Source organism: Anomaloglossus baeobatrachus, chromosome 6, assembly GCF_048569485.1.
Source record: "Anomaloglossus baeobatrachus isolate aAnoBae1 chromosome 6, aAnoBae1.hap1, whole genome shotgun sequence".
Lineage (NCBI taxonomy): Eukaryota > Metazoa > Chordata > Amphibia > Anura > Aromobatidae > Anomaloglossus > Anomaloglossus baeobatrachus.
The window spans coordinates 568999971-569144149 of NC_134358.1; the positions used below are offsets into that span (position 1 = coordinate 568999971).

The following is a 144179-nucleotide window of genomic DNA, read 5'->3' on the forward strand; positions in this document are numbered from 1 at the left end:
GGGATGGAGCACGATGGGGAATGCGCAGCATGGTGGATGGAGCACAATGGGGAGTGTGCAGCATGGCGGATGGAGCACGATGGGGAGTACACAGCATGGCGGATGGAGCACGATGGGGGGTGCACACCTCCCCCCAAAACACACACACACACACTGCCACACGCGCACTGCATAACACACCACACACACACTGGGAACCACAAACACTGCCCTACACAGACACCCACACACACAGACAACGCCGCACACACACAACACCCAACACACAAACAGCGCGGCACACACAAATATACGCACATACAGCACAACACAGACATTGCACAAAACATACCTCCCCCCAAAACACACACACGCACCCCACACCCACACAAACCGCGCAACACACACACACAACGCTACAGACACACAGCGCTCCACAAATAACGCAACACACGCAACACACAAACAACACCGCTCTCACCCCCCGCCACACCCAGACAACACCCAGAACATGTACAGCCCCTACACAAACACTGGCAACTACACACAACAACATATATATATATATATATAACAAAAATCATACATTAACTACACAATACATAAATTCTAGAATACCCGATGCGTAGAATCCGGCCACCTTCTTGTATTGTATAAAGATTAAATAGATGATGACATGCCCATATAGACTCCAACCAGGTATTCAGAAAATCTATGGTAGACCTCAAGGACAAGGTAGGTGGTGGCCCAAAACACTCTGGAGTAACAGAAACTCCTATTAGCAGAATACATCATAAGTAAAATAGCACAGAGTGTCCCCGCAAATAAAAACCCGGGACACCCACCTGAAATGATCAAAATATAGAAATAGCAAATGCTGAGACAAGTGGTCACAGGAACCTGGGGAGAGGCCGCAGACCCCGCCACGTGACCCGCGTCCCCCAGGTGCTGAGTCCAGACATGGCTGAAAGTGTGTTATATACAGGTGTATATAGGCAGGGTTTACACTCGCAGCCTGTCATGTGATAATGGGTGTTTTTAGCCTGGTTTAATTTAGTAAACAAAGAAATAGATAATTTTAAAAAAAATGCTGTGGGCTCCCCCCTATTCTGATAACCAGCAGTGAAAAGGTTAATCACTTGTTTATGTAAACAGCGTCCTTTCTGCATAAACATTAATGTTACAGCTCTATTATTCCTCCTCTTGTCCCGGGGCAGAGGTGCAGGCCTGCATTTCATGTGCCGATGTCTCACCTTCTTAAAATTCCAATATTTGGGATTGTCGATAAGAAGCGACTGCTCTTCCCATTTGTTGCCAGCAGAGGGCGGTATAACATCATTATTTTGGCTTTCATCCTTCGTGATATTGTGTGGGCACTGGATGCGGTATTATTATCCGGCACCTGGGCGCTATTTATGTAGATATACGTCTTATGTGCGCATTGTTTGGCTTTGTTTCTAGCACCGCATGACTTGGTGAGCAAAGTATGGCAAAGCATCATCCTATATCAGAGATACATAAAGTGAGATATCTTTCATTACAATACCTTATCTACATTGTGGTGCTGGGTGGACGCGCTCCGCTCCGCTCAGTATTCTGGAGCTCAGGCGCTGTGCTCCAGTTACCGACTGTTTTTCAGCCTAAACATGCAGGGATCCCCCAATCACAGTAATGTCATAGTCATGTCAGCTCCTGGTGTGACGCCCTGGCACAGCCAGGTTGTCACAGAAAGAGTTAATCCTCCTTGGTAATCTGATCTCACACCGGTGCAGCAGTACAAACCACATCCCCCAGTGTAAGAGAAAAGCAGAGCAGAGGGGAGGGGCTGGAGCAGAGTGTGTGGAGAGGAGACAGAAGAGGAGTCTGGAGTTGTAGCTCCCAGGCTGAAAGCAAAGCGTGCTCCGAGAGGGCCGGGACAGGCTGTAGTGAGGAAGGGGTCAGAGGTAGCCGGAGCAGGGTAGTGGCCCCCCGGTACCTGGGTGACCCGGATCACTGCAGGGGAGAGGATTCCCCGTTCCCGGCTGAGGAGAAAGAGGAAGAGAGTGGAGAGAAAGGCACCTGCTGCAGGGAAAGAACAACAAGGGCTGCTGCACCGTGTGTGGGACACTAACACCCCCGTACCGAAGGCTGCGGACACCGGCAATTCCTAGTTTACCAGTGACTCCGTGTGACTTACTTGTGAGTACACCCGTGCCCTCGGGCACCACACTGCAGCACTGCGCCCTGCTCCCTGCTTACCCCATCACCGGGCCCCGGGACAACCAACCCCCTACCCACGGAGGGGAGAACTAACATCTAGCTGCTCCATACCATCACTCCCGGGATCCCCGTCCAGAGCAGCGGTGGTGTCCCAATCACCACAACCGTGGGTGGCGTCACGGACAATATAAATCTTCCTTACCAAATCCCTTTATACTGTGGAGCCTGGGATCACAGATCGGGTCACGCCACCGTGATACCCACAGAAGTTACCCTGTGGCCCGGATCTGAGTACCCCCTGGTCCCCGGGCGACACATTTGGCGTCACGAACAGGATCGAACCCATCCAGTTACCTGGAGGAAGTGCGCCTTGTTCTGGACTGTCAGCGGTGATACGCTGCAAAATTTTTAAAGTCGCCATCTTTGCCGCCATTTTGGGCGCCAAAATCTCCCGCCCAGCACCTTCTTCCCCAAGCGTTGGGCGCGAAAAAGAGGCTCCGCCCCCCTGAGAATGCAGGCGGAAGTGAAGCTCCGGAGGACTGGAAGCGAAAGGGAAACTTTAAAAGTTGCTGGAAGGACTGCTCCCGAGTACCAAGGGGGAGCAGGAAGAAGGAACCGCAGTTTATGTGACTAGGACTGTAAAGGCAGGGACGCCAGGACTCTGCCAGCATTTGGTTCCTGGAGAGGCCGCCGCAGCGATGCACCGATCCGTTACCCCTGTTACCGGTAGCGGAGCCCGCAGCGCCTGTTGGGGAGGACACAGACCTGGGGTCCCCAGGCCTCACCTTTGTCACCGCCCTGCCACCAGCCCCGGCAGTCCGCCCAGCCGCGACGGAGATGACGACGGCTCCGGCAGTCCGCCTGGCCGCAATGGCAGCGAAGTACCGGTCCCGTTGACCAATCTGGAGCCGTTTCTGGACTGGGGTCAAGGGGTGCTGCCTGGGTTTTAGGGGCAGCACCAAGGCTAGGTTGTTTGGGTGGGTGACTGAAGGACCCGTTACACTGTTATTATTAAAAGTGTTCGACTGTTATTGCAACGTTGAAGCAATGTACATCCCGCTGTGGGAAGATTGAAAATGCATGTGTGAAAATGTTTAAAATGTTTTATTCTTTTCCCAGTTTAATAAATGTTGGTGGCCAGATGGCCCGAGGACGGGCCGTGTTTTACCAAGGGGGTGTGTGACGCCCTGGCACAGCCAGGTTGTCACAGAAAGAGTTAATCCTCCTTGGTAATCTGATCTCACACCGGTGCAGCAAGACAAACCACCTCCCCCAGGGTAAGAGAAAAGCAGAGCAGAGGGGAGGGGCTGAGCAGAGTGTTTGGAGAGGAGACAGAAGAGGAGTCTGGAGCTGTAGCTCCCAGGCTGAAAGCAAAGCGTGCTCCGAGAGGGCCGGGACAGGCTGTAGTGAGGAAGGGGCCAGAGGTAGCCGGAGCAGGGCGGTGGCCCCTCGGTACCTGGGTGACCCGGATCACTACAGGGGAGAGGATTCCCCGTTCCCGGCTGAGGAGAAAGAGGAAGAGAGTGGAGAGAAAGGCACCTGCTGCAGGGAAAGAACAGGAGCTGCTGCACCGTGTGTGGGACACTAACACCCCCGTACCGAAGGCTGCGGACACCGGCAATTCCTAGTTTACCAGTGACTCCGTGTGGCTTACTTGTGAGTACACCCGTGCCCTCGGGCACCGCACTGCAGCACTGCGCCCTGCTCCCTGCTTACCCCATCACCGGGCCCCGGGACAACCAACCCCCTACCCACGGAGGGGAGAACTAACATCTAGCTGCTCCATACCATCACTCCCGGGATCCTCGTCCAGAGCAGCGGTGGTGTCCCAATCACCACAACCGTGGGTGGCGTCACGGACAATATAAATCTTCCTTACCAAATCCCTTTATACTGTGGAGCCTGGGATCACAGACCGGGTCACGCCACCGTGATACCCACAGAAGTTACCCTGTGGCCCGGATCTGAGTACCCCCTGGTCCCCGGGCGACACACTGGCACTGTTGAGGAACCCCGGCACACTGCCCCAAGGGGAGAAAAAGAACTAGAACATTTTCCTTTTCTTGTTTTTTCCTCCCCTTGGGGTAGTGTGCCGGAGTTCCTCCTTGAGATTACTATATTTTTCTCCAGAGCACCTATATGGTGATGTGGGGTGTTAATCTATAATCCCTGGCACTGTTGAAACTGGGATACCAAGGTCTTGGGAGTCGGCCTTATACCCTGTGGAAGTCTTGTGTTTGCTAATAATTGCAATTCTGATATCTTCAGACTCCGCCTTTGTCTTCAACATTGTATCAAAGCAACAGGGCCAACCATGTGGCTTCTTAAAACACTGAAGTCATCATTCATCTGACCACCATGCGGAGCTGCCGCCCGACCACCATGCGGAGCTGCCGCCCGACCACCATGCGGAGCTGCCGCCCGACCACCATGCGGAGCTGCTTCCCCACCACCGTGCGGAGCTGCCATCCGACCACCGTGCGGAGCTGCCATCCGACCTGCCATCCGACCACCGTGCGGAGCTGCCGCCCGACCACCATGCAGAGCTGCCATCCGACCACCGTGCGGAGCTGCCGCCCGACCACCGTGCGGAGCTGCCGCCCGACCACCGTGCGGAGCTGCCGCCCGACCACCGTGCGGAGCTGCTGCCTGACTCCCGAGCGGAGCTGCCGCCCGACCACCATGCGGAGCTGCTGCCCAATCTACACCCCACCTACTGTCTCCTCCCCAAAATCTTAAAGAACGTAAGCCCGCAAGGGCAGGGCCCTCTTCCCTCTGTACTAGTCTGTCTACTGTAACGTGTATATGTATTCTGTATGTAACCCCCTTCTCATGTACAGCTCCATGGAATCAATGGTGCTCTATAAATAAATAATAATAATAATAATAATTCATTGGCTAATTCATGTCACATGGGCACAGACAATGTATCACCGGTGATTCAGTCACAATGTGTTTCCATACTAATGTAATGTAAAGGGCCAATACCAGCGTCACAGTAGATTTAGGTTTTTCTATTTTCCCTCACATTGTTCTTTGCTTTAACTTATTGTTTATTGTTTGCTCTTTTGCATTTAACACAAATGATCGATACTAAAAAGCTGATATTCCACATTATGTTCTGACACTTCATGGGTGCCAATAACGATGAGCAGGACTGTACATGGCTTCTTCTGGCCTCTCACCTTGCACATTTCAAGAGGGACATGAGGAGATCATGTGCAGTTATATCCAAACATTCAGTGAGAAGAAGGAAACAGTGGGTACAGCAATTACTAAAGCGGAGGATGATGATGATGATGAGACACAGTTGCCAACAAGTTATAGTAAGTCTACAAGTCAGGAGAACGACCAGAGTGTGGAAGTGGAAGACGAGGTGGTGGACGATGAAGTCACTGATCCAACCTTGGAAGGTGGCATGCCAAGCGAGGACGGCAGCTCAGAGGAGAACAGATCCGGAGCACCACAACACAGTAAGAGGCAGTAGACGGGCTATAGGGAGAAGGTGACAGCTGTTCCCCCCGAGCACCCACACGTGGCAATATCTAAGGTTAAGGTTTTGGTGTTCCCCAGTCTGGCGCTTTTTTTAAAGTGTGGACAATTAAAAATGGTCATTTGCAAACTGTGCCATACGAACATCAGGAGTGGCCAGATCACTAACAGGCCTTGGGACACAAGCAGACATACGCCTCACCCACCCACCCACGGACCCACGCACAAAACACTTACACTTAGTGCATAGGTTTACCAGTGTAGGAGTCCCACTCTTTTTAAAATCATAAAAAAATATTCTGATTCCCTCCTCTACATGTCTCCAGGGAGTATTGCAATCCCTCCTTTAAATAAATATGGAGAAATATAGTGAGCGATGTTCAGCTATTAAGATTATGTTCACATATTGCATTTTTGATTTGTTTTTTTGGTTTTTTTTTTACCTTTTTTCATGAGTTTTATACAAGGTGATTTTTACAGCATCGGCAAAAGCGAAGAGATTTCATAAATCTAATGCACACGATTAGAAATGAAATGGAAAACTGTTGTATTTTTTAAAGAAATAGTATGTCAATTCTTTTAGCATTTTTGCAGCGTCTTGACTGCAAAAGCACTGAAAAAACATGTGTGTGAACATAGCCTAAGGGGTGGAGGCAGCGTTTTGATTTTTTCTTTTTGTAATTTGCCTTATATACAAGTCATTATACAGGTTAGAATGGTTCCTATCATTTTTTCCTGTAAAATCCATTTTATCTTCGGTTTTGTACGTTTTCTTGTCAATCCATAAACATGGCATAATACTGTAGCAACATTGTTCCCAGCAGCGACCTGGGAGTCAGAGATGTGTCCAGACATCTTCCCCGTACTGTTCCCATTTGATTTCTGCAATGTTTCCATACATTTCAGGGATTTTTCTGCCCTCCCCTAGACCTCCTGGGAGGGTCTGCCAAAAAAATGATTGCGTCTCCCATTGACTTCTATTATACTCATTACTCGAGTTGAGCCCGTCCGAGCATCCGATGTGCTCAATTTCAGTAATGAGCACTCAAGCATTTTATTGCGCGCTCATCACTAATCCCAGAATATGCAGATACATTATAATTTTCTTTGCCCCACTGAATTCTTCTCTGGCACCAGAACTTATTCTTGACTCTTTAAAAATGTTGCAATCTGAAAGTAATTGAAATTTACAAATCCATGATCATTCATCCTTTGTTGTAATAGTGTTAAAGTGTTGTGAACACATGTGGACTGGGTTCCGGTTTGGAGCTCCCTCTTGTGGCCAGTGCTGGTAATAGAGTTAGTCTGCTTAACAGAAGCCAGACAGCTGATGATGATTGGAAATCAGGCGGCTCAGACTGGGTCTATATAACTGAGTAGTGTTCTCTCGGTCTAGGCCGGTGATCAATGTTGTCTCCTGTGATGCTGTGGACATTCTGGAGTCTGCCCTATCTTCTGTTTCCACCTGAACTCCTTGCAGATACGTTTTGTCTTGGTACCTCTTGCTGGTTTGTTTCCACTTTCTTGTCGTTTTTATTTCTGTGGTATTAAGGCTTGTTCCTGGTCTCTGTTTGTATAGAGTTCTGGGGGGAGTTGGATTATTCCCTACTGGGAATGTCTGTGTACCCAGCTCCATATTCTGCAATGTATTTTTCTTTTGTCATTCTTGATATTAATTTTAGTTCTTCCTTTATATTAGTGTTTTGCTTGGATTTCAGTAACACCAGAGTACTGATATAGTGGGAGAGAGATCATGTGGTCTCAACTTTTTCATATCAGGCGTGTTGGTATTTTCTAGGTTTTTTCACGGCTGGAAGCAGTGCTCTTTTCTGTCTTTTCCTATATAGATAGTTTGGGCCTTATCTTTGCTGAATCTGTTCTCTACCTGTGTACTGTGTTTCATCTTGTCTCACCGGCTTTACATGTTTGGGGGCTACCTATAATCTTTGGGCAACTGCTCCGAGGCAGATTAGCTTTCCTTGTTTTTCTCTCTTTAGGAACAATTAGCTCTCCGGCTGTGTCGAGGCAACCAGGTCATCAAAGGCTTATCCCACGGCTACTTTTAGTTGTGTTGTCAGTTAGAGGTCTGCAGTCAGCTGAGTTTCCAACCACTCTGAATGATTCTCTGGGTTTCCTAGTTTTTACCCCTTTGATCCTGCTCGATCACTGAATCATAACACAAAAGGCTCCCTGGCCTACATCATCACGCCACTTGCGCTGGACCAGAAACTTCAGAAGAGGACTGGTCAGAACATCTGGGTAAGGTGAATATAAGTTTTATTTATTTTTGGGACACAACGATGACAATTTGTATTGTGTGTTAGATGATATTTTTTTTATAGGGAAATTCTGAGGGCATCATTGCACTTTAAGAGGGCACTCAGGGGCATACTTTTTATGGTAGACTCAGAGTACATGTGATTCCATTGTTCAACTTATTTTTCAAGAACTCACTCACTTAAAGGGAATCTGTCAGCAGGTTTTAGAGTACACAATGAAAATAAGAATAACATTGCTTGGGGTAAGTGTGGTGCCCATGGCAGTCCCTTATATTATGTCTAGTAAAGTCCCCTTTAAAACATAATTCAGTGATTGCTTATATCTAATGTATTCAAGAACCTCTCAGCCTCCTATGAAATATTATCTTAATTATTATATACATTGTGTCAAGTATCTCAAAAGTTGGCAAAACAGATGGTGAGGTAAATTGTATTCAGGTGATTGAAAGTGTTTCTTGGTCCCATTGAATGTCACTTTGTCACAAAAACTTGTTCAGGGTTTATAAAAGATATAAAATCCATAATGATTGTTGCTTTGACCTGTGGATGAAGATTAACATAGGTTCATTGATTAAGTCAGGAATATAGAGGTGGCAGTTGCACATCACCTGACAGCTTTTTTTTTACATATATATAGCCATTAGTATTATTAACACAATTAAAATAAATTTTTTATATATATATATATATATATATATATATATATTTACATCTATATATATATGGAGTCAACTTGGAGCAAGTTTAAACCCCATGGCGGTTCCTAACAGATGTCTAGTAAAAGCCTCTTTTCTGTGAAAGTCTGAGTCCTGCATTTGTCCCTCACCCACCTATGAAATATTCTCTACATTACTATGCGCATTGTGTTTAAGTATCCCAGATTTGGCAACATAGATGGTGAAATAAGCTGTAAATAGTTAAAAAGTCTAAGACACAAGTGGTTACACTTTTTCTTCCCTCTGTTAATTGCTCTTCTGGCACAATAACGTGTTCCTGGCTCATAATAGTTGTAGCAACCAGAAAGTAATTGTGACTTATAAATCTGTAGTAATTTCTGCTTTCAGCCTGACAGCTTTGTTTCCCGATAACAGTCACCTGTATAAATCACGGCACTTATAGGAAGGCGAGCGGATACAGATTCTGTTTTGAGGTCAATAAGCTTCAAGTTTATGTTGCAAGAGAGTGTTGCCCCCTAAATACGGCCAAGATGCCATCACACGGCTGAATGACCGGGTGCCTCCTCTATTTACTGGATACAGCGAACAGCACTGGTATTAGTCACGTAGTACACAGACGATAGCTGTAATAGTGGCTCTATAATCACCCAGCTGCTCTATATAGGGATTCTATATAGGGCTATCAGTTTCCAGGGGAGCGACGGTCTCCACCCTTCAAACCCAGGATATGGTCTTACACAGGGGCCGCGTGTTCAATCTTTGGAGCAATCGGCTGATTGGAGGAAAAGGGAGAAAATCGTTAGACAAAAGATTTGTCAGTAAATGGACCGAGGTCAGAACAAGAAAAAAGCAAGAACAAGAACTGAACCCCAGAAGTAACCAGAGCTTGTATAAACTATAACTGGGCCATATGGGCGGCATGGTGGCTCAGTGGTTAGCACTATATGGTGGCTCAGTGGTTAGCACTGCAGTCTTGCAGCGCTGGGGTCCTGGGTTCGAATCCCACCAAGGACACTATATGCAAGGAGTTTGTATGTTCTCCTCGTGTTTGCGTGGGTTTCCTCTGGTTTCCTCCCACACTACAAAGACATACAGATAGGGAATTTAGATTGTGAGCCCCAATGGGGACCGTGTTCCTGATCTATGTAAAGCGCTGCGGAATATGTTAGCGCTATATAAAAATAAAGATTTTTTTTATTTTTTATAACTGGCATCTTCCGATGGTGAGCTGCGAGCCTAGGTAGGGTGCACGGCCGCATTGTCACAGCAGGTGAGCTGATTACTCCTGCTAAGCTGCTCGACACCACCTATAAACCCATACATGCACCTATACAGCCATGCATGCACCTATACAGCCATGCATGCACCTATACACCCATACATGCACCTATACAGCCATATATGCACCTATACAGCCATACATGCAACTATACAGCCCTACGTGCGCCTATACAGCCCTATGTGCACCTATACAGCTATACATGCGCCTATACAGCCATACATGCACCTATACAGCCATACATGCACCTATACAGCCATATATGCACCTATACAGCCATACATGCACCTATACAGCCATATATGCACCTATACAGCCATACATGCACCTATACAGCCATACATGCACCTATACAGCCATACATGCACCTATACAGCCATATATGCGCCTATACAGCCATGCATGCGCCTATACAGCCATGCATGCACCTATACAGCAATGCATGCACCTATACACCCATACATGCACCTATACACCCATACATGCACCTATACAGCCATACATGCACCTATACACCCATACATGCGCCTATACAGCCATACATGCGCCTATACAGCCATACATGCGCCTATACAGCCATACATGCGCCTATACAGCCATACATACGCCTATACAGCCATACATGCGCCTATACAGCCATACATGCGCCTATACAGCCATACATGCGCCTATACAGCCATACATGCGCCTATACAGCCATACATGCGCCTATACAGCCATACATGCGCCTATACAGCCATACATGCGCCTATACAGCCATACATGCGCCTATACAGCCATACATGAGCCTACACAGCCATACATGAGCCTATACAGCCATACATGAGCCTATACAGCCATACATGAGCCTATACAGCCATACATGAGCCTATACAGCCATACATGCGCCTATACAGCCATACATGCGGCTATACAGCCATACATGCGGCTATACAGCCATACATGCACCTATACAGCCATACATGCGCCTATACAGCCATACATGCGGCTATACAGCCATACATGCGCCTATACAGCCATACATGAGCCTATACAGCCATACATGCGCCTATACAGCCATACATGCGCCTATACAGCCATACATGCGCCTATACAGCCATACATGCGCCTATACAGCCATACATGCGCCTATACAGCCATACATGAGCCTATACAGCCATACATGAGCCTATACAGCGATACATGAGCCTATACAGCGATACATGAGCCTATACAGCCATACATGCGCCTATACAGCCATACATGCGCCTATACAGCCATACATGAGCCTATACAGCCATACATGCACCTACACAGCCATACATGCACCTATACAGCCATACATGCACCTATACAGCCAGGCTCCGCGGCACTACAGGTCTCATTGCCCCGACGTACAACATCTGACCACATTGTTGTCCCCATGTATGACATCTGGTCCCATCGTCCCAATGCAAGACCTCCAGCCCCTTGTCTCCAGTGTATAACATCCTTCCAGTCACCCCCGATGTGTAGTATCTGTCCCCATTGCCCCCTGGTGCATAACCTCTAGCCCACCACCATGCTGTCTGCCTGTACTAACATGTGACAGAGCGGCTAGTGCTGCGGAGCTCACTGATACCAGCGTGTCCTGTAATAGGAGCCACTGGTGTAACATGACATTTCTTTCTCCTGAATCTTCCTCATCATTTGTGAGTGATATTATTGAGAAGTGGAAGCAGCAGCTGAAGACCCCCATGACATTACAGAGTGGGGGGGAAACTGCTGAGAAACAGAGGGCAGAAAAGTCCCCACTGCTCTGCTGTACATCACCAAGCACAATGCCGCCCCATACATCACCAAGCACAATGCCGTCCCATACATCACCAAGCACAATGCCGCCCCGTACATTGCCAAGCACAATGCCGCCCCGTACATTACCAAGCACAATGCCGTCCCATACATCACCAAGCACAATGCCGCCCCGTACATTACCAAGCACAATGCCGCCCCGTACATTACCAAGCACAATGCCGAGCCATACATCACCAAGCACAATGCTGCCCCGTACATCACCAAGCACAATGCCGAGCCGTACATCACCAAGCACAATGCCGAGCCGTACATCACCAAGCACAATGCCGAGCCGTACATCACCAAGCACAATGCCGAGCCATATATCACCAAGCACAATGCCGAGCCGCACATCACCAAGCACAATGCCGAGCCGTACATCACCAAGCACAATGCCGAGCCGTACAGCACCAAGCACAATGCCGAGCCGTACAACACCAAGCACAATGCCGAGCCGTACATCACCAAGCACAATGCCGAGCCGTACATCACCAAGCACAATGCCGAGCCGTACATCACCAAGCACAATGCCGAGCCGTACATCACCAAGCACAATGCCGAGCCGTACATCACCAAGCACAATGCCGAGCCGTACAACACCAAGCACAATGCCGAGCCGTACATCACCAAGCACAATGCCGAGCCGTACATCAACAAGCACAATGCCGAGCCATACATCACCAAGCACAATGCCCAGCCGTACATCACCAAGCACAATGCCGAGCCGTACATCACCAAGCACAATGCCGAGCCATACATCAACAAGCACAATGCCGAGCCATACATCAACAAGCACAATGCCGAGCCGTACATCACCAAGCACAATGCCGAGCCGTACATCACCAAGCACAATGCCGAGCCGTACATCACCAAGCACAATGCCGAGCCGTACATCACCAAGCACAATGCCGAGCCGTACATCACCAAGCACAATGCCGAGCCGTACATCACCAAGCACAATGCCGAGCCGTACATCACCAAGCACAATGCCCAGCCGTACATCACCAAGCACAATGCCGAGCCGTACATCACCAAGCACAATGCCGAGCCGTACATCACCAAGCACAATGCCGAGCCGTACATCACCAAGCACAATGCCGAGCCGTACATCACCAAGCACAATGCCGAGCCGTACATCACCAAGCACAATGCCGAGCCGTACATCACCAAGCACAATGCCGAGCTGTACATCACAAAGCACAATGCTGAGCTGTACATCACCAAGCACAATGCCGAGCCATACATCACCAAGCACAATGCCGAGCCGTACATCACCAAGCACAATGCCGAGCCATACATCACCAAGCACAATGCCGAGCTGTACATCACCAAGCACAATGCCAAGCGTCAGATGTAGCGGTTTAATGCCACCACCACTGGGCTCTTAAGGAAGCAGGATGTGTATTTGGTTAGAAAGATTGATAATAGACAGAAATAAGAAAAAAAAAATGAAAGAAAGATGAAAGAGAGATATAAGATTGATTTGAGATAGATATAAAACCTGCTGTAGATTCATCATAAATAGAAAGATAGATGTGAGGCAATAGTGCCCTGCGCCACATAATAAGGGCACTATTATTATGAATGTAACAGTATGTGTAGACCCTGGTGTTGATTTTACATTGGGATACAGAAGCTTCGAGTGTCTCCTCTTTATTTATAGGACAATGTGAAAAGAAGAGAGCGATGAGACAGAATTTTCTGGGGTTCACCATTCGAGAAGTGTCATCTGAGAGGAATCCTGCAGTTCACATGCAACAGGTAAAGTTGTGAAGCTTATTAATGAGACAGGCACTGTTGCACCATGACGTATATAAGTTCTACTTCAATGCTGGCACCACAGGCACTGTCATGATTATTCTTTATATTGTTTTAAGGTTATGATCAGAAGAGTGCATGATGAGACTTGAAACTAATAAAAAGCATTTTCAAACAATATGGTCTAGGATTTTACAATGCAGCGATACAACCATTAATTATATTACTTAGCTCCACTATACCTACATCCTCTCCAGTGAAAATATAAAAGAAAAATATGTAAAAAAGAGAAAAATATATTAATATCCCTCTCTCAGCTCATAAGCACAATGTTCAATTATTCACATATGTAAGCCATATAGCTTGCCATGGCTTTGGGTAAGTATAGACCCCATGGCGGTCCCTAACATATGTGAAGTAAAGTGTGATATAAAGCAAAATACAGTGAGTCATCATTGGCTATATCTTTGTAGCAATTTGTACATTGAGGAAGAGAGTCCCTCAGCCTAATATGAAATATTATCTCAATGATTATATACATTGTATTAAAATATTGCTGTCAGTGAAGTTGATTAATTATACTACATATAGATGCAGAGAGATCCCATGGAGAGAATATTTTATTTGGCCCTAATGAATATTTCCCTGGCATCAGAACATGCTCTGGACTCATTAAATGTGTTGCAACCAGAAAGTAATTGTAATTTATAAATCCATAATAATTTGTTTCCACCTAAGGCAGAATATTAACATAAATCCATTGTTGCACAAAAGGAATTCTGAATGCCAATGGGGATTTCTGTAACTGGTGCAGCAATGGAAATCAAATCTGGGCTTTAAAGGATGGGAAGATTTGGCACCCATGGATTGAACAGAGGGAGTGACATTGTGTTACAACCACCCCACCCTTACCCTAAACTGCCCTGGTATTCAGCAGATTTCCCCTTAGCGGCCCTGCCTTATTCCACTAAGCCGTGACACCTTTGAAACAATACGTAAAGCACAAGAACTCGCAGCTGAACTCCGCTTTTTTCTTTTAAAAGTCTGAACACTGAACCTCGGGTTCACTCATCTCTAATCAATATTTAATATATACAAATATGGACGGAGAATCATGTCCCTGGGGGACGGGGAATAAGAAGGGGATAAAGAGAGATGACAAAATTCTCCATGACGTGCACCAATCTTGAAGTGACTGCAGAGGGCGACACTAAATAAAGCAAGCCATCATAGATCTCTGCCCAAGCATGGACAGCCATAAAGTCACGAGGCTTACACTATAGGCACCATAACCTGTATATAAGGACTTTTATAATGCTGGCACTATGAATTTTGCCAGCATTGTCTTCAGGGTACGGTCAGGAGTGCAGCTTCATGTCTGAAACCAATAATAACCATGCTCATAAATTACAGCCTGTGACTATACAATGCAGGGATGATTAAGTGCAGCATAAATCCACATAGTGTAATTACAGGATCCTTCCACTGCTATTAACTTTGCTAGAGAATGCATGATAAAATAAACTTAGAACGCTCAAATATCTGATTATTAGATAATAATAATAATAATAATAAAAAACAGTAAAGTGAGAAGTTTGATGATCCTCACATTAACACATGACTGCATCATAAATAATGTATCAATCCCACATATTTCTATAAATCTTGTCTGTTCTCGTTAAGCACTGGTCATATATAGAGTAAGCAAAAGGGAAAAGTCTCTTTCCCTATATTTTATCTAATTTTGGCTGACATATTATTGTACAAGTTTCCCTGTAAATTATATAGAACATATATAGAATATTTTTACATGTGTTGCCATAGCTTGGGGTGAGTGTGATCCCCATAGCGGTCCCTAATAAAAGTCAAGTAAAATACTCATTAAAACTACATTTTGAGTTCTTTTCTGACTTATTCACCTCACTTACTTTGTATTCATACTTGAATACGGGGAACTTGAACTTGAAATTGAACTTTAAAGTAACACATAACATAAGTTTTTTTTTAAGTATTGGCTGTAAGCAATAGTTTATGAGTTGTGATAAATAATAGGGTGTAACATTAATTACTCATATATTTATGTCTTCTTTGTTCTCAGGTTTATGGGTTGTATAAATATTGATGTGTTGTTCCTGCAGTAAAATAATTCAGATTAACCCCTCAGTGACCTAGGTGTACATTTTCTTTATAGATCACTAAGAGCTGTGTTATGTAGGGAAATAAACTGTTGATTGAAGATAAATCATTTAAATATCTGACATTTAAATCACTGATAGTGTTATTTAAATGCTCTTATTAGCCACGGCTCAACAAGATTGCCGGAAGCTGATAAGCAAAACAGCGAATAGTCCTCCTGTAAATCTTAGTGATCCAATGATCCCAGGTTCAAACAGCCTTGAGGGGCTAAATATTTATGGGAAAATATAGAAAATGTTTTAAAAAAATTAAAGATATTTAAAACTTTAGTTTTATTCTCATATCTAAGATCTTTGGGTCCCCTTATCTGTTCTGTTTATTTTTCCCTGTATCTTTTCTAACTCCAGAGAATTCTATGAGCTAATGTCCAGAACTGAACTGCATCATCCAGAAGAGGCTGCACTAACAGAGGCCGTATTATGTTACTGTCTAGCAAGTGACAATTTCCTGCCGGCTTTACAAGCTGCTGATTGACATTGCTTGCTATTTAGTCTGTGATCTACAAGTACACCCAGATCCTTCTCTACAAGTGACTCTCCTAGTTTCATTACCAATGGAACATTTCATGCCTGCAGATTATTGCACCCAGATCCTTCTCTACAAGTGACTCTCCTAGTTTTATTCCCAATGAAACATTCCATGCCTGCAGATTATTGCACCCAGATCCTTCTCTACAAGTGACTCTCCTAGTTTTATTCCAATGGAACATTTCATGCCTGCAGATTATTACACCAAAATTCTTCTCTTGGTTTTATTCCCAATAGATCATTTCATGAATGCAGATTATTACACCAAGATCCTTCTCTATAAGTGACTCTCCTAGTTTTATTCCCAATAGAACATAAATGCCTGAAGTTTATTGCACCCAGATCCTTCACTATAAGTGACTCTCCTAGTTTCATTCCCAATAGAACATAAATGCCTGCAAATTTGTGCACCCAGATCCTTCTCTACAAGTGACTCTCCTAGTTTTATTCCCAATAGAGCATAAATGCCTGCAGATTATTGCACCCAGATCCTTCTCTACAAGTGACTCTCCCAGTTTCATTACCAATGGAACATTTCATGCATGCAGATTATTGCACCCAGATCCTTCTCTACAAGTGACTCTCCTATGTTTATTCCCAATAGAACATAAATGACTGCAGATTATTGCACCCAGATCCTTTTATACAAGTGACTCTCCTAGGTTTATTCCCAATGGAACATTTCATGCCTGCAGATTATTACACCAAGATCCTTCTCTATAAGTGACTCTCCTAGTTTTATTCCCAATAGAACATAAATGCCTGCAGATTATTGCACCCAGATACTTTACATGTGACTCTCCTAGTTTTACTCCCAATAGGACATTTCACACCTGCAGGTGGCTATAAACCAGGTGTATAACTATAAATGTAACATACTGAGCCTCATCCGTCCTGTAGACGTCATTTGTCCACGATACCTTGTAACTTGGAAACATCTTCCACAGATTGTATTATATGACATTTCCCATCAAAATGATTCCCCCTCACTGCAAAGTGAACGATGTCTGAGAAAATAGTATAAAATCAATGGAAAGAGGAAAACTCGACACAATAGAGGAAAAAGGAGAAAAAACTTAGAAACAAAATGGGGAGAGACGCACAGAGATGTGCGGAGGTTTTCTGGGGGCTGACTCCAGCGCAGGCCGCGGCTTCCCACCTGGAATATTCCCCCGGTCTCCGCTCCGCGGGTGATTTTAGTTCCCACGTTCCACTCTGAGTGGGTTGTGCAGAGAATAGCAGAGGATTCAGGTGTTGGGCAAAGTTTTCATTTCTTACAAATAGTTCAACTTTCAACAAGTTAATGCAGCATGGAGGGGCAGTCTACTGTACAGTATATAATAAAAGTCTGTGCAGTATAGAGAGGCAGTCTACTGTACAGCATATTATAAAAATCTGTGCAGTATAGAGAGGCAGTCTACTGTACAGCATATTATTATACAAGTCTGTGCAGTATAGAGAGGCAGTCTACTGTACAGCATATTATAATACAAGTCTGTGCAGTATAGAGAAGCAGTCTACTGTACAGCATATAATAAAAGTCTGTGCAGTATAGAGACGTAGTCTGCTATACAGCATAATATAATAAAAGTCTGTGCAATATAGAGAGGCAGTCTACTGTACAGCATATTATAATACAAGTCTGTGCAGTAGAGAGAGGCAGTCTACTGTACAGGAGGTAAATGAATTCTGTACAGGATAGTGAAGCACTCTACTGTACAGCACACAAAACAGGAATGTGCATCCTGGAGAGACAATCTGTTGTATAGCATATAATGCAAATCTATGCAGCATGAAGAAGTGGTGTACTGTACAGCATATAATACTTGTCTATGCAGCATGGAGAAGCAGTAAATTCTATAGCAGATTGACTCTATTCTGATCCGACTTGTACAGCAGCTATTATACTCTGTATATCATGGAGCACAAGTGTAACGGGAACAGACATTAGAGGGCCAGTCTACTGTACAACACATGGTATAAGAATGTGCAGTATGGAGAGAAAGTGTTATACAGCAGATAACAAATCTGTCCAGCAGAGAGAATCATTTTAACATAAGATGACACAAGTTTATGTAGCATGAAGAAACAGTCTACTGTACAGCACATCATACAATTCTATGAAGCATAAAGAGGTAGTCCACTGTACCTCACATCATACAATTCTATGAAGCATAAAGAGGTAGTCCACTGTACAGCAGATATTTGGAGTCTGTGCAGTATTCAGAGAAAGTTTATTGTACAGAAAATAATACAAGTCTGTGTAGCATATAAGGACCATCTACTGTACAGCAAATAATTCAAGTTCATTGCATAGAGAGGCAGTCTCCAGTATACAGGAAATACAAGAAAGTACTGAGCAGAGAGAACGCCTATTGTACAGAAGATAACACTAGTCTGTGTAGCATGAAGAAGCAGTCTACTGCACAGCAGATCATACAAGCTTCTAGCATGGACAGGCAGTCCACTGTACAGCAGAAACTGTGCAGCATTTAGAGAAAGTCTAATGTACAGCAGATACGCTTATATAGCATGGAGAGGAAGTCTGCTGTATAGAAGTTAATACCAGTCTGTGTAGCATGGAGGAGCAGTCTACTGTACAGCAAATAAGAAGAAAGGCCTAAAAAGAAGGGAATAACTAATGGAGGCTTCTGTGAAGCTGTAATACTGATGGCGCGATGCTCTGCACGTAGAGGGGGCACAGGAGACCACTGCGGATTTGCCAGTCTGGTGCGTCTTAAAGGGGCGGCTCTTACACAATTGTGGGGGCCGCCGGGGACGGTCCATGCTCTGCGGTGATTTGCCCCTTCCTGCGCAGTTTCCCATGATGCTTTGCTCACTGTTCGTATGATCGGAAGTGGCGGTACTTGGCGGTCCGGGGCAGGTCCTCGTCGATGACCACCAGCTCGCTGAGCACGCTCTTCAGGTCCTGCCCCTGCGTCTTCCTGGCGTCATCCGTGGTGACGATCTTGAAGTAGATGTAATACGGGGAGGTTTCTATGATGGCCTTACAGGGGTCGTGCTCCGGCCTCCGGAAGCGCAGGGGCTCGAAGGCGGTGCTCGGGGGCACCAGGACTCTACCAGATGGGGGCGCCAGGACTTTACCAGATGGGGGCGCCAGGACTTTACCAGATGGGGGCGCCAGGACTTTACCAGATGGGGTTGGGTGTGTTCCCCGATCTTCATTAGCTTGATCCTGGAAAACAGGAGCTTCCAGCTGTGAAGAGAAACAGGAGACGTGAAAAACTGCGCAGTGTGACCAGTCCTCACCCGACTCTACTGCTCCCTGTTATCAGCCATTACTGGGGAGAAGACTGTAGGAGAAGTGACCACAATCCATTACTCCCTGTTATCAGCCATGGCTGGGGAGGAGACTGCAGGACAAGTGACTACAATCTATTACTCTCTGTTATCAGCCATTGCTGGGGAGGAGACTGTAGGACAGGTGACAACAATCCATTACTCCCTGTTATCAGCCATTACTGGGGAGGAGACTGTAGGACAGGTGAGTACAATCTATTACTCCCTGTTATCAGCCACTACTGGGGAGGAGACTGTAGGACAGGTGACTACAATCTATTTCTCCCTGTTATCAGCCATTACTGTGCACTAGTGGCTGTAAGACAGGTGATTACAATTACTCCCTGTTATCAGCCATTACTGGGGGAGGAGACTGTAGGACAAGTGAGTACAATCTATTACTCCCTGTTATCAGCCATTACTATACACTGGTGGCTTTAGGACAGGGGAATGAATACATTCTGGAGAGCAGGAGGTGAGCATCTCGTCCCCCCTCACCAGGTGACACGTCCGGTGTGTGTGCCCTGCGGGCGAGTGTGGGTCTCATCACACCCAGATACCGGCCGCTGGCGCCTGCAGGGAGTGACCCCTCCATCCTCTCCTCGTCATTCTCGCTTTTATTCATGAACTTCCCTTTGAGATTTAGACCGATCCCGTGAAACTACAACTGGACGAGGTTCCTCCGGCCGCGAAACGCCTCATAACGTGGAAAGCCGAGTGACAGCAACGTGGCCGCCATCATGGAGGTCGTCACTCAGCTTTCCCAGGAGCAGATTGGAGAGCGGTGCCCCCAGATCCCTCCTGTCTGTGACCTCCAATACACCCGAGTCAGCAAAGAACAGACCCTGTAATTATGTCCAGACAGAGCCAGCGAGGAAAACCAGGCCCCGACCCGCAGAACACCGCTCTGTCCCTCCACCGTCCCCGCATGGTTCCCTCACCGTCCCCACACTGGCCTCGCACCGTCCCCGCACTCGCCTCGCACCGTCCCCACACTCGCCTCGCACCGCCCCCACACTCGCCTCGCACCGTCCCCACACTCGCCTCGCACCGTCCCCACACTCGCCTCGCACCGTCCCCACACTCGCCTCGCACCGTCCCCACACTCGCCTCGCACCGTCCCCACACTCGCCTCGCACCGTCCCCACACTCGCCTCGCACCGTCCCCACACTCGCCTCGCACCGTCCCCACACTCGCCTCGCACCGTCCCCACACTCGCCTCGCACCGTCCCCACACTCGCCTCGCACCGTCCCCACACTCGCCTCGCACCGTCCCCACACTCGCCTCGCACCGTCCCCACACTCGCCTCGCACCGTCCCCACACTCGCCTCGCACCGTCCCCACACTCGCCTCGCACCGTCCCCACACTCGCCTCGCACCGTCCCCACACTCGCCTCGCACCGTCCCCACACTCGCCTCGCACCGTCCCCGCATGGTTCCCTCACCGTCCCCACACTCGCCTCGCACCGTCCCCACACTCGCCTCGCACCGTCCCCGCATGGTTCCCTCACCGTCCCCACACTCGCCTCGCACCGTCCCCACACTCGCCTCGCACCGTCCCCACACTCGCCTCGCACCGTCCCCACACTCGCCTCGCACCGTCCCCACACTCGCCTCGCACCGTCCCCACACTCGCCTCGCACCGTCCCCACACTCGCCTCGCACCGTCCCCACACTCGCCTCGCACCGTCCCCACACTCGCCTCGCACCGTCCCCACACTCGCCTCGCACCGTCCCCACACTCGCCTCGCACCGTCTGTTATCAGTCAATTTAAGCTGCTAAGGAACTAATTCCAAACCAGTGAATATAATCTATTACTCCCTGCTATCAGCCATTAGAGAGATGACTATTGTAGAAGAATAGTATCTATTGCTCTCTGTTGTCAAACTAAAAAACTGGTTACTGGCTCTTTAAAAAAAGAAAATGTGAAAAATGAAACGCCAGTCACATTCGCATGGCTTCTCGTAGAGGCGCGCTCCGGTGACGCTGCGGCTCTTGCTCTTTTCTTGCTGACTCCATGTTCCCGGGTAGAACACAATAATCTGTTCCCCTCCGGCTCCGGCGCTCGGCACATCTTGCTCGGCACATCTTTACCTGCTCCAGAATTAACCCTTTACAATCTCCCATCTCAACTTCTCCAACCAGTTCTCAAATAAAAACAAACAAACTCTCCCCTTCTACATTCTGCCTTCCTGCAGTCCCATGTAACAGCAAGATAACAGTGATCACTCCGAGTCATGGCTGAAAGTACTGGCGCCCCTGAGATTGTTACAGAAAATGGACAGAATTTCACTCAAAATTCCAAAATGGACCAGACACAATCAACGTCCCCCTCAGCTTAACATTTGGATCCTCGCCCTTTACCCTCTGGAATAAATCCCTCCATCAGTCGCCTCCTGTCCCCGGCCACAGCTTCTGCCTCCTCTCACCTGGAGTCTCAGACTCTTCTTTATAAACGTCTCCAGGTCTCTCATATCTGAAGGCGTCTTCTCTTCTCCTCCTCTCCTCGTCTCCCCCTCTCCTCCTCTCCTCTCCTCTCCTCCCCCTCTTCTCCTCTCCTCTTCTCCTCTTCCCCTCCTCTCCTCTTCTCCTCCTCTCCTCCTCTCCCCTCTCCTCCTCCCCTCTTCTCCTCTCCTCTTCTCCTCTCCTCCTCCCCTCTTCTCCTCTCCTCCTCCCCTCTTCTCCTCTTCTCCTCTCCTCCTCCCCTCTTCTCCTCTCCTCCTCCCCTCTTCTCCTCTCCTCCTCCCCTCCTCTCCTCCTCCCCTCTTCTCCTCTCCTCCTCTTCTCCTCTCCTCCTCCCCTCTCCTCCTCCCCTCTCCTCCTCCCCTCCTCTCCTCCTCCCCTCCTCCCCTCCTCCTCCCCCCCTCCTCCTCCCCTCCTCCTCCCCTCCTCCTCCCCTCCTCCTCCCCTCCTCCTCCCCTCCTCCCCTCCTCTCCTCCTCCCCTCCTCCTCCCCTCCTCCCCTCCTCTCCTCTCCTCCTCTCCTCCCCTCTCCTCCTCTCCTCCTCCCCTCCCTCCTCTCCTCTCCTCCTCCCCTCTTCTCCTCTCCTCCTCCCCTCTTCTCCTCTCCTCCTCCCCTCTTCTCCTCTCCTCCTCCCCTCTTCTCCTCTCCTCCTCCCCTCTTCTCCTCTCCTCCTCCCCTCTTCTCCTCTCCTCCTCCCCTCTTCTCCTCTCCTCCTCCCCTCTTCTCCTCTCCTCCTCCCCTCTTCTCCTCTCCTCCTCCCCTCTTCTCCTCTCCTCCTCCCCTCTTCTCCTCTCCTCCTCCCCTCTTCTCCTCTCCTCCTCCCCTCTTCTCCTCTCCTCCTCCCCTCTTCTCCTCTCCTCCTCCCCTCCCTCCTCTCCTCTTCTCCTCTCCTCCTCCCCTCTTCTCCTCTCCTCCTCCCCTCTTCTCCTCTCCTCCTCCCCTCTTCTCCTCTCCTCCTCCCCTCTTCTCCTCTCCTCCCCTCCTCCCCTCCTCCCCTCCCCTCCTCCCCTCCCCTCCTCCCCTCCTCCCCTCCCCTCCTCCCCTCCCCTCCTCCCCTCCTCCTCCCCCTCCCCTCCTCCTCCCCCTCCCCTCCCCTCCTCTCCTCCTCCCCTCCCCTCCTCTCCTCCTCCCCTCCTCTCCTCTCCTCCTCCCCTCCTCCCCTCCTCTCCTCTTCCCCTCCCCTCCTCTCCTCCTCTCCTCTCCTCCTCCCCTCCTCCCCTCCTCCCCTCCTCTCCTCCTCCCCTCCTCTCCTCCTCCCCTCCTCTCCTCCTCTCCTCCTCCCCTCTCCCCTCCTCTCCTCTCCTCCTCCCCTCCTCCCCTCCTCCCCTCCTCCCCTCCTCTCCTCCTCCCCTCCTCTCCTCCTCCCCTCCCCTCCTCTCCTCTCCTCTTCCTCTCCTCTCCTCCTCTCCTCTCCTCCTCCCCTCCTCTCCTCTCCTCCTCCCCTCCTCCTCCCCTCCTCCCCTCCCCTCTCCTCCTCCCCTCCTCTCCTCCTCCCCTCTCCTCCTCCCCTCCCCCCCTCCCCTCCTCTCCTCCTCCCCTCTCCTCCTCCCCTCCCCCCCTCCCCTCCTCTCCTCCTCCCCTCTCCTCCTCCCCTCCCCCCCTCCCCTCCTCTCCTCCTCCCCTCCTCTCCTCCTCCCCTCCTCCTCCCCTCCTCTCCTCCTCCCCTCCCCTCCTCTCCTCCTCTCCTCCTCCCCTCCTCTTCCCCTCCCCTCCTCCTCTCCTCCTCCCCTCCTCTTCCCCTCCCCTCCTCTCCTCCTCCCCTCCTCTCCTCTTCCCCTCCCCTCCTCTCCTCCTCCTCTCCTCCTCCCCTCCTCTCCTCCTCCCCTCCTCTCCTCTTCCCCTCCCCTCCTCTCCTCCTCCTCTCCTCCTCCCCTCCTCTCCTCTCCTCCTCCTCCCCTCCTCTCCTCTCCTCCTCCCCTCCTCTCCTCTCCTCCTCCCCTCCTCTCCTCTCCTCCTCCCCTCCTCTCCTCCTCCCCTCCCCTCCTCTCCTCCTCTCCTCTCCTCTTCCTCTCCTCTCCTCTCCTCCTCCCCTCTCCTCTCCTCCTCCCCTCCTCTCCTCTCCTCTCCTCCTCCCCTCCTCCTCCCCTCCTCTCCTCCCCTCCCCTCTCCTCCTCCCCTCCCCTCCTCTCCTCCTCCCCTCTCCTCCTCTCCTCCTCCCCTCCTCTCCTCCTCTCCTCCTCCCCTCCTCTCCTCCTCCCCTCCTCCTCCCCTCCTCTCCTCCTCCCCTCCTCCTCCCCTCCTCTCCTCCTCCCTCCTCCCCTCCTCCTCCCCTCCTCCTCTCCTCCTCTCCTCCTCTCCTCCTCTCCTCCTCTCCTCCTCTCCTCCTCCTCTCCTCCTCTCCTCCTCCCTCCTCCCCTCCTCTTCTTCCAATTTTCAGATCTCTCCACAGGTGTGAATGGGGTTTAGATCCGGACTCATTGCTGCCTCTTCAGAACTCTCCAGCGCTTTGTTTCCATCCATTTCTGGGGCTTCTTGAAATGTTTGTGGTCATTGTCCGGCTGGAGACCCCTGACCTAGGACGCACCCCCAGCTTTCTGACACTGGGCTCTACATTGCCACACAGAATACTTTGGTAATCTTTAGATTTCATGTCTTGCACACAGTCAAGACCCCCAGTGCCAAAGGCAGCAAAACAACTAAAACATCTCTGACCTCCAGCATGTGCGACTGTAGGTGCTGCGTTCTTTACTCTGTTGGCCTCATTCAGTTTTTTTCGGTAAACAGTAGAATGATGCACTTTACCATAAAGCTCTATCTTAGTCTCCACTGTCCACAAGACATTTTCCCAGAAGGATTTTTTCTACTTACATTTTGGCTCTTTTTCTGTCTGTGTCAGCAGTGGGGTCCTCCGGGGTCTCCTCTGTAGCGTTTTTCAGTCTCTGTGTCAGCAGTGGGGTCCTCCTGGGTCTCCTCCATAGTGTTTCCTCTCATTCAGATGTGAACATACAGTTTACGCTGACACTGATGCCCCTGAGCTGCAGCTTGAATTTCTTTGGACCTTGATTGGGGCTCATCCACCCTCCGGACTATCCAGCGTTACAACCTTTCATTCATTTTCTCTGTCGTCCACATCCAGGGAGATTAGCTACAGTGCCATGGGTTGTAAACTTCTTGATTACGTTGCACACCGTGGAAAAAGGAACATCAAGATCCCTGTAGATGGACTTCTAACCTTGATATTGTTGATATTTCTCAACAATTTTGGTTCTCCAGTCCTCAGACCGTTCTCTTCTCCTCCTTCTATTCTCCAGGCTTAGGCGGGCTTTGCACACTACGATATTGCAGGTGCGATGACGGTGGGGTCAAATTGAAAATGACGCACTTCCGGCATCGCATGCGACATCGTAGTGTGTAAAGGCTCGATGATACGATTAACGAGCGCAAAAGCGTCGTAATCGTATCATCGGTGCAGCGTCGGTGTAATCCATAATTACGCTGACGCGACGGTCCGATGTTGTTCCTCGCTCCTGCGGCAGCGCACATCGCTGTGTATGAAGCCGCAGGAGCGAGGAACATCTCCTACCTGCGTCCTGCGGCTTCCGTAGGATATGCGGAAGGAAGGAGGTGGGCGGGATGTTTACATCCCACTCATCTCCGCCCCTCCGCTCCAATTGGCCGCCTGGCGTGTGACGTCGCTATGACGCCGCACGACCCGCCCCCTTAATAAGGAGGCGGGTCGCCGGCCACAGCGACGTCCCAGGACAGGTGAGTCCATGTGAAGCTGCCGTAGCGATAATGTTCGCTACGGCAGCTATCACAAGGAAATCGCTGCTGCGACGGGGGCGGGTTCTATCGCGCTCGGCATCGCAGCAGCGGCCTGCGATGTCGCAGCGTGCAAAGTGCCCCTTAGTGCAGCACACACAGACACACAATGCACAGACTGAGGCAACTTCTCCCCTTTTGTCTAATTTCAGGTGTGATTTCCATATTGCCCGCACCTGTTACTTGCCACAGATAGGTCTGAACGAGCCTCACATGCTAGAAACAAAGTTGTTTTTCCCAAAATCTTGAAAAGTGCCAACAATATTTGGGGTTTTGTGTGAAATTCTGTCCAATTTGCCATTTTTTTTGTTTCATTTTGTGCCAATACAGAAAGGAAATAAACCTGTGTATAACAAAATGTGTGATTGTAATAATATTCTGGGAGAAATACTTCATTTTCTAAAACAATTTCAAGGGTGCCAACACTTTGGGCCATGACTGTATTGTAGTAGATGTCACCTGCAGTCCTATGTAACACCACAGATAACAGTGATATCTCTGACTACAGATAATGTAGTAGATGTCACCTGCAGTCCTATGTAACACCACAGATAACAGTGATATCTCTCTGAGTACAGATAATGTAGTAGATGTCACCTGCAGTCCTATGTAACACCACAGATAACAGTGATATCTCTGAGTACAGATAATGTAGTAGATGTCACCTGCAGTCCTATGTAACACCACAGATAACACAGTGATATCTCTGAGTACAGATAATGTAGTAGATGTCACCTGCAGTCCTATGTAACACCACAGATAACACAGTGATATCTCTGAGTACAGATAATGTAGTAGATGTCACCTGCAGTCCTATGTAACACCACAGATAACAGTGATATCTCTGAGTACAGATAATGTAGTAGATGTCACCTGCAGTCCTATGTAACACCACAGATAACACAGTGATATCTCTCCGAGTACAGATAATGTAGTAGATGTCACCTGCAGTCCTATGTAACACCACAGATAACACAGTGATATCTCTGAGTACAGATAATGTAGTAGATGTCTCCTGCAGTCCTATGTAACACCACAGATAACACAGTGATATCTCTGAATACAGATAATGTAGTAGATGTCACCTGCAGTCCTATGTAACACCACAGATAACACAGTGATATCTCTCTGAGCACAGATAATGCAGTAGATGTTACCTGCAGTCCTATGTAACACCACAGATAACACAGTGATATCTCTGAGTACAGATAATGTAGTAGATGTCACCTGCAGTCCTATGTAACACCACAGATAACACAGTGATATCTCTCTGAGTACAGATAATGCAGTAGATGTCACCTGCAGTCCTATGTAACACCACAGATAACACAGTGATATCTCTCTGAGTACAGATAATGCAGTAGAGGTCACCTGCAGTCCTATGTAACACCACAGATAACACAGTGATATCTCTCTGAGTACAGAAAATGTAGTAGATGTCACCTGCAGTCCTATGTAACACCACAGATAACACAGTGATATCTCTGAGTACAGATAATGTAGTAGATGTCACCTGCAGTCCTATGTAACACCACAGATAACACAGTGATATCTCTCTGAGTACAGATAATGTAGTAGATGTCACCTGCAGTCCTATGTAACACCACAGGTAACACAGTGATATCTCTGAGTACAGATAATGTAGTAGATGTCACCTGCAGTCCTATGTAACACCACAGATACCACAGTGATATCTCTGAGCACAGATAATGTAGTAGATGTTACCTGCAGTCCCATGTAACCCCACAGATAACACAGTGATATCTCTGAGTACAGATAATGTAGTAGATGTCACCTGCAGTCCTATGTAACACCACAGATACCACAGTGATCTCTCTGAGTACAGATAATGTAGATGTCGCCTGCAGTCCTATGTAACACCACAGATAACACAGTGATATCTCTGAGCACAGATAATGTAGTAGATGTTACCTGCAGTCCCATGTAACCCCACAGATAACACATTGACCGCTCTCTGTGTACAGACAATGTAGCATCTAGAGCCCTATGTGACACAGAAATGACGCATTAGTTGTTGCTGCTGCAGATCTTATTATAATCGTATTATGTGTAGTTATTAGATTTCAGGTTTTGTCGCCTCCAATCTGCAGTAAATATAAGTCATTGATTAGTAATGATAATTTCTGCTACTTAAACTTTGTTAATAGTTGTGTACAGAGGCGGAAGACAAATTTAATTCTACATCATGTTAGACAAAGGCGCCAACATAATCATAACGATGTAAAGAGTCCTCGTCTCTGCAGAGTGCACTGATACATTGTAACGAGTCCTCACCTCTGCAGAGTGCACTGATACATTGTAACAAGTCCTCACCTCTGCAGAGTGCACTGATACATTGTAACGAGTCCTCATCTCTGCAGAGTGCACTGATACATCGTAACGAGTCCTCATCTCTGCAGACTGCACTGATACATCGTAACGAGTCCTCATCTCTGCAGACTGCACTGATACATTGTAACGAGTCCTCATCTCTGCAGAGTGCACTGATACATAGTAACGAGTCCTCATCTCTGCAGAGTGCACTGATACATCGTAACGAGTCCTCATCTCTGCAGACTGCACTGATACATCGTAACGAGTCATCTCAGCAGAGTGCACTGATACATTGTGACGAGTCCTCATCTCAGCAGACTGCACTGATACATCGTAACGAGTCCTCATCTCTGCAGAGGGCACTGATACATCGTAACGAGTCCTCATCTCTGCAGAGCGCACTGATACATTGTAACGAGTCCTCATCTCTGCAGAGGGCACTGATACATTGTAACAAGTCCTCATCTCTGCAGAGGGCACTGATACATCGTAATGAGTCCTCATCTCAGCAGACTGCACTGATACATCGTAACGAGTCCTCATCTCTGCAGAGGGCACTGATACATTGTAACGAGTCCTCATCTCTGCAGAGGGCACTGATACATAGTAACGAGTCCTCATCTCTGCAGAGTGCACTGATACATTGTAACGAGTCCTCATCTCTGCAGAGGGCACTGATACATCGTAACGAGTCCTCATCTCTGCAGACTGCACTGATACATCGTAACGAGTCATCTCAGCAGAGTGCACTGATACATTGTGACGAGTCCTCATCTCAGCAGAGGGCACTGATACATCGTAACGAGTCATCTCAGCAGACTGCACTGATACATCGTAACGAGTCCTCATCTCTGCAGAGGGCACTGATACATCGTAACGAGTCCTCATCTCTGCAGAGGGCACTGATACATCGTAATGAGTCCTCATCTCAGCAGACTGCACTGATACATCGTAACGAGTCCTCATCTCTGCAGAGGGCACTGATACATTGTAACGAGTCCTCATCTCTGCAGAGGGCACTGATACATCGTAACGAGTCCTCATCTCTGCAGAGTGCACTGATACATTGTAACGAGTCCTCATCTCTGTAGCGTGCACTGATACATTGTAACGAGTCCTCATCTCTGCAGAGGGCACTGATACATTGTAACGAGTCCTCATCTCTGCAGAGTGCACTGATACATTGTGACGAGTCCTCATCTCTGCAGAGTGCACTGATACATTGTAACGAGTCCTCATCTCTGTAGCGTGCACTGATACATTGTGACGAGCTCCTCAGCAGTGTAGCGTGCACTGATACATTGTAACGAGCCCTCATCTCTGCAGAGTGCACTGATACATTGTAACGAGCTACTCAGCAGTGTAGAGTGCACTGATACATTGTAACGAGTCCTCATCTCTGTAGCGTGCACTGATACATTGTAACGAGTCCTCATCTCTGTAGCGTGCACTGATACATTGTGACGAGCTCCTCAGCAGTGCACTGATACATTGTGACGAGCTCCTCAGCAGTGTAGACTGCACTGATACATTGTGACGAGCTCCTCAGCAGTGCACTGATACATTGTGACGAGCTCCTCAGCAGTGCACTGATACATTGTGACGAGCTCCTCAGCAGTGCACTGATACATTGTGACGAGCTGCTCAGCAGTGCACTGATACATTGTGACGAGCTGCTCAGCAGTGCACTGATACATTGTGACGAGGCCTCATCTCTGTAGCGTGCACTGATACATTGTGATGAGCTCCTCATCTCTGCAGAGTGCACTGATACATTGTAACGAGTCGTCATCTCTGCAGAGTGCACTGATACATTGTGACGAGTCCTCATCTCTGCAGAATGCACTGATACATTGTGACGAGCTCCTCATCTCTGCAGAGGGCACTGATACATTGTAACGAGTCCTCATCTCTGCAGAGTGCACTGATACATTGTAACGAGTCCTCATCTCTGCAGAATGCACTGATACATTGTAACGAGTCCTCATCTCTGCAGAGTGCACTGATACATTGTAACGAGTCTTCATCTCTGCAGAGTGCACTGATACATTGTAACGAGTCCTCATCTCTGCAGAGTGCACTGATACATTGTGACGAGTCCTCATCTCTGTAGCGTGCACTGATACATTGTGACGAGCTCCTCAGCAGTGCACTGATACATTGTGACGAGTCCTCATCTCTGTAGCGTGCACTGATACATTGTGACGAGCTCCTCAGCAGTGCACTGATACATTGTGACGAGGCCTCATCTCTGTAGCGTGCACTGATACATTGTGATGAGCTCCTCATCTCTGCAGAGTGCACTGATACATTGTAACGAGTCCTCATCTCTGCAGAGTGCACTGATACATTGTAACGAGTCCTCATCTCTGCAGAGTGCACTGATACATTGTGACGAGTCCTCATCTCTGCAGAGGGCACTGATACATTGTGACGAGTCCTCATCTCTGCAGAATGCACTGATACATTGTGACGAGTCCTCATCTCTGCAGAGGGCACTGATACATTGTAACGAGTCTTCATCTCTGCAGAGTGCACTGATACATTGTAACGAGTCCTCATCTCTGCAGAGTGCACTGATACATTGTGACGAGTCCTCATCTCTGCAGAGTGCACTGATACATTGTGACGAGTCCTCATCTCTGCAGAGTGCACTGATACATTGTGACGAGTCCTCATCTCTGCAGAGTGCACTGATACATTGTAACGAGTCCTCATCTCTGCAGAGTGCACTGATACATTGTGACGAGTCCTCATCTCTGCAGAGTGCACTGATACATTGTGACGAGTCCTCATCTCTGCAGAGTGCACTGATACATTGTGACGAGTCCTCATCTCTGCAGAGTGCACTGATACATTGTAACGAGTCTTCATCTCTGCAGAGTGCACTGATACATTGTAACGAGTCCTCATCTCTGCAGAGTGCACTGATACATTGTAACGAGTCCTCATCTCTGTAGCGTGCACTGATACATTGTAATGAGTCCTCATCTCTGCAGAGTGCACTGATACATTGTGACGAGTCCTCATCTCTGTAGCGTGCACTGATACATTGTGACGAGCTCCTCAGCAGTGCACTGATACATTGTAACGAGCTCCTCAGCAGTGTATAGGGCACTGATACATTGTGACGAGTCCTCATCTCTGCAGAGTGCACTGATACATTGTAACGAGTCCTCATCTCTGTAGCGTGCACTGATACATTGTAACGAGTCCTCATCTCTGCAGAGTGCACTGATACATTGTAACGAGTCCTCATCTCTGTAGCGTGCACTGATACATTGTAACGAGTCCTCATCTCTGCAGAGTGCACTGATACATTGTAACGAGTCCTCATCTCTGTAGCGTGCACTGATACATTGTAACGAGTCCTCATCTCTGTAGCGTGCACTGATACATTGTGACGAGTCCTCATCTCTGCAGAGGGCACTGATACATTGTGACGAGTCCTCATCTCTGCAGAGTGCACTGATACATTGTGACGAGCCCTCATCTCTGCAGAGTGCACTGATACATTGTAACGAGTCCTCATCTCTGTAGCGTGCACTGATACATTGTAACGAGTCCTCATCTCTGCAGAGTGCACTGATACATTGTAACGAGTCCTCATCTCTGCAGAGTGCACTGATACATTGTAACGAGTCCTCATCTCTGCAGAGTGCACTGATACATTGTAACGAGTCCTCATCTCTGTAGCGTGCACTGATACATTGTGACGAGTCCTCATCTCTGCAGAGTGCACTGATACATTGTGACGAGTCCTCATCTCTGCAGAGTGCACTGATACATTGTGACGAGTCCTCATCTCTGCAGAGTGCACTGATACATTGTGACGAGTCCTCATCTCTGCAGAGTGCACTGATACATTGTGACGAGTCCTCATCTCTGCAGAGTGCACTGATACATTGTAACGAGTCCTCATCTCTGCAGAGTGCACTGATACATTGTGACGAGTCCTCATCTCTGCAGAGTGCACTGATACATTGTGACGAGTCCTCATCTCTGCAGAGTGCACTGATACATTGTGACGAGTCTTCATCTCTGCAGAGTGCACTGATACATTGTAACGAGTCCTCATCTCTGCAGAGTGCACTGATACATTGTAACGAGTCCTCATCTCTGTAGCGTGCACTGATACATTGTAATGAGTCCTCATCTCTGCAGAGTGCACTGATACATTGTAATGAGTCCTCATCTCTGCAGAGTGCACTGATACATTGTGACGAGTCCTCATCTCTGTAGCGTGCACTGATACATTGTGACGAGCTCCTCAGCAGTGCACTGATACATTGTAACGAGCTCCTCAGCAGTGTATAGGGCACTGATACATTGTGACGAGTCCTCATCTCTGCAGAGTGCACTGATACATTGTAACGAGTCCTCATCTCTGTAGCGTGCACTGATACATTGTGACGAGTCCTCATCTCTGCAGAGTGCACTGATACATTGTGACGAGTCCTCATCTCTGTAGCGTGCACTGATACATTGTGACGAGCTCCTCAGCAGTGCACTGATACATTGTAACGAGCTCCTCAGCAGTGTATAGGGCACTGATACATTGTGACGAGTTCTCATCTCTGCAGAGTGCACTGATACATTGTAACGAGTCCTCATCTCTGTAGCGTGCACTGATACATTGTAACGAGTCCTCATCTCTGCAGAGTGCACTGATACATTGTAACGAGTCCTCATCTCTGTAGCGTGCACTGATACATTGTAACGAGTCCTCATCTCTGCAGAGTGCACTGATACATTGTAACGAGTCCTCATCTCTGTAGCGTGCACTGATACATTGTAACGAGTCCTCATCTCTGCAGAGGGCACTGATACATTGTAACGAGTCCTCATCTCTGTAGCGTGCACTGATACATTGTAACGAGTCCTCATCTCTGCAGAGTGCACTGATACATTGTAACGAGTCCTCATCTCTGTAGCGTGCACTGATACATTGTGACGAGTCCTCATCTCTGCAGAGTGCACTGATACATTGTGACGAGTCCTCATCTCTGTAGCGTGCACTGATACATTGTAACGAGTCCTCATCTCTGCAGAGTGCACTGATACATTGTAACGAGTCCTCATCTCTGCAGAGTGCACTGATACATTGTGACGAGTCCTCATCTCTGTAGCGTGCACTGATACATTGTAACGAGTCCTCATCTCTGCAGAGTGCACTGATACATTGTAACGAGTCCTCATCTCTGCAGAGTGCACTGATACATTGTAACGAGTCCTCATCTCTGTAGCGTGCACTGATACATTGTGACGAGCTCCTCAGCAGTGTAGCGTGCACTGATACATTGTAACGAGTCCTCATCTCTGCAGAGTGCACTGATACATTGTAACGAGTCCTCATCTCTGCAGAGTGCACTGATACATTGTAACGAGTCCTCATCTCTGTAGCGTGCACTGATACATTGTGACGAGCTCCTCAGCAGTGCACTGATACATTGTAACGAGCTCCTCAGCAGTGTATAGGGCACTGATACATTGTGACGAGTTCTCATCTCTGCAGAGTGCACTGATACATTGTAACGAGTCCTCATCTCTGTAGCGTGCACTGATACATTGTAACGAGTCCTCATCTCTGCAGAGTGCACTGATACATTGTAACGAGTCCTCATCTCTGTAGCGTGCACTGATACATTGTAACGAGTCCTCATCTCTGCAGAGTGCACTGATACATTGTAACGAGTCCTCATCTCTGTAGCGTGCACTGATACATTGTAACGAGTCCTCATCTCTGCAGAGGGCACTGATACATTGTAACGAGTCCTCATCTCTGTAGCGTGCACTGATACATTGTAACGAGTCCTCATCTCTGCAGAGTGCACTGATACATTGTAACGAGTCCTCATCTCTGTAGCGTGCACTGATACATTGTGACGAGTCCTCATCTCTGCAGAGTGCACTGATACATTGTGACGAGTCCTCATCTCTGTAGCGTGCACTGATACATTGTAACGAGTCCTCATCTCTGCAGAGTGCACTGATACATTGTAACGAGTCCTCATCTCTGCAGAGTGCACTGATACATTGTGACGAGTCCTCATCTCTGTAGCGTGCACTGATACATTGTAACGAGTCCTCATCTCTGCAGAGTGCACTGATACATTGTAACGAGTCCTCATCTCTGCAGAGTGCACTGATACATTGTAACGAGTCCTCATCTCTGTAGCGTGCACTGATACATTGTGACGAGCTCCTCAGCAGTGTAGCGTGCACTGATACATTGTAACGAGTCCTCATCTCTGCAGAGTGCACTGATACATTGTAACGAGTCCTCATCTCTGCAGAGTGCACTGATACATTGTAACGAGTCCTCATCTCTGTAGCGTGCACTGATACATTGTAACGAGTCCTCATCTCTGCAGAGTCCACTGATACATTGTGACGAGCTCCTCAGCAGTGTAGACTGCACTGATACATTGTGACGAGCTCCTCAGCAGTGTAGCGTGCACTGATACATTGTGACGAGTCCTCATCTCTGCAGAGTGCACTGATACATTGTGACGAGTCTGCTCGCCCTGCGCTCACCTTGGCTTTGCCCCGGCGTCCCGGTGCCGGTTCCTCCGGGATTCGGGGCAGGTACTGGGCCTTGTGCTGGGCGCTGATGGGCAGGGAGCCCTGTGTCCGGTATTTCATGGAGACCTCCATTGTGCAGTGTCCGCGGCGGAGCTCAGGTGTGAACAGGCGGGTGACACCGCGGCTTTATATATGTGACGCCAGCGCCCGAGTCATCACTCAGCAATGCTCCGAGACGTGTCGTGATCTGCAGACGACTCAACATCAGCAATTAACGAGACGGGTAAAGAGCGGCTGCAACATCGTCCGCAATAACGAGCCCAGCAAGTCACATGACACATGTCAGGGCAAGTGCGCAGCCACGAATCTGCCCAACCACACACGTGATCCGGAACGTCACCGAAACGTGCCCAGGGGCAGCGTGCAGCCGAGCCGTGTATCTAATCCCATCCTGTGTGATACTGTCTGCTGAGCCGTGTATCTAATCCCATCCTGTGTGATACTGTCTGCTGAGCCGTGTATCTAATCCCATCCTGTGTGATACTGTCTGCTGAGCCGTGTATCTAATCCCATCCTGTGTGATACTGTCTGCTGAGCCGTGTATCTAATCCCATCCTGTGTGATACTGTCTGCTGAGCCGTGTATCTAATCCTGTCCTGTGTGATACTGTCTGCTGAGCCGTGTATCTAATCCTGTCCTGTGTGATACTGTCTGCTGAGCCGTGTATCTAATCCTGTCCTGTGTGATACTGTGCTGAGCCGTGTATCTAATCCTGTCCTGTGTGATACTGTCTGCTGAGCCGTGTATCTAATCCTGTCCTGTGTGATACTGTCTGCTGAGCCGTGTATCTAATCCTGTCCTGTGTGATACTGTCTGCTGAGCCATGTATCTAATCCTGTCCTGTGTGATACTGTCTGCTGAGCAGTGTATCTAATCCCATCCTGTGTGATACTGTCTGCTGAGCTGTGTACCTAATCCTCTCCTGTGTGATACTGTTTGCTGAGCAGTGTATCTAATCCTATCCTGTGTGATACTGTCTGCTGAGCCGTGTATCTAATCCTCTCCTGTGTGATACTGTCTGCTGAGCTGTGTATCTAATCCTCTCCTGTGTGATACTGTCTGCTGAGCAGTGTACCTAATCCTCTCCTGTGTGATACTGTTTGCTGAGTAGTGTATCTAATCCTATCCTGTGTGATACTGTCTGCTGAGCCGTGTATCTAATCCTCTCCTGTGTGATACTGTCTGCTGAGCTGTGTATCTAATCCTCTCCTGTGTGATACTGTCTGCTGAGCTGTGTACCTAATCCTCTCCTGTGTGATACTGTCTGCTGAGCAGTGTATCTAATCCCATCCTGTGTGATACTGTCTGCTGAGCCATGTATCGAATCCTCTCCTGTGTGATACTGTTTGCTGAGAAGTGTATCTAATCCTATCCTGTGAGATACTGTCTTCTGAGCTGTGTATCTAATCCTCTCCTGTGTGATACTGTTTGTTGAGCCGTGTACCTAATCCTCTCCTGTGTGATACTGTCTGCTGAGCCGTGTATCTAATCCTGTCCTGTGTGATACTGTCTGCTGAGCCGTGTATCTAATCCTGTCCTGTGTGATACTGTCTGCTGAGCCATGTATCTAATCCTGTCCTGTGTGATACTGTGCTGAGCCGTGTATCTAATCCTGTCCTGTGTGATACTGTCTGCTGAGCCGTGTATCTAATCCTGTCCTGTGTGATACTGTCTGCTGAGCCGTGTATCTAATCCTGTCCTGTGTGATACTGTCTGCTGAGCCATGTATCTAATCCTGTCCTGTGTGATACTGTCTGCTGAGCAGTGTATCTAATCCCATCCTGTGTGATACTGTCTGCTGAGCTGTGTACCTAATCCTCTCCTGTGTGATACTGTTTGCTGAGCAGTGTATCTAATCCTATCCTGTGTGATACTGTCTGCTGAGCCGTGTATCTAATCCTCTCCTGTGTGATACTGTCTGCTGAGCTGTGTATCTAATCCTCTCCTGTGTGATACTGTCTGCTGAGCAGTGTACCTAATCCTCTCCTGTGTGATACTGTTTGCTGAGTAGTGTATCTAATCCTATCCTGTGTGATACTGTCTGCTGAGCCGTGTATCTAATCCTCTCCTGTGTGATACTGTCTGCTGAGCTGTGTATCTAATCTTCTCCTGTGTGATACTGTCTGCTGAGCTGTGTACCTAATCCTCTCCTGTGTGATACTGTCTGCTGAGCAGTGTATCTAATCCCATCCTGTGTGATACTGTCTGCTGAGCCATGTATCGAATCCTCTCCTGTGTGATACTGTTTGCTGAGAAGTGTATCTAATCCTATCCTGTGAGATACTGTCTTCTGAGCTGTGTATCTAATCCTCTCCTGTGTGATACTGTTTGTTGAGCCATGTACCTAATCCTCTCCTGTGTGATACTGTTTGCTGAGCTGTGTATCGAATCCTATCCTGTGTGATACTGTCTGCTGAGCTGTGTATCTAATCCACTCCTGTGTGATACTGTCTGCTGATCTGTGTATCTAATCCACTCCTGTGTGATACTGTCTGCTGAGCTGTGTATCTAATCCTCTCCTGTGTGATACTGTCTGCTGAGCTGTGTATCTAATCCTATCCTGTCTGATACTGCCTGCTGAGCTGTGTATCTAATCCTGTCCTGTGTGATACTTTCTGCTGAGCCGTGTATCTAATCCTCTCCTGTGTGATACTAACTGCTGAGCCGTGTATCTAATCCTCTCCTGTGTGATACTGTCTGCTGAGCTGTGTATCTAATCCCATCCTGTGTGATACTGTCTGCTGAGCCGTGTATCTAACCCTGTCCTGTGTGATACTGTCTGCTGAGCCGTGCATCTAATCCTCTCCTGTGTGATACTGTCTGCTGAGCCGTGTATCTAATCCGATCCTGTGTGATACTGTATGCTGAGCCATGTATCTAATCCTCTCCTGTGTGATACTGTCTGCTGAGCTGTGTATCTAATCCTCTCCGGTGTGATACTGTCTGCTGAGCTGTGTATCTAATCCTCTCCTGTGTGATACTGTCTGCTTATCTGTGTGTTTAATCCTATCCTGTGTGACACTGTCTGCTGAGCTGTGTATCTAATCCCATCCTGTGTGATACTGTCTGCTGAGCCGTGTATCTAATCCTGTCCAGTGTGATACTGTCTGCTGAGCAGTGTATCTAATCCCATCCTGTGTGATACTGTCTGTTGAGCCGTGTATCTAATCCTGCCCTGTGTGATACTCTCTGCTGAGCTGTGTATCTAATCTCCTGTGTGATACTGTCTGCTGAGCTGTGTATCTATTCCTCTCCTGTGTGATACTGTCTGCTGAGCCGTGTATCTAATCCTGTCCTGTGTGATACTGTCTGCTGAGCCGTGTATCTAATCCTCTCCTGTGTGATACTGTCTGCTGAGCTGTGTATCTAATCCTATCCTGTCTGATACTGCCTGCTGAGCTGTGTATCTAATCCTGTCCTGTGTGATACTTTCTGCTGAGCCGTGTATCTAATCCTCTCCTGTGTGATACTGACTGCTGAGCCGTGTATCTAATCCTCTCCTGTGTGATACTGTCTGCTGAGCCGTGTATCTAATCCCATCCTGTGTGATACTGTCTGCTGAGCCGTGTATCTAATCCTGTCCTGTGTGATACTGTCTGCTGAGCCATGTATCTAATCCTCTCCTGTTTGATACTGTCTGCTGAGCCGTGTATCTAATCCGATCCTGTGTGATACTGTATGCTGAGCCATGTATCTAATCCTCTCCTGTGTGATACTGTCTGCTGAGCTGTGTATCTAATCCTCTCCTGTGTGATGCTGTCTGCTGATCTGTGTATCTAATCCACTCCTGTGTGATACTGTCTGCTGAGCTGTGTATCTAATCCTCTCCTGTGTGATACTGTCTGCTGAGCTGTGTATCTAATCCTATCCTGTCTGATACTGCCTGCTGAGCTGTGTATCTAATCCTGTCCTGTGTGATACTTTCTGCTGAGCCGTGTATCTAATCCTCTCCTGTGTGATACTAACTGCTGAGCCGTGTATCTAATCCTCTCCTGTGTGATACTGACTGCTGAGCCGTGTATCTAATCCTCTCCTGTGTGATACTGTCTGCTGAGCTGTGTATCTAATCCCATCCTGTGTGATACTGTCTGCTGAGCCGTGTATCTAATCCTGTCCAGTGTGATACTGTCTGCTGAGCAGTGTATCTAATCCCATCCTGTGTGATACTGTCTGTTGAGCCGTGTATCTAATCCTGTCCTGTGTGATACTCTCTGCTGAGCCGTGTATCTAATCTCCTGTGTGATACTGTCTGCTGAGCTGTGTATCTATTCCTCTCCTGTGTGATACTGTCTGCTGAGCCGTGTATCTAATCCTGTCCTGTGTGATACTGTCTGCTGAGCCGTGTATCTAATCCTCTCCTGTGTGATACTGTCTGTTGAGCTGTGTATCTAATCCTATCCTGTGTGATACTGTCTGCTGAGCTGTGTATCTAATCCCATCCTGTGTGATACTGTCTGCTGAGCCATGTATCTAATCCTGTCTTGTGTGATACTGTCTGCTGAGCAGTGTATCTAATCCCATCCTGTGTGATACTGTCTGCTGAGCTGTGTACCTAATCCTCTCCTGTGTGATACTGTTTGCTGAGCAGTGTATCTAATCCTATCCTGTGTGATACTGTCTGCTGAGCCATGTATCTAATCCTCTCCTGTGTGATACTGTTTGCTGAGCAGTGTATCTAATCCTATCCTGTGTGATACTGTCTTCTGAGCTGTGTATCTAATCCTCTCCTGTGTGATACTGTTTGTTGAGCCGTGTACCTAATCCTCTCCTGTGTGATACTGTTTGCTGAGCTGTGTATCGAATCCTATCCTGTGTGATACTGTCTGCTGAGCTGTGTATCTAATCCACTCCTGTGTGATACTGTCTGCTGATCTGTGTATCTAAGCCACTCCTGTGTGATACTGTCTGCTGAGCTGTGTATCTAATCCTCTCCTGTGTGATACTGCCTGCTGAGCCGTGTATCTAATCCTCTCCTGTGTGATACTGTTTGCTGAGCAGTGTATCTAATCCTATCCTGTGTGATACTGTCTTCTGAGCTGTGTATCTAATCCTCTCCTGTGTGATACTGTTTGTTGAGCCGTGTACCTAATCCTCTCCTGTGTGATACTGTTTGCTGAGCTGTGTATCTAATCCTATCCTGTGTGATACTGTGTGCTGAGCTGTGTATCTAATCCACTCCTGTGTGATACTGCCCGCTGAGCTGTGTATCTAATCCTCTCCTGTGTGATATTGTCTGCTGAGCCGTGTATCTAATCGTCTCCTGTGTGATACTGTTTGCTGAGCAGTGTATCTAATCCTATCCTGTGTGATACTGTCTACTGAGCTGTGTATCTAATCCTCTCCTGTGTGATACTGTTTGTTGAGCCGTGTACCTAATCCTCTTCTGTGTGATACTGTCTGCTGAGCTGTGTATCTAATCCTATCCTGTGTGATACTGTGTGCTGAGCCGTGTATCTAATCCTCTCCTGTGTGATACTGTTTGTTGAGCCGTGTACCTAATCCTCTCCTGTGTGATACTGTTTGCTGAGCTGTGTATCTAATCCTATCCTGTGTGATACTGTGTGCTGAGCTGTGTATCTAAGCCACTCCTGTGTGATACTGCCTGCTGAGCTGTGTATCTAATCCTCTCCTGTGTGATACTGTCTGCTGAGCTGTGTATCTAATCCTATCCTGTCTGATACTGCCTGCTGAGCTGTGTATCTAATCCTGTCCTGTGTGATACTTTCTGCTGAGCCGTGTATCTAATCCTCTCCTGTGTGATACTGACTGCTGAGCCGTGTATCTAATCCTCTCCTGTGTAATACTGACTGCTGAGCCGTGTATCTAATCCTCTCCTGTGTGATACTGTCTGCTGAGCCGTGTATCTAATCCCATCCTGTGTGATACTGTCTGCTGAGCCGTGTATCTAATCCTGTCCTGTGTGATACTGTCTGCTGAGCCGTGTATCTAATCCTCTCCTGTGTGATACTGTCTGCTGAGCCGTGTATCTAATCCGATCCTGTGTGATACTGTATGCTGAGCCATGTATCTAATCCTCTCCTGTGTGATACTGTCTGCTGAGCTGTGTATCTAATCCTCTCCTGTGTGATACTGTCTGCTGAGCTGTGTATCTAATCCTCTCCTGTGTGATACTGTCTGCTTATCTGTGTGTTTAATCCTCTCCTGTGTGATACTGTCTGCTGAGCAGTGTATCTAATCCCATCCTGTGTGATACTGTCTGTTGAGCCGTGTATCTAATCCTGTCCTGTGTGATACTCTCTGCTGAGCCGTGTATCTAATCTCCTGTGTGATATTGTCTGCTGAGCTGTGTATCTATTCCTCTCCTGTGTGATACTGTCTGCTGATCTGTGTATTTAATCCTATCCTGTGTGACACTGTCTGCTGAGCCGTGTATCTAATCCTATCCTGTGTGATACTGTCTGTTGAGCTGTGTATCTAATCCTATCCTGTGTGATACTGTCTGCTGAGCTGTGTATCTAATCCCATCCTGTGTGATACTGTCTGCTGAGCCATGTATCTAATCCTGTCCTGTGTGATACTGTCTGCTGAGCAGTGTATCTAATCCCATCCTGTGTGATACTGTCTGCTGAGCTGTGTACCTAATCCTCTCCTGTGTGATACTGTTTGCTGAGCAGTGTATCTAATCCTATCCTGTGTGATACTGTCTGCTGAGCCATGTATCTAATCCTCTCCTGTGTGATACTGTTTGCTGAGCAGTGTATCTAATCCTATCCTGTGTGATACTGTCTTCTGAGCTGTGTATCTAATCCTCTCCTGTGTGATACTGTTTGTTGAGCCGTGTACCTAATCCTCTCCTGTGTGATACTGTTTGCTGAGCTGTGTATCGAATCCTATCCTGTGTGATATTGTCTGCTGAGCTGTGTATCTAATCCACTCCTGTGTGATACTGTCTGCTGAGCTGTGTATCTAATCCTATCCTGTCTGATACTGCCTGCTGAGCTGTGTATCTAATCCTGTCCTGTGTGATACTTTCTGCTGAGCCGTGTATCTAATCCTCTCCTGTGTGATACTAACTGCTGAGCCGTGTATCTAATCCTCTCCTGTGTGATACTGACTGCTGAGCCGTGTATCTAATCCTCTCCTGTGTGATACTGTCTGCTGAGCTGTGTATCTAATCCCATCCTGTGTGATACTGTCTGCTGAGCCGTGTATCTAATCCTGTCCAGTGTGATACTGTCTGCTGAGCAGTGTATCTAATCCCATCCTGTGTGATACTGTCTGTTGAGCCGTGTATCTAATCCTGTCCTGTGTGATACTCTCTGCTGAGCCGTGTATCTAATCTCCTGTGTGATACTGTCTGCTGAGCTGTGTATCTATTCCTCTCCTGTGTGATACTGTCTGCTGAGCCGTGTATCTAATCCTGTCCTGTGTGATACTGTCTGCTGAGCCGTGTATCTAATCCTCTCCTGTGTGATACTGTCTGCTGAGCTGTGTATCTAATCCTATCCTGTCTGATATTGCCTGCTGAGCTGTGTATCTAATCCTGTCCTGTGTGATACTTTCTGCTGAGCCGTGTATCTAATCCTCTCCTGTGTGATACTGACTGCTGAGCCGTGTATCTAATCCTCTCCTGTGTGATACTGTCTGCTGAGCCGTGTATCTAATCCGATCCTGTGTGATACTGTATGCTGAGCCATGTATCTAATCCTCTCCTGTGTGATACTGTCTGCTGAGATGTGTATCTAATCCTCTCCTGTGTGATACTGTCTGCTGAGCTGTGTATCTAATCCTCTCCTGTGTGATACTGTCTGCTTATCTGTGTGTTTAATCCTATCCTGTGTGACACTGTCTGCTGAGCTGTGTATCTAATCCCATCCTGTGTGATACTGTCTGCTGAGCCGTGTATCTAATCCTGTCCAGTGTGATACTGTCTGCTGAGCAGTGTATCTAATCCCATCCTGTGTGATACTGTCTGTTGAGCCGTGTATCTAATCCTGTCCTGTGTGATACTCTCTGCTGAGCCGTGTATCTAATCTCCTGTGTGATACTGTCTGCTGAGCTGTGTATCTATTCCTCTCCTGTGTGATACTGTCTGCTGAGCCGTGTATCTAATCCTGTCCTGTGTGATACTGTCTGCTGAGCCGTGTATCTAATCCTCTCCTGTGTGATACTGTCTGCTGAGCTGTGTATCTAATCCTATCCTGTCTGATATTGCCTGCTGAGCTGTGTATCTAATCCTGTCCTGTGTGATACTTTCTGCTGAGCCGTGTATCTAATCCTCTCCTGTGTGATACTGACTGCTGAGCCGTGTATCTAACCCTCTCCTGTGTGATACTGTCTGCTGAGCCGTGTATCTAATCCTCTCCTGTTTGATACTGTCTGCTGAGCCGTGTATCTAATCCGATCCTGTGTGATACTGTATGCTGAGCCATGTATCTAATCCTCTCCTGTGTGATACTGTCTGCTGAGCTGTGTATCTAATCCTCTCCTGTGTGATACGGTCTGCTGAGCTGTGTATCTAATCCTCTCCTGTGTGATGCTGTCTGCTGAGCTGTGTATCTAATCCTATCCTGTCTGATACTGCCTGCTGAGCTGTGTATCTAATCCTGTCCTGTGTGATACTTTCTGCTGAGCCGTGTATCTAATCCTCTCCTGTGTGATACTGTCTGCTGAGCCGTGTATCTAATCCTCTCCTGTGTGATACTGTCTGCTGAGCCGTGTATCTAATCCCATCCTGTGTGATACTGTCTGCTGAGCCGTGTATCTAATCCTGTCCTGTGTGATACTGTCTGCTGAGCCATGTATCTAATCCTCTCCTGTTTGATACTGTCTGCTGAGTCGTGTATCTAATCCGATCCTGTGTGATACTGTATGCTGAGCCATGTATCTAATCCTCTCCTGTGTGATACTGTCTGCTGAGCTGTGTATCTAATCCTCTCCTGTGTGATACTGTCTGCTGAGCCGTGTATCTAATCCGATCCTGTGTGATACTGTATGCTGAGCCATGTATCTAATCCTCTCCTGTGTGATACTGTCTGCTGAGATGTGTATCTAATCCTCTCCTGTGTGATACTGTCTGCTGAGCTGTGTATCTAATCCTCTCCTGTGTGATACTGTCTGCTTATCTGTGTGTTTAATCCTATCCTGTGTGACACTGTCTGCTGAGCTGTGTATCTAATCCCATCCTGTGTGATACTGTCTGCTGAGCCGTGTATCTAATCCTGTCCAGTGTGATACTGTCTGCTGAGCAGTGTATCTAATCCCATCCTGTGTGATACTGTCTGTTGAGCCGTGTATCTAATCCTGTCCTGTGTGATACTCTCTGCTGAGCCGTGTATCTAATCTCCTGTGTGATACTGTCTGCTGAGCTGTGTATCTATTCCTCTCCTGTGTGATACTGTCTGCTGAGCCGTGTATCTAATCCTGTCCTGTGTGATACTGTCTGCTGAGCCGTGTATCTAATCCTCTCCTGTGTGATACTGTCTGCTGAGCTGTGTATCTAATCCTATCCTGTCTGATACTGCCTGCTGAGCTGTGTATCTAATCCTGTCCTGTGTGATACTTTCTGCTGAGCCGTGTATCTAATCCTCTCCTGTGTGATACTGACTGCTGAGCCGTGTATCTAATCCTCTCCTGTGTGATACTGTCTGCTGAGCCGTGTATCTAATCCTCTCCTGTTTGATACTGTCTGCTGAGCCATGTATCTAATCCGATCCTGTGTGATACTGTATGCTGAGCCATGTATCTAATCCTCTCCTGTGTGATACTGTCTGCTGAGCTGTGTATCTAATCCTCTCCTGTGTGATACGGTCTGCTGAGCTGTGTATCTAATCCTCTCCTGTGTGATACTGTCTGCTGAGCCGTGTATCTAATCCTGTCCTGTGTGATACTCTCTGCTGAGCCGTGTATCTAATCTCCTGTGTGATACTGTCTGCTGAGCTGTGTATCTATTCCTCTCCTGTGTGATACTGTCTGCTGAGCTGTGTATCTAATCCTGTCCTGTGTGATACTGTCTGCTGAGCCGTGTATCTAATCCTCTCCTGTGTGATACTGTCTGCTGAGCTGTGTATCTAATCCTATCCTGTCTGATACTGCCTGCTGAGCTGTGTATCTAATCCTGTCCTGTGTGATACTTTCTGCTGAGCCGTGTATCTAATCCTCTCCTGTGTGATACTGACTGCTGAGCCGTGTATCTAATCCTCTCCTGTGTGATACTGACTGCTGAGCCGTGTATCTAATCCTCTCCTGTGTGATACTGTCTGCTGAGCCGTGTATCTAATCCCATCCTGTGTGATACTGTCTGCTGAGCCGTGTATCTAATCCTGTCCTGTGTGATACTGTCTGCTGAGCCGTGTATCTAATCCTCTCCTGTGTGATACTGTCTGCTGAGCCGTGTATCTAATCCGATCCTGTGTGATACTGTATGCTGAGCCATGTATCTAATCCTCTCCTGTGTGATACTGTCTGCTGAGCTGTGTATCTAATCCTCTCCTGTGTGATACTGTCTGCTGAGCTGTGTATCTAATCCTCTCCTGTGTGATACTGTCTGCTTATCTCTGTGTTTAATCCTATCCTGTGTGACACTGTCTGCTGAGCTGTGTATCTAATCCCATCCTGTGTGATACTGTCTGCTGAGCCGTGTATCTAAACCTGTCCTGTGTGATACTGTCTGCTGAGCAGTGTATCTAATCCCATCCTGTGTGATACTGTCTGTTGAGCCGTGTATCTAATCCTGTCCTGTGTGATACTCTCTGCTGAGCCGTGTATCTAATCTCCTGTGTGATATTGTCTGCTGAGCTGTGTATCTATTCCTCTCCTGTGTGATACTGTCTGCTGATCTGTGTATTTAATCCTATCCTGTGTGACACTGTCTCCTGAGCCGTGTATCTAATCCTATCCTGTGTGATACTGTCTGTTGAGCTGTGTATCTAATCCTATCCTGTGTGATACTGTCTGCTGAGCTGTGTATCTAATCCCATCCTGTGTGATACTGTCTGCTGAGCCATGTATCTAATCCTGTCTTGTGTGATACTGTCTGCTGAGCAGTGTATCTAATCCCATCCTGTGTGATACTGTCTGCTGAGCTGTGTACCTAATCCTCTCCTGTGTGATACTGTTTGCTGAGCAGTGTATCTAATCCTATCCTGTGTGATACTGTCTGCTGAGCCATGTATCTAATCCTCTCCTGTGTGATACTGTTTGCTGAGCAGTGTATCTAATCCTATCCTGTGTGATACTGTCTTCTGAGCTGTGTATCTAATCCTCTCCTGTGTGATACTGTTTGTTGAGCCGTGTACCTAATCCTCTCCTGTGTGATACTGTTTGCTGAGCTGTGTATCGAATCCTATCCTGTGTGATACTGTCTGCTGAGCTGTGTATCTAATCCACTCCTGTGTGATACTGTCTGCTGATCTGTGTATCTAATCCACTCCTGTGTGATACTGTCTGCTGAGCTGTGTATCTAATCCTCTCCTGTGTGATACTGCCTGCTGAGCCGTGTATCTAATCCTCTCCTGTGTGATACTGTTTGCTGAGCAGTGTATCTAATCCTATCCTGTGTGATACTGTCTTCTGAGCTGTGTATCTAATCCTCTCCTGTGTGATACTGTTTGTTGAGCCGTGTACCTAATCCTCTCCTGTGTGATACTGTTTGCTGAGCTGTGTATCTAATCCTATCCTGTGTGATACTGTGTGCTGAGCTGTGTATCTAATCCACTCCTGTGTGATACTGCCCGCTGAGCTGTGTATCTAATCCTCTCCTGTGTGATATTGTCTGCTGAGCCGTGTATCTAATCGTCTCCTGTGTGATACTGTTTGCTGAGCAGTGTATCTAATCCTATCCTGTGTGATACTGTCTACTGAGCTGTGTATCTAATCCTCTCCTGTGTGATACTGTTTGTTGAGCCGTGTACCTAATCCTCTTCTGTGTGATACTGTCTGCTGAGCTGTGTATCTAATCCTATCCTGTGTGATACTGTGTGCTGAGCCGTGTATCTAATCCTCTCCTGTGTGATACTGTTTGTTGAGCCGTGTACCTAATCCTCTCCTGTGTGATACTGTTTGCTGAGCTGTGTATCTAATCCTATCCTGTGTGATACTGTGTGCTGAGCTGTGTATCTAAGCCACTCCTGTGTGATACTGCCTGCTGAGCTGTGTATCTAATCCTCTCCTGTGTGATACTGTCTGCTGAGCTGTGTATCTAATCCTATCCTGTCTGATACTGCCTGCTGAGCTGTGTATCTAATCCTGTCCTGTGTGATACTTTCTGCTGAGCCGTGTATCTAATCCTCTCCTGTGTGATACTGACTGCTGAGCCGTGTATCTAATCCTCTCCTGTGTAATACTGACTGCTGAGCCGTGTATCTAATCCTCTCCTGTGTGATACTGTCTGCTGAGCCGTGTATCTAATCCCATCCTGTGTGATACTGTCTGCTGAGCCGTGTATCTAATCCTGTCCTGTGTGATACTGTCTGCTGAGCCGTGTATCTAATCCTCTCCTGTGTGATACTGTCTGCTGAGCCGTGTATCTAATCCGATCCTGTGTGATACTGTATGCTGAGCCATGTATCTAATCCTCTCCTGTGTGATACTGTCTGCTGAGCTGTGTATCTAATCCTCTCCTGTGTGATACTGTCTGCTGAGCTGTGTATCTAATCCTCTCCTGTGTGATACTGTCTGCTTATCTGTGTGTTTAATCCTCTCCTGTGTGATACTGTCTGCTGAGCTGTGTATCTAATCCCATCCTGTGTGATACTGTCTGCTGAGCCGTGTATCTAATCCTGTCCTGTGTGATATTGTCTGCTGAGCAGTGTATCTAATCCCATCCTGTGTGATACTGTCTGTTGAGCCGTGTATCTAATCCTGTCCTGTGTGATACTCTCTGCTGAGCCGTGTATCTAATCTCCTGTGTGATATTGTCTGCTGAGCTGTGTATCTATTCCTCTCCTGTGTGATACTGTCTGCTGATCTGTGTATTTAATCCTATCCTGTGTGACACTGTCTGCTGAGCCGTGTATCTAATCCTATCCTGTGTGATACTGTCTGTTGAGCTGTGTATCTAATCCTATCCTGTGTGATACTGTCTGCTGAGCTGTGTATCTAATCCCATCCTGTGTGATACTGTCTGCTGAGCCATGTATCTAATCCTGTCCTGTGTGATACTGTCTGCTGAGCAGTGTATCTAATCCCATCCTGTGTGATACTGTCTGCTGAGCTGTGTACCTAATCCTCTCCTGTGTGATACTGTTTGCTGAGCAGTGTATCTAATCCTATCCTGTGTGATACTGTCTGCTGAGCCATGTATCTAATCCTCTCCTGTGTGATACTGTTTGCTGAGCAGTGTATCTAATCCTATCCTGTGTGATACTGTCTTCTGAGCTGTGTATCTAATCCTCTCCTGTGTGATACTGTTTGTTGAGCCGTGTACCTAATCCTCTCCTGTGTGATACTGTTTGCTGAGCTGTGTATCGAATCCTATCCTGTGTGATATTGTCTGCTGAGCTGTGTATCTAATCCACTCCTGTGTGATACTGTCTGCTGATCTGTGTATCTAATCCACTCCTGTGTGATACTGTCTGCTGAGCTGTGTATCTAATCCTCTCCTGTGTGATACTGCCTGCTGAGCCGTGTATCTAATCCTCTCCTGTGTGATACTGTCTGCTAAGCTGTGTATCTAATCCTCTCCTGTGTGATAGTGTCTGCTGAGCAGTGTATCTAATCCTATCCTGTGTGGTACTGTCTTCTGAGCTGTGTATCTAATCCTCTCCTGTGTGATACTGTTTGTTGAGCCGTGTACCTAATCCTCTCCTGTGTGATACTGTTTGCTGAGCTGTGTATCTAATCCTATCCTGTGTGATACTGTGTGCTGAGCTGTGTATCTAATCCACTCCTGTGTGATACTGCCTGCTGAGCTGTGTATCTAATCCTCTCCTGTGTGATACTGTCTGCTGAGCCGTGTATCTAATCCTCTCCTGTGTGATACTGTTTGCTGAGCAGTGTATCTATTCCTATCCTGTGTGATACTGTTTGCTGAGCTGTGTATCTAATCCTCTCCTGTGTGATACTGTTTGTTGAGCCGTGTACCTAATCCTCTCCTGTGTGATACTGTCTGCTGAGCTGTGTATCTAATCCTATCCTGTGTGATACTGTGTGCTGAGCCGTGTATCTAATCCTCTCCTGTGTGATACTGTTTGTTGAGCCGTGTACCTAATCCTCTCTTGTGTGATACTGTTTGCTGAGCTGTGTATCTAATCCTATCCTGTGTGATACTGTGTGCTGAGCTGTGTATCTAATCCACTCCTGTGTGATACTGCCTGCTGAGCTGTGTATCTAATCCTCTCCTGTGTGATACTGTCTGCTGAGCCGTGTATCTAATCCTCTCCTGTGTGATACTGTTTGCTGAGCAGTGTATCTAATCCTATGATGTGTGATACTGTCTACTGAGCTGTGTATCTAATCGTCTCCTGTGTGATACTGTTTGTTGAGCCGTGTACCTAATCCTCTCCTGTGCGATACTGTCTGCTGAGCTGTGTATCTAATCCTATCCTGTGTGATACTGTGTGCTGAGCCGTGTATCTAATCCACTCCTGTGTGATACTATCTGCTGAGCTGTACAGGAGGCAGAAGAAGAATTCATCATCGACATCCAAGTAAAAATAGTAGAAATGTATTTAATCCATTTAAAAAATTAGAGAGGACGCGTTTTGGACTGTGTCCTTATTCAGACACAAAATGAAGAAGGGATTCCTTCTCGGCTTCATCTTCCTTCCTTCCTTCCTTCCTTTCTTCCTTCCTTCCTTCCTTCCTCCCTTCCTACCTCCCTTCCTTCCTTTCTTCCTTCCTTGTTTCCCTCCTCCCATCCTTCCGTCCTTCCTTCCTCCCTCCCTACTTCCCTTTCTTCCTTCCTTCCTCCCTCCCTTACTCCCTTACTTCTTTTCTTCCTTCCCGTCTTCATTTTCCTTTCTTCCCCTTCCCCTTCCTTCCTTTCTTCTCCTCCCCTACTTCTTTCCTTCCTTCCCCTTCCTTCCGTCATCATTCCTTCCCCTTCCTTTTTTCCGTCCTTCCTTTCTTCTCCTCCCCTCCTTCCTTCCATCATCCTTCCTTTTCCTTCCTTCCATCATCCTTCCTTCTTTTCTTACTTCCATCATCCTTCCTTCCTTTCTTCCTTCCATCCTTCCCTCCTTCCTTCCTTCACCTTCCTTCCTTTCTTCTCCTCCTCTCCTTCCTTCCTTTCTTCTCCTCCCCTCCTTCCGTCCTTCCTTCCCCTTCCTTCGATCATCCTTCCTTCCATCCTTCCCTCCTTCGTTCCTTCCTTTCTTCTCCTCCCCTCCTTCCTTCCATCATCTTTCCTTCTCCTTCCTTCTATCATCCTTCCCTCCTTCCTTCCTTCACCTTCCTTCCTTCCTTTCTTCTCCTCCCCTCCTTCCTTCCTTTCTTCTCCTCCCCTCCTTCCGTCCTTTCTTCCCTTTCCTTCCATCATCCTTCCTTCCATTCTTCTTTCCCTCCTTTCTTCCTTCCTTTCTTCTCCTCCCCTCCTTCCGTCCTTCCTTCCCCTTCCTTCCATCATACTTCCTTCCATCCTTCCTTCCCTCATTCCTTCCTTTCTTCTCCTCCCCTCCTTCCTTCCCCTTCCATCCTTCCTTCCCTCCTTCCTTCCTTTCTTCTCCTCCCCTCCTTCCTTCCCCTTCCATCCTTCCTTCCCTCCTTCCCCTTTCTTCCATCATCCTTCCTTCCTTCCCCTTCCTTCCTTCTCCTTCCTTCCTTCCCCTTCCATCCTTCCTTCCCTCCTTCCTTCCCCTTCCTTCCATCATCCTTCCTTCCTTCCCCTTCCTTGCATCATCCTTCCTTCCTTTCTTCCTTCCTTTCTTCTCCTCCCCTCCCTCCTTCCTTCCTTTCCCTTTCTTCCTTCCTTCCTTCCCTTTCCATCCTTCCATCCTTCCTTCCCTCCTTTCTTCTCCTCCCCTCCTTCCTTCTCCTCCCTTCCATCATCTTTCCTTCCTTCCTTCCCCTTCCTTCCATCATCCTTCCATCCTTTCTTCCTTCCTTCCCCTTCCTTCCTTCTATCCTCCCTTCCTTCCTTCCATCATCCTTCCTTCCTTTCTTCTCCTCCCCTCCTTCCTTCCTTCCATCCATCATCCTTCTTTCCTTCCTTCCTTCCATTATCCTTCCTTTCTTCCTTCCTTCCTTTCTTCTCCTCCCCTTCCATCCTTCCTTCCTTCCTTCCTTCCTTCCTTCCTTCCCTCCTCCATGTCATAGATTACACCTTTATCTTGTATATATAGGTAATATTCCCTGTAATATCTCTCCAGCAGGCCGTGGCGGTGCTGCTGCTTTGTTTGGAGCAGGTCTTGCTGAGCCCCCGGGCAGTGGATGCGCTCCACCCTCTGCTCCAGATATTGCACTAATGGTTTCTTAGACTGGAGCGTTCTTCCTGTGTTTTCGCAGGTTGGGGACATTTTGCAGCTGCTGAGCTCAGCTCCTTCCCATTGTTTTTGTGTAATTATTAGCCGAGTACACGATGCTCCGCAGCCTCCTGGTAACACGTGTGTGGAGGAGCCCGGCCTCTAATTATCCTGGATATTAATCTGCACAGATCGCTTTCACAAGATCAAAGCTTCACAACCTTCTAATAAACTGTGTCTCTCAATCTGTAATGGTTTTGTTGTTTTTTACATTTTGTAATTTAATCGCCTGAGCCATTTATCAGCCACTGGTTCCAGATCTTGGAATCCTTTGTGCCATCACATCACTGTGTAATCGTGGAGCCAGGGGTGGACATATCATTGGTGCAGACGGTGCCGCCGCACAAGGGCCCAAGAGGTCAGAACGTCCATATCTACCTGCAAAACAGGTGGAATTTCGCATTTTTTTTGGGCTGCAAAGGTCCCATATACTGTTCTTGCACAGGGCCATATACTGTTCTTGCACAGGGCCATATACTGTTCTTGCACAGGAGCCATATACTGTTCTTGCACAGGGCCATATACTGTTCTTGCACAGGGCCATATACTGTTCTTGCACAGGGCCATATACTGTTCTTGCACAGGGGCCATATACTGTTCTTGCACAGGGCCATATACTGTTCTTGTACAGGGGCCATATACTGTTCTTGCACAGGGGCCATATACTGTTCTTGCACAGGGCCATATACTGTTCTTGCACAGGGCCATATACTGTTCCTGCACAGGGCCATATACTGTTCCTGCACAGGGCCATATACTGTTCTTGCACAGGGCCATATACTGTTCTTGCACAGGGCCATATACTGTTCCTGCACAGGGCCATATACTGTTTTTGCACAGGGCCATATACTGTTCTTGCACAGGGCCATATACTGTTCTTGCACAGGGCCATATACTGTTCTTGCACAGGGCCATATACTGTTCCTGCACAGGGCCATATACTGTTTTTTGCACAGGGCCATATACTGTTCTTGCACAGGGCCATATACTGTTCTTGCACAGGGCCATATACTGTTCCTGCACAGGGCCATATACTGTTCTTGCACAGGGCCATATACTGTTCTTGCACAGGGGTCATATACTGTTCTTGCACAGGGGCCATATACTGTTCTTGCACAGGGGCCATATACTGTTCTTGCACAGGGGCCATATACTGTTCCTGCACAGGGGCCATATACTGTTCTTGCACAGGGCCCATATACTGTTCTTGCACAGGGGCCATATACTGTTCTTGCACAGGGCCATATACTGTTCTTGCACAGGGGCCATATACTGTTCTTGCACAGGGGCCATATACTGTTCCTGCACAGGGGCCATATACTGTTCTTGCACAGGGCCATATACTGTTCTTGCCATATACTGTTCTTGCACAGGCCCATATACTGTTCTTGCACAGGGCCATATACTGTTCTTGCACAGGGGCCATATACTGTTCTTGCACAGGACCATATACTGTTCTTGCACAGGGCCCATATACTGTTCTTGCACAGGGGCATATACTGTTCTTGCACAGGGCCATATACTGTTCTTGCACAGGGGCCATATACTGTTCTTGCACAGGGGCCATATACTGTTCTTACACAGGGCCATATACTGTTCCTGTACAGGGGCCATATACTGTTCTTGCACAGGGCCATATACTGTTCTTGCACAGGGGCCATATACTGTTCTTGCACAGGGCCATATACTGTTCTTACACAGGGCCATATACTGTTCTTGCACAGGGCCCATATACTGTTCTTGCACAGGAGCCATATACTGTTCTTGCACAGGGGCCATATACTGTTCTTGCACAGGGCCATATACTGTTCTTGCACAGGGGCCATATACTGTTCCTGCACAGGGGCCATATACTGTTCTTGCACAGGGCCATATACTGTTCTTGCACAGGGGCCATATACTGTTCTTGCACAGGGGCCATATACTGTTCTTGCACAGGGCCATATACTGTTCTTGCACAGGGGCCATATACTGTTCCTGCACAGGGGCCATATACTGTTCTTGCACAGGGCCATATACTGTTCTTGCACAGGGCCATATACTGTTCTTGCACAGGGGCTCTTTTCTATGTCCTGGGGTGATGAGTGTGTGGAGCTGCGGCTTAGATACAGACATATGAAATGGAACTTTATGAAAAGTTGCAAAATTTAAAAAAGAATCAACTCTATAACCCACAACCAATGTGGTGCAGCCAGTGGGACAGACGAGGGCAGCGATGTGCAGCCAGTGGGACAGACGAGAGCATCAATGTGCAGCCAGTGGGACAGACGAGGGCAGCGATGTGCAGCCAGCGGGACAGACGAGGGCAGCGATGTGCAGCCAGCGGGACAGACGAGGGCAGCGATGTGCAGCCAGTGGGACAGACGAGGGCAGTGATGTGCAGCCAGCGGGACAGACGAGGGCAGCGATGTGCAGCCAGCGGGACAGACGAGGGCAGCGATGTGCAGCCAGTGGGACAGACGAGAGCATCAATGTGCAGCCAGTGGGACAGACGAGGGCAGCGATGTGCAGCCAGCGGGACAGACGAGGGCAGCGATGTGCAGCCAGCGGGACAGACGAGGGCAGCGATGTGCAGCCAGTGGGACAGACGAGGGCAGTGATGTGCAGCCAGCGGGACAGACGAGGGCAGCGATGTGCAGCCAGCGGGACAGACGAGGGCAGTGATGTGCAGCCAGCGGGACAGACGAGGGCAGCGATGTGCGGCCAGTGGGACAGACGAGGGCAGCGATGTGCAGCCAGTGGGACAGACGAGGGCAGCGATGTGCGGCCAGTGGGACAGACGAGGGCAGCGATGTGCGGCCAGTGGGACAGACGAGGGCAGCGATGTGCAGCCAGCGGGACAGACGAGGGCAGTGATGTGCAGCCAGCGGGATAGCCGAGGGCAGTGATGTGCGGCCAGCGGGACAGACGAGGGCAGCGATGTGCAGCCAGTGGGACAGACGAGGGCAGTGATGTGCAGCCAGCGGGACAGACGAGGGCAGTGATGTGTGGCCAGCGGGACAGACGAGGGCAGCGATGTGCAGCCAGTGGGACAGACGAGGGCAGTGATGTGCAGCCAGTGGGACAGACGAGGGTTGCGATGTGCAGCCAGTGGGACAGACGAGGGCAGTGATGTGCAGCCAGCGGGACAGACGAGGGCAGTGATGTGCAGCCAGCGGGACAGACGAGGGCAGTGATGTGCAGCCAGTGGGACAGACGAGGGCAGTGATGTGCAGCCAGCGGGACAGACGAGGGCAGCGATGTGAAGCCAGCGGGACAGACGAGGGCAGCGATGTACGGCCAGCGGGACAGACGAGGGCAGTGATGTGCAGCCAGCGGGACAGACGAGGGCAGGGATGTGCGGCCACAGCGGGACAGACGAGGGCAGGGATGTGCGGCCACAGCGGGACAGACGAGGGCAGCGATGTGCAGCCAGCGGGACAGACGAGGGCAGTGATGTGCAGCCAGCGGGATAGCCGAGGGCAGTGATGTGCGGCCAGCGGGACAGACGAGGGCAGCGATGTGCAGCCAGTGGGACAGACGAGGGCAGTGATGTGCAGCCAGCGGGACAGACGAGGGCAGTGATGTGTGGCCAGCGGGACAGACGAGGGCAGCGATGTGCAGCCAGTGGGACAGACGAGGGCAGTGATGTGCAGCCAGTGGGACAGACGAGGGCAGTGATGTGCAGCTAGCGGGACAGACGAGGGCAGTGATGTGCAGCCAGCGGGACAGACGAGGGCAGTGATGTGCAGCCAGTGGGACAGACGAGGGTTGCGATGTGCAGCCAGCGGGACAGACGAGGGTTGCGATGTGCAGCCAGTGGGACAGACGAGGGCAGTGATGTGCAGCCAGCGGGACAGACGAGGGCAGTGATGTGCAGCCAGCGGGACAGACGAGGGCAGTGATGTGCAGCCAGTGGGACAGACGAGGGCAGTGATGTGCAGCCAGTGGGACAGACGAGGGCAGTGATGTGCAGCTAGCGGGACAGACGAGGGCAGTGATGTGCAGCCAGCGGGACAGACGAGGGCAGTGATGTGCAGCCAGTGGGACAGACGAGGGTTGCGATGTGCAGCCAGCGGGACAGACGAGGGTTGCGATGTGCAGCCAGTGGGACAGACGAGGGCAGTGATGTGCAGCCAGCGGGACAGACGAGGGCAGTGATGTGCAGCCAGCGGGACAGACGAGGGCAGTGATGTGCAGCCAGTGGGACAGACGAGGGCAGTGATGTGCAGCCAGCGGGACAGACGAGGGCAGCGATGTGAAGCCAGCGGGACAGACGAGGGCAGCGATGTACGGCCAGCGGGACAGACGAGGGCAGTGATGTGCAGCCAGCGGGACAGACGAGGGCAGGGATGTGCGGCCACAGCGGGACAGACGAGGGCAGGGATGTGCGGCCACAGCGGGACAGACGAGGGCAGGGATGTGCGGCCACAGCGGGACAGACGAGGGAAGGGATGTGCGGCCAGAGGGACAGACGAGGGCAGGGATGTGCGGCCACAGCGGGACAGACGAGGGCAGGGATGTGCGGCCAGTGGGACAGACGAGGGCAGGGATGTGCGACCAGCGGGACAGACGAGGACAGGGATGTGCGGCCAGAGGGACAGACGAGGGCAGGGATGTGCGGCCAGTGGGACAGACGAGGGCAACGATATGCGGGCAGCGGGACAGACGAGGGCAGGGATGTGCGGCCAGCGGGACAGACGAGGGCAGGGATGTGCGGCCACAGCGGGACAGACGAGGGCAGGGATGTGCGGCCACAGCGGGACAGACGAGGGCAGGGATGTGCGGCCAGAGGGACAGACGAGGGCAGGGATGTGCGGCCACAGCGGGACAGACGAGGGCAGGGATGTGCGGCCACAGCGGGACAGACGAGGGCAGGGATGTGCGGCCACAGCGGGACAGACGAGGGCAGGGATGTGCGGCCACAGCGGGACAGACGAGGGCAGGGATGTGCGGCCAGCGGGACAGACGAGGGCAGGGATGCGGTCTTAGGAAAATGTCCCCCTTTCTGTTTGACTCCATCCCGATTAGTAAATGAGATCTCTGTGGTCTCTGTTCACACGCAGTGATACCTCCTCTGTGAAGTGGATACAAATGTATGGATCTGGACAATACTCTGTGATCTAAACACATCATCTGCTGGTTTGTTACAATGTATCAGTTGATTTTTAGCTCACAGAGCATTGTCCTAGTCGTTGTAGATCTACAGGGGTCACTCCTGACTTTTTGAGAACCTCAGACCTGTAGAGTCTGGATTTGCTCTCGGAGACTCGGTTCTCACCGTGACCCACCCACTGGAGATGACTTGAGCTGGTCTGGTGGTTTGTATGGGATTTGTGTCCTTTATCCCGGGTATTGTCCTCTCGAAGCCTTTAATACACTTATAATGTAATATCTTCCATTGTCTTAATTACGAGGCTGTCTGGGCACTCTGAAGCCATTCAGTCTCCTTGGGCTCGCGTCACTATGTCTGAGGCCCGGAGGAGCAGCTCCCATGTTTTGTTACCGCACAAGGAAAGACGAGGGATCCGAGACGCATCATGCAAGAGGCGGATTACCGAGCTGAAAGACAACAGGTGAGGCCGGGGCATCACACCCAGACACTGAGCAAACAACGAGGGAAGACATAAGTGACACCGACAATGCGAGGAATGAGGACAGAAATAGCTCATGACTGATAGCACAGGTATCAGGGATGTGGGATGGGTGCACCACGGCTCCTCATGCACAATACAGATGTCACCAAGTGTCTAGATGCCACAAGAAACAATGGGTGCACCGACCATAGAGGCAGCAAATTAATAGAAGCTTGCATAGCGATCGTTACTTTATGTTACAGTTTGTATCTCATCTTAAAAAACATTTTCTCCTTAAAAATTCCACTAAATACACTGACAAGCAAAAGGGTAACAATGTTTTGCACTTGTGACTTCCAAGCTCCAGATCTCTCCATCCTCTACAGCTCTGAGCGTGAGACGACCTTCATTTTATAGACAATCATCTTGGCTTTCTTATATGTAAATGTGACCTGCAGCTATTTAGCATTGTTACTGTTCTGCATTATTACTGTTTTGCTCCTTTATCTCCTGTATACAACAAAATACATCCTATTCTCACATTTCCTAATAGCTCAGTGTGTTTTTAGGCTGATTCCCAAGCGTCAGGTCACTGGTTCAAATCGAGGAGCCATGAAGGATTTCCTAAGAAAAAGGACACAGCTTCATCCAGCTTATCGATAGCGGTCTCTGGGCCAAGAAAATTGTCAAACTGCACCATGTGAGGCCATGACAGTGGGGAGAATAAGAAATGAAGTCCATCCATCCATTCAAAAGCCAAGAGGTGACGTCCAGGAAAAATATTGGAGTCACAATTCGCTCATCACAAGGTCTATCAGATCTGGTGACACCCGGCAGTGAAGGCGGCTCGTCTGCTCCATAATAGTGACATCACAGACGTCCATGCAAACACTGAGCGACGCACATTACACAAGTCTGGAATGGTGGCCCGAAAAAAGGGGAAGAGTCAACTGCTGTATCATCATAAGAAGCGTCGGCTCGAGATTACAAAGAACGAAAAGCGGAAGATTGGAAACAGGTGACTTGGAGTGATGAGATGAAAGTCAATGGACGACTCTGATGGGGGCAAATGGGTCCAGAAGAAACAAAGGAAAAAAAAAATAGATATTTCACTTGTTAATATTAGATGTTTTCTGCTGTTTTTTGACCATACTGTACTTACATTTCTAGAGAAAGAGCCACCAATGGTGTGTGCTTAGATGAATTACAGTCTAGTCAACATTAATTTAATCCTCACTATAAAAGTTCAGGGCACCGCTATGGGCACGTGCTATGTCCCATTGAATGCACATTACCATGTGATTTTTCTTGTAACTACATTTGTAAGTAATCATCCTTGTGACACTATAAATAAATGTTACATATATGCCTTTTTCAATTGGTGGGCCTACATTGATTCATTGTGACATTTTAATTTATACTTAAACATCAATAACTGAAAACTTTCTTTAATGAAATACAATACAAGTGCTGAGTTCTTTGCAGGGTGATTACATCAATGTTAAAACATATAGAAAATTGATGATAAATGTTCCATTCAGTCTCCTCATGTGCCTTAAATAATAACTTAAATACATTTTCTATTTTAATGTACAGCCACAATTCCTAAAAAGGTTTGGTCACTGTGTAAAATGTAAATGAAACACGAATGCAATGATGTGGAAATCTCTTATCTCCATATTTTGTCACACAGAATGTAGAACATATCAAATGTTGAATGTTGGACATTTTTACTTTTCATCTTAAATAAATAGTCATTTAGAATTTACTGGCAGCGACACATTGACACATCTCAGGAAAGTTGTGCCCGGCCAGTGTCCCCCATTGTCCAGCTTCCCCTCTTCTTTTTATATTTATCTATAAATGTCTGGGAATTATGGAAACAATTGCTGCAGTTTGGGAAGAGAAACATTGTCCTAACACCTCTATATAAGGCTCAGCAGTGATGGCGCCTATAATTTGTAAGCTGCCCCTGACATTGGCACTAATGTTCCTGAATAATATCAGAGATGCAGAACTGTGTGTTGCTGCCTGGTAACTCTCCTCAATAACAAGATGGATGATTCCTCTAATAATAATAATAATAATAATCTTTATTTCTATAGCGCCAACATATTCCGTAGCGCTTTACAATTCAGGAGGATCATATACAAACAAGTAACAGTTATAGAAATACAATATTTAGAGGGGAAAAAAATACAACCCTGCTCGTGAGAGCTTACAATCTACAATGAGATGGGGGGAGAGGCAAGGTTCAAGTGCTTATTTACAATGACAATCCAACCATCTCACGGAAATGGGGCTGGATAATGGTTTCCTGGACCAGTGGGCCCGAGCCTTGAGATGCCTTTGGGTGCCATGGAGTTTGATGTGGAGCTATGTTGTGAGAGGTTGTAGAGGGACTATGTGAATCGAATCTGATTAGGGAGTGTGATAGGCCGCCCTAAAAAGATGCGTCTTTAGGGTGCGTCTGAAGCTGAGTAAGTTGTGATTTGTCCTAACTTCTTGGGGTAGAGCGTTCCAGAGGGTTGGTGCAGCTCGGAAGAAGTCTTGGATCCGGGAGTGGGAGGTTCGAATTAGTGTGGATGTTAGTCGAAAGTCGCTTGCAGAGCGTAGAGAACGGGTGGACTGATAGACAGAGAGGAGGGTGGAGATGTAGGGGGGTGCCGCACTGTGGAGAGCTTTGTGGGTGAGAACAAGCAGTTTGAATTGGATCCTATGATATATGGGCAGCCAGTGCAATGACAGGCACAGAGCAGAGGCATCCGAGTAGTGGTTGGCCAGATAGGTGACCCTGGCTGCTGCATTAAGGATGGACTGTAGAGGAGAGAGTCTAGTTAGGGGGAGACCAATTAATAGAGAGTTACAGTAGTCCAAGCGAGAGTGGATCAGGGCCACGGTGAGGGTTTTTGTCGTTTCCATTGTGAGAAAGGGGCGGATTCTAGAGATGTTCTTGAGGTGCAAGCGGCAGGAGCGGGCGAGAGATTGTATGTGGGAGGTGAAGGAGAGATCAGTGTCAAGTATAACCCCCAGGCAGCGGGCTTGCGGCCTAGGACTTATCGTTGTGCCACACACAGAGAGGGAGATGTCAGGTTGAGGAAAGTTGGAAGATGGAGGGAAAAGAAGAAGTTCAGTTTTGGAAAGGTTACGTTTCAGATAGAGAGCAGACATGACATTGCAAACTGCAGTCAGGCAGTCACTGGTGTTCTGTAGTACAGCGGGGGTGAGCTCAGGGGAGGAGGTGTATAGCTGTGTGTCATCAGCATAAAGATGGTACTGAAAGCCAAATCTGCTGATGGTCTGACCAATTGGGGCAGTGTAGAGGGAGAAAAGAAGAGGGCCAAGGACTGAACCTTGAGGGACCCCAACAGTGAGAGGGAGAGGAGAAGATGTGGAGCCAGCAAATGATACACTGAATGAGCGGCCAGAAAGATAGGAAGAGAACCAGGAAAGAACAGTGTCCTTTAGGCCGATAGAGTGGAGCATAGAGAGAAGGAGATGGTGGTCAACAGTGTCGAAGGCGGAAGAAAGGTCAAGAAGAATAAGCAGAGAGTGGTCACCGTTACGTTTTGCTGTCAATAGGTCATTGGTCACTTTGACAAGGGCAGTTTCTGTTGAGTGTAAAGGGCGGAAGCCAGACTGTAAAGGATCTAGAAGAGAGTGAGAGGAGAGGTAGCGGGTGAGGCGAGAGTAGACCAGGCGCTCCAAGAGTTTAGAGATGAAGGAGAGATTGGAGACTGGTCTGTAGTTGCTTGTGCAGGACGGATCGAGAGAAGGTTTTTTTAATAATGGAGTAATGATAGAGTGTTTGAGGGAGGAGGGGAAGATACCCGAAGAGAGAGAGAGATTGAAGATTTTAGTTAGGTGAGTGGCGACAACCGGAGAGAGGGACTGGAGTAGAGGTGTGGGGAAGGGATCAGTAGGGCAAGTTGTAGGACGAGAGGAGGATAGGAGCCTCTCCCTGATAACAAGCTGGATGATCCCTCTCCTCGATAAGCTGGATGATCTCTCTGCCTGATAACACTCCGGATGATCCCTCTCCTCGATAAGCTGGATGATCCCTCTGCCTGATAACACGCCGGATGATCCCTCTCCTCGATAAGCTGGATGATCTCTCTGCCTGATAACACACCGGATGATCCCTCTCCTCAATAACAAGCTGGATGGTCCCTCTCCTCAATAAGAAGCTGGATGATCCCTCTCCTTGATTACAAACTGGATGGTTCCTCTCCATGATCAGCTGGATGGGTTCTCTCCCTGATAACAAGCTGGATGGTCCCACTTCTAGATAAGTAGCTGGATGGTCCCTCTCCTTGATAACAAGCTGGATGATCCTTCTCCCTGATAACAAGCTGGGTGATCCCTCTTCCTTATAACAAGCTAGATGGCCCCTCTCCTCAATAACTAGCTGGATGATCCCTCTTACTGATAACAAGCTGGATAATCCCTCTCCCTGATAATAAGCTGGATGGTCTCTCTCCTCGATAACTAGCTGGATTATGCCTCTCCGCAAAAAAATAGCAGGTTGGTCCCTCTCCTCGATTACAAGCTGGTTGGTCCCTCTCCTCACTAAGCTGGATGGTCCGTCTCCCTGATAACAAGCTTGATTCTCCCACTTCTCAATAACTTGCTGGATGATCACTCTCTTCGATAACAAGCTGAATGGTCCCGCTCCCTGATAACCTGGATGGTCCCTCTCCTTGATAATTAGCTAGATGATCCCTCTCCCTGATAACAAGCTGGACGGTCCCTCTCCTCATTAACCAGCTGGATGATCCCTCTCCTCAAAAACTAGCTGGATGGTCTCTCACCTTGATTACAAACTGGATGTATTCCTGAGCCCATACAGTGGTGCCTCCTGATGGATCTGGAGATCACCAGCATCTAATCCTGACCATTGACCTGCTTTTTTTCTCACCTGGATTTCTCCGGTCTCTCTGAATCTTTGCATGTTATCTTGTGCTGGGGGTGGTGGATATTAACAGTCTATCACGTTGGGGAACATTTTTCTGCAATTGTTTCGCAATTTATAGATGCCGTTGCTCACAGATTGGTGACCTCTGACCATCTTTGCTGCTGGGAGCGTAGGCCTCCCTAACAGGTTCTTTTTATAGTCATTTGACTTAGTTGAATGTTGATCTTTTGAGTGTCACTCCCCCCCCCCCCGGCATTTTTGTTAACCCTCTCCCATCTCTTGTCAGATATGTCGATGCCATCAATTTCTAAATGAGTAACTATTTTGTCCAACATTAAAGGGAACGAACCACCAGGATTCTGTAATATATAGTAAAGGCAGTGCCACACTGGCACTAAGATGCTCCCTTCCCGTAGCCGCGCAGTTCCAGCCATGTTGCTGCTCTTGTTCCTGGTTTGTCATGTGAACACTGCCACCAATCAGCGGCCACTGATCAGCTGCAGCCTTTACTATTTTGCTAGAGTAATATGATGAGCTGCAGCCAATCAGCGACCACTGATTAGCTGCCACAGTAAAGTGATACATTATGTCATCGACCAGGAAGAGCTGCGTCCACATTGTTGGAAAGACGCCGCTGCAGGTGGTGAGCGTCTATTGTTTTTTATTTTTGGGGGGCACTGGATTGATTAAGCAGGAAATCACTGTATCATGTTGTGATATACAAAAGGGGATATTATAACAGCAATGGGCCAGAAATCTGCTGCTGTCCCTCATGATTGCATTCAATTTATGTATGTATTTTGGATACTTTCTGCCCCCGGCCAGACAAAGGGCATCGACCGACTAACAAATCATTACTTGGCAGGAATAAGGCATGGACAAAGTTGCATAACTTAGAGAGTGGAAAATCTGCTGCATGAACCACTATGGAGCATCTTAAAGGGACCTGTTGTGGAGACACGGGGCTCAGTGGGTGCTCTCGTCCACTAAAACCCGCCGCCTTTAGAAAGACAACGTGGCTCAGGGCTCATCCCAACTGAACGCCGGCCTCCTTAACCGTGGGCGTAACACTACTCAGACAACACAGGGTGAGGGAACCACAATAATTAGACTTTATTGGATCCCCAAACAATTAACGGCACATAACACATAACCAGCAAAACACAACTGTAACAGGCAACAGAGTCTCACCCTTCCACTGCTCACCAGGAATTAGAAGGTCCATGCCTCAGAGGTTCCAGGGCTACTGACTCCAATCCAGCAGCACCCCGCTTTTGGCGGGCACCCACCGAGAAAGGAATAATGCCAGATTTAGAAAGCTGTCTGAGGTCTGCAAAGTCTGTAACAGGTGACTGAACTGTCCCAACCTGAGTGTCCTCCTTAGGTAGTCCTGGTTTGATGTTCCAATCCTGGCAGCTGGAGTCGAAATCCCTAGGCTGTGGATATGGTCTCCAACTGGAACCGGAGTCCCTAGATTGAAGCCATAAGATATCCTGATCCTCTAGTCAGCTCCGAAGAGCTTAGACTGGATCCATCAGCATCCAACAACCACACACTGGTGGCTTAAAGAAGTCCTCTATTATAGCCACAGCCCTCCCTCTGGGCACACTGCGTCCTCATCGATTGGTTGGACAAGATCGCCTCTCCCATTTGATGAATCTCAAGCTGCATGGACAATGTTCATCCAAATGATGTCTACAGAAAGACTGAGTATATCTACATGGAGTCGGCAAGTCACCGACTAGACAATGGCTACTAAGGTAATCACATTAGCAATACACAACTACAATACAATGGTTACTGGAAAAGTCTGGAGAACAATACGTCTGGCTTTCAGTGGCCAACACAATTACATTGAGTCAACAAGAGTCTTGTAAAAACAATTAGGGACTTCTCCCCCGTCTATAAACAATCTATCATGCTGTCTGGCTGAACTTTAAGAAACTTTAACCCATGAGAGTCCATGTCGTCACATTCCTCCCCCTTCTTAATATTAGCCAGACATGATAGGCTTCCGATCATCCTTCTCCTCTTGACGGCATTGTCCTTTTTAATGGTGAGGTCAGCAACAGAGGCTCGCATCTATACACCTCCCCCTGATTACCTCCCCCAAGTTGAGCAGCCATATTGTGGAAAAGCACTAAGGTGGGGTCCATGAGTTGGGCCCGCATACATTTCTTACTATCAATCTTCCCCCAGTCAATAGCCACAGTGTGGTTAGGCTTACTCACGGTTCTTGGCTCAGAAGTGGATGATGGAGACCGGGAATGCAAACCATCCCTGGAAAAGATATTAGAAAGATCCACATCAGGGTCCTGCTTGGCTTGGAGGTGGGTGATGGCTGCTTCAAACTGACTGGATAGTCCTTGTCCTAGGTCATTCTCCAAAATGACTGGTGTGAGCAGGTAATTCACAAGCTCCACTTTCACTTCCCTTTGAGTGGTATCCGAAACAACAGGCTTGGTGGGGCCATCTATGAACCCCACTTCAACTTCCTCCTGGCTAGTCCCCGAAACAACAGGTGTGGGGAGGCTGTCCATAAACTCCATATGGACCTCTTCCTGGTCAGACCCCAAAGTAACTGGTGTGGGGACGGTGTCCATAAGCTCCACATCAGCCTTGCTCTGGTCAGTCTCCACAATGACAGGTATGGGGAGGCTGTTCACAATCCCCACATCGATCACTTCCTGGTTGGTCCCCAAAATACAAGGTGTGGGGAGGCTATCCACAAGCTCCACCTCGACCTCTCCCTGGTCGGTCCTTAGGTCCAACTGCACACATGCCAAAGGAATGTCTGAGTGCTGGCCCCCAGCCAGGGAGATGGATAATTGGGAATCTGGTACAGGGTCTTCTGGGGAAACAATAACTGGACTTACCAGAGTGATGGAGGAACCAGTGTCTCGTAGTCCCTGGCTCTTGACCGGCTGAGCTGGCAGATGGATTCCAAGCATGCGGCCTCGGTTTTGGAGACAATCTTTATCTATATGTCCATGGCGCCCACATGTATAACAGCGCCATAGATTGGGCGAGTCACAGGCCCTGTTTGTAGTCCTTTGTTTTGGCGCAGCTTTTGCTGGGTAGCGGGACCATCCTTCTCGACTGGCTGGTGTTAGCAGTACTGCAGCTGGAATCCCATAAACATATTCCAGAACATAAGCCCTCTCTTCTCTTGAGGATCTAGGCCCCAATGCATCCAACAACACTGTGGCTTGGGCCATTTTGGACAAAGTTGATTCCCGATTGTCACTAGATCCATGATGTGGCACATAGTTTAAATCCTCTGGGTCAATATCGGCGAGATCCTCATCGTCCTCTGCATCATTCTGGGCATCCCAACGGACTAATTTCTGGATCAAGTCTGACCGAGTCTCAGCATTCCAGTAGATAATCTTTCGCCTCTGGCACAGATCCTGTAGCATCCATTTACTGCAGCGGTCGTAACTCCTCTCTTGTCCTTGTCCCATGGCTGAGCTGGTGGGGTTGGACATGGCAGCGTCCGAAACCTGAATGCCTCCCCTATGGCCTGCTGGGTATGCTTATGTGCCTCCCTGGGTGTTGAGCCCTGGACGGTGTCCGAAAACACCAGTCCTCTGCAGCTCCCCTGGGTAAACCAGGCTGAGTAGTATCCCACCGCTGCCACCAATTGTGGAGACACGGGGCTCAGTGGGTGCTCTCGTCCACTAAAACCCGCCGCCTTTAGAAAGACAGCGTGGCTCAGGGCTCATCCCAACTGAACGCCGGCCTCCTTAACCGTGGGCGTAACACTACTCAGACAACACAGGGTGAGGGAACCACAATAATTAGACTTTATTGGATCCCCAAACAATTAACGGCACATAACACATAACCAGCAAAACACACAAATGTAACAGGCAACAGAGTCTCACCCTTCCGCTGGCTCACCAGGGATTTAGAATGTCCTTGCCTCAGAGGTTCCAGGGCCGCTTACTCCAATCCAGCAGCACCCCGCTTTTGGCGGGCACCCACCGAGAAAGGAATAATGCCAGATTTAGAAAGCTGTCTGAGGTCTGCAAAGTCTGTAACAGGTGACTGAACTGTCCCAACCTGAGTGTCCAAATGATGTCTACAGAAAGACTGAGTATATCTACATGGAGTCGGCAAGTCACCGACTAGACAATGGCTACTAAGGTAATCACATTAGCAATACACAACTACAATACAATGGTTACTGGAAAAGTCTGGAGAACAATACGTCTGGCTTTCAGTGGCCAACACAATTACATTGAGTCAACAAGAGTCTTGTAAAAACAATTAGGGACTTCTCCCCCGTCTATAAACAATCTATCATGCTGTCTGGCTGAATTTTAAGAAACTTTAACCCATGAGAGTCCATGTCGTCACACCTGTCACCACTTTTTTGGTGTATAAGCTGCGGCCACCACCACCGGGCTCTTATAGACAGCATTCTAACATACTGTATATAAGAGCCCAGGCCGGGGGTATAACATAAAAAACACTTTATAATACTTACCTAACGATCGCTCGGTTGGCCATATGGGCGTCTCCATTGTTCTGTGTCTGCGCCTCATCTTTTGGCCATCTTCGTCCTCTTTCTGACTCCTGTGTGTATTACGCATCCTACGTCATACACACTCGCCGGTCCTGCGCAGGCGCACTACAATACTTTGTTCTGCCCTTCTCAGGACCTGAATGCCGGTGAGTGTGTATGACGTCGTACGTGTCATGCACTGCAGCTATAGAAGAAGGAGAACAAAGATGCCTGAAACCAGCACCGACAACAGAGACGCCCATATGGCCAACCGCACGACCGTTAGGTAAGTAGTATAAAGTGTTTTTATGTTCTCACAGAGACCTGGGTTCTTATATACAGAATGTTAGAATGCTGTATATAAGAGCCCGGTGGTGGTGGCCGCAGCTTATAGGGCAAAAAAGTGGTGACAGGTTCCCTTTAATGACTCATCGCTCTGAGTGCACTAATGATGAGACAATATTGATCAATCTGTTGCACCGTGATTCAATTCTTCACCTTCTTTATAGACTTTTTTTTTTTTATCAAGGAATGACTCTGGGTTAGTAAGGAACCAGAGCCCCTAAGCTTGCCCTAAAGATAGGGGACCCTATACTGTCCCTAACCTCAGGGATACTCCCGATGGTGGAGAGGTCTGAGTCTCCTTCCTGGCCCTGCTCCTGACCAGTCCTGATCTGATTCCTCCTCCCCCCAGGGAGGGACAGGACAGGAGTGTAATGAAACCGACAGATAAAGACAGAAAAGGGAAAACCAAAACTCTGTCACACAGCACACACACAGAAAGGTAAAGACAATAAGAGGTTCAGGAGGAAAAACAAGAGCAGGAAGGAAGTACGAAACAAGGAAATCTCCACAACTGCTCCAAACTATAGGCACAACTTTCACCTGAGAATCTGGGACATCACACCTCACAGATCAGCATAGAATAAACTATAGCTGGCATGGGTGGAAGGATCAACCAGCATAAATAGGAGGGGAGCAGATGTGAAAAGCCTCCCCACAACTGCTCCTTTAAGTCTGGATTGTGGAATCAGACCCAGAAAGCGCTGAACAGTTGGACGGTGTGGACCGCCGGAGCCTCAACAAGTCATGTGACTGTAACGGTATTACGTGGCTTTTATTGGTCACTCATCACCATGTGACTTGTTATAGCGCCAATAAAGTTTGGGTTTTGTCCCCATGATTCACACTTTATGTGCGGTGATACAATGTCTATTATATGTATATTATTTACCAGAGTCTGTTGGATTTTATAGTCTTTTTACATTTTTGATTGGGGTTATCTGTGGTCAGTATATTGTATAATCTCTGCAGAGTGTCATGGCCTCTTCAGTCGCCTATATGTCGCGGGCGGAGGAGGGGACGCTGCGCTCTCCCACTGCTCGGGTCCGGCTGCTGCTGCTGATGCTCGGTGGCTCGAGCGGTGGGCCGGATCCCGGGGACTCGAGCGGCGTTCCTCGCCCGTGAGTGAAAGGGGGTGGTTTGGTTTAGGGATATTGTCCGTGACGCCACCCACGGTTGTGGTGAGATTGGTGACACCACCGCTGCTCTGGACGGGGATCCCGGGAGCGATGACAGGGAGCAGCCTGGATGTTAGTTCTCCCCTCCGTGGGTAGGGGGTTGGTTGTCTCGGGGCCCGGTGATGGGGTAGGGATGGATTGTAGGCGGGTTACAGGGCCTGGTGAGGAGCAGGGTCGCGGGGGCAGCGCTGTGCCGCACGGCACGGTGGTACTCACTTAGCCAATGATGAGGACACAGTTCTCGGTAAAACACACGGCTGGATGGACGGGTCCCACAGACGGCTGCGGTGTTTCTCCTCCCGGCAGGTTGATGGTGACTGCCTTTCCCTGCACCTGTGTAAAGTGTGTACGGTTCCAATGGGTTCCCACCGGTAACCCGCTCCCCCAGCTTGGATATGGGCTGAAGGAGCCCCTTTTGCCTGCAGGCTCTGGCCCTGGGAACTTTAGCCTTGGTGGTGACTGTGTTTCCCTCTAACGGTTGGACGGTTGCCTTCTGTCGGGACTTGGCTGCTGGGAAACCCAGGAGGTTCCCTTCGGAAACGGATTTGGCAAATTCACGGCGACTCCTAGCCTTGCCGGGGTCCGTAAGCCCCTGCCGGATGGTGCTGGCTTCTCTTTGCGTACCGGTCCGGTACCGCCGGGCCACCGCCCGTCCACGGTCCTTACGGTTAGCTCCAATAGGCCACTCCTGCAGACGGTCACCACCGTCTGCCAACCTTGCTGATCCGTCCGGGCCACACACCCGGACCAACTTCAGTCTGCTCCACTACCACTTTCCTTCCTTCCACTTTCAACTCTCAAACTGCACTGCTCCTTTTCCCGCCTCCAGGACTGTGAACTCCTCGGTGGGCGAGACCAACCGCCTGGCCCACCCCATGGTGTGAACATCAGCCCCTGGAGGGAGGCAACAAGGGTTTTTGTCTGACTTTGGTGTGCCTGACCGGGAGTGTTGGGTGTGTTGGTGTAGTTACCTGTGGCCCCTGGCTTGTCCAGGGCGCCACATTCCCCCTTAGTAAAATGCAGACCGTCCGCGGGCTGCCCGTCCATCACCGGTTTTATTTTCACAACTGGAAAAGATAAACGGTAAAACAAGTTACAATTATAATAACATCTTCCCACATCGGGAGGTACTCTTACTTAAAACGTTGCAAAACGGTTACGGCTTCCACTCTCTCCCACCCAAGCAACCTGGCCCTGATGCTGCCCCTAAGCAAACAGGCAGCACCCCTTGACCCCAGTCCAGCACAAGTTGCCCGAGCGGGTTCTGTCCTTCTCAGGGGACCCACGTCCACGGGGAGCCCCTGAAACCCCCGGAGGATCGCCACCGGTTGTTGTAGTTGGGGGCCTGGGCCATCTCTTTCCTCCAGGCCCATTCTCCAAATCAGCCTCTCCGGAGGCGGTAACGGTTAGCCAACAAAAACACATTTTTATTTACAAGCCACTAAGTTTGTGGTTGCCCTGCCAGTTCTCGGGCTTGTCCATAGTAGTCTCTACGCAGAAAGGGGTCCCAACGGGGACCAGTTGCCGGCAACGACCGGTGCAAATCAGGTTTCAATCAGGTGACTTCTCAGTTAATTTTTCTTATCATTTGCTAAACTTCTAAACGGTGCTTTTAACACACACACACAATTCCCCACTAAAGAGTAGTTTCCCGGTACCTAAGTGGGGGTCTACCTAGGTTGGGACGAGTGGACCTTCGAGGTCCGGTGTCAGTGGTGGCAGGCAGTGGGGCAGAGGAAACCATCAGTTCCTCTTCCCTGCTATCGTGTGGGGCAGGCGGAGGCATAGGGGAGCTGGGTACAGGTTCATCCCTGGGCACTGGCTCATGGTTGACTACTTCCATCACTTCCTCATCCACGGGTTGTGGGAACAATATCACTGGAAGAATCACCGCGCCATTCTGCGTAGACCAGTCTGCTGGAAAATCACCCATCATGGTGTGGATTACCTCTTTTGCCTTCTCTGTCGGTCCGGGGAGCGGAGCTTCAGCCTCCACCCTCAATGCTGGTGGGCACCTCTTTAGATGGTCCCGGGAAACCGTGGCCAGAGTTCCTCCCTGGTCACGACTGATCTGGTAAGCCTTCCCATTCTCCCATCCTGTGGGCTGTATGACATACGGGGTTTGCTCCCACTGATCATCCAGCTTGTGGGTTCTCCTTTTTCGTTTCTGTACCACATCTCCAGGCTGGAAAGGACCGGCAGACGCCTTCTGGTTGAAGCGCTGCTCCTGCTGTTCCCGACTCAGACTCAGATTCTTTTCAACATACTCCTGGATTTGTCGGTACTGCACCCTCCGCCGGGTGTCCCATTCAGCTGTCGAAGGGAGTGCTTCTGGGGCTTCCAACCCCATATCCAGATCCACCGTCAGCCGGCCGGGGCGAGCCCTCATCAGGTATGCTGGGGTGCATTTCGTTGAGCTGGACGGGATATTGTTGTACATATCGACCAGGTCAGGTAGCTTTTCCGGCCACAGGTTCCGCTCTTCTAGTGGCAGCGTCTTAAGGAGGCCCAGGACCAGGTGGTTCATCTTTTCACACATGCCGTTGGTTTGGGCGTGGTAAGGCGTGGTCCGGATTTTCTTGCAGCCGTACAACTGGCAAAATTCCTGGAATACCTTCGCTTCAAAGGCCGGGCCTTGGTCAGTAAGCACCTTCTCAGGGTATCCATGTGGTCGGCAGAAATAAGCCTGGAACGCTCTAGCGGCGGTGCGGCCGGTTAGGTCCTTGACTGGGACAACCACCATGAACCTTGAATAGTGGTCTACGATGGTTAGAGCGTAGGTGTACCCACTTCGGCTGGGGGTGAGCTTTACATGGTCCAGGGCAACCAGCTCCAGCGGCTGATGTGTAACGATCGGGTGTAGGGGTGCCTTCTGGCTGGCCTCGTCCTTCCTTCTCAGCGTACAAGGGCCACATTCCCGGCACCAGGCCTCCACAGATTCCCTCATTCCGCTCCAATAGAACCGCTCTCTCAACAGCATCTCTAGCTTCTTCCATCCGAAGTGTCCAGCACCATCATGGTATGCTTGCAGGACGGTGGGCACATTAGCCTGGGGAATCACCAACTGGTGGATCTTCTCATGGGTCTTTGGGTTAATCAGCTCACGGTACAACTTCCCCTGGTGCAGATACAGCCGGGTTCGTTCCCGCCACAGGCGTTGAGCTTCGGCTGGGGCGGCGGGGTCTATCCCAACAGCACCTTGCTCCACTAGGATCTTGACTAGGCGGACAGCGGGCGCTTGGTCCTGAGCTTCTTGCCACTCCTGGCTGGGCAGCGGGTTCAGGTTTACCCGTTGTTGATGGACATGCACCTTCCCAGTCGGCAGCCGATGAAATGCGGACAACTCAACCTCTTCGAGGTCGTCATCCTCGGGCCCTTCTTCCGACAGGTGGGGCATGCGAGAGAGTGCATCGGCATTAACGTTGGTACGGCCAGCCCTGTACTTGATGGTGAAATCGTAGTTGGCTAGCCTGGCCACCCACCGCTGCTCCAGCGCGCCTAGCTTGGCTGTATCCAGGTGGGTCAGCGGGCTATTATCCGTGAAAGCGGTGAACTTAGCTGCGGCCAGGTAATGGCGGAATCGCTCGGTGATAGCCCACACCAGTGCCAGGAGCTCAAGTTTGAAAGAGCTGTAGTTCTCAGGGTTCCTCTCAGTCGGTCGGAGCTTTCGGCTAGCATAAGCAATCACTTTTTCCTTTCCGTCTTGGACCTGGGATAGGACTGCCCCCAAGCCTACATTGCTGGCATCGGTGTAGAGGATGAAGGGGTGGCTGTAATCAGGGTAGGCTAGAATTTCTTCTCCGGTCAGGGCCGCTCTCAGCTGGCGGAAGGATTCCTCATGCCTTTCTTCCCACACCAGTGGGGCCCCTAGGGGCTTACCAGCTTTGGTCTGTCCCATGAGGAGGTCTTGCATGGGGGAAGCCATCTTCATGTACCCCTTGATGAAGCGACGGTAATACCCCACCAGGCCCAGGAACTGCCTCACTTCCCTCACCGTAGTCGGCCTCGGCCAGTCCTGGATGGCGGTGATTTTCTCGGGGTCTGGGGCGACACCTTCTGCACCAACCACATGTCCAAGGTACTACACTCTGGGTTTCAGCAGATGACACTTGGAGGGCTTCAACTTCATCCCATATTTAGCAAGGGACGCGAACACCTTGGCCAGGTGCTCCAGATGGGCTTCATATGTCTGGGAGTACACAATCACATCATCCAGGTACAGCAGGATGGTCTCAAAGTTTAGATGCCCCAGACAGCATTCCATCAGCCGTTGGAAGGTTCCAGGGGCATTGCACAGCCCAAACGTCATGCTATTAAACTCGCAGAGTCCCTTAGGGGTGGCAATGCAGTCTTCTCTCGGTCTTCTGGTACCACAGCCACCTGCCAGTATCCACTGGTGAGGTCAAGGGTGGAAAAGTAGTTAGCGGTTCTCAGCGCAGCCAGGGACTCCTCAATGCGGGGCAGAGGGTAAGCGTCCTTATGTGTTATCTGGTTAATTTTTCAGTAATCCACACACATCCGCATGGTACCATCCTTCTTCTTAACCAGTACCAACGGGGCGGCCCAGGGACTACAGCTGTCCCTAATAACCCCTGCCTCCTTCATGTTCCTCAACATGTCCTTGGCACATTGGTAGTGTGCAGGGGGAATAGACCTGTACCTCTCTTTGATAGGGGGGTGTTCACCGGTGGGGATATGGTGTTGGACCCCTTTAATCTGCCCAAAGTCTAGGGGGTGCTTGCTAAAAACTTGCTCATACTCCCGTACCACCCGGTATACCCCTTCTTTGTGATGTGTAGGGGTATCGTCAGTGCCTACGTGTAGCTGTCGGCACCACTCGTCTAACTCTCCTGGGTATGGGTGAGCGCGGTGAGATTGGGGGAACGGCCTCGTGGATGGTGTGGGGATCCACGGTGAACAGCTTAGCAAGGGTAGCGTACCGGGGAAGCCTGACTTCTTCCTCCCCACAGTTCAGCACCCTCACGGGCACTCTCCCCTTCTTTACATCTACCACCCCGCGGGCGGCCATTACTGTGGGCCAGTGTTCAGAGGGCATGGGCTCTATCATGGCGGGGTAGTCACGCCCCTGAGGCCCTACTGCTGCCCTACACCAAATCATCATCTCACTCCTAGGGGGCACAATCAAAGGGGCCACATCCATCACTCTCACTCCACCAATCTCCCCTCCTGTTGAGCTTACATGCTGGCGGTACATCAAGGCTCGGATCTCACGATGCACAGCTCTCTGTCGGCTCCCCGCCGCCGTGGCGGCCAGTTGCTGCAGTAGGGTCAGCACGTCACTCATACAGTGCTCCATCACATTGGTTCCTAGCACTACCTTCGGGTTATGATCACTGGGTTCATTCATTATCACAATCATACCCTGGTGTTGCAGTTCAGCTCGCCCCACAGTCATGGCCACTTGTTTGTACCCCACTTGGGTCAATGGGAGCCCATCAGCAGCAATCAGTGTTATGCTGGCGTCTGGGGGAGCCAGTTCGTCTTTTCCCCAGTACCGTTGATACAGTGTGTATGGTATGGTGGTTACCTGTGATCCAGTGTCCAGGAGAGCCATCACCGGTATGCCGTCCACAGCCACGAGGATGATGGGCCGGGCCCCGATATACCGATCCCGCCAATCTGGGGGGCCATGGGGTTCTACTCCTGAGGATTGGCCCGTGGCCCCAGGGGTTGCTCGTTTAACGGACACCGTCGGGAGTAGTGGCCGGGTTTGCTGCACCTGTAAGAGATTGGGGGTCCATACCGTGAGTCATTGGCCCTTCTCCACTGCATCCAGGGGACGTCCTCAGGGCTGTCGGCGAGTTGCACCTTCACCAGGGCCTGGGATCTGGTTGGAGGCTGGAGTGCGGCGAGGATCTTAGCAAGGTCCTCATCCATGCGGCGAACCTGAGCAGCGAGTTCTTCCATCGTTCCTCTTGGGGCTGCAGGTACTGGAGGTGCTGGTGGGGTAGGGGCCACCACGATGGGAGCAGTCTCAACCGGCCACGGTGCTGGCTCAGGAGCTTCCAATGCTGGGGGTTGCAGAGCTTTGATGGCTCGTTCTTTTAACACGGCAAAGTCCACATCAGGGTGTTCTAGGGCCCACAACCGAAGTTGTTTGCTGTCCTCTGGGGACCTCATCCACTGCACAAACTGCTCACTCAACATTTTGTTGCTGTGCGTACTCTTGATGGTGTCCACCCGCTTCAGTGTGCGGAGTGCGGTTTGCAGGCGCAAGGCATAGTCCCGAATGCTATCTGCGGGCCGTTGCCGGCATTGATAGAACTGCATCCGCAACTCTGCCCCGGTACGGGTCTCAAAGGCCGTCTGCAGCTTCTCAAAGATGGTGGCTACAGAAGACCGGTCCCCCTCGGCCAAGGTCTCTGCCTCCTGCTCAGCCGCGCCGGTTAGCTGCCCCAGCACTAGCGCTGCACGTTGTTTATCAGTCAGGGGGTACAGTTCCAGTAGCGGACTAAGTTTCTTCCAGAAAACCTGCAAGGCATCAGGTTTCCCATCGTACTGCGGTAGCCAGGCAGCTCCGGGCACATAGGGCAAAGAGAACGGCATCACCTGAGCGAGAGCTGGGGCCGCGGCGCCCCCCGCCAGCGCGGCCGGGACCTGGGCAGGCCCATTCCCATCTACGGGTGCTCCCGCGACTGCAACCGCCGCGTCTCCAGCGGCTTCGTCGGGCGCAGACATCTTGTTTCCGTCCCCCGTAGTGTCTTTCCGGCTCCTCCTCTACAGGGGCGGGGTTTGGGCCTTCGCGCCTCTACTGCTCGAGGAGACGCTCGAGCGGGAACTTTTCGCGCCCAAGATGGTGGCTTCTCAAGATTTTCGGCCGGACACCTCCGGCGGTAACAAGGCGCACCTCCACCAGACGGCAGAGCGGTAAGATCCTGTTCGTGACGCCAAGTTGTCGCGGGCAGACGAGGGGACGCTGCGCTCTCCCACTGCTCGGGTCCGGCTGCTGCTGCTGATGCTCGGTGGCTCGAGCGGTGGGCCGGATCCTGGGGACTCGAGCGGCGTTCCTCGTCCATGAGTGAAAGGGGGTGGTTTGGTTTAGGGATATTGTCCGTGACGCCACCCACGGTTGTGGTGAGATTGCTGACACCACCGCTGCTCTGGACGGGGATCCCGGGAGCGATGACAGGGAGCAGCCTGGATGTTAGTTCTCCCCTCCGTGGGTAGGGGGTTGGTTGTCCTGGGGCCCGGTGATGGGGTAGGGATGGATTGCAGGCGGGTTACAGGGCCTGGTGAGGTGCAGGGTCGCGGGGGCAGCGCTGTGCCGCACGGCACGGTGGTACTCACTCAGCCAATGATGAGGAAACAGTTCTCGGTAAAACACACGGCTGGATGGACGGGTCCCACAGACGGCTGCGGTGTTTCTCCCGGCAGGTTGATGGTCACTGCCTTTCCCTGCACCTGTGTAAAGTGTGTAGGGTTCCAATGGGTTCCCACTGGTAACCCGCTCCCCCAGCTTGGATATGGGCTGACGGAGCCCCTTTTGCCTGCAGGCTCTGGCCCTGGGAACTTTAGCCTTGGCGGTGACTGTGTTTCCCTCTAACGGTTGGACGGTTGCCTTCTGTCGGGACTTGGCTGCTGGGAAACCCAGGAGGTTCCCTTCGGTAACGGATTTGGCAAATTCATGGCGACTCCTAGCCTTGCCGGGGTCCGTAAGCCCCTGCCGGATGGTGCTGGCTTCTCTTTCCGTACCGGTCCGGTACCGCCGGGCCACCGCCCGTCCACGGTCCTTACGGTTAGCTCCAATAGGCCACTCCTGCAGACGGTCACCACCGTCTGCCAACCTTGCTGATCCGTCCGGGCCACACACCCGGACCAACTTCAGGCTGCTCCACTACCACTTTCCTTCCTTCCACTTTCAACTCCCAAACTGCACTGCTCCTTTTCCCGCCTCCAGGACTGTGAACTCCTCGGTGGGTGGGGCCAACCGCCTGGCCCACCCCCTGGTGTGAACATCAGCCCCTGGAGGAAGGCAACAAGGGTTTTTGTCTGACTTCGGTGTGCCTGACCGGGAGTGTGGGGTGTGTTGGTGTAGTTACCTGTGGCCCCTGGCTTGTCCAGGGCGCCACATATACGATATATAATATAATGGATATACACTGTACATTCACCTCCACAGCATCATCATCAGTGATTTCCGGATTCTCATTTGGCCCCATTTACCCCAATGGATAAAATCCACGTGACCCCGGCCTCTCCCCAAAATCAGTGCCTGGATAAGGGGGCAAAGATTCCAAAATCCTGTTGAAATCCCTCCCAGAAGAGCGGGGGCCATTATATCTACAGAGGAAGACTCCATATTAATGACCATACATGTAGATGAGGACAGAGAAGCCCCCGGAGGTGGATGGGGGGGGGCACATACTTTTCTGCACGGTGCACAGCCTGTAATCAGCACTGGATCCGCTCCTCGTCCTCCTCCTCAGTATAGTGATGATATATTTTGGAGTTTTCACTTCTCGCCTCTGAACCACATTTACTGTATAAAAAGAGTAACAAACAATATAAAGGACGACGGTGACAATGATACAATCCTATTACAGTCACACGATAGAGGAGATCTCTGCAGCCGGAGCACAAATCACACAGTGTGCAGGAACATATTCAGGACTCTGCTTCACTGTTAGCATTTCTCCAGTCACATCCAGAGCTGCAGTCAGTATTCTGCTTCTTCCTTATGTTTTATACTCCAGTCACATCCAGAGCTGCAGTCAGTATTCTGCTTCTTCCTTATGTTTTATACTCCAGTCACATCCAGAGCTGCAGTCAGAATTCTGCTTCTTCCTTATGTTTTATACTCCAGTCACATCCAGAGCTGCAGTCAGTATTCTGCTTCTTCCTTATGTTTTATACTCCAGTCACATCCAGAGCTGCAGTCAGTATTCTGCTTCTTCCTTATGTTTTATACTCCAGTCACATCCAGAGCTGCAGTCAGTATTCTGCTTCTTCCTTATGTTTTATACTCCAGTCACATCCAGAGCTGCAGTCAGTATTCTGCTTCTTCCTTGTTTTATACTCCAGTTACATCCAGAGCTGCAGTCAGTATTCTGCTACTATGTAATGTTTAACACTCCAGTTACATCCAGAGCTGCATTTACAATTCTGTTACTACATATTTCATAAATTCCAGTCACAGGCCGATCTGTGGCTGACGGATGATTTTTTTGCCCCTTTTCTCTGTATTTTGCCCCCTGTGATGCATTAGCCCCCCCCCCCCCCCGAGGGGTGGAATATTCTGCATCTTGTGTGAACACACAATTATCTTTGACAGTGGAAACATGAAACACGCGGAATCTTCTGGTGTTTTCTTGGCTCGGTTTTATGGATATCCTCAATAACTGGAGCACACCCACCGCCCAAAAGTGTGATGTGACGGAGCGGCGGGCTGTCAGTGACGGGCGACCGCGCCCAGATGCAGGAACGCCGTCACCCGGGCGCTGAGATTTATGTGACTTTAAGAGAAGGAGAAGTTTCCTGACTTTGTGATCAGTTTTCTGCAAATTGACTTACGGCTTTCATCCCTGAATCACGGAAATAAAGTGTCCAAGTGTCAAAAGGACAGACCGCGGAGCCATCACTGTCTGTGTCCTGTCACACTGTATAGAAAGATGGACCGCGGAGCCATCACTGTGTGTGTCGTGTCACACTGTACAGAAGGACGGACCGCGGAGCCATCACTGTCTGTGTCCTGTCACACAGTATAGAAAGATGGACCGCGGAGCCATCACTGTGTGTGTCGTGTCACACTGTACAGAAGGACGGACCGCGGAACCATCACTGTGTGTGTCCTGTCACACTGTATAGAAAGATGGACCGCGGAGCCATCACTGTGTGTGTCGTGTCACACTGTACAGAAGGACGGACCGCGGAGCCATCACTGTGTGTGTCGTGTCACACTGTACAGAAGGACGGACCGCGGAACCATCACTGTGTGTGTCCTGTCACACTGTATAGAAAGATGGACCGCGGAGCCATCACTGTGTGTGTCGTGTCACACTGTACAGAAGGACGGACCGCGGAACCATCACTGTGTGTGTCATATCACATTTTATAGAAAGATGGACCGCGGAGCCATCACTGTGTGTGTCGTGTCACACTGTACAGAAAGACGGACCGCGGAGCCATCACTGTGTGTGTCATGTCACACTGTATAGAAAGACGGACTGCGGAGCCATCACTGTGTGTGTCGTGTCACACTGTACAGAAAGACGGACCGCGGAGCCATCACTGTGTGTGTCATGACACACTGTATAGAAAGACGGACCGCGGAGCCATCACTGTGTGTGTCGTGTCACACTGTACAGAAGGACAGACCGTGGAGCCATCACTGTGTGTGTCGTGTCACACTGTACAGAAGGACAGACCGTGGAGCAATCACTGTGTGTGTCATGTCACACTGCACAGAAGGACAGACCGTGGAGCCATCACTGTGTGTGTCATGTCACACTGCACAGAAGGACGGACCGCGGAGCCATCACTGTGTATGTCCTGTCACACTGTACAGAAGGACGGACCGAGGAGCCATCACTGTGTGTGTCATGTCACACTGTACAGAAGGACAGAAAGCGGAGCCATCACTGTGTGTGTCCTGTCACACTGTACAGAAGGACGGACCGTGGAGCCATCACTGTGTGTGTGTCATGTCACACTGTACAGAAGGACGGACCGCGGAGCCATCACTGTGTGTGTCCTGTCACACTGTACAGAAGGATGGACCGCGGAGCCATCACTGTGTGTGTCATGTCACACTGCACAGAAGGATGGACCGCGGAGCCATCACTGTGTGTGTCGTGTCACACTGTACAGAAGGACGGACCGCGGAGCCATCACTGTGTGTGTCATGTCACACTGTATAGAAAGATGGACCACGGAGCCATCACTGTGTGTGTCGTGTCACACTGTACAGAAGGACAGACCGTGGAGCCATCACTGTGTGTGTCGTGTCACACTGTACAGAAGGACAGACCGTGGAGCCATCACTGTGTGTGTCATGTCACACTGCACAGAAGGACGGACCGCGGAGCCATCACTGTGTATGTCCTGTCACACTGCACAGAAGGACGGACCGAGGAGCCATCACTGTGTGTGTTCATATCACATTGTATAGAAAGATGGACCGCGGAGCCATCACTGTGTGTGTCGTGTCACACTGTACAGAAAGACGGACCGCGGAGCCATCACTGTGTGTGTCATGTCACACTGTATAGAAAGACGGACTGCGGAGCCATCACTGTGTGTGTCATGACACACTGTATAGAAAGACGGACCGCGGAGCCATCACTGTATGTGTCGTGTCACACTGTATAGAAGGACAGACCGTGGAGCCATCACTGTGTGTGTCGTGTCACACTGTACAGAAGGACAGACCGTGGAGCCATCACTGTGTGTGTCATGTCACACTGCACAGAAGGACGGACCGCGGAGCCATCACTGTGTATGTCCTGTCACACTGTACAGAAGGACGGACCGAGGAGTCATCACTGTGTGTGTCATGTCACACTGTACAGAAGGACAGAAAGCGGAGCCATCACTGTGTGTGTCCTGTCACACTGTACAGAAGGACGGACCGCGGAGCCATCACTGTGTGTGTCATGTCACACTGTACAGAAGGACGGACCGCGGAGCCATCACCGTGTGTGTCCTGTCACACTGTACAGAAGAACGGACCGCGGAGCCATCACTGTGTGTGTGTCATGTCACACTGTACAGAAGGACGGACTGCGGAGCCATCACTGTGTGTGTCCTGTCACACTGTACAGAAGGATGGACCGCGGAGTCATCACTGTGAGTGTCATGTCACACTGCACAGAAGGATGGACCGCGGAGCCATCACTGTGTGTGTCGTGTCACACTGTACAGAAGGACGGACCGCGGAGCCATCACTGTGTGTGTCATGTCACACTGTATAGAAAGATGGACCGCGGAGCCATCACTGTGTGTGTCATGTCACACTGTACAGAAAGACGGACCGCTGAGCCATCACTGTGTGTGTGTCATGTCACACTGTATAGAAAGACGGACTGCGGAGCCATCACTGTGTGTGTCGTGTCACACTGTACAGAAGGACAGACCGTGGAGCCATCACTGTGTGTGTCGTGTCACACTGTACAGAAGGACAGACCGTGGAGCCATTACTGTGTGTGTCATGTCACACTGCACAGAAGGACGGACCGCGGAGCCATCACTGTGTATGTCCTGTCACACTGTACAGAAGGACGGACCGAGGTGCCATCACTGTGTGTGTCATGTCACACTGTACAGAAGGACAGAAAGCGGAGCCATCACTGTGTGTGTCCTGTCACACTGTACAGAAGGACAGACCGCGGAGCCATCACTGTGTGTGTGTCATGTCACACTGTACAGAAGGACGGACCGCGGAGCCATCACTGTGTGTGCCCTGTCACACTGTACAGAAGGACGGACCGCGGAGCCATCACTGTGTGTGTGTCATGTCACACTGTACAGAAGGACGGACCGCAGAGCCATCACTGTGTGTGTCCTGTCACACTGTACAGAAGGATGGACCGCGGAGCCATCACTGTGTGTGTCGTGTCACACTGTACAGAAGGACAGACCGTGGAGCCATCACTGTGTGTGTCATGTCACACTGCACAGAAGGATGGACCGCGGAGCCATCACTGTGTGTGTCCTGTCACACTGTACAGAAGGACGGACCGCGGAGCCATCACTGTGTGTGTGGTGTCACACTGTACAGAAGGACGGACCGCGGAGCCATCACTGTGTGTGTCATGTCACACTGCACAGAAGGACGGACCATGGAGCCATCACTGTGTGTGTCATGTAACACTGCACAGAAGAACGGACCGCGGAGCTATCACTGTGTGTGTCATGTCACACTGTACAGAAGGACAGACCACTGACCCATCACTGTGTGTGTCGTGTCACACTATACAAAAGGACAGACCGCGGAGCCATCACTGTGTATGTCCTGTCACACTGTACAGAAGGATGGACCGCACCGCGGAGCCATCACTGTGTGTGTCATGTCACACTACACAGAAGGACGGACCGAGCAGCCATCACTGTGTGTGTCCTGTCACACTGTACAGAAGGACGGACCGCGGAGCCATCACTGTGTGTGTGTCATGTCACACTGTACAGAAGGACGGACCGCGGAGCCATCACTGTGTAAGTCCTGTCACACTGCACAGAAGGATGGACCGCAGAGCCATCACTGTGTGTGTCCTGTCACACTGTACAGAAGGACGGACCGCGGAGCCATCACTGTGTAAGTCCTGTCACACTGCACAGATGGATGGACCGCAGAGCCATCACTGTGTATGTCGTGTCACAGTGTACAGAAGGACGAAGGACGGACCGTGGAGCCATCACTGTGTGTGTCATGTCACACTGCACAGAAGGACGGAGCGCGGAGCCATAAGTGTGTGTGTTGTCACACTGTACAGAAGGATGGACCGCGGAGCCATCACTGTGTGTGTCATGTCACACTGCACAGAAGGACAGACCTCGGAGCCATCACTGTGTGTGTCCTGTCACACTGTACAGAAGGACGTACCGCGGAGCCATCACTGTGTCGTGTCACACTGTACAGAAGGACGGACCGCGGAGCGATCACTGTGTGTGTCATGTCACACTGCACAGAAGGACGGACCATGGAGCCATCACTGTGTATGTCCTGTCACACTGTACAGAAGGATGGACCGCGGAGCCATCACTGTGTGTGTCCTGTCACACTGTACAGAAGGATGGACCGCGGAGCCATCACTGTGTGTGTCCTGTCACACTGTACAGAAGGACGGACCGCGGAGCCATCACTGTGTGTGTCATGTCACACTCTATAGAAGGACGGACCGCGGAGCCATCACTGTGTGTGTCCTGTCACACTGTACAGAAGGACAGACCACTGACCCATCACTGTGTGTGTCATGTCACACTGTACAGAAGGACGGACCGCGGAGCCATCACTGTGTGTGTGATACCAAGGGAAAAATTGTGAAAACATACCCTGCTGTAACTAAATAAAAGCATAGTGCATATAAACATAGGGTACTTAGTAAACACTGTTTTTGATCAAAAAAAGCATAAGGCATAAAGCTATTCCACCAACGCCAAGGTGTACCCAGTTGGGATAGTACCTACACTCTCTAATATTAAAACCTTGCCATGGGTCTAAAATAGGCCTCAATGTGGCTAAGGGCTGAGAGCGACCGGGTACACTGGCGTTGGTGGGATAGCTTTATGCTTTTTTTGATCAAAAACAGTGTTTACTAAGTACCCTATGTTTCTATGCACTATGCTTTTATTTAGTTACAGCAGGGTATGTTTTCACCATTTTTCCCTTGGTTTCTCTTTGTCTAATGGCCAGTGTGAACATGGTCTCACAAGCTCCATGTATACCATCTCATACTCCGGCTCACTTTTTTGTTTTTACTGTGTGTGTGATGTCACACTGTATAGCCTATAGTATGAGTGTGGCACCTGTATAGCCTATAGTATGAATGTGACACCTGTATAGCCTATAGTTTGAATGTGGAACCTGTATACCCTATAGTATGAATGTGGCACCTGTATAGCCTATAGTATGAATGTTGCACCTGTATAGCCTATAGTATGAATGTGACACCTGTATAGCCTATAGTATGAATGTGGCACCTGTATAGCCTATAGTATGAATGTGGCACCTGTATAGCCTATAGTATGAATGTGGCACCTGTATAGCCTATAGTATGAATGTGGCACCTGTATAGCCTATAGTATGAGTGTGGCACCTGTATAGCCTATAGTATGAATGTGGCACCTGTATAGCCTATAGTATGAATGTGGCACCTGTATAGCCTATAGTATGAATGTGGCACCTGTATAGCCTATAGTATGAATGTGGCACCTGTATAGCCTATAGTATGAATGTGGCACCTGTATAGCCTATAGTATGAATGTGGCACCTGTATAGCCTATAGTATGAGTGTGGCACCTGTATAGCCTATAGTATGAATGTGGCACCTGTATAGCCTATAGTATGAATGTGGCACCTGTATAGCCTATAGTATGAGTGTGGCACCTGTATAGCCTATAGTATGAATGTGACACCTGTATAGTCTATAGTATGAATGTGGCACCTGTATAGCCTATAGTATGAGTGTGGCACCTGTATAACCTATAGTATGAATGTGGGACCTGTATAGCCTATAGTATGAATGTGGCACCTGTATAGCCTATAGTATGAGTGTGGCACCTGTATAGCCTATAGTATGAATGTGGCACCTGTATAGCCTATAGTATGAATGTGGCACCTGTATAGCCTATAGTATGAATGTGGCACCTGTATAGCCTATAGTATGAATGTGGCACCTGTATAGCCTATAGTATGAATGTGGCACCTGTATAGCCTATAGTATGAATGTGGCACCTGTACAGTTAGGTCCAGAAATATTTGGACAGTGACACAAGTTTTGTTATTTTAGCTGTTTACAAAAACATGTTCAGAAATACAATTCTATATATAATATGGGCTGAAAGTGCACACTCCCAGCTGCAATATGAGAGTTTTCACATCCAAATCGGAGAAAGGGTTTAGGAATCATAGCTCTGTAATGCATAGCCTCCTCTTTTTCAAGGGACCAAAAGTAATTGGACAAGGGACTCTAAGGGCTGCAATTAACTCTGAAGGCTTCTCCCTCGTTAACCTGTAATCAATGAACTAGTTAAAAGGTCTGGGGTTGATTACAGGTGTGTGGTTTTGCATTTGGAAGCTGTTGCTGTGACCAGACAACATGCGGTCTAAGGAACTCTCAATTGAGGTGAAGCAGAACATCCTGAGGCTGAAAAAAAAGAAAAAATCCATCAGAGAGATAGCAGACATGCTTGGAGTAGCAAAACCAACCGTCGGGTACATTCTGAGAAAAAAGGAATTGACTGGTGAGCTTGGGAACTCAAAAAGGCCTGGGCGTCCACGGATGACAACAGTGGTGGATGATCGCCGCATACTTTCTTTGGTGAAGAAGAACCCGTTCACAACATCAACTGAAGTCCAGAACACTCTCAGTGAAGTAGGTGTATCTGTCTCTAAGTCACCAGTAAAGAGAAGACTCCATGAAAGTAAATACAAAGGGTTCACATCTAGATGCAAACCATTCATCAATTCCAAAAGCAGACAGGCCAGAGTTACATTTGCTGAAAAACACCTCATGAAGCCAGCTCAGTTCTGGAAAAGTATTCTATGGACAGATGAGACAAAGATCAACCTGTACCAGAATGATGGGAAGAAAAAAGTTTGGAGAAGAAAGGGAACAGCACATGATCCAAGGCACACCACATCCTCTGTAAAACATGGTGGAGGCAACGTGATGTCATGGGCATGCATGGCTTTCAATGGCACTGGGTCACTTGTGTTTATTGATGACATAACAGCAGACAAGAGTAGCCGGATGAATTCTGAAGTGTACCGGGATATACTTTCAGCCCAGATTCAGCCAAATGCCGCAAAGTTGATCGGACGGCGCTTCATAGTACAGATGGACAATGACCCCAAGCATACAGCCAAAGCTACCCAGGAGTTCATGAGTGCAAAAAAGTGGAACATTCTGCAATGGCCAAGTCAATCACCAGATCTTAACCCAATTGAGCATGCATTTCACTTGCTCAAATCCAGACTTAAGACGGAAAGACCCACAAACAAGCAAGACCTGAAGGCTGCGGCTGTAAAGGCCTGGCAAAGCATTAAGAAGGAGGAAACCCAGCGTTTGGTGATGTCCATGGGTTCCAGACTTAAGGCAGTGATTGCCTCCAAAGGATTCGCAACAAAATATTGAAAATAAAAATATTTTGTTTGGGTTTGGTTTATTTGTCCAATTACTTTTGACCTCCTAAAATGTGGAGTGTTTGTAAAGAAATGTGACAATTCCTACAATTTCTATCAGATATTTTTGTTCAAACCTTCAAATTAAACGTTACAATCTGCACTTGAATTCTGTTGTAGAGGTTTCATTTCAAATCCAATGTGGTGGCATGCAGAGCCCAACTCGCCAAAATTGTGTCACTGTCCAAATATTTCTGGACCTACCTGTATAGCCTATAGTATGAATGTGGCACCTGTATAGTCTATATTATGAATGTGGCACCTGTATAGTCTATAGTATGAATGTGACACCTGTATAGCCTATAGTATGAATGTGGCACCTGTATAGCCTATAGTATGAATGTGGCACCTGTATAGTCTATAGTATGAATGTGGCACCTGTATAGCCTATAGTATGAATGTGGCACCTGTATAGCCTATAGTATGAATGTGGCACCTGTATAGCCTATAGTATGAATGTGGCACCTGTATAGCCTATAGTATGAATGTGGCCCCTGTATAGCCTATAGTAGGAATGTGGCACCTGTATAGCCTATAGTATGAATGTGGCACCTGTATAGCCTATAGTATGAATGTGGCACCTGTAAAGCCTATAGTATGAATGTGACACCTGTATAGCCTATAGTATGAATGTGACACCTGTAAAGCCTATAGTATGAATGTGACACCTGTATAGCCTATAGTATGAATGTGGCACCTGTATAGTCTATAGTATGAATGTGGCACCTGTATAGCCTATAGTATGAATGTGGCACCTGTATAGCCTATAGTATGAATGTGACACCTGTATAGCCTATAGTATGAATGTGGCACCTGTATAGCCTATAGTATGAATGTGACACCTGTATACCCTATAGTATGAATGTGGCACCTGTATAGTCTATAGTATGAATGTGGCACCTGTATAGTCTATAGTATGAATGTGGCACCTGTATAGCCTATAGTATGAATGTGACACCTGTATAGCCTATAGTATGAATGTGGCACCTGTATAGCCTATAGTATGAATGTGACACCTGTATAGCCTATAGTATGAATGTGGCACCTGTATAGCCTATAGTATGAATGTGGCACCTGTATAGCCTATAGTATGAATGTGGCCCCTGTATAGCCTATAGTAGGAATGTGGCACCTGTATAGCCTATAGTATGAATGTGGCACCTGTATAGCCTATAGTATGAATGTGGCACCTGTATAGCCTATAGTATGAATGTGGCACCTGTATAGCCTATAGTATGAATGTGACACCTGTATAGCCTATAGTATGAATGGGGCACCTGTATACCCTATAGTATGAATGTGACACCTGTATAGCCTATAGTATGAATGTGGCACCTGTATAGCCTATACCTATAGTATGAATGTGGCACCTGTATAGCCTATAGTATGAATGTGGCACCTGTATAGCCTATAGTATGAATGTGGCACCTGTATAGCCTATAGTATGAATGTGGCACCTGTATAGCCTATACCTATAGTATGAATGTGGCACCTGTTTAGCCTATACCTATAGTATGAATGTGGCACCTGTATAGACTATAGTATGAATGTGGCACCTGTATAGCCTATAGTATGAATGTGGCACCTGTATAGCCTATAGTATGAATGTGGCACCTGTATAGCCTATAGTTTGAATGTGGCACCTGTATACCCTATAGTATGAATGTGGCACCTGTATAGACTATAGTATGAATGTGGCACCTGTATAGCCTATAGTATGAATGTGGCACCTGTATAGCCTATAGTCTGAGTGTGGCACCTGTATAGCCAATAGTATGAATGTGGCACCTGTATAGCCTATAGTATGAATGTGGCACCTGTATAGCCTATAGTATGAATGTGGCACCTGTATAGCCTATAGTATGAATGTGGCACCTGTATAGCCTATAGTATGAATGTGGCACCTGTATAGCCTATAGTATGAGTGTGGCACCTGTATAGCCTATAGTATGAATGTGGCACCTGTATAGCCTATAGTATGAATGTGGCACCTGTATAGCCTATAGTATGAATGTGGCACCTGTATAGCCTATAGTATGAATGTGGCACCTGTATAGCCTATAGTATGAGTGTGGCACCTGTATAGCCTATAGTATGGGTGTGGCACCTGTATAGCCTATAGTATGAATGTGGTACCTGTATAGCCTATAGTATGAATGTGGCACCTGTATAGCCTATAGTATGAATGTGGCACCTGTATAGCCTATAGTATGAATGTGGCACCTGTATAGCCTATAGTATGAATGTGGCACATGTATAGCCTATAGTATGAATGTGGCACCTGTATAGCCTATAGTATGAATGTGGCACCTGTATAGCCTATAGTATGAATGTGGCACCTGTATAGCCTATAGTATGAATGTGGCACCTGTATAGCCTATAGTATGAATGTGGCACCTGTATAGCCTATACTATGAATGTGACACCTGTATAGCCTATAGTATGAATGTGGCACCTGTATAGCCTATAGTATGAAAGTGGCACCTGTATAGCCAATAGTATGAATGTGGCCCCTGTATAGCCTATAGTATGAATGTGGCACCTGTATATCCTATAGTATGAATGTGGCACCTGTATAGCCTATAGTATGAATGTGACACCTGTATAGTCTATAGTATGAATGTGGCACCTGTATAGCCTATAGTATGAATGTGGCACCTGTATATCCTATAGTATGAATGTGGCACCTGTATAGCCTATAGTATGAATGTGACACCTGTATAGTCTATAGTATGAATGTGGCACCTGTATAGCCTATAGTATGAATGTGGCACCTGTATAGCCTATAGTATGAATGTGACACCTGTATAGCCTATAGTATGAGTGTGGCACCTGTATAGCCTATAGTATGAATGTGGCACCTGTATAGCCTATAGTATGGATGTGGCACCTGTATAGCCTATAGTATGAATGTGACACCTGTATAGTCTATAGTATGAATGTGGCAACTGTATAGCCTATAGTATGAATGTGGCACCTGTATAGCCTATAGTATGAATGTGGCACCTGTATATCCTATAGTATGAATGTGGCACCTGTATAGCCTATAGTATGAATGTGGCACCTGTATAGCCTATAGTATGAATGTGACACCTGTATAGTCTATAGTATGAATGTGGCACCTGTATAGCCTATAGTATGAATGTGGCACCTGTATAGCCTATAGTATGAATGTGGCACCTGTATAGCCTATAGTATGAATGTGGCACCTGTATAGCCTATAGTATGAATGTGACACCTGTATAGCCTATAGTATGAATGTGACACCTGTATATCCTATAGTATGAATGTGGCACCTGTATAGCCTATAGTATGAATGTGGCACCTGTATAGCCTATAGTATGAATGTGGCCCCTATATAGCCTATAGTATGAATGTGACACCTGTATAGCCTATAGTATGAATGTGGCACCTGTATAGCCTATAGTAGGAATGTGGCACCTGTATAGCCTATAGTATGAATGTGGCACCTGTATAGCCTATAATATGAATGTGGCACCTGTATATCCTATAGTATGAATGTGACACCTGTATAGCCTATAGTATGAATGTGGCACCTGTATAGCCTATAGTATGAATGTGACACCTGTATAGCCTATAGTATGAATGTGGCACCTGTATACCCTATAGTATGAATGTGGCACCTGTATAGCCTATAGTATGACTGTGGCACCTGTATAGTTTATAGTATGAATGTGGCACCTGTATAGCCTATAGTATGAATGTGACACCTGTATAGCCTATAGTATGAATGTGACACCTGTATATCCTATAGTATGAATGTGGCACCTGTATAGCCTATAGTATGAATGTGGCACCTGTATAGCGTATAGTATGAATGTGGCCCCTGTATAGCCTATAGTATGAATGTGACACCTGTATAGCCTATAGTATGAATGTGGCACCTGTATAGCCTATAGTAGGAATGTGGCACCTGTATAGCCTATAGTATGAATGTGGCACATGTATAGCCTATAATATGAATGTGGCACCTGTATATCCTATAGTATGAATGTGACACCTGTATAGCCTATAGTATGAATGTGGCACCTGTATAGCCTATAGTATGAATGTGACACCTGTATAGCCTATAGTATGAATGTGGCACCTGTATACCCTATAGTATGAATGTGGCACCTGTATAGCCTATAGTATGACTGTGGCACCTGTATAGCTTATAGTATGAATGTGGCACCTGTATAGCCTATAGTAGGAATGTGGCACCTGTATAGCCTATAGTAGGAATGTGGCACCTGTATAGCCTATAGTAGGAATGTGGCACCTGTATAGCCTATAGTATGAATGTGGCACCTGTATAGCCTATAATATGAATGTGGCACCTGTATATCCTATAGTATGAATGTGACACCTGTATAGCCTATAGTATGAATGTGGCACCAGTATAGCCTATAGTATGACTGTGGCACCTGTATAGCTTATAGTATGAATGTGGCACCTGTATAGCCTATAGTATGAATGTGGCACCTGTATAGCCTATAGTATGAATGTGGCACCTGTATAGCCTATAGTATGAGTGTGGCACCTGTATAGCCTATAGTATGAATGTGGCACCTGTATAGCCTATAGTATGAGTGTGGCACCTGTATAGCCTATAGTATGAATGTGGCACCTGTATATCCTATAGTATGAATGTGGCACCTGTATAGCCTATAGTATGAGTGTGGCACCTGTATAGCCTATAGTATGAATGTGGCACCTGTATAGCCTATAGTATGAGTGTGGCACCTGTATAGCCTATAGTATGAATGTGACACCTGTATAGTCTATAGTATGAATGTGGCACCTGTATAGCCTATAGTATGAGTGTGGCACCTGTATAACCTATAGTATGAATGTGGCACCTGTATAGCCTATAGTATGAATGTGGCACCTGTATAGCCTATAGTATGAATGTGGCACCTGTATAGCCTATAGTATGAATGTGGCACCTGTATAGCCTATAGTATGAATGTGGCACCTGTACAGTTAGGTCCAGAAATATTTGGACAGTGACACAAGTTTTGTTATTTTAGCTGTTTACAAAAACATGTTCAGAAATACAATTCTATATATAATATGGGCTGAAAGTGCACACTCCCAGCTGCAATATGAGAGTTTTCACATCCAAATCGGAGAAAGGGTTTAGGAATCATAGCTCTGTAATGCATAGCCTCCTCTTTTTCAAGGGACCAAAAGTAATTGGACAAGGGACTCTAAGGGCTGCAATTAACTCTGAAGGCTTCTCCCTCGTTAACCTGTAATCAATGAACTAGTTAAAAGGTCTGGGGTTGATTACAGGTGTGTGGTTTTGCATTTGGAAGCTGTTGCTGTGACCAGACAACATGCGGTCTAAGGAACTCTCAATTGAGGTGAAGCAGAACATCCTGAGGCTGAAAAAAAAGAAAAAATCCATCAGAGAGATAGCAGACATGCTTGGAGTAGCAAAACCAACAGTCGGGTACATTCTGAGAAAAAAGGAATTGACTGGTGAGCTTGGGAACTCAAAAAGGCCTGGGCGTCCACGGATGACAACAGTGGTGGATGATCGCCGCATACTTTCTTTGGTGAAGAAGAACCCGTTCACAACATCAACTGAAGTCCAGAACACTCTCAGTGAAGTAGGTGTATCTGTCTCTAAGTCACCAGTAAAGAGAAGACTCCATGAAAGTAAATACAAAGGGTTCACATCTAGATGCAAACCATTCATCAATTCCAAAAGCAGACAGGCCAGAGTTACATTTGCTGAAAAACACCTCATGAAGCCAGCTCAGTTCTGGAAAAGTATTCTATGGACAGATGAGACAAAGATCAACCTGTACCAGAATGATGGGAAGAAAAAAGTTTGGAGAAGAAAGGGAACAGCACATGATCCAAGGCACACCACATCCTCTGTAAAACATGGTGGAGGCAACGTGATGGCATGGGCATGCATGGCTTTCAATGGCACTGGGTCACTTGTGTTTATTGATGACATAACAGCAGACAAGAGTAGCCGGATGAATTCTGAAGTGTACCGGGATATACTTTCAGCCCAGATTCAGCCAAATGCCGCAAAGTTGATCGGACGGCGCTTCATAGTACAGATGGACAATGACCCCAAGCATACAGCCAAAGCTACCCAGGAGTTCATGAGTGCAAAAAAGTGGAACATTCTGCAATGGCCAAGTCAATCACCAGATCTTAAACCAATTGAGCATGCATTTCACTTGCTCAAATCCAGACTTAAGACGGAAAGATCCACAAACAAGCAAGACCTGAAGGCTGCGGCTGTAAAGGCCTGGCAAAGCATTAAGAAGGAGGAAACCCAGCGTTTGGTGATGTCCATGGGTTCCAGACTTAAGGCAGTGATTGCCTCCAAAGGATTCGCAACAAAATATTGAAAATAAAAATATTTTGTTTGGGTTTGGTTTATTTGTCCAATTACTTTTGACCTCCTAAAATGTGGAGTGTTTGTAAAGAAATGTGACAATTCCTACAATTTCTATCAGATATTTTTGTTCAAACCTTCAAATTAAACGTTACAATCTGCACTTGAATTCTGTTGTAGAGGTTTCATTTCAAATCCAATGTGGTGGCATGTAGAGCCCAACTCGCGAAAATTGTGTCACTGTCCAAATATTTCTGGACCTACCTGTATAGCCTATAGTATGAATGTGGCACCTGTATAGTCTATATTATGAATGTGGCACCTGTATAGTCTATAGTATGAATGTGACACCTGTATAGCCTATAGTATGAATGTGGCACCTGTATAGCCTATAGTATGAATGTGGCACCTGTATAGCTTATAGTATGAATGTGGCACCTGTATAGTCTATATTATGAATGTGGCACCTGTATAGTCTATAGTATGAATGTGACACCTGTATAGCCTATAGTATGAATGTGGCACCTGTATAGCCTATAGTATGAATGTGGCACCTGTATAGTCTATAGTATGAATGTGGCACCTGTATAGCCTATAGTATGAATGTGGCACCTGTATAGCCTATAGTATGAATGTGGCACCTGTATAGCCTATAGTATGAATGTGGCCCCTGTATAGCCTATAGTAGGAATGTGGCACCTGTATAGCCTATAGTATGAATGTGGCACCTGTATAGCCTATAGTATGAATGTGGCACCTGTAAAGCCTATAGTATGAATGTGACACCTGTATAGCCTATAGTATGAATGTGGCACCTGTATAGTCTATAGTATGAATGTGGCACCTGTATAGCCTATAGTATGAATGTGGCACCTGTATAGCCTATAGTATGAATGTGACACCTGTATAGCCTATAGTATGAATGTGGCACCTGTATAGCCTATAGTATGAATGTGACACCTGTATACCCTATAGTATGAATGTGGCACCTGTATAGTCTATAGTATGAATGTGGCACCTGTATAGTCTATAGTATGAATGTGGCACCTGTATAGCCTATAGTATGAATGTGACACCTGTATAGCCTATAGTATGAATGTGGCACCTGTATAGCCTATAGTATGAATGTGACACCTGTATAGCCTATAGTATGAATGTGGCACCTGTATAGCCTATAGTATGAATGTGGCAGCTGTATAGCCTATAGTATGAATGTGGCCCCTGTATAGCCTATAGTAGGAATGTGGCACCTGTATAGCCTATAGTATGACTGTGGCACCTGTATAGCCTATAGTATGAATGTGGCACCTGTATAGCCTTATAGTATGAATGTGGCACCTGTATAGCCTATAGTATGAATGTGACACCTGTATAGCCTATAGTATGAATGGGGCACCTGTATACCCTATAGTATGAATGTGACACCTGTATAGCCTATAGTATGAATGTGGCACCTGTATAGCCTATACCTATAGTATGAATGTGGCACCTGTATAGCCTATAGTATGAATGTGGCACCTGTATAGCCTATAGTATGAATGTGGCACCTGTATAGCCTATAGTATGAATGTGGCACCTGTATAGCCTATACCTATAGTATGAATGTGGCACCTGTTTAGCCTATACCTATAGTATGAATGTGGCACCTGTATAGACTATAGCATGAATGTGGCACCTGTATAGCCTATAGTATGAATGTGGCACCTGTATAGCCTATAGTATGAATGTGGCACCTGTATAGCCTATAGTTTGAATGTGGCACCTGTATACCCTATAGTATGAATGTGGCACCTGTATAGCCTATAGTATGAATGTGGCACCTGTATAGCCTATAGTATGAATGTGGCACCTGTATAGCCCTATAGTCTGAGTGTGGCACCTGTATAGCCAATAGTATGAATGTGGCACCTGTATAGCCTATAGTATGAATGTGGCACCTGTATATCCTATAGTATGAATGTGGCACCTGTATAGCCTATAGTATGAATGTGGCACCTGTATAGCCTATAGTATGAATGTGGCACCTGTATAGCCTATAGTATGAGTGTGGCACCTGTATAGCCTATAGTATGAATGTGGCACCTGTATAGCCTATAGTATGAATGTGGCACCTGTATAGCCTATAGTATGAATGTGGCACCTGTATAGCCTATAGTATGAATGTGGCACCTGTATAGCCTATAGTATGAGTGTGGCACCTGTATAGCCTATAGTATGGGTGTGGCACCTGTATAGCCTATAGTATGAATGTGGTACCTGTATAGCCTATAGTATGAATGTGGCACCTGTATAGCCTATAGTATGAATGTGGCACCTGTATAGCCTATAGTATGAATGTGGCACCTGTATAGCCTATAGTTATGAATGTGGCACATGTATAGCCTATAGTATGAATGTGGCACCTGTATAGCCTATAGTATGAATGTTGGCACCTGTATAGCCTATAGTATGAATGTGGCACCTGTATAGCCTATAGTATGAATGTGGCACCTGTATAGCCTATAGTATGAATGTGGCACCTGTATAGCCTATAGTATGAATGTGACACCTGTATAGCCTATAGTATGAATGTGGCACCTGTATAGCCTATAGTATGAAAGTGGCACCTGTATAGCCAATAGTATGAATGTGGCCCCTGTATAGCCTATAGTATGAATGTGGCACCTGTATATCCTATAGTATGAATGTGGCACCTGTATAGCCTATAGTATGAATGTGACACCTGTATAGTCTATAGTATGAATGTGGCACCTGTATAGCCTATAGTATGAATGTGGCACCTGTATATCCTATAGTATGAATGTGGCACCTGTATAGCCTATAGTATGAATGTGACACCTGTATAGTCTATAGTATGAATGTGGCACCTGTATAGCCTATAGTATGAATGTGGCACCTGTATAGCCTATAGTATGAATGTGACACCTGTATAGCCTATAGTATGAGTGTGGCACCTGTATAGCCTATAGTATGAATGTGGCACCTGTATAGCCTATAGTATGGATGTGGCACCTGTATAGCCTATAGTATGAATGTGACACCTGTATAGTCTATAGTATGAATGTGGCAACTGTATAGCCTATAGTATGAATGTGGCACCTGTATAGCCTATAGTATGAATGTGGCACCTGTATATCCTATATAGTATGAATGTGGCACCTGTATAGCCTATAGTATGAATGTGGCACCTGTATAGCCTATAGTATGAATGTGGCACCTGTATAGCCTATAGTATGAGTGTGGCACCTGTATAGCCTATAGTATGGGTTGTGGCACCTGTATAGCCTATAGTATGAATGTGGTACCTGTATAGCCTATAGTATGAATGTGGCACCTGTATAGCCTATAGTATGAATGTGGCACCTGTATAGCCTATAGTATGAATGTGGCACCTGTATAGCCTATAGTATGAATGTGGCACATGTATAGCCTATAGTATGAATATGGCACCTGTATAGCCTATAGTATGAATGTGGCACCTGTATAGCCTATAGTATGAATGTGGCACCTGTATAGCCTATAGTATGAATGTGGCACCTGTATAGCCTATAGTATGAATGTGGCACCTGTATAGCCTATAGTATGAATGTGACACCTGTATAGCCTATAGTATGAATGTGGCACCTGTATAGCCTATAGTATGAAAGTGGCACCTGTATAGCCAATAGTATGAATGTGGCCCCTGTATAGCCTATAGTATGAATGTGGCACCTGTATATCCTATAGTATGAATGTGGCACCTGTATAGCCTATAGTATGAATGTGACACCTGTATAGTCTATAGTATGAATGTGGCACCTGTATAGCCTATAGTATGAATGTGGCACCTGTATATCCTATAGTATGAATGTGGCACCTGTATAGCCTATAGTATGAATGTGACACCTGTATAGTCCTATAGTATGAATGTGGCACCTGTATAGCCTATAGTATGAATGTGGCACCTGTATAGCCTATAGTATGAATGTGACACCTGTATAGCCTATAGTATGAGTGTGGCACCTGTATAGCCTATAGTATGAATGTGGCACCTGTATAGCCTATAGTATGAATGTGGCCCCTGTATAGCCTATAGTATGAATGTGACACCTGTATAGCCTATAGTATGAATGTGGCACCTGTATAGCCTATAGTAGGAATGTGGCACCTGTATAGCCTATAGTATGAATGTGGCACCTGTATAGCCTATAATATGAATGTGGCACCTGTATATCCTATAGTATGAATGTGACACCTGTATAGCCTATAGTATGAATGTGGCACCTGTATAGCCTATAGTATGAATGTGACACCTGTATAGACTATAGTATGAATGTGGCACCTGTATACCCTATAGTATGAATGTGGCACCTGTATAGCCTATAGTATGACTGTGGCACCTGTATAGCTTATAGTATGAATGTGGCACCTGTATAGCCTATAGTAGGAATGTGGCACCTGTATAGCCTATAGTAGGAATGTGGCACCTGTATAGCCTATAGTAGGAATGTGGCACCTGTATAGCCTATAGTATGAATGTGGCACCTGTATAGCCTATAATATGAATGTGGCACCTGTATATCCTATAGTATGAATGTGACACCTGTATAGCCTATAGTATGAATGTGGCACCTGTATAGCCTATAGTATGACTGTGGCACCTGTATAGCTTATAGTATGAATGTGGCACCTGTATAGCCTATAGTATGAATGTGGCACCTGTATAGCCTATAGTATGAATGGGGCACCTGTATAGCTCTATAGTATGAGTGTGGCACCTGTATAGCCTATAGTATGAATGTGGCACCTGTATAGCCTATAGTATGAGTGTGGCACCTGTATAGCCTATAGTATGAATGTGGCACCTGTATATCCTATAGTATGAATGTGGCACCTGTATAGCCTATAGTATGAGTGTGGCACCTGTATAGCCTATAGTATGAATGTGGCACCTGTATAGCCTATAGTATGAGTGTGGCACCTGTATAGCCTATAGTATGAATGTGGACACCTGTATAGTCTATAGTATGAATGTGGCACCTGTATAGCCTATAGTATGAGTGTGGCACCTGTATAACCTATAGTATGAATGTGGCACCTGTATAGCCTATAGTATGAATGTGGCACCTGTATAGCCTATAGTATGAATGTGGCACCTGTATAGCCTATAGTATGAATGTGGCACCTGTATAGCCTATAGTATGAATGTGGCACCTGTATAGCCTATAGTATGAATGTGGCACCTGTATAGCCTATAGTATGAATGTGGCACCTGTATAGCCTATAGTATGAATGTGGTCACCTGTATAGCCTACAGTATGAATGTGGCACCTGTATAGCCTATAGTATGAATGTGGCACCTGTATAGCCTATAGTATGAATGTGGCACCTGTATAGCCTATAGTATGAATGTGGCACATGTATAGCCTATAGTATGAATGTGGCACCTGTATAGCCTATAGTATGAATGTGGCACCTGTATAGCCTATAGTATGAATGTGGTCACCTGTATAGCCTATAGTATGAATGTGGCACCTGTATAGCCTATAGTATGAATGTGGCACCTGTATAGCCTATAGTATGAATGTGACACCTGTATAGCCTATAGTATGAATGTGGCACCTGTATAGTCCTATAGTATGAATGTGGCACCTGTATAGCCTATAGTATGAATGTGGCCCCTGTATAGCCTATAGTATGAATGTGGCACCTGTATATCCTATAGTATGAATGTGGCACCTGTATAGCCTATAGTATGAATGTGACACCTGTATAGTCCTATAGTATGAATGTGGCACCTGTATAGCCTATAGTATGAATGTGGCACCTGTATATCCTATAGTATGAATGTGGCACCTGTATAGCCTATAGTATGAATGTGACACCTGTATAGTCTATAGTATGAATGTGGCACCTGTATAGCCTATAGTATGAATGTGGCACCTGTATAGCCTATAGTATGAATGTGACACCTGTATAGCCTATAGTATGAGTGTGGCACCTGTATAGCCTATAGAATGAATGTGGCACCTGTATAGCCTATAGTATGGATGTGGCACCTGTATAGCCTATAGTATGAATGTGACACCTGTATAGTCTATAGTATGAATGTGGCAACTGTATAGCCTATAGTATGAATGTGGCACCTGTATAGCCTATAGTATGAATGTGGCACCTGTATATCCTATAGTATGAATGTGGCACCTGTATAGCCTATAGTATGAATGTGGCACCTGTATAGCCTATAGTATGAATGTGACACCTGTATAGTCTATAGTATGAATGTGGCACCTGTATAGCCTATAGTATGAATGTGGCACCTGTATAGCCTATAGTATGAATGTGGCACCTGTATATCCTATAGTATGAATGTGGCACCTGTATAGCCTATAGTATGAATGTGGCACCTGTATAGCCTATAGTATGAATGTGGCCCCTGTATAGCCTATAGTATGAATGTGACACCTGTATAGCCTATAGTATGAATGTGGCACCTGTATAGCCTATAGTAGGAATGTGGCACCTGTATAGCCTATAGTATGAATGTGGCACCTGTATAGCCTATAATATGAATGTGGCACCTGTATATCCTATAGTATGAATGTGACACCTGTATAGCCTATAGTATGAATGTGACACCTGTATAGTCTATAGTATGAATGTGGCACCTGTATAGCCTATAGTATGAATGTGGCACCTGTATAGCCTATAGTATGAATGTGACACCTGTATAGCCTATAGTATGAGTGTGGCACCTGTATAGCCTATAGAATGAATGTGGCACCTGTATAGCCTATAGTATGGATGTGGCACCTGTATAGCCTATAGTATGAATGTGACACCTGTATAGTCTATAGTATGAATGTGGCAACTGTATAGCCTATAGTATGAATGTGGCACCTGTATAGCCTATAGTATGAATGTGGCACCTGTATATCCTATAGTATGAATGTGGCACCTGTATAGCCTATAGTATGAATGTGGCACCTGTATAGCCTATAGTATGAATGTGACACCTGTATAGTCTATAGTATGAATGTGGCACCTGTATAGCCTATAGTATGAATGTGGCACCTGTATAGCCTATAGTATGAATGTGGCACCTGTATATCCTATAGTATGAATGTGGCACCTGTATAGCCTATAGTATGAATGTGGCACCTGTATAGCCTATAGTATGAATGTGGACCCTGTATAGCCTATAGTATGAATGTGACACCTGTATAGCCTATAGTATGAATGTGGCACCTGTATAGCCTATAGTAGGAATGTGGCACCTGTATAGCCTATAGTATGAATGTGGCACCTGTATAGCCTATAATATGAATGTGGCACCTGTATATCCTATAGTATGAATGTGACACCTGTATAGCCTATAGTATGAATGTGGCACCTGTATAGCCTATAGTATGAATGTGACACCTGTATAGCCTATAGTATGAATGTGGCACCTGTATACCCTATAGTATGAATGTGGCACCTGTATAGCCTATAGTATGACTGTGGCACCTGTATAGCTTATAGTATGAATGTGGCACCTGTATAGCCTATAGTAGGAATGTGGCACCTGTATAGCCTATAGTAGGAATGTGGCACCTGTATAGCCTATAGTAGGAATGTGGCACCTGTATAGCCTATAGTATGAATGTGGCACCTGTATAGCCTATAATATGAATGTGGCACCTGTATATCCTATAGTATGAATGTGACACCTGTATAGCCTATAGTATGAATGTGGCACCTGTATAGCCTATAGTATGACTGTGGCACCTGTATAGCTTATAGTATGAATGTGGCACCTGTATACCCTATAGTATGAATGTGGCACCTGTATAGCCTATAGTATGAATGTGGCACCTGTATAGCCTATAGTATGAATGTGGCACCTGTATAGCCTATAGTATGAATGTGACACATGTATAGTCTATAGTATGAATGTGGCACCTGTATAGCCTATAGTATGAATGTGACACCTGTATAGCCTATAGTATGAATGTGACACCTGTATAGCCTATAGTATGAATGTGACACCTGTATAGCCTATAGTATGAATGTGACACCTGTATAGCCTATAGTATGAATGTGGCACCTGTATAGCCTATAGTATGAATGTGGCACCTGTATAGCCTATAGTATGAGTGTGGCACCTGTATAGCCTATAGTATGAATGTGACACCTGTATAGCCTATAGTATGAATGTGGCACCTGTATAGCCTATAGTATGAATGTGACACCTGTATAGCCTATAGTATGAATGTGGCACCTGTATAGCCTATAGTATGAATGTGGTACCTGTATAGCCTATACCTATAGTATGAATGTGGCACCTGTATAGCCTATAGTATGAATGTGGCACCTGTATAGCCTATAGTATGACTGTGGCACCTGTATAGCCTATACCTATAGTATGAATGTGGCACCTGTAAAGCCTATAGTATGAATGTGGCACCTGTATAGCCTATAGTATGAATGTGGCACCTGTATAGCCTATAGTATGAATGTGGCAGCTGTATAGCCTATACCTATTGTATGAATGTGACACCTGTATAGCCTATAGTATGAATGTGGCACCTGTATAGCCTTTAGTATGAATGTGGCACCTGTATAGCCTATAGTATGAATGTGGCACCTGTATAGCCTATAGTATGAATGTGGCACCTGTATAGCCTATAGTATGAATGTAGCACCTGTATAGCCTATAGTATGACTGTGACACCTGTATAGCCTATAGTATGAATGTGACACCTGTATAGCCTATAGTATGAATGTGACACCTGTATAGCCTATAGTATGAATGTGACACCTGTATAGCCTATAGTATGAATGTGACACCTGTATAGCCTATAGTATGAATGTGACACCTGTATAGCCTATAGTATGAATGTGGCACCTGTATAGCCTATAGTATGAATGTGACACCTGTATAGCCTATAGTATGAATGTGACACCTGTATAGCCTATAGTATGAATGTGACACTTGTATAGCCTATAGTATGAATGTGGCACCTGTATAGCCTATAGTATGAATGTAGCACCTGTATAGCCTATAGTATGAATGTGACACCTGTATAGCCTATAGTATGAATGTGGCACCTGTATAGCCTATAGTATGAATGTGACACCTGTATAGCCTATAGTATGAATGTGACACCTGTATAGCCTATAGTATGAATGTGACACCTGTATAGCCTATAGTATGAATGTGGCACCTGTATAGCCTATAGTATGAATGTAGCACCTGTATAGCCTATAGTATGAATGTGACACCTGTATAGCCTATAGTATGAATGTGGCACCTGTATAGCCAATAGTATGAATGTGGCACCTGTATAGCCTATAGTATGAATGTGGCACCTGTATAGCCTATAGTATGAATGTGACACCTGTATAGCCTATAGTATGAATGTGGCACCTGTATAGCCTATAGTATGAATGTGGCACCTGTATACCCTATAGTATGAATGTGACACCTGTATAGCCTATAATATGAATGTGTCACCTGTATAGCCTATAGTATGAATGTGGCACCTGTATAGCCTATAGTATGAATGTGACACCTGTATAGCCTATAGTATGAATGTGACACCTGTATAGCCTATAATATGAATGTGGCACCTGTATAGCCTATAGTATGAATGTGGCACCTGTATAGCCTATAGTATGAATGTGGCACCTGTATAGCCTATAGTATGAATGTGGCACCTGTATAGCCTATAGTATGAATGTGGCACCTGTATAGCCTATAGTATGAATGTGACACCTGTATAGCCTATAGTATGAATGTGGCACCTGTATAGCCTATAGTATGAATGTGGCACCTGTATAGCCTATAGTATGAATGTAGCACCTGTATAGCCTATAGTATGGATGTGGCACCTGTATACCCTATAGTATGAATGTGGCACCTGTATAGCCTATAGTATGAATGTAGCACCTGTATAGCCTATAGTATGAATGTGACACCTGTATAGCCTATAGTATGAATGTGGCACCTGTATAGCCTATAGTATGAATGTGGCACCTGTATACCCTATAGTATGAATGTGACACCTGTATAGCCTATAATATGAATGTGTCACCTGTATAGCCTATAGTATGAATGTGGCACCTGTATAGCCTATAGTATGAATGTGGCACCTGTATAGCCTATAGTATGAATGTGGCACCTGTATAGCCTATAATATGAATGTGGCACCTGTATATCCTATAGTATGAATGTGACACCTGTATAGCCTATAGTATGAATGTGGCACCTGTATAGCCTATAGTATGAATGTGACACCTGTATAGCCTATAGTATGAATGTGGCACCTGTATACCCTATAGTATGAATGTGGCACCTGTATAGCCTATAGTATGAATGTGGCACCTGTATAGTCTATAGTATGAGTGTGGCACCTGTATAGCCTATAGTATGAATGTGACACCTGTATAGCCTATAGTATGAATGTGGCACCTGTATAGCCTATAGTATGAATGTGACACCTGTATAGCCTATAGTATGAATGTGGCACCTGTATAGCCTATAGTATGAATGTGGTACCTGTATAGCCTATACCTATAGTATGAATGTGGCACCTGTATAGCCTATAGTATGAATGTGGCACCTGTATAGCCTATAGTATGACTGTGGCACCTGTATAGCCTATAGTATGAATGTGGCACCTGTATAGCCTATAGTATGAATGTGGCACCTGTATAGCCTATAGTATGAATGTGGCAGCTGTATAGCCTATACCTATAGTTTGAATGTGACACCTGTATAGCCTATAGTATGAATGTGGCACCTGTATAGCCTACAGTATGAATGTGGCACCTGTATAGCCTATAGTATGAATGTGGCACCTGTATAGCCTATAGTATGAATGTGGCACCTGTATAGCCTATAGTATGAATGTAGCACCTGTATAGCCTATAGTATGAATGTGACACCTGTATAGCCTATAGTATGAATGTGACACCTGTATAGCCTATAGTATGAATGTGACACCTGTATAGCCTATAGTATGAATGTGACACCTGTATAGCTTATAGTATGAATGTGACACCTGTATAGCCTATAGTATGAATGTGACACCTGTATAGCCTATAGTATGAATGTGGCCCCTGTATAGTCTATAGTATGAATGTGGCACCTGTATAGCCTATAGTATGAATGTGACACCTGTATAGCCTATAGTATGAATGTGACACCTGTATAGCTTATAGTATGAATGTGACACCTGTATAGCCTATAGTATGAATGTGGCACCTGTATAGCCTATAGTATGAATGTGACACCTGTATAGCCTATAGTATGAATGTGGCACCTGTATAGCCTATAGTATGAATGTGGCACCTGTATAGCCTATAGTATGAATGTAGCACCTGTATAGCCTATAGTATGAATGTGGCACCTGTATAGCCTATAGTATGAATGTGGCACCTGTATAGCCTATAGTATGAATGTGGCACCTGTATAGCCTATAGTATGAATGTGGCACCTGTATAGCCTATAGTATGAATGTGGCACCTGTATAGTCTATAGTATGAATGTGACACCTGTATAATCTATAGTATGAATGTGACACCTGTATAGCCTATAGTATGAATGTGGCACCTGTATAGCCTATAGTATGAATGTGGCACCTGTATAGTCTATAGTATGAATGTGACACCTGTATAATCTATAGTATGAATGTGGCTCCTGTATAGCCTATAGTATGAATGTGGCACCTGTATAGCCTATAGTATGAATGTGGCACCTGTATAGCCTATAGTATGAATGTGGCACCTGTATAGCCTATAGTATGAATGTAGCACCTGTATAGCCTATAGTATGAATGTGGCACCTGTATAGCCTATAGTATGAATGTGGCACCTGTATAGCCTATAGTATGAATGTGGCACCTGTATAGCCTATAGTATGAATGTGGCACCTGTATAGCCTATAGTATGAATGTGGCACCTGCATAGCCTATAGTATGAATGTGGCACCTGTATAGCCTATAGTATGAATGTGACACCTGTATAGCCTATAGTATGAATGTGGCACCTGTATGGCCTATAGTATGAATGTGACACCTGTATAGCTTACAGTTTGAATGTGACACCTGTATAGCCTATAGTATGAATGTGGCACCTGTATATCCTATAGTATGAATGTGGCACCTGTATATCCTATAGTATGAATGTGACACCTGTATAGCCTTTAGTATGAATGTGGCACCTGTATAGCCTATAGTATGAATGTGACACCTGTATATCCTATAGTATGAATGTGGCACCTGTATAGCCTATAGTATGAATGTGACACCTGTATAGCCTATAATATGAATGTGGCACCTGTATAGCCTATAGTATGAATGTGGCACCTGTATAGCCTATAGTATGAATGTGGCACCTGTATAGCCTATAGTATGAATGTGGCACCTGTATAGCCTATAGTATGAATGTGGCACCTGTATAGCCTATAGTATGAATGTGACACCTGTATAGCCTATAGTATGAATGTGGCACCTGTATAGCCTATAGTATGAATGTGGCACCTGTATAGCCTATAGTATGAATGTAGCACCTGTATAGCCTATAGTATGGATGTGGCACCTGTATACTCTATAGTATGAATGTGGCACCTGTATAGCCTATAGTATGAATGTAGCACCTGTATAGCCTATAGTATGAATGTGACACCTGTATAGCCTATAGTATGAATGTGGCACCTGTATAGCCTATAGTATGAATGTGGCACCTGTATACCCTATAGTATGAATGTGACACCTGTATAGCCTATAATATGAATGTGTCACCTGTATAGCCTATAGTATGAATGTGGCACCTGTATAGCCTATAGTATGAATGTGGCACCTGTATAGCCTATAGTATGAATGTGGCACCTGTATATCCTATAGTATGAATGTGACACCTGTATAGCCTATAGTATGAATGTGGCACCTGTATAGCCTATAGTATGAATGTGACACCTGTATAGCCTATAGTATGAATGTGGCACCTGTATACCCTATAGTATGAATGTGGCACCTGTATAGCCTATAGTATGAATGTGGCACCTGTATAGTCTATAGTATGAGTGTGGCACCTGTATAGCCTATAGTATGAATGTGACACCTGTATAGCCTATAGTATGAATGTGGCACCTGTATAGCCTATAGTATGAATGTGACACCTGTATAGCCTATAGTATGAATGTGGCACCTGTATAGCCTATAGTATGAATGTGGTACCTGTATAGCCTATACCTATAGTATGAATGTGGCACCTGTATAGCCTATAGTATGAATGTGGCACCTGTATAGCCTATAGTATGACTGTGGCACCTGTATAGCCTATAGTATGAATGTGGCACCTGTATAGCCTATAGTATGAATGTGGCACCTGTATAGCCTATAGTATGAATGTGGCAGCTGTATAGCCTATACCTATAGTTTGAATGTGACACCTGTATAGCCTATAGTATGAATGTGGCACCTGTATAGCCTACAGTATGAATGTGGCACCTGTATAGCCTATAGTATGAATGTGGCACCTGTATAGCCTATAGTATGAATGTGGCACCTGTATAGCCTATAGTATGAATGTAGCACCTGTATAGCCTATAGTATGAATGTGACACCTGTATATCCTATAGTATGAATGTGACACCTGTATAGCCTATAGTATGAATGTGACACCTGTATAGCCTATAGTATGAATGTGACACCTGTATAGCTTATAGTATGAATGTGACACCTGTATAGCCTATATTATGATTGTGACACCTGTATAGCCTATAGTATGAATGTGGCCCCTGTATAGTCTATAGTATGAATGTGGCACCTGTATAGCCTATAGTATGAATGTGACACCTGTATAGCCTATAGTATGAATGTGACACCTGTATAGCCTATAGTATGAATGTGGTACCTGTATAGCCTATACCTATAGTATGAATGTGGCACCTGTATAGCCTATAGTATGAATGTGGCACCTGTATAGCCTATAGTATGACTGTGGCACCTGTATAGCCTATAGTATGAATGTGGCACCTGTATAGCCTATAGTATGAATGTGGCACCTGTATAGCCTATAGTATGAATGTGGCAGCTGTATAGCCTATACCTATAGTTTGAATGTGACACCTGTATAGCCTATAGTATGAATGTGGCACCTGTATAGCCTACAGTATGAATGTGGCACCTGTATAGCCTATAGTATGAATGTGGCACCTGTATAGCCTATAGTATGAATGTGGCACCTGTATAGCCTATAGTATGAATGTAGCACCTGTATAGCCTATAGTATGAATGTGACACCTGTATAGCCTATAGTATGAATGTGACACCTGTATAGCCTATAGTATGAATGTGACACCTGTATAGCCTATAGTATGAATGTGACACCTGTATAGCTTATAGTATGAATGTGACACCTGTATAGCCTATAGTATGAATGTGACACTTGTATAGCCTATAGTATGAATGTGGCACCTGTATAGCCTATAGTATGAATGTGACACCTGTATAGCCTATAGTATGAATGTGGCACCTGTATAGCCTATAGTATGAATGTGGCACCTGTATACCCTATAGTATGAATGTGACACCTGTATAGCCTATAATATGAATGTGTCACCTGTATAGCCTATAGTATGAATGTGGCACCTGTATAGCCTATAGTATGAATGTGGCACCTGTATAGCCTATAGTATGAATGTGGCACCTGTATAGCCTATAATATGAATGTGGCACCTGTATATCCTATAGTATGAATGTGACACCTGTATAGCCTATAGTATGAATGTGGCACCTGTATAGCCTATAGTATGAATGTGACACCTGTATAGCCTATAGTATGAATGTGGCACCTGTATACCCTATAGTATGAATGTGGCACCTGTATAGCCTATAGTATGAATGTGGCACCTGTATAGTCTATAGTATGAGTGTGGCACCTGTATAGCCTATAGTATGAATGTGACACCTGTATAGCCTATAGTATGAATGTGGCACCTGTATAGCCTATAGTATGAATGTGACACCTGTATAGCCTATAGTATGAATGTGGCACCTGTATAGCCTATAGTATGAATGTGGTACCTGTATAGCCTATACCTATAGTATGAATGTGGCACCTGTATAGCCTATAGTATGAATGTGGCACCTGTATAGCCTATAGTATGACTGTGGCACCTGTATAGCCTATAGTATGAATGTGGCACCTGTATAGCCTATAGTATGAATGTGGCACCTGTATAGCCTATAGTATGAATGTGGCAGCTGTATAGCCTATACCTATAGTTTGAATGTGACACCTGTATAGCCTATAGTATGAATGTGGCACCTGTATAGCCTACAGTATGAATGTGGCACCTGTATAGCCTATAGTATGAATGTGGCACCTGTATAGCCTATAGTATGAATGTGGCACCTGTATAGCCTATAGTATGAATGTAGCACCTGTATAGCCTATAGTATGAATGTGACACCTGTATAGCCTATAGTATGAATGTGACACCTGTATAGCCTATAGTATGAATGTGACACCTGTATAGCCTATAGTATGAATGTGACACCTGTATAGCTTATAGTATGAATGTGACACCTGTATAGCCTATAGTATGAATGTGACACCTGTATAGCCTATAGTATGAATGTGGCCCCTGTATAGTCTATAGTATGAATGTGGCACCTGTATAGCCTATAGTATGAATGTGACACCTGTATAGCCTATAGTATGAATGTGACACCTGTATAGCTTATAGTATGAATGTGACACCTGTATAGCCTATAGTATGAATGTGGCACCTGTATAGCCTATAGTATGAATGTGACACCTGTATAGCCTATAGTATGAATGTGGCACCTGTATAGCCTATAGTATGAATGTGGCACCTGTATAGCCTATAGTATGAATGTAGCACCTGTATAGCCTATAGTATGAATGTGGCACCTGTATAGCCTATAGTATGAATGTGGCACCTGTATAGCCTATAGTATGAATGTGGCACCTGTATAGCCTATAGTATGAATGTGGCACCTGTATAGCCTATAGTATGAATGTGGCACCTGTATAGTCTATAGTATGAATGTGACACCTGTATAATCTATAGTATGAATGTGACACCTGTATAGCCTATAGTATGAATGTGGCACCTGTATAGCCTATAGTATGAATGTGGCACCTGTATAGTCTATAGTATGAATGTGACACCTGTATAATCTATAGTATGAATGTGGCTCCTGTATAGCCTATAGTATGAATGTGGCACCTGTATAGCCTATAGTATGAATGTGGCACCTGTATAGCCTATAGTATGAATGTGGCACCTGTATAGCCTATAGTATGAATGTAGCACCTGTATAGCCTATAGTATGAATGTGGCACCTGTATAGCCTATAGTATGAATGTGGCACCTGTATAGCCTATAGTATGAATGTGGCACCTGTATAGCCTATAGTATGAATGTGGCACCTGTATAGCCTATAGTATGAATGTGGCACCTGCATAGCCTATAGTATGAATGTGGCACCTGTATAGCCTATAGTATGAATGTGACACCTGTATAGCCTATAGTATGAATGTGGCACCTGTATAGCCTATAGTATGAATGTGACACCTGTATAGCTTACAGTTTGAATGTGACACCTGTATAGCCTATAGTATGAATGTGGCACCTGTATATCCTATAGTATGAATGTGGCACCTGTATATCCTATAGTATGAATGTGACACCTGTATAGCCTTTAGTATGAATGTGGCACCTGTATAGCCTATAGTATGAATGTGACACCTGTATATCCTATAGTATGAATGTGGCACCTGTATAGCCTATAGTATGAATGTGACACCTGTATAGCCTATAATATGAATGTGGCACCTGTATAGCCTATAGTATGAATGTGGCACCTGTATAGCCTATAGTATGAATGTGGCACCTGTATAGCCTATAGTATGAATGTGGCACCTGTATAGCCTATAGTATGAATGTGGCACCTGTATAGCCTATAGTATGAATGTGACACCTGTATAGCCTATAGTATGAATGTGGCACCTGTATAGCCTATAGTATGAATGTGGCACCTGTATAGCCTATAGTATGAATGTAGCACCTGTATAGCCTATAGTATGGATGTGGCACCTGTATACTCTATAGTATGAATGTGGCACCTGTATAGCCTATAGTATGAATGTAGCACCTGTATAGCCTATAGTATGAATGTGACACCTGTATAGCCTATAGTATGAATGTGGCACCTGTATAGCCTATAGTATGAATGTGGCACCTGTATACCCTATAGTATGAATGTGACACCTGTATAGCCTATAATATGAATGTGTCACCTGTATAGCCTATAGTATGAATGTGGCACCTGTATAGCCTATAGTATGAATGTGGCACCTGTATAGCCTATAGTATGAATGTGGCACCTGTATAGCCTATAATATGAATGTGGCACCTGTATATCCTATAGTATGAATGTGACACCTGTATAGCCTATAGTATGAATGTGGCACCTGTATAGCCTATAGTATGAATGTGACACCTGTATAGCCTATAGTATGAATGTGGCACCTGTATACCCTATAGTATGAATGTGGCACCTGTATAGCCTATAGTATGAATGTGGCACCTGTATAGTCTATAGTATGAGTGTGGCACCTGTATAGCCTATAGTATGAATGTGACACCTGTATAGCCTATAGTATGAATGTGGCACCTGTATAGCCTATAGTATGAATGTGACACCTGTATAGCCTATAGTATGAATGTGGCACCTGTATAGCCTATAGTATGAATGTGGTACCTGTATAGCCTATACCTATAGTATGAATGTGGCACCTGTATAGCCTATAGTATGAATGTGGCACCTGTATAGCCTATAGTATGACTGTGGCACCTGTATAGCCTATAGTATGAATGTGGCACCTGTATAGCCTATAGTATGAATGTGGCACCTGTATAGCCTATAGTATGAATGTGGCAGCTGTATAGCCTATACCTATAGTTTGAATGTGACACCTGTATAGCCTATAGTATGAATGTGGCACCTGTATAGCCTACAGTATGAATGTGGCACCTGTATAGCCTATAGTATGAATGTGGCACCTGTATAGCCTATAGTATGAATGTGGCACCTGTATAGCCTATAGTATGAATGTAGCACCTGTATAGCCTATAGTATGAATGTGACACCTGTATAGCCTATAGTATGAATGTGACACCTGTATAGCCTATAGTATGAATGTGACACCTGTATAGCCTATAGTATGAATGTGACACCTGTATAGCTTATAGTATGAATGTGACACCTGTATAGCCTATATTATGATTGTGACACCTGTATAGCCTATAGTATGAATGTGGCCCCTGTATAGTCTATAGTATGAATGTGGCACCTGTATAGCCTATAGTATGAATGTGACACCTGTATAGCCTATAGTATGAATGTGACACCTGTATAGCCTATAGTATGAATGTGGTACCTGTATAGCCTATACCTATAGTATGAATGTGGCACCTGTATAGCCTATAGTATGAATGTGGCACCTGTATAGCCTATAGTATGACTGTGGCACCTGTATAGCCTATAGTATGAATGTGGCACCTGTATAGCCTATAGTATGAATGTGGCACCTGTATAGCCTACAGTATGAATGTGGCAGCTGTATAGCCTATACCTATAGTTTGAATGTGACACCTGTATAGCCTATAGTATGAATGTGGCACCTGTATAGCCTACAGTATGAATGTGGCACCTGTATAGCCTATAGTATGAATGTGGCACCTGTATAGCCTATAGTATGAATGTGGCACCTGTATAGCCTATAGTATGAATGTAGCACCTGTATAGCCTATAGTATGAATGTGACACCTGTATAGCCTATAGTATGAATGTGACACCTGTATAGCCTATAGTATGAATGTGACACCTGTATAGCCTATAGTATGAATGTGACACCTGTATAGCTTATAGTATGAATGTGACACCTGTATAGCCTATAGTATGAATGTGACACTTGTATAGCCTATAGTATGAATGTGGCACCTGTATAGCCTATAGTATGAATGTAGCACCTGTATAGCCTATAGTATGAATGTGACACCTGTATAGCCTATAGTATGAATGTGGCACCTGTATAGCCTATAGTATGAATGTGACACCTGTATAGCCTATAGTATGAATGTGACACCTGTATAGCCTATAGTATGAATGTGACACCTGTATAGCCTATAGTATGAATGTGGCACCTGTATAGCCTATAGTATGAATGTAGCACCTGTATAGCCTATAGTATGAATGTGACACCTGTATAGCCTATAGTATGAATGTGGCACCTGTATAGCCAATAGTATGAATGTGGCACCTGTATAGCCTATAGTATGAATGTGGCACCTGTATAGCCTATAGTATGAATGTGGCACCTGTATAGCCTATAGTATGAATGTGACACCTGTATAGCCTATAGTATGAATGTGGCACCTGTATAGCCTATAGTATGAATGTGACACCTGTATAGCCTATAGTATGAATGTGGCACCTGTATAGCCTATAGTATGAATGTGGCACCTGTATACCCTATAGTATGAATGTGAAACCTGTATAGCCTATAATATGAATGTGTCACCTGTATAGCCTATAGTATGAATGTGGCACCTGTATAGCCTATAGTATGAATGTGACACCTGTATAGCCTATAGTATGAATGTGACACCTGTATAGCCTATAATATGAATGTGGCACCTGTATAGCCTATAGTATGAATGTGGCACCTGTATAGCCTATAGTATGAATGTGGCACCTGTATAGCCTATAGTATGAATGTGGCACCTGTATAGCCTATAGTATGAATGTGGCACCTGTATAGCCTATAGTATGAATGTGACACCTGTATAGCCTATAGTATGAATGTGGCACCTGTATAGCCTATAGTATGAATGTGGCACCTGTATAGCCTATAGTATGAATGTAGCACCTGTATAGCCTATAGTATGGATGTGGCACCTGTATACCCTATAGTATGAATGTGGCACCTGTATAGCCTATAGTATGAATGTAGCACCTGTATAGCCTATAGTATGAATGTGACACCTGTATAGCCTATAGTATGAATGTGGCACCTGTATAGCCTATAGTATGAATGTGGCACCTGTATACCCTATAGTATGAATGTGACACCTGTATAGCCTATAATATGAATGTGTCACCTGTATAGCCTATAGTATGAATGTGGCACCTGTATAGCCTATAGTATGAATGTGGCACCTGTATAGCCTATAGTATGAATGTGGCACCTGTATAGCCTATAATATGAATGTGGCACCTGTATATCCTATAGTATGAATGTGACACCTGTATAGCCTATAGTATGAATGTGGCACCTGTATAGCCTATAGTATGAATGTGACACCTGTATAGCCTATAGTATGAATGTGGCACCTGTATACCCTATAGTATGAATGTGGCACCTGTATAGCCTATAGTATGAATGTGGCACCTGTATAGTCTATAGTATGAGTGTGGCACCTGTATAGCCTATAGTATGAATGTGACACCTGTATAGCCTATAGTATGAATGTGGCACCTGTATAGCCTATAGTATGAATGTGACACCTGTATAGCCTATAGTATGAATGTGGCACCTGTATAGCCTATAGTATGAATGTGGTACCTGTATAGCCTATACCTATAGTATGAATGTGGCACCTGTATAGCCTATAGTATGAATGTGGCACCTGTATAGCCTATAGTATGACTGTGGCACCTGTATAGCCTATAGTATGAATGTGGCACCTGTATAGCCTATAGTATGAATGTGGCACCTGTATAGCCTATAGTATGACTGTGGCACCTGTATAGCCTATAGTATGAATGTGGCACCTGTATAGCCTATAGTATGAATGTGGCAGCTGTATAGCCTATACCTATAGTTTGAATGTGACACCTGTATAGCCTATAGTATGAATGTGGCACCTGTATAGCCTACAGTATGAATGTGGCACCTGTATAGCCTATAGTATGAATGTGGCACCTGTATAGCCTATAGTATGAATGTGGCACCTGTATAGCCTATAGTATGAATGTAGCACCTGTATAGCCTATAGTATGAATGTGACACCTGTATAGCCTATAGTATGAATGTGACACCTGTATAGCCTATAGTATGAATGTGACACCTGTATAGCCTATAGTATGAATGTGACACCTGTATAGCTTATAGTATGAATGTGACACCTGTATAGCCTATAGTATGAATGTGACACCTGTATAGCCTATAGTATGAATGTGGCCCCTGTATAGTCTATAGTATGAATGTGGCACCTGTATAGCCTATAGTATGAATGTGACACCTGTATAGCCTATAGTATGAATGTGACACCTGTATAGCTTATAGTATGAATGTGACACCTGTATAGCTTATAGTATGAATGTGGCACCTGTATAGCCTATAGTATGAATGTGACACCTGTATAGCCTATAGTATGAATGTGGCACCTGTATAGCCTATAGTATGAATGTGGCACCTGTATAGCCTATAGTATGAATGTAGCACCTGTATAGCCTATAGTATGAATGTGGCACCTGTATAGCCTATAGTATGAATGTGGCACCTGTATAGCCTATAGTATGAATGTGGCACCTGTATAGCCTATAGTATGAATGTGGCACCTGTATAGCCTATAGTATGAATGTGGCACCTGTATAGTCTATAGTATGAATGTGACACCTGTATAATCTATAGTATGAATGTGACACCTGTATAGCCTATAGTATGAATGTGGCACCTGTATAGCCTATAGTATGAATGTGGCACCTGTATAGTCTATAGTATGAATGTGACACCTGTATAATCTATAGTATGAATGTGGCTCCTGTATAGCCTATAGTATGAATGTGGCACCTGTATAGCCTATAGTATGAATGTGGCACCTGTATAGCCTATAGTATGAATGTGGCACCTGTATAGCCTATAGTATGAATGTAGCACCTGTATAGCCTATAGTATGAATGTGGCACCTGTATAGCCTATAGTATGAATGTGGCACCTGTATAGCCTATAGTATGAATGTGGCACCTGTATAGCCTATAGTATGAATGTGGCACCTGTATAGCCTATAGTATGAATGTGGCACCTGTATAGCCTATAGTATGAATGTGGCACCTGTATAGCCTATAGTATGAATGTGACACCTGTATAGCCTATAGTATGAATGTGGCACCTGTATAGCCTATAGTATGAATGTGACACCTGTATAGCTTACAGTTTGAATGTGACACCTGTATAGCCTATAGTATGAATGTGGCACCTGTATATCCTATAGTATGAATGTGGCACCTGTATATCCTATAGTATGAATGTGACACCTGTATAGCCTTTAGTATGAATGTGGCACCTGTATAGCCTATAGTATGAATGTGACACCTGTATATCCTATAGTATGAATGTGGCACCTGTATAGCCTATAGTATGAATGTGACACCTGTATAGCCTATAATATGAATGTGGCACCTGTATAGCCTATAGTATGAATGTGGCACCTGTATAGCCTATAGTATGAATGTGGCACCTGTATAGCCTATAGTATGAATGTGGCACCTGTATAGCCTATAGTATGAATGTGGCACCTGTATAGCCTATAGTATGAATGTGACACCTGTATAGCCTATAGTATGAATGTGGCACCTGTATAGCCTATAGTATGAATGTGGCACCTGTATAGCCTATAGTATGAATGTAGCACCTGTATAGCCTATAGTATGGATGTGGCACCTGTATACCCTATAGTATGAATGTGGCACCTGTATAGCCTATAGTATGAATGTAGCACCTGTATAGCCTATAGTATGAATGTGACACCTGTATAGCCTATAGTATGAATGTGGCACCTGTATAGCCTATAGTATGAATGTGGCACCTGTATACCCTATAGTATGAATGTGACACCTGTATAGCCTATAATATGAATGTGTCACCTGTATAGCCTATAGTATGAATGTGGCACCTGTATAGCCTATAGTATGAATGTGGCACCTGTATAGCCTATAGTATGAATGTGGCACCTGTATAGCCTATAATATGAATGTGGCACCTGTATATCCTATAGTATGAATGTGACACCTGTATAGCCTATAGTATGAATGTGGCACCTGTATAGCCTATAGTATGAATGTGACACCTGTATAGCCTATAGTATGAATGTGGCACCTGTATACCCTATAGTATGAATGTGGCACCTGTATAGCCTATAGTATGAATGTGGCACCTGTATAGTCTATAGTATGAGTGTGGCACCTGTATAGCCTATAGTATGAATGTGACACCTGTATAGCCTATAGTATGAATGTGGCACCTGTATAGCCTATAGTATGAATGTGACACCTGTATAGCCTATAGTATGAATGTGGCACCTGTATAGCCTATAGTATGAATGTGGTACCTGTATAGCCTATTCCTATAGTATGAATGTGGCACCTGTATAGCCTATAGTATGAATGTGGCACCTGTATAGCCTATAGTATGACTGTGGCACCTGTATAGCCTATAGTATGAATGTGGCACCTGTATAGCCTATAGTATGAATGTGGCACCTGTATAGCCTATAGTATGAATGTGGCAGCTGTATAGCCTATACCTATAGTTTGAATGTGACACCTGTATAGCCTATAGTATGAATGTGGCACCTGTATAGCCTACAGTATGAATGTGGCACCTGTATAGCCTATAGTATGAATGTGGCACCTGTATAGCCTATAGTATGAATGTGGCACCTGTATAGCCTATAGTATGAATGTAGCACCTGTATAGCCTATAGTATGAATGTGACACCTGTATAGCCTATAGTATGAATGTGACACCTGTATAGCCTATAGTATGAATGTGACACCTGTATAGCCTATAGTATGAATGTGACACCTGTATAGCTTATAGTATGAATGTGACACCTGTATAGCCTATATTATGATTGTGACACCTGTATAGCCTATAGTATGAATGTGGCCCCTGTATAGTCTATAGTATGAATGTGGCACCTGTATAGCCTATAGTATGAATGTGACACCTGTATAGCCTATAGTATGAATGTGACACCTGTATAGCCTATAGTATGAATGTGGTACCTGTATAGCCTATACCTATAGTATGAATGTGGCACCTGTATAGCCTATAGTATGAATGTGGCACCTGTATAGCCTATAGTATGACTGTGGCACCTGTATAGCCTATAGTATGAATGTGGCACCTGTATAGCCTATAGTATGAATGTGGCACCTGTATAGCCTATAGTATGAATGTGGCAGCTGTATAGCCTATACCTATAGTTTGAATGTGACACCTGTATAGCCTATAGTATGAATGTGGCACCTGTATAGCCTACAGTATGAATGTGGCACCTGTATAGCCTATAGTATGAATGTGGCACCTGTATAGCCTATAGTATGAATGTGGCACCTGTATAGCCTATAGTATGAATGTAGCACCTGTATAGCCTATAGTATGAATGTGACACCTGTATAGCCTATAGTATGAATGTGACACCTGTATAGCCTATAGTATGAATGTGACACCTGTATAGCCTATAGTATGAATGTGACACCTGTATAGCTTATAGTATGAATGTGACACCTGTATAGCCTATAGTATGAATGTGACACCTGTATAGCCTATAGTATGAATGTGGCCCCTGTATAGTCTATAGTATGAATGTGGCACCTGTATAGCCTATAGTATGAATGTGACACCTGTATAGCCTATAGTATGAATGTGACACCTGTATAGCTTATAGTATGAATGTGACACCTGTATAGCCTATAGTATGAATGTGGCACCTGTATAGCCTATAGTATGAATGTGACACCTGTATAGCCTATAGTATGAATGTGGCACCTGTATAGCCTATAGTATGAATGTGGCACCTGTATAGCCTATAGTATGAATGTAGCACCTGTATAGCCTATAGTATGAATGTGGCACCTGTATAGCCTATAGTATGAATGTGGCACCTGTATAGCCTATAGTATGAATGTGGCACCTGTATAGCCTATAGTATGAATGTGGCACCTGTATAGCCTATAGTATGAATGTGGCACCTGTATAGTCTATAGTATGAATGTGACACCTGTATAATCTATAGTATGAATGTGACACCTGTATAGCCTATAGTATGAATGTGGCACCTGTATAGCCTATAGTATGAATGTGGCACCTGTATAGTCTATAGTATGAATGTGCCACCTGTATAATCTATAGTATGAATGTGGCTCCTGTATAGCCTATAGTATGAATGTGGCACCTGTATAGCCTATAGTATGAATGTGGCACCTGTATAGCCTATAGTATGAATGTGGCACCTGTATAGCCTATAGTATGAATGTAGCACCTGTATTGCCTATAGTATGAATGTGGCACCTGTATAGCCTATAGTATGAATGTGGCACCTGTATAGCCTATAGTATGAATGTGGCACCTGTATAGCCTATAGTATGAATGTGGCACCTGTATAGCCTATAGTATGAATGTGGCACCTGTATAGCCTATAGTATGAATGTGGCACCTGTATAGCCTATAGTATGAATGTGACACCTGTATAGCCTATAGTATGAATGTGGCACCTGTATAGCCTATAGTATGAATGTGACACCTGTATAGCTTATAGTTTGAATGTGACACCTGTATAGCCTATAGTATGAATGTGGCACCTGTATATCCTATAGTATGAATGTGGCACCTGTATATCCTATAGTATGAATGTGACACCTGTATAGCCTATAGTATGAATGTGGCACCTGTATAGCCTATAGTATGAATGTGACACCTGTATATCCTATAGTATGAATGTGGCACCTGTATAGCCTATAGTATGAATGTGACACCTGTATAGCCTATAGTATGAATGTGGCACCTGTATAGCCTATAGTATGAATGTGACACCTGTATATCCTATAGTATGAATGTGGCACCTGTATAGCCTATAGTATGAATGTGACACCTGTATATCCTATAGTATGAATGTGGCACCTGTATAGCCTATAGTATGAATGTGACACCTGTATAGCCTATAGTATGAATGTGGCACCTGTATAGCCTATAGTAGGAATGTGGCACCTGTATAGCCTATAGTATGAATGTGGCACCTGTATAGCCTATAATATGAATGTGGCACCTGTATATCCTATAGTATGAATGTGACACCTGTATAGCCTATAGTATGAATGTGGCACCTGTATAGCCTATAGTATGAATGTGACACCTGTATAGCCTATAGTATGAATGTGGCACCTGTATAGCCTATAGTATGAATGTGACACCTGTATAGCCTATAGTATGAATGTGACACCTGTATAGCCTATAGTATGAATGTGGCACCTGTATAGCCTATAGTATGAATGTGGCACCTGTATACCCTATAGTATGAATGTGGCACCTGTATAGCCTATAGTATGAATGTGACACCTGTATAGCCTATAGTATGAATGTGGCACCTGTATAGCCTATAGTTTGAATGTGGCCCCTGTATAGTCTATAGTATGAATGTGGCACCTGTATAGCCTATAGTATGAATGTGACACCTGTATAGCCTATAGTATGAATGTGACACCTGTATAGCCTATAGTATGAATGTGACACCTGTATAGCCTATAGTATGAATGTGACACCTGTATAGCCTATAGTATGAATGTGACACCTGTATAGCCTATAGTATGAATGTGGCACCTGTATAGCCTATAGTATGAATGTGGCACCTGTATAGCCTATAGTATGAGTGTGGCACCTGTATAGCCTATAGTATGAATGTGACACCTGTATAGCCTATAGTATGAATGTGGCACCTGTATAGCCTATAGTATGAATGTGACACCTGTATAGCCTATAGTATGAATGTGGCACCTGTATAGCCTATAGTATGAATGTGGTACCTGTATAGCCTATACCTATAGTATGAATGTGGCACCTGTATAGCCTATAGTATGAATGTGGCACCTGTATAGCCTATAGTATGACTGTGGCACCTGTATAGCCTATACCTATAGTATGAATGTGGCACCTGTAAAGCCTATAGCATGAATGTGGCACCTGTATAGCCTATAGTATGAATGTGGCACCTGTATAGCCTATAGTATGAATGTGGCAGCTGTATAGCCTATACCTATTGTATGAATGTGACACCTGTATAGCCTATAGTATGAATGTGGCACCTGTATAGCCTTTAGTATGAATGTGGCACCTGTATAGCCTATAGTATGAATGTGGCACCTGTATAGCCTATAGTATGAATGTGACACCTGTATAGCCTATAGTATGAATGTGACACCTGTATAGCCTATAGTATGAATGTGACACCTGTATAGCTTATAGTATGAATGTGACACCTGTATAGCCTATAGTATGAATGTGACACCTGTATAGCCTATAGTATGAATGTGGCCCCTGTATAGTCTATAGTATGAATGTGGCACCTGTATAGCCTATAGTATGAATGTGACACCTGTATAGCCTATAGTATGAATGTGACACCTGTATAGCTTATAGTATGAATGTGACACCTGTATAGCCTATAGTATGAATGTGGCACCTGTATAGCCTATAGTATGAATGTGACACCTGTATAGCCTATAGTATGAATGTGGCACCTGTATAGCCTATAGTATGAATGTGGCACCTGTATAGCCTATAGTATGAATGTAGCACCTGTATAGCCTATAGTATGAATGTGGCACCTGTATAGCCTATAGTATGAATGTGGCACCTGTATAGCCTATAGTATGAATGTGGCACCTGTATAGCCTATAGTATGAATGTGGCACCTGTATAGCCTATAGTATGAATGTGGCACCTGTATAGTCTATAGTATGAATGTGACACCTGTATAATCTATAGTATGAATGTGACACCTGTATAGCCTATAGTATGAATGTGGCACCTGTATAGCCTATAGTATGAATGTGGCACCTGTATAGTCTATAGTATGAATGTGACACCTGTATAATCTATAGTATGAATGTGGCTCCTGTATAGCCTATAGTATGAATGTGGCACCTGTATAGCCTATAGTATGAATGTGGCACCTGTATAGCCTATAGTATGAATGTGGCACCTGTATAGCCTATAGTATGAATGTAGCACCTGTATAGCCTATAGTATGAATGTGGCACCTGTATAGCCTATAGTATGAATGTGGCACCTGTATAGCCTATAGTATGAATGTGGCACCTGTATAGCCTATAATATGAATGTGGCACCTGTATATCCTATAGTATGAATGTGACACCTGTATAGCCTATAGTATGAATGTGGCACCTGTATAGCCTATAGTATGAATGTGACACCTGTATAGCCTATAGTATGAATGTGGCACCTGTATAGCCTATAGTATGAATGTGACACCTGTATAGCCTATAGTATGAATGTGACACCTGTATAGCCTATAGTATGAATGTGGCACCTGTATAGCCTATAGTATGAATGTGGCACCTGTATACCCTATAGTATGAATGTGGCACCTGTATAGCCTATAGTATGAATGTGACACCTGTATAGCCTATAGTATGAATGTGGCACCTGTATAGCCTATAGTTTGAATGTGGCCCCTGTATAGTCTATAGTATGAATGTGGCACCTGTATAGCCTATAGTATGAATGTGACACCTGTATAGCCTATAGTATGAATGTGACACCTGTATAGCCTATAGTATGAATGTGACACCTGTATAGCCTATAGTATGAATGTGACACCTGTATAGCCTATAGTATGAATGTGACACCTGTATAGCCTATAGTATGAATGTGGCACCTGTATAGCCTATAGTATGAATGTGGCACCTGTATAGCCTATAGTATGAGTGTGGCACCTGTATAGCCTATAGTATGAATGTGACACCTGTATAGCCTATAGTATGAATGTGGCACCTGTATAGCCTATAGTATGAATGTGACACCTGTATAGCCTATAGTATGAATGTGGCACCTGTATAGCCTATAGTATGAATGTGGTACCTGTATAGCCTATACCTATAGTATGAATGTGGCACCTGTATAGCCTATAGTATGAATGTGGCACCTGTATAGCCTATAGTATGACTGTGGCACCTGTATAGCCTATACCTATAGTATGAATGTGGCACCTGTAAAGCCTATAGTATGAATGTGGCACCTGTATAGCCTATAGTATGAATGTGGCACCTGTATAGCCTATAGTATGAATGTGGCAGCTGTATAGCCTATACCTATTGTATGAATGTGACACCTGTATAGCCTATAGTATGAATGTGGCACCTGTATAGCCTTTAGTATGAATGTGGCACCTGTATAGCCTATAGTATGAATGTGGCACCTGTATAGCCTATAGTATGAATGTGGCACCTGTATAGCCTATAGTATGAATGTAGCACCTGTATAGCCTATAGTATGACTGTGACACCTGTATAGCCTATAGTATGAATGTGACACCTGTATAGCCTATAGTATGAATGTGACACCTGTATAGCCTATAGTATGAATGTGACACCTGTATAGCCTATAGTATGAATGTGACACCTGTATAGCCTATAGTATGAATGTGGCACCTGTATAGCCTATAGTATGAATGTGACACCTGTATAGCCTATAGTATGAATGTGACACCTGTATAGCCTATAGTATGAATGTGACACTTGTATAGCCTATAGTATGAATGTGGCACCTGTATAGCCTATAGTATGAATGTAGCACCTGTATAGCCTATAGTATGAATGTGACACCTGTATAGCCTATAGTATGAATGTGGCACCTGTATAGCCTATAGTATGAATGTGACACCTGTATAGCCTATAGTATGAATGTGACACCTGTATAGCCTATAGTATGAATGTGACACCTGTATAGCCTATAGTATGAATGTGGCACCTGTATAGCCTATAGTATGAATGTAGCACCTGTATAGCCTATAGTATGAATGTGACACCTGTATAGCCTATAGTATGAATGTGGCACCTGTATAGCCAATAGTATGAATGTGGCACCTGTATAGCCTATAGTATGAATGTGGCACCTGTATAGCCTATAGTATGAATGTGACACCTGTATAGCCTATAGTATGAATGTGGCACCTGTATAGCCTATAGTATGAATGTGGCACCTGTATACCCTATAGTATGAATGTGACACCTGTATAGCCTATAATATGAATGTGTCACCTGTATAGCCTATAGTATGAATGTGGCACCTGTATAGCCTATAGTATGAATGTGGCACCTGTATAGCCTATAGTATGAATGTGACACCTGTATAGCCTATAATATGAATGTGGCACCTGTATAGCCTATAGTATGAATGTGGCACCTGTATAGCCTATAGTATGAATGTGGCACCTGTATAGCCTATAGTATGAATGTGGCACCTGTATAGCCTATAGTATGAATGTGGCACCTGTATAGCCTATAGTATGAATGTGACACCTGTATAGCCTATAGTATGAATGTGGCACCTGTATAGCCTATAGTATGAATGTGGCACCTGTATAGCCTATAGTATGAATGTAGCACTTGTATAGCCTATAGTATGGATGTGGCACCTGTATACCCTATAGTATGAATGTGGCACCTGTATAGCCTATAGTATGAATGTAGCACCTGTATAGCCTATAGTATGAATGTGACACCTGTATAGCCTATAGTATGAATGTGGCACCTGTATAGCCTATAGTATGAATGTGGCACCTGTATACCCTATAGTATGAATGTGACACCTGTATAGCCTATAATATGAATGTGTCACCTGTATAGCCTATAGTATGAATGTGGCACCTGTATAGCCTATAGTATGAATGTGGCACCTGTATAGCCTATAGTATGAATGTGGCACCTGTATAGCCTATAATATGAATGTGGCACCTGTATATCCTATAGTATGAATGTGACACCTGTATAGCCTATAGTATGAATGTGGCACCTGTATAGCCTATAGTATGAATGTGACACCTGTATAGCCTATAGTATGAATGTGGCACCTGTATACCCTATAGTATGAATGTGGCACCTGTATAGTCTATAGTATGAGTGTGGCACCTATATAGCCTATAGTATGAATGTGACACCTGTATAGCCTATAGTATGAATGTGGCACCTGTATAGCCTATAGTATGAATGTGACACCTGTATAGCCTATGGTATGAATGTGGCACCTGTATAGCCTATAGTATGAATGTGGTACCTGTATAGCCTATACCTATAGTATGAATGTGGCACCTGTATAGCCTATAGTATGAATGTGGCACCTGTATAGCCTATAGTATGACTGTGGCACCTGTATAGCCTATAGTATGAATGTGGCACCTGTATAGCCTATAGTAGGAATGTGGCACCTGTATAGCCTATAGTATGAATGTGGCAGCTGTATAGCCTATACCTATAGTTTGAATGTGACACCTGTATAGCCTATAGTATGAATGTGGCACCTGTATAGCCTACAGTATGAATGTGGCACCTGTATAGCCTATAGTATGAATGTGGCACCTGTATAGCCTATAGTATGAATGTGGCACCTGTATAGCCTATAGTATGAATGTAGCACCTGTATAGCCTATAGTATGAATGTGACACCTGTATAGCCTATAGTATGAATGTGACACCTGTATAGCCTATAGTATGAATGTGACACCTGTATAGCCTATAGTATGAATGTGACACCTGTATAGCTTATAGTATGAATGTGACACCTGTATAGCCTATAGTATGAATGTGACACCTGTATAGCCTATAGTATTAATGTGGCCCCTGTATAGTCTATAGTATGAATGTGGCACCTGTATAGCCTATAGTATGAATGTGACACCTGTATAGCCTATAGTATGAATGTGACACCTGTATAGCTTATAGTATGAATGTGACACCTGTATAGCCTATAGTATGAATGTGGCACCTGTATAGCCTATAGTATGAATGTGACACCTGTATAGCCTATAGTATGAATGTGGCACCTGTATAGCCTATAGTATGAATGTGGCACCTGTATAGCCTATAGTATGAATGTAGCACCTGTATAGCCTATAGTATGAATGTGGCACCTGTATAGCCTATAGTATGAATGTGGCACCTGTATAGCCTATAGTATGAATGTGGCACCTGTATAGCCTATAGTATGAATGTGGCACCTGTATAGCCTATAGTATGAATGTGGCACCTGTATAGTCTATAGTATGAATGTGACACCTGTATAATCTATAGTATGAATGTGACACCTGTATAGCCTATAGTATGAATGTGGCACCTGTATAGCCTATAGTATGAATGTGGCACCTGTATAGTCTATAGTATGAATGTGACACCTGTATAATCTATAGTATGAATGTGGCTCCTGTATAGCCTATAGTATGAATGTGGCACCTGTATAGCCTATAGTATGAATGTGGCACCTGTATAGCCTATAGTATGAATGTAGCACCTGTATAGCCTATAGTATGAATGTGGCACCTGTATAGCCTATAGTATGAATGTGGCACCTGTATAGCCTATAGTATGAATGTGGCACCTGTATAGCCTATAGTATGAATGTGGCACCTGTATAGCCTATAGTATGAATGTGGCACCTGTATAGCCTATAGTATGAATGTGGCACCTGTATAGCCTATAGTATGAATGTGACACCTGTATAGCCTATAGTATGAATGTGGCACCTGTATAGCCTATAGTATGAATGTGACACCTGTATAGCTTATAGTTTGAATGTGACACCTGTATAGCCTATAGTATGAATGTGGCACCTGTATATCCTATAGTATGAATGTGGCACCTGTATATCCTATAGTATGAATGTGACACCTGTATAGCCTATAGTATGAATTTGGCACCTGTATAGCCTATAGTATGAATGTGACACCTGTATATCCTATAGTATGAATGTGGCACCTGTATAGCCTATAGTATGAATGTGACACCTGTATAGCCTATAGTATGAATGTGGCACCTGTATAGCCTATAGTATGAATGTGACACCTGTATATCCTATAGTATGAATGTGGCACCTGTATAGCCTATAGTATGAATGTGACACCTGTATATCCTATAGTATGAATGTGGCACCTGTATAGCCTATAGTATGAATGTGACACCTGTATAGCCTATAGTATGAATGTGGCACCTGTATAGCCTATAGTATGAATGTGGCACCTGTATAGCCTATAGTATGAATGTGACACCTGTATAGCTTATAGTATGAATGTGACACCTGTATAGCCTATAGTATGAATGTGGCTCCTGTATAGCCTATAGTATGAATGTGGCACCTGTATAGCCTATAGTATGAATGTGGCACCTGTATAGTCTATAGTATGAATGTGGCTCCTGTATAGCCTATAGTATGAATGTGACACCTGTATAGCCTATAGTATGAATGTGGCACCTGTATAGCCTATAGTATGAATGTGGCACCTGTATAGCCTATAGTATGAATGTGGCACCTGTATAGTCTATAGTATGAATGTGGCACCTGTATAGCCTATAGTATGAATGTGGCACCTGTATAGTCTATAGTATGAATGTGGCACCTGTATAGCCTATAGTATGAATGTGGCACCTGTATAGCCTATAGTATGAATGTCGCACCTGTATAGTCTATAGTATGAATGTGGCACCTGTATAGCCTATGGTATGAATGTGACACCTGTATAGCCTATAGTATGAATGTGGGACCTGTATAGCCTATAGTATGAATGTGGCACCTGTATAGCCTATAGTATGAATGTGGCACCTGTATAGCCTATAGTATGAATGTGACACCTGTATAGCCTATAGTATGAATGTGGCAGCTGTATAGCCTATACCTATAGTTTGAATGTGACACCTGTATAGCCTATAGTATGAATGTGGCACCTGTATAGCCTACAGTATGAATGTGGCACCTGTATAGCCTATAGTATGAATGTGGCACCTGTATAGCCTATAGTATGAATGTGGCACCTGTATAGCCTATAGTATGAATGTAGCACCTGTATAGCCTATAGTATGAATGTGACACCTGTATAGCCTATAGTATGAATGTGACACCTGTATAGCCTATAGTATGAATGTGACACCTGTATAGCCTATAGTATGAATGTGACACCTGTATAGCTTATAGTATGAATGTGACACCTGTATAGCCTATAGTATGAATGTGACACCTGTATAGCCTATAGTATGAATGTGGCCCCTGTATAGTCTATAGTATGAATGTGGCACCTGTATAGCCTATAGTATGAATGTGACACCTGTATAGCCTATAGTATGAATGTGACACCTGTATAGCTTATAGTATGAATGTGACACCTGTATAGCCTATAGTATGAATGTGGCACCTGTATAGCCTATAGTATGAATGTGACACCTGTATAGCCTATAGTATGAATGTGGCACCTGTATAGCCTATAGTATGAATGTGGCACCTGTATAGCCTATAGTATGAATGTAGCACCTGTATAGCCTATAGTATGAATGTGGCACCTGTATAGCCTATAGTATGAATGTGGCACCTGTATAGCCTATAGTATGAATGTGGCACCTGTATAGTCTATAGTATGAATGTGGCACCTGTATAGCCTACAGTATGAATGTGGCACCTGTATAGCCTATAGTATGAATGTGGCACCTGTTTAGCCTATAGTATGAATGTGGCACCTGTATAGCCTATAGTATGAATGTAGCACCTGTATAGCCTATAGTATGAATGTGACACCTGTATAGCCTATAGTATGAATGTGACACCTGTATAGCCTATAGTATGAATGTGACACCTGTATAGCCTATAGTATGAATGTGACACCTGTATAGCTTATAGTATGAATGTGACACCTGTATAGCCTATAGTATGAATGTGACACCTGTATAGCCTATAGTATGAATGTGGCCCCTGTATAGTCTATAGTATGAATGTGGCACCTGTATAGCCTATAGTATGAATGTGACACCTGTATAGCCTATAGTATGAATGTGACACATGTATAGCTTATAGTATGAATGTGACACCTGTATAGCCTATAGTATGAATGTGGCACCTGTATAGCCTATAGTATGAATGTGACACCTGTATAGCCTATAGTATGAATGTGGCACCTGTATAGCCTATAGTATGAATGTGGCACCTGTATAGCCTATAGTATGAATGTAGCACCTGTATAGCCTATAGTATGAATGTGGCACCTGTATAGCCTATAGTATGAATGTGGCACCTGTATAGCCTATAGTATGAATGTGGCACCTGTATAGCCTATAGTAGGAATGTGGCACCTGTATAGCCTATAGTATGAATGTGGCACCTGTATAGTCTATAGTATGAATGTGACACCTGTATAATCTATAGTATGAATGTGACACCTGTATAGCCTATAGTATGAATGTGGCACCTGTATAGCCTATAGTATGAATGTGGCACCTGTATAGTCTATAGTATGAATGTGACACCTGTATAATCTATAGTATGAATGTGGCACCTGTATAGCCTATAGTATGAATGTGGCACCTGTATAGCCTATAGTATGAATGTGGCACCTGTATAGCCTATAGTATGAATGTAGCACCTGTATAGCCTATAGTATGAATGTGGCACCTGTATAGCCTATAGTATGAATGTGGCACCTGTATAGCCTATAGTATGAATGTGGCACCTGTATAGCCTATAGTATGAATGTGGCACCTGTATAGCCTATAGTATGAATGTGACACCTGTATAGCCTATAGTATGAATGTGACACCTGTATATCCTATAGTATGAATGTGGCACCTGTATAGCCTATAGTATGAATGTGGCACCTGTATAGCCTATAGTATGAATGTGACACCTGTATAGCTTATAGTATGAATGTGACACCTGTATAGCCTATAGTATGAATGTGGCTCCTGTATAGCCTATAGTATGAATGTGGCACCTGTATAGCCTATAGTATGAATGTGGCACCTGTATAGTCTATAGTATGAATGTGGCACCTGTATAGCCTATAGTATGAATGTGGCACCTGTATAGTCTATAGTATGAATGTGGCACCTGTATAGCCTATAGTATGAATGTGACACCTGTATATCCTATAGTATGAATGTGGCACCTGTATAGCCTATAGTATGAATGTGGCACCTGTATAGCCTATAGTATGAATGTGACACCTGTATAGCTTATAGTATGAATGTGACACCTGTATAGCCTATAGTATGAATGTGGCTCCTGTATAGCCTATAGTATGAATGTGGCACCTGTATAGCCTATAGTATGAATGTGGCACCTGTATAGTCTATAGTATGAATGTGGCACCTGTATAGCCTATAGTATGAATGTGGCACCTGTATAGTCTATAGTATGAATGTGGCACCTGTATAGCCTATAGTATGAATGTGGCACCTGTATAGCCTATAGTATGAATGTCGCACCTGTATAGTCTATAGTATGAATGTGGCACCTGTATAGCCTATGGTATGAATGTGATACCTGTATAGCCTATAGTATGAATGTGGGACCTGTATAGCCTATAGTATGAATGTGGCACCTGTATAGCCTATAGTATGAATGTGGCACCTGTATAGCCTATAGTATGAATGTGACACCTGTATTGCCTATAGTATGAATGTGGCACCTGTATAGCCTATAGTATGAATGTGGCACCTGTATAGCCTATAGTATGAATGTGGCACCTGTATAGTCTATAGTATGAATGTGGCACCTGTATAGCCTATAGTATGAATGTGGCACCTGTATAGCCTATAGTATGAATGTCGCACCTGTATAGTCTATAGTATGAATGTGGCACCTGTATAGCCTATGGTATGAATGTGACACCTGTATAGCCTATAGTATGAATGTAGCACCTGTATAGCCTATAGTATGAATGTGGCACCTGTATAGCCTATAGTATGAATGTGGCACCTGTATAGCCTATAGTATGAATGTGGCACCTGTATAGCCTATAGTATGAATGTGGCACCTGTATAGCCTATAGTATGAATGTGACACCTGTATAGCCTATAGTATGAATGTGACACCTGTATATCCTATAGTATGAATGTGGCACCTGTATAGCCTATAGTATGAATGTGGCACCTGTATAGCCTATAGTATGAATGTGACACCTGTATAGCTTATAGTATGAATGTGACACCTGTATAGCCTATAGTATGAATGTGGCTCCTGTATAGCCTATAGTATGAATGTGGCACCTGTATAGCCTATAGTATGAATGTGGCACCTGTATAGTCTATAGTATGAATGTGGCACCTGTATAGCCTATAGTATGAATGTGGCACCTGTATAGTCTATAGTATGAATGTGGCACCTGTATAGCCTATAGTATGAATGTGGCACCTGTATAGCCTATAGTATGAATGTCGCACCTGTATAGTCTATAGTATGAATGTGGCACCTGTATAGCCTATGGTATGAATGTGACACCTGTATAGCCTATAGTATGAATGTGGGACCTGTATAGCCTATAGTATGAATGTGGCACCTGTATAGCCTATAGTATGAATGTGGCACCTGTATAGCCTATAGTATGAATGTGACACCTGTATTGCCTATAGTATGAATGTGGCACCTGTATAGCCTATAGTATGAATGTGGCACCTGTATAGCCTATAGTATGAATGTGGCACCTGTATAGTCTATAGTATGAATGTGGCACCTGTATAGCCTATAGTATGAATGTGGCACCTGTATAGCCTATAGTATGAATGTCGCACCTGTATAGTCTATAGTATGAATGTGGCACCTGTATAGCCTATGGTATGAATGTGACACCTGTATAGCCTATAGTATGAATGTGGGACCTGTATAGCCTATAGTATGAATGTGGCACCTGTATAGCCTATAGTATGAATGTGACACCTGTATACCCTATAGTATGAATGTGACACCTGTATAGCCTATAGTATGAATGTGGCACCTGTATAGCCTATAGTATGAATGTGACACCTGTATAGCCTATAGTATGAATGTGACACCTGTATAGCCTATAGTATGAATGTGACACCTGTATAGCCTATAGTATGAATGTGACACCTGTATAGCCTATAGTATGAATGTGACACCTGTATAGCCTATAGTATGAATGTGACACCTGTATAGCCTATAGTATAAATGTGGCACCTGTATAGCCTATAGTATGAATGTGGCACCTGTATAGCCTATAGTATGAATGTCGCACCTGTATAGTCTATAGTATGAATGTGGCACCTGTATAGCCTATGGTATGAATGTGACACCTGTATAGCCTATAGTATGAATGTGGGACCTGTATAGCCTATAGTATGAATGTGGCACCTGTATAGCCTATAGTATGAATGTGACACCTGTATAGCCTATAGTATGAATGTGACACCTGTATAGCTTATAGTATGAATGTGACACCTAAATAGCCTATAGTATGAATGTGGCACCTGTATAGCCTATAGTATGAATGTGACACCTGTATAGCCTATAGTATGAATGTGGCACCTGTATAGCCTATAGTATGAATGTGGCACCTGTATAGCCTATAGTATGAATGTAGCACCTGTATAGCCTATAGTATGAATGTGGCACCTGTATAGCCTATAGTATGAATGTGGCACCTGTATAGCCTATAGTATGAATGTGGCACCTGTATAGCCTATAGTATGAATGTGGCACCTGTATAGCCTATAGTATGAATGTGGCACCTGTATAGTCTATAGTATGAATGTGACACCTGTATAATCTATAGTATGAATGTGACACCTGTATAGCCTATAGTATGAATGTGGCACCTGTATAGCCTATAGTATGAATGTGGCACCTGTATAGTCTATAGTATGAATGTGACACCTGTATAATCTATAGTATGAATGTGGCTCCTGTATAGCCTATAGTATGAATGTGGCACCTGTATAGCCTATAGTATGAATGTGGCACCTGTATAGCCTATAGTATGAATGTGGCACCTGTATAGCCTATAGTATGAATGTAGCACCTGTATAGCCTATAGTATGAATGTGGCACCTGTATAGCCTATAGTATGAATGTGGCACCTGTATAGCCTATAGTATGAATGTGGCACCTGTATAGCCTATAGTATGAATGTGGCACCTGTATAGCCTATAGTATGAATGTGGCACCTGTATAGCCTATAGTATGAATGTGGCACCTGTATAGCCTATAGTATGAATGTGACACCTGTATAGCCTATAGTATGAATGTGGCACCTGTATAGCCTATAGTATGAATGTGACACCTGTATAGCTTATAGTTTGAATGTGACACCTGTATAGCCTATAGTATGAATGTGGCACCTGTATATCCTATAGTATGAATGTGGCACCTGTATATCCTATAGTATGAATGTGACACCTGTATAGCCTATAGTATGAATTTGGCACCTGTATAGCCTATAGTATGAATGTGACACCTGTATATCCTATAGTATGAATGTGGCACCTGTATAGCCTATAGTATGAATGTGACACCTGTATAGCCTATAGTATGAATGTGGCACCTGTATAGCCTATAGTATGAATGTGACACCTGTATATCCTATAGTATGAATGTGGCACCTGTATAGCCTATAGTATGAATGTGACACCTGTATATCCTATAGTATGAATGTGGCACCTGTATAGCCTATAGTATGAATGTGACACCTGTATAGCCTATAGTATGAATGTGGCACCTGTATAGCCTATAGTATGAATGTGGCACCTGTATAGCCTATAGTATGAATGTGACACCTGTATAGCTTATAGTATGAATGTGACACCTGTATAGCCTATAGTATGAATGTGGCTCCTGTATAGCCTATAGTATGAATGTGGCACCTGTATAGCCTATAGTATGAATGTGGCACCTGTATAGTCTATAGTATGAATGTGGCACCTGTATAGCCTATAGTATGAATGTGGCACCTGTATAGTCTATAGTATGAATGTGGCACCTGTATAGCCTATAGTATGAATGTGGCACCTGTATAGCCTATAGTATGAATGTCGCACCTGTATAGTCTATAGTATGAATGTGGCACCTGTATAGCCTATGGTATGAATGTGACACCTGTATAGCCTATAGTATGAATGTGGGACCTGTATAGCCTATAGTATGAATGTGGCACCTGTATAGCCTATAGTATGAATGTGGCACCTGTATAGCCTATAGTATGAATGTGACACCTGTATAGCCTATAGTATGAATGTGGCAGCTGTATAGCCTATACCTATAGTTTGAATGTGACACCTGTATAGCCTATAGTATGAATGTGGCACCTGTATAGCCTACAGTATGAATGTGGCACCTGTATAGCCTATAGTATGAATGTGGCACCTGTATAGCCTATAGTATGAATGTGGCACCTGTATAGCCTATAGTATGAATGTAGCACCTGTATAGCCTATAGTATGAATGTGACACCTGTATAGCCTATAGTATGAATGTGACACCTGTATAGCCTATAGTATGAATGTGACACCTGTATAGCCTATAGTATGAATGTGACACCTGTATAGCTTATAATATGAATGTGACACCTGTATAGCCTATAGTATGAATGTGACACCTGTATAGCCTATAGTATGAATGTGGCCCCTGTATAGTCTATAGTATGAATGTGGCACCTGTATAGCCTATAGTATGAATGTGACACCTGTATAGCCTATAGTATGAATGTGACACCTGTATAGCTTATAGTATGAATGTGACACCTGTATAGCCTATAGTATGAATGTGGCACCTGTATAGCCTATAGTATGAATGTGACACCTGTATAGCCTATAGTATGAATGTGGCACCTGTATAGCCTATAGTATGAATGTGGCACCTGTATAGCCTATAGTATGAATGTAGCACCTGTATAGCCTATAGTATGAATGTGGCACCTGTATAGCCTATAGTATGAATGTGGCACCTGTATAGCCTATAGTATGAATGTGGCACCTGTATAGTCTATAGTATGAATGTGGCACCTGTATAGCCTACAGTATGAATGTGGCACCTGTATAGCCTATAGTATGAATGTGGCACCTGTTTAGCCTATAGTATGAATGTGGCACCTGTATAGCCTATAGTATGAATGTAGCACCTGTATAGCCTATAGTATGAATGTGACACCTGTATAGCCTATAGTATGAATGTGACACCTGTATAGCCTATAGTATGAATGTGACACCTGTATAGCCTATAGTATGAATGTGACACCTGTATAGCTTATAGTATGAATGTGACACCTGTATAGCCTATAGTATGAATGTGACACCTGTATAGCCTATAGTATGAATGTGGCCCCTGTATAGTCTATAGTATGAATGTGGCACCTGTATAGCCTATAGTATGAATGTGACACCTGTATAGCCTATAGTATGAATGTGACACATGTATAGCTTATAGTATGAATGTGACACCTGTATAGCCTATAGTATGAATGTGGCACCTGTATAGCCTATAGTATGAATGTGACACCTGTATAGCCTATAGTATGAATGTGGCACCTGTATAGCCTATAGTATGAATGTGGCACCTGTATAGCCTATAGTATGAATGTAGCACCTGTATAGCCTATAGTATGAATGTGGCACCTGTATAGCCTATAGTATGAATGTGGCACCTGTATAGCCTATAGTATGAATGTGGCACCTGTATAGCCTATAGTAGGAATGTGGCACCTGTATAGCCTATAGTATGAATGTGGCACCTGTATAGTCTATAGTATGAATGTGACACCTGTATAATCTATAGTATGAATGTGACACCTGTATAGCCTATAGTATGAATGTGGCACCTGTATAGCCTATAGTATGAATGTGGCACCTGTATAGTCTATAGTATGAATGTGACACCTGTATAATGTATAGTATGAATGTGGCACCTGTATAGCCTATAGTATGAATGTGGCACCTGTATAGCCTATAGTATGAATGTGGCACCTGTATAGCCTATAGTATGAATGTAGCACCTGTATAGCCTATAGTATGAATGTGGCACCTGTATAGCCTATAGTATGAATGTGGCACCTGTATAGCCTATAGTATGAATGTGGCACCTGTATAGCCTATAGTATGAATGTGGCACCTGTATAGCCTATAGTATGAATGTGACACCTGTATAGCCTATAGTATGAATGTGACACCTGTATATCCTATAGTATGAATGTGGCACCTGTATAGCCTATAGTATGAATGTGGCACCTGTATAGCCTATAGTATGAATGTGACACCTGTATAGCTTATAGTATGAATGTGACACCTGTATAGCCTATAGTATGAATGTGGCTCCTGTATAGCCTATAGTATGAATGTGGCACCTGTATAGCCTATAGTATGAATGTGGCACCTGTATAGTCTATAGTATGAATGTGGCACCTGTATAGCCTATAGTATGAATGTGGCACCTGTATAGTCTATAGTATGAATGTGGCACCTGTATAGCCTATAGTATGAATGTGACACCTGTATATCCTATAGTATGAATGTGGCACCTGTATAGCCTATAGTATGAATGTGGCACCTGTATAGCCTATAGTATGAATGTGACACCTGTATAGCTTATAGTATGAATGTGACACCTGTATAGCCTATAGTATGAATGTGGCTCCTGTATAGCCTATAGTATGAATGTGGCACCTGTATAGCCTATAGTATGAATGTGGCACCTGTATAGTCTATAGTATGAATGTGGCACCTGTATAGCCTATAGTATGAATGTGGCACCTGTATAGTCTATAGTATGAATGTGGCACCTGTATAGCCTATAGTATGAATGTGGCACCTGTATAGCCTATAGTATGAATGTCGCACCTGTATAGTCTATAGTATGAATGTGGCACCTGTATAGCCTATGGTATGAATGTGACACCTGTATAGCCTATAGTATGAATGTGGGACCTGTATAGCCTATAGTATGAATGTGGCACCTGTATAGCCTATAGTATGAATGTGGCACCTGTATAGCCTATAGTATGAATGTGACACCTGTATTGCCTATAGTATGAATGTGGCACCTGTATAGCCTATAGTATGAATGTGGCACCTGTATAGCCTATAGTATGAATGTGGCACCTGTATAGTCTATAGTATGAATGTGGCACCTGTATAGCCTATAGTATGAATGTGGCACCTGTATAGCCTATAGTATGAATGTCGCACCTGTATAGTCTATAGTATGAATGTGGCACCTGTATAGCCTATGGTATGAATGTGACACCTGTATAGCCTATAGTATGAATGTAGCACCTGTATAGCCTATAGTATGAATGTGGCACCTGTATAGCCTATAGTATGAATGTGGCACCTGTATAGCCTATAGTATGAATGTGGCACCTGTATAGCCTATAGTATGAATGTGGCACCTGTATAGCCTATAGTATGAATGTGACACCTGTATAGCCTATAGTATGAATGTGACACCTGTATATCCTATAGTATGAATGTGGCACCTGTATAGCCTATAGTATGAATGTGGCACCTGTATAGCCTATAGTATGAATGTGACACCTGTATAGCTTATAGTATGAATGTGACACCTGTATAGCCTATAGTATGAATGTGGCTCCTGTATAGCCTATAGTATGAATGTGGCACCTGTATAGCCTATAGTATGAATGTGGCACCTGTATAGTCTATAGTATGAATGTGGCACCTGTATAGCCTATAGTATGAATGTGGCACCTGTATAGTCTATAGTATGAATGTGGCACCTGTATAGCCTATAGTATGAATGTGGCACCTGTATAGCCTATAGTATGAATGTCGCACCTGTATAGTCTATAGTATGAATGTGGCACCTGTATAGCCTATGGTATGAATGTGACACCTGTATAGCCTATAGTATGAATGTGGGACCTGTATAGCCTATAGTATGAATGTGGCACCTGTATAGCCTATAGTATGAATGTGGCACCTGTATAGCCTATAGTATGAATGTGACACCTGTATTGCCTATAGTATGAATGTGGCACCTGTATAGCCTATAGTATGAATGTGGCACCTGTATAGCCTATAGTATGAATGTGGCACCTGTATAGTCTATAGTATGAATGTGGCACCTGTATAGCCTATAGTATGAATGTGGCACCTGTATAGCCTATAGTATGAATGTCGCACCTGTATAGTCTATAGTATGAATGTGGCACCTGTATAGCCTATGGTATGAATGTGACACCTGTATAGCCTATAGTATGAATGTGGGACCTGTATAGCCTATAGTATGAATGTGGCACCTGTATAGCCTATAGTATGAATGTCGCACCTGTATAGTCTATAGTATGAATGTGGCACCTGTATAGCCTATGGTATGAATGTGACACCTGTATAGCCTATAGTATGAATGTAGCACCTGTATAGCCTATAGTATGAATGTGGCACCTGTATAGCCTATAGTATGAATGTGGCACCTGTATAGCCTATAGTATGAATGTGGCACCTGTATAGCCTATAGTATGAATGTGGCACCTGTATAGCCTATAGTATGAATGTGACACCTGTATAGCCTATAGTATGAATGTGACACCTGTATATCCTATAGTATGAATGTGGCACCTGTATAGCCTATAGTATGAATGTGGCACCTGTATAGCCTATAGTATGAATGTGACACCTGTATAGCTTATAGTATGAATGTGACACCTGTATAGCCTATAGTATGAATGTGGCTCCTGTATAGCCTATAGTATGAATGTGGCACCTGTATAGCCTATAGTATGAATGTGGCACCTGTATAGTCTATAGTATGAATGTGGCACCTGTATAGCCTATAGTATGAATGTGGCACCTGTATAGCCTATAGTATGAATGTCGCACCTGTATAGTCTATAGTATGAATGTGGCACCTGTATAGCCTATGGTATGAATGTGACACCTGTATAGCCTATAGTATGAATGTGGGACCTGTATAGCCTATAGTATGAATGTGGCACCTGTATAGCCTATAGTATGAATGTGGCACCTGTATAGCCTATAGTATGAATGTGACACCTGTATTGCCTATAGTATGAATGTGGCACCTGTATAGCCTATAGTATGAATGTGGCACCTGTATAGCCTATAGTATGAATGTGGCACCTGTATAGTCTATAGTATGAATGTGGCACCTGTATAGCCTATAGTATGAATGTGGCACCTGTATAGCCTATAGTATGAATGTCGCACCTGTATAGTCTATAGTATGAATGTGGCACCTGTATAGCCTATGGTATGAATGTGACACCTGTATAGCCTATAGTATGAATGTGGGACCTGTATAGCCTATAGTATGAATGTGGCACCTGTATAGCCTATAGTATGAATGTGACACCTGTATACCCTATAGTATGAATGTGACACCTGTATAGCCTATAGTATGAATGTGGCACCTGTATAGCCTATAGTATGAATGTGACACCTGTATAGCCTATAGTATGAATGTGACACCTGTATAGCCTATAGTATGAATGTGACACCTGTATAGCCTATAGTATGAATGTGACACCTGTATAGCCTATAGTATGAATGTGACACCTGTATAGCCTATAGTATGAATGTGACACCTGTATAGCCTATAGTATGAATGTGACACCTGTATAGCCTATAGTATGAATGTGGCACCTGTATAGCCTATAGTATGAATGTGGCACCTGTATAGCCTATAGTATGAATGTCGCACCTGTATAGTCTATAGTATGAATGTGGCACCTGTATAGCCTATGGTATGAATGTGACACCTGTATAGCCTATAGTATGAATGTGGGACCTGTATAGCCTATAGTATGAATGTGGCACCTGTATAGCCTATAGTATGAATGTGACACCTGTATACCCTATAGTATGAATGTGACACCTGTATAGCCTATAGTATGAATGTGGCACCTGTATAGCCTATAGTATGAATGTGACACCTGTATAGCCTATAGTATGAATGTGACACCTGTATAGCCTATAGTATGAATGTGACACCTGTATACCCTATAGTATGAATGTGACACCTGTATAGCCTATAGTATGAATGTGACACCTGTATAGCCTATAGTATGAATGTGGCACCTGTATAGCCTATAGTATGAATGTGACACCTGTATAGCCTATAGTATGAATGTGACACCTGTATAGCCTATAGTATGAATGTGACACCTGTATAGCCTATTGTATGAATGTGACACCTGTATAGCCTATAGTATGAATGTGACACCTGTATAGCCTATAGTATGAATGTGACACCTGTATAGCCTATAGTATGAATGTGACACCTGTATAGCCTATAGTATGAATGTGACACCTGTATAGCCTATAGTATGAATGTGACACCTGTATAGCCTATAGTATGAATGTGACACCTGTATAGCCTATAGTATGAATATAGCACCTGTATAGCCTATAGTATGAATATAGCACCTGTATAGCCTATAGTATGAATGTGCCACCTGTATAGCCTATAGTATGAATGTGGCACCTGTATAAACCATAGTATGCATGTGGCACCTGTATAGCCTATAGTATGAATATAGCACCTGTATAGCCTATAGTATGAATGTGCCACCTGTATAGCCTATAGTATGAATGTGGCACCTGTATAAACCATAGTATGCATGTGGCACCTGATAACCTGAGCCAATTAGGATGATACAGCGTTTGTCAAAAAAATGCCGGTATAACTGAGTGACGATGGTTCTTTTTTTGAGACAAGAGGAAGCCGCTTTGATACGTGACCTTCTCTGTGGCTTTCTATGTATGGTCTCCGCTTTGATACGTGTCCGTCTCTGTGGCTTTCTATGTATGGTCTCCGCTTTGATACGTGACCGTCTCTGTGGCTTTCTATGTATGGTCTCCGCTTTGATACGTGACCGTCTCTGTGGCTTTCTATGTATGGTCTCCGCTTTGATACGTGACTGTCTCTGTGGCTTTCTATGTATGGTCTCTGCTTTGATACGTGACCGTCTCTGTGGCTTTCTATGTATGGTCTCCGCTTTGATACGTGTCCGTCTCTGTGGCTTTCTACGTATGGTCTTTGCTTTGATACGTGACCGTCTCTGTGGCTTTCTATGTATGGTCTCCGCTATGATACGTGACCGTCTCTGTGGCTTTCTACGTATGGTCTTTGCTTTGATACGTGTCCGTCTCTGTGGCTTTCTATGTATGGTCTCCGCTATGATACGTGACCGTCTCTGTGGCTTTCTATGTATGGTCTCTGCTTTGACACGTGACCGTCTCTGTGGCTTTCTATGTATGGTCTCCGCTATGATACGTGACCGTCTCTGTGGCTTTCTATGTATGGTCTCTGCTTTGACACGTGACCGTCTCTGTGGCTTTCTATGTATGGTCCCTGCTTTGACACGTGACCATCTCTGTGGCTTTCTATGTATGGTCTCTGCTTTGATACGTGACCGTCTCTGTGGCTTTCTATGTATGGTCTCCGCTTTGATACGTATTGGAGGTTAACTCCGGCACACTACCACTTCCCATATGCCCAAAACATAGAGAGGAATACAGTTGTTGGATGTCAAAAATCCTTTTTCTCTTATTTTATTTAGTGCCAAAAGTGAAAAAGTGCTGTACAATTGTCCGCCAGGAATCGACGTTTCGGCTAGCAAGCCTTCATCAGGTCGGACAGGCTGAATATATTATTTACAAGTGAGAAAACAAAACAAAAGAACAAAGATAAATTAATCACATTGAATAGGCATGTTCATCTGGGTACACTAGGCAAAATTAAGGAACAACAGAGAGGATCATGAGTGATGACAGAAACATAGGAGCAAGGGTACATCATACAGATATTGTAACATTGAAACACTGTGTACTTTAAATATATGGGACCTCATAGTTGTGATGGTAATACTAAAAGGTAGCAGGGTGGAGGTGAGACACAAGTATTTGTGGAGTGACCGCACAGAGTGCATGGTAAGGATGCTCACCTTGGTTTGTAATGAGATGGTAACGTAATATAAATGCAGAGTAGTTGCAAGAATGTAGAGCCCTCCGTTTGGAGATAGCTGAGGGAGAGAGGTAAAAGGGGTAAGGGAAATTGTATTGGCAGAAGAAAAGGAGCACAAAGGAGAAGAGCAAAAAATAGTGATCACTACAACTGTCAGGTTTCCGGGTTTTCCAGTTCTCTTTTGAAAGAGCTTGCCCTCAGTTAACATGGAGTTTAATGTTCTGTTGCCCTACTTCCTGTCCAGCTGCTTAAAAGGCCGCCTCTAAGCCCAGTCCAGTGCCTGAGTATACTGCTTGCTGTGTGATCCTGCTTTGCTGCTTCTACTTCCTGATTGCCTTTTGGATCTTCCTGAAAGACTACCGACCGACTCTGGACCATACCCGGTTTCTTCAAGCTGTGCCCGGACTCCGTCTGCCGTCTTTGATCAGCACGTCTGCCCGGTTCCTTCTGGTTCGTAACCACTCTGGACTATCATTCCGTACGGACACTCCTGGACTTTCACCACTTGCCCCTTGTGTCCCGGCTGCTGCGCATTTAGGCCTTCCGGGGTGATTGCCGGACAGTCCCTGTATAGGGGTTCGCTCTGGTGGTCTCCCTGGGGGAGTCCGGTGCGTGGCCCCGGGAATCCCCTTCGCTCCGTTTCGGGAAGGTATTTCGTGTGTGTGTTCTACTGTGTTTGTTCCGTTGTGTATCTACCGTGGTTACATGTTATAAACATCTTGTACCAAGAACTCGTCTCTGGTGGTCATTGCCCTAACGCTATCGAAATCCTCAGAACATACAATAGTATTACAACAACATACCCTGCGCCAGAAGCCGTAAAAAGCCCCGGGAGATGTATGGTATATTGGATCCTAAGAGGTTGTTGGATTAGGACCAGGGAGATTTGGAACAGAGAGCATTAGGTGTATCTATAAGAATAAGATAAAACACGGAATGATCAATTAGGCTAGGGAGTGTATCTGCCTTGGTAGGTGTTCCTATTTAAGAGGTAAAATGATGGTTACCTTGTTGGTCGGCTATATCCCTTAGGTCTCTTGGTATATTAGGCCAAAATGGCGACCATGTGTGTCCCGAGTGAATGGCAGTTCTTGCAGTGGGATGTTAATATCTATGGTTCCAATAAGACACCCGGTTAACAGAACTACCGTAGCCTATATAGAAATAGTGAGTATGGTGAAATGCAATATTACCTATTAGCTCTGGTAGTATAGCCTAGAGAGGGATCGCTGCGGCTAAAGGTATATCTGGCAGTGACTCTTGTGGAGTAAAGCAAATGTCCCAGATTCAAATCTAAAAATCAGGATGGTATGCCTGATCAAGAATCTGTGGCACCAAAAGGATAACATGAGAACAGTATTACCAACAATGGGGAGTAAAGATTTAGAGACAGAAAGAGATTTACAGGGAATTACCTAGTGATTTGTTAGGTGGAGTACTTTGGTAGAGGTTACCTAAAAAGAGACGCTCCTGTAATGAGGAGTCAAAGTCCAGGGTTCATCCTGGTGATCAAGGTGTTGAGACTAACTGCCGCTTATAGCTGTATAGAGAGGAATTGGAGAAGGATTAAGTGAAAATAGAGAGAGAGAGAGATATATGAGGAAGAAAAGGAAGAGAAGGTTACCTAGTGACTCTGAGGAATATGGCATGGAGGGAGGTCCGTTGGCCCAGGAAAGAGTCAAAACTAGCTAACCAGGAAGAGAGGAGAAATGGTAAAATAAAGGATGATAAATTTGTACAATACATTGGTGGTATAGGTATGATAATGTCTGAATGAGCCACCTTACCAAGCGCCAGTGGTGCCGCAGAGCTGGATCGCACGTCCTGTGGAGTGAGAGGAGTGCAGGAAAAGCGTCTATTTGACCACGAGCGTGCTGTGACGTAACTTCCGGTTTTCGTGCGGAATGGTGTATGCTGGGAACCGGCATCCTGCGCGTGCGCAGGAGAATTCCGATGGTGGAGGTGGTGAGTGCGTCACTGCCGCTCCGTGGAACGCGGAAGTGGAGCCTTGGAACGCACATGTGACAGGCATGTGATAATGGGGGCGTGACAGTGAGTCACAAGACCGTGAATCCGGACCCGGTTTACATGTTTCGGTGCAGGAGTGAGTGACATGCTGGTTTATCACTGTCACGCAGTGGTATTAGTTCTGTGAAGCAGAAAGAAGGGGTTAGAATACAATGTGGCACAATAATCGCATATTCACATATTTAATCACATATTTAATATCATATTTACATTGTGGTAAATAAAATAGGATAATAATGAGAACACAGTTAATACATAGAATTTCACATCATAGGGAGAGCAGTGAATCGACGGTTTGATTTGGCATAACTATATGCATCACTGATAAGAGGTGAATCGGAGATAGGAATTCGGGATGCCTAAGCTGGATTATGCATGTGTGTGACCAAAGTGTACATACAATAAGGATATGTTAATAGTAATATCGATGCAATGGGTTCTTTATCTCCTAATGTAAAGAGGAGGGGGAGGCGAAAGGGGAAAAAAGGAGGGAAAAAGAAGAACTACAATAGATATGAGAATAGAATTATGTTATGTGATGGGACCGTGCTCCAGTACAACACTATGATCATCCGTGGATATTACTATGCGGGTACTATGATTAATATAGAGTGATATTCTTATATATGCTCCGAACAACAACAACAATAGAGGTCAAAAAGCTTGTTCATATCTCCGGTTCAAACCATGGGGCTCAAGGGTACCAAGAGTATGGATCCATCTAGCTTCCTTCTCCCGAAGGAGTTTGACCCTATCGCCACCTCTGCGACTAGTGCCGACCAGATCAATGACTTGAAACCTCAATTGTGAGATCCTATGACCTGCTGTTATGAAGTGGAGGGGAATGGGAAGTAAGGTACGACCGCACCTGATGTCTGACTTATGTTTGTTGATGCGGTCTCGGATATGTTGGGTGGTCTCTCCAACATATCCGAGACCGCAAGGACACTTGATGAGATAAACTACAAAAGAACTGTCACACGTGAAGAAATCCCTAATTGGGAAGGCTTTACCAGTTCTGGGGTGTGTGAAAGAACTCCCTTTAGTGATATTCGAGCATTGGGCACATCTTAGACATGGGAAAGTGCCAAATTGCGGGTTATTCAGAAACCTCTGTCTGGGAACGTGATGACAGGGGCCTATATCCGCTCGAACCAATTTATCCCTGATGTTTGGGGATTTTTTGTAGCAAAAAAGTGGTGGTGTCTTAAATTCACTGATTTGAGGGTAAGAGAGGCCAAGAAGTGGCCAATGCTTCAGAATGATTCTCTTGACCATTGGAGAGAAGGGGTGAAATGTGTTAATAAGGGGCATACGGTCCGATTGTGTTTGCGGTCTGTGGGATACGGGTCTCGTATTAGTCGCTATGTTATCAGGGTAGCCCCTCTGCCTAAACTTGTTGGTCATCTCAACATGTCTAGTCCTACGTATGTCGTTGTCACTTACGATCCGATCCACTCTCGTATGCTGGCTGATTGGCAGGAAATTTTTAGTATATTTTGGGTGGTTGCTGGTATAATGGAGAAGACTGTTTTTATCCGTGGGCTTGGTATAGATGTCGGTCGTAATGGAACCATCCCTATTTTTGATGACCCAACAATCTAGGAAGTTGATCTTCTCAGTACTATGGTTAATGGAAAAGGTTAAGCCTGGTTGGAAGGTGTTGATCTCTCCGTAAAATGTGAGTAGGGAGTCTAGATCGCCATCCCAGATCAGGAAGACATCATCTATGTATCTCCGCCAGATCAACGCGTGGCGTATGATCTGAGGGTGAGAATGTATATACCTGTCTTCGAATGCGGTCATGAAGATGTTAGCGTAGGGGGGCGCGACGTTAGAGCCCATCGCGGTCCCCCTACGCTGTACATAAAATTGATCCTGAAATAGGAAAAAATTCCTTTCCAGGATAATCCTGAGTAAATCGATACAGAATTCCCTGTTTTCCATTGGTAAGGTGGTGAATTGTTCAAAAAACCATTTGACCGATGCCAGACCCTCCTCATGGTCAATACTTGTATATAGTGAGTTAACGTCAAGTGTCACCAATATAGATGTATCTGGGATGTGGTGGAGATCCATTAATATCTCTAAAAAGTGGGACGTGTCCTTGAGATATGACGGGGTCAGGGGAATGAAGGGTGAGAGGATCTTCTCGACTGTGCGGGCCAATGGAGAGAGGACAGAGTCCGTTGAGGCCACTATGGGCCTGCCTGGGGGTCGAGTAAGGTGTTTGTGGACTTTTGGCAATGTATAGAAGACAGGGGTGATTGGATGTGGGTTGCTGAGAAAGTCCCTCAATTTCTGATCAATGACCCCTCGTTCAAAGTGTAGTTGAGCCGTAGTTTTGATGAGAGAGGAAATGTCTGGTGTTGGATTGTGGGAGACTGGTTCATAGGTAGATGTGTCAGACAATTGGCCAAGGATTTCCGCAATGTAGTACTGTCGGTCAAGGACCACAATGGCTCCCCCCTTATCCGCCGGCTTGATAATAACCGTCTGATTGTCCCTCAGATTGTTAAGAGCCCTAGATTCATCAACTGACAAGTTGTTCCTAACGTGGAATGTACCGGAATGAATCTGTTTGTTCAAGTTATCAATATCATTGGAAACTAATGAAACAAAGGTTTCGACCGGATGATATGATCTGGGGGGCATGAATGAACTAAGTGATTTAAGTTGTAGGGACTTCAGTGAGAAGCAAGGGGGAGAGACTGTGGAAACCACATCAGTATTTTTAACATGGTCAACAGTGTTAACATTGTCAAAATGCACTTTTAGCCGTACAGATCGGAAGAAATGCTCCAGCTCCTTTTGTACAGCAAAGGTGTCATATGCAGGAGTAGGGCTAAACGAAAGCCCCTTCTGTAGGACCAAATGTTCAGCAGGTGATAAATTGTACGAAGATATGTTATAGACTAAGTTCGTGTTACCTGTGACCTTGTCCATACTCGGTCCTCCCGGTAATTGCGGTTGCCGCCGGTACCCCCTCCTCGTCTTCTTACGGGGGGCCGACGTTGGCCTAAAAAACCGGGCTGTGGACGCTGGGGGCGGGTATCGAAGTCCGAACTCCCTGAGGATGAATAGCCTGTGTAACGAGAAGGACGTCGTGAGACAAAGGAGGAGGACTCCCCTGAGCGCCATCGGTAGACGGTCCCCTGGGAGTAGTCCTCCTGATCTCTGAGAAATTTATTGCGCTTCTTGGCCTCTAGAGTTTTCCTGAAGTTGGAAATGTAATCGTCAGTCTCTTTTTTAAGTTGCTCGAGCTCGGTGGCTGGTAAAATCTGTTTCAGCTGTGTTTCAGTTGCTGAGATACTAGTGGATAATTGATCAACTTCTTTCTGCAGGAAGTCAATGGTAAGGGTAATGATGTCCATTGAACATTTATTTAATATTGCTTCGAACTTGTCACAGTATTCACTGTTATCAGAAAAAATTGTTGGTCTTAATGTGACCCGCAGGCCCCTTGGAATACGCTTTGTCCGGTGGTACTCAGCCAGAGTGGTCAGGTGGAGATCTAGGGAAGCATGTTTCTGTAGCACCTTCTCCAGGTCTCGTTTCTTGGTTTCCTCTGCTGGT

At 45.7% G+C, this 144179-nt stretch overlaps 1 protein-coding gene across 1 annotated transcript in view; it reads right to left on the bottom strand.

Moving 5' to 3' along the window:
• The window catches only part of LOC142243990 (uncharacterized), a 16764-nt gene extending 12296 nt beyond the window's left edge, over positions 1 to 4468 (bottom strand). Inside the window, exon 1 of the mRNA XM_075316175.1 lies at positions 4372 to 4468. Coding sequence (XP_075172290.1) covers positions 4372 to 4468 — 97 coding nt within the window. The remainder of the gene's footprint in view (positions 1 to 4371) is intronic.
• Positions 4469 to 144179: the final 139711 nt, after the last annotated feature.